Consider the following 144,179-nt stretch of genomic DNA (forward strand, 5'->3'; position numbering starts at 1 on the left):
AGAGAGAGAGAGAGAAGGAAAAGAAGGGAAAGAGGAGAGAAAGGGAAAGAAAGAAGAGGAAGAAGAAAAGAAAAGGGGGGAAGGAGGAGATCGAGGGGGGGAGGGGGCCTCCCAGGCTGTTGCTCCCTCCCCCCCCCCCCCATCAACAAAAATAAGAGAGAAGGAAGGAAATGGAAAGAAAAAGGGAAAGAGGAGATAAAGGGAAGGAAAATTGAGGAAGAAGAAAAGAAAAGAAGGGGGTATCAGTTGCAATTTTCCCGCCAACAAGTTGTGAATCGGGGTGGGGGTGGGCCTCCCCCCGCCCCCTCCACCCCAAAAAAAGATAGAAGGAAGGAAAAGGAAAAAGAAAAAAAGGAGAGCTAAAAGGGACCGAAAAAGAGGAAGAAGAAAAAAAAGGTGAAAAGAAGGGAAAATAGATAATTTGCGGTTAATCCCGCCAACAACGTATGGAAAAGGGTGTGGGCCGAAACGACCTAAGTTTCCGGGGGCGGACAAGGTATCAAAATATATGGCGGACGTAATAAGAGGACGTAGGAAGAAAAAGGAGCAGACAAAAAAACATTTTTGAAATTCAGACAAGGATTAAGAGTCGAAAACGGTACAACGAATCGTCTTCTTTCTCTTATAATTTAATGAAATGTCAGAGCTTCCGCGCTTCGCGCAGGAGGGGGGGGGGGGGACTGAATTGAGACAAGGATTAAGAGACGATAACGGTACAGCGAATCGTCTTCTTTTTTAAATGATTTTAATGAAACGTCAAAACTTTCGGGGGCGGGGGGTGGGGGGAGAAACTGAATGCAGAAACGGGTTAAAAGTCGAAAATGGTACACCTTGTTTCTTTATCTAATAATTTAATGAAACGTAAAGGCATCCGCGCTTTGCGCAAAAGGGGGAAAACTGAAATCAGACGAGGATTATTTTCGAAAACGGTACAACGAATCGTCTTGTTTCTCTAATAATTAAATAAAATGTCAAAGCTTCCGCGCTTCGCGCATGAGGCCGGGAACTGAATTCAGACGAGGATTAAGAGTCGAGAACGGTACAACGAATCGTCTTCTTGCTCTAATGATTTGATGAAACGTAACGCTTCTGCGCTTCGCGCGGGAGGGGGTGGGGAGGAGAGAGGAACTGAATTCAGACGAGGATTATTTTCGAGAACGGTACAACGAATCGTCGTGTTTCTCTAATGATTTAATGAATCGTAAAAGCTTCTGCGCTTCGCGCGGGAGGGGGGGGGGGCGGGAAACTAAATTCAGACGAGGATTAAGAGTCGAGAACGGTGCAACGAATCGTTTTCTTTCTCTAATAGCCAGGTGGCTTACCGTTATTGATCGAATATCGTTACACGGCTGATAAAAGAACCATTTTCGGTACAGGGCTTCCTAAGGACCTACTGAATGATATTAGCATAGGAGCCCTCGGTAAAAATTTAATATAAAGGTGTGGGGGCGGGGGCGTCATACCAAAGCCCCTAAATTATATATAAGGTAAAATAACATTGATTTGTTGTTGTACGAATGCAATTTTTGGTACAGGACTTTTTAGGACCTTCTGAACGATATTAAGGAAGGAGCCCCCGGCAAAACAATCACATAAGTGTGAAGAGGGTCGGGGCGTTGTTCTAGAGCCCCCGCGTTGATTTTTGTTTACCTTGATACTTTGCATACTCTCGGGTAGAATGTTGTGAATTGCCAGTAATTAGTCTTAACAACAGAACACGCTCATGTCAGGTGGCTAAGCGTTACTATCAACTAATCATAGCCTAGGAGACCTTCGGAATTTTTGGGAAAAAATCATGTAAAATACAGATTTCAAGTTAGCCGACATTTTTGACATAATTCTATTCATTCCTGGGTATCATAAAAAGTTAAAAATGGTTAAAAAATATTCGTGCAGAGGCCATTAAAAAAATTGAATTCAATTTTTGATGAATTGCAATACTACAAGTGAAATATACAAGCAGTTTCATCAAAGTAATTATTGAACTATAAACCTATATACAATGGGCTGCTGATGAAAAAAATGAATAAGTCTCGGGCATTTGTGGGACTGACCAGCTACATTGAGAAATCTGTGGACTCTGGAACTCTCCTCTTCGAGTTGAATGAGGTTCACTTTCTGTATGTGAATCGTCTATATTGGCTTCAGTATGCATGCGCTGATCAGAAGCAAGAGACTCATCACACAGTTATATCACTTTGGCATCAGCATTTCTTATGACAGCATTATGGAGATTGAGGAATAGATCGCAACTTCTACCTGTGAACGCTTTGTAGAAGATGGAGTGGTGTCTCCGGCTAGCCTCTGGAAAGGTGTGTTCACTGTTGGCGCCCTCGACAACCTAGACCACAACTCGAGCCACTTCCAAAACATCATTCCATGGGACTGGAATCAGTCTTTTAAAGTTGCCTACCAAGGACAAACCTGGTGAGAGCAGAGCACCTGTTGTGATACCACCTTCTGGAAATGAAAAGCATGCTCTTTCTTATACCTACGCCAATGTACCAGCCATAGCTTTGAAGACAACTGCTGTTGCGGTGCCAGAAAGTGAAGTGTTTCCACTCGAGAGGTGCTTTGATGCGGCCGCAGGAGGGGAACACAGCTGAGTAGAGCATTCACTGCCACTTCTAGAGGCAAAAGAACTCATCAGTGGAGATACCATTTAATGGGCTGCCTATCATGCCTCTAATCAACCTCCGGTAGAAGAACCTCCAGCACACTGTGCACTCCTTCCTCTGTTTTATGAGAAGTCTGCAACTCCTGCTGTGATTAAGCATGACAATGATGTCGAGAGGCAAGCTGTTGAATTTCTGAACTCAGAAATCCCGGTCAATACATTTGACCAGCCTCTGTTTGCCCTGGCAAAGTTTGTACAGTGGAAATGGCCAGACACCCATTGTGAGAGAGTGCATGTGGTTATGGTAGGTGGTCTGCAGGGTTCTAGGACAACTACCCCCTGGGCAATCACCCCCCGGAAAATTACCCCCGGAAAACTACCCCCAAAGGACAATTACCCCCTGGAATATTACCCCCCGGTGAATCACCCCCCGAGGACAACTACCCCCAAGGACAATTACCCCCTGGAAAATTACCCCCCGGAGAATTACCCCCACGAGGACAATTACCCCCCGAGGACAACTACCCCCCGAGGACAATTACCCCCTAGGACAATTACCCCCCGAGGACAATTACCCCCCGAGGACAACTACCCCCCGAGGACAATTACCCCCTAGGACAATTAACCCCCGAGGACAATTACCCCCTAGGTCAATTACCCCTCAAGGACAATTACCCCCCGAGGACAACTACCCCCCGATGATAATTACCCCCCGAGGACAATTACCCCCCCCCCCCCCCATTGACAACTTCCCCCGTGGACAATCAGGATTCAATAGCAAAAGACGATCTGACACATTGAGAGATGGCTACGAGCCCATAAGATCCCCTGCATGACCCCATATTCTTTCAAATAGCACGTTGTCTTTCTCATTACTACACATTTCCCTTTTATTATAATTTATGCAACGCCAGCGCGGTTGCTAATTTCCACGAAGGATGTAAGTTTTAGGTAATTGTCCAGCGCTTTTCAAAATGCATAGAAATACATTTCTCTGGAGCAGCGTTATTTTAGCTTTTTGTTAGTCACGGTACCCCATTAAGACATGAAAAGTTTCTCCCAAATCCCAAAGTCTTTACAGACTATTAATTTTGCATGACTCTGGCTCTCGTCAAGTACTTTGCACACACGTATGGGCACATTTAAGAATAAAAAAACATTTTCAAACTGGTAAAAAAATAGTTTGTAATCCACACACTAGAAACTATTTAAAGTACTGTATGCGGGCACCTTGCCGCCGAATGTACATAAAAAAGTAATATATTCGGTCATGACCTTGATACACTAATATGAGGATATTCGGGCCTCTAGTTGCCCTTATTTGCCTTGCTGTCAAAATATTGTCAGCGAGCGAGGAAGGAAGACACTTTAGTATCTTCCAAATTTTATTTTCTCTTGTAATTACATATTTTAACCGTATTTGATTTTTTTTACAAAATCAATGTTTTCCAAATCATTCTCTTGCGGCACCCCGGTTGAAAAACGCTGTGCTGGAGTTACAAAATCAAATGAGATGAATTACCAGAGAGCGGATATTTATTTTCTTTTGACATGGCACCGTACATATAACTTGAAGGCAATTTCTATTTCAAAATAATTTAACGTACACGAAAACATATTATACTTCAACAGAAATAAATAAATAACGTGAAGAAAACCTTAATTATGGATCACGGCATGGATGAGGGCCCATTTTACATACACAGACAAATACACGATCAGCTGATGAAAAAGTTACAGAGGATGCATAAAGGAACTTACATCCTAATTTCTGTGTTGTGCCATTGATGGTGAGAGAGGCTGTAACGCGTACTCATCTGCGCGCAATGTATTGTTTAATTTCTAAGAAATGTAATTTCTAAGAAATGTAATTTCTGTTCTTTACTCGGTAGCAAAACTACAGGGGAATTGGGTAACCTCCACCCCCCCCCCCCATATCGAATTGAATAATTTGAAAAGACTGAAATGAAGGTTTATGCAATTTTCTGTAAATAGCAATTTGGAGAGAAGCTTGCGTTATACGTCACAGTCTTATAATTTCCTCGGGAATGATTGTCATTGGGGGTAGTTGTCCTCCAGGGGTTATTGTCCTCGGGGGGGGGGGGGGAGTTGTCGTCGAAGGGGGAGGGGTAGTTGTACTCGGGGGTAGTTGTCCTCGAGGGTAATAACAATAATAATAATAATAATAACTAGACATATAATACTTGTTTGGAACAAGTATAGGTGGGCTGGTCAACTTAAATTTGAGACAAAATAGAGCAAAAATAAGCGAGATACTGCTTAAAAATTCTTGAAAAACAATATCATGTAGTTTCATGACGTGAACGAAATTCACCTTCTATAGGGATAACGCAAATTATGAAGGCCTTTTGACATGAGGCCTTTAATCGAGATTTTCACTATGATGACGTCATCAAAATGAAAAATGGTTACTACTAAGCTTGTAGAGAATTGTCTTAGCTACAACATATCGAAATTTTGAAGAAAATTGATCAATATTTACAGACATACAATCAATTTTCCATAAATATGCTGACGTCATAATATGCAAATTCGTATTTTGAGTTCCAAGGCCATTGTGATGATGTCACGATACACTTAATGGCCAAATGAGACATGAAATCATATCTCCGACTCATACTCTATCTAAATATGAAAAAAAATTGAGGATCCCGGTGCATTCCAAAGAGCTATAATGGATTTTGTATAGGTATGTTTTTGCCCATTATATGCTATGTATTATAAGAGCTCGCGCGCACGGACATTTATCTTGAATTTACGCTCATCTTAAAATTAATGGTCATAAAGAGATGAACATAGTAACAAATTGTTTGAAAAAATATGGGAATTATCATGAAAGAAAACAAAATGGCGATTCTACGTTGTGTAATGGTGTTACGCGCGAAAACGCGCGCGCATGCGTGTGTGCGCGATTTTTTATAAAATGCTTAAAATGACCTGAAACGTATGCAAAAAAAATTTAAGACGATTTTGAGCATTTAAATTTTTTGCGCGCGTACTGACGCGCGGACGTACGCGCACGCGCGCGTTTTTTGACCTGAATTTGACCGGACTGATATTGACCTTGATCATGATAAATATAAATGAGAAATTACTTTTGGTTATGAAGATATGATCATGAGTTGATTTTCCAAAAAATTCACAAAATGGCGCCTAGATGACGTCATCAGTCAAGGTCAAGGTCGAAAAATTTGCTGTGTTTTGTGAATATGCCTATACATATGTGTGTTAAATTTTAAGATATTTGATTGAGCCATTTTCAAATTATCTTGCAACAAAAAAATGGGTCGAAATAAGAAAAATAAATAAATAAACTAGACATATAATACTTGTTTGGAACAAGTATAGGTTGGCTGGTCAACTAAAATTTGAAAACAAAATAGAGCAAAAATAAGCGAGAAACTGCTTAAAAATTCTTAAGAATCAATATCATGAAGATTCATTACGTGAACGAAATTCACCTTCTATAGTCATGACACGCAAATTGTGAAATTTCTGACATGAGGCCTTTAATCGAAGTTTTCACTCTGATGACGTCATCAAAATGAAAAATGGTTACTATTGAACTTGTAGAGAATTATCTTAGCTACAACATATCGAAATTTTGAAGAAAATCGATCAATATATACAGAGATACAATCAATTTTCCATAAATATGCTGACTTCATAATATGCAAATTCATATTTTTAGTTCCAAGGCCATTATAATGATGTCACGGTACACTTAATGGCCAAATGAGACATAAAATCATATTTCCGACTCATACTCTATCCAAATATTTAAAACAAATTGGGGTCTAGGTGCGTTCCAAAGAGCTATAATGGATTATGTATAGGCATGTTTTTGCCCATATATGCTATGTATTACATAGGCTCGCGCTCACAGACATTTATGTTAAACGGACGCTAATTCCGTTATTAATAGTCAAAAAGAAATAAACCAGTAGCACATTACATTAGGGAATGTGTTCTAGACGTGCTGTAACTTCCACCCCACTTGTTTTCATTTATACTGTACATGTATTACATAGGCTCGCGCTCACAGACATTTATGTTAAACGGACGCTCATTCCGTTATTAATAGTCAAAAAGAGATAAACATGGAATCAATTTGTTTGTAAAAACATGTGGAATATCATGAAAGAAGAAAAAATGGCGATTCTATGTTGTGTATGGTTTTACGCGCGAAAACGCGCGCGCATGCGCGTGTGCGCGATTTTTTTAATAAAATGCTTAGAATGGCCTAAAACGTATGCAAAATAATTTTGAGACTATTTTGAGCATTTTGAAATTTTGCGCGCGCACTGACGCGCGGACGTACGCGCATGCGCGCGTTTTTTTACCTGAAATTGACCGGACGGATAACGACCTTGATCATGATAAATATGAATCAGAATTGACTTTTGGTTATGAAGATATGATCATGAGTTGATTTTCAGAAAATTTCCCAAAATTGCGCCTAGATGACGTCATCAGTCAAGGTCAAGGTTGAAAAAATGTATGTGTTTTGTTCCAATGCCTATACATATGTGTGCTAAATTTTAAGACATTTGATTGAGCCATTTTAAAGTTATCTTGCTCACAAAAAAGTGGGTCGAAATAAGAAAAATAAATAATAAATAAATAATAAACTAGACATGTAATACTTGTTTGGAACAAGTATAGGTGGGCTGGTCAACTAAAATTTGAGACAAAATAGAGCAAAAATAAGCGAGATACTGCTTTAAAATTCTTAGAAAACAATGACGTGAACGAAATTTACCTTTTATAGGCATAACACGCAAATTATGAAATTTTTGACATGAGGCCTTTAATCGAAGTTTTCACTCTGATAACGTCATCAAAATGAAAAAGTGATCATTGAGCTTGTAGAGAAGTGTCTTAGCTACAATATATCGACATTTTGAAGAAAATCGATCAATATTAACAGAGATACAATCAATTTTCCATAAATATGCTGACGTCATAATATGCAAATTCCTATTTTAAGTTCGAAGGTCATTATGATGATGTCAGAATTTTTTTGTAGCCAAATGAGACATTAAATCATATTTCCGACTCATTCTCTATCAAAATATGAAAAAAAATTGGGGGACCAGTTCCATCCCAACGAGTTATAATGGAATTCGTATAGGCATGTTTTTGCCCATATATGCCATGTATTACAAGAGCTCGCGCGCACGCACATTTGTCTTGAATGGACGCTCATCTTGATCTAAATGGTCATAAAGAGATAAACATGGTACCAAATTGTTTGAAAAAATATGAGAAATATCATGAAAGTAAAAAAATGGCGATTCTATGTTGTGTAATGGTGTTACGCACAAAAACGGGCGCGCATGCGCGTGTGCGCGATTTTTTACAAAATGCTTGAAATGGCCTGAAACGTATGCAAAATAAATTTGAGACGATTTTGAGCATTTTAATATTTTGCGCGCGCACTGACGCGCGGGCGTACGCGCATGTGCGCGTTTATTGACCTGAAATTGACCAGACTGATATTGACCTTGATCATGATAAATATGAATGAGAAATAACTTTCGGATATGAAGATATGATCATGAGTTGATTTTCACAAAATGGCGCCTAGATGACGTCATCAGTCAAGGTCAAGATTGACAACGTTATTTTGATTTCTCTATATGCCTATACATATGCGTGCCAAATTTCAAAGCATTTAATTGAACCATTTCAAAGTGATCTTGCTCACAAAAAAGTGGTTCGAAATAAGAAAAATAAATAAATAAATAAATAATAAATAAAGGCGATTTTAACAAAAATATAAGGTGGTCTGTATTAGATACAGCCCACCTGATAATAATAAAGGCAATTTTAACAAAATTATAAGGTGGTCTGTATTAGATACAGCCCACCTAATAAAGGCGATTTTAACAAAAATATAAGGTGGTCTGTATTAGATACAGCCTACCTGATAATAACGTTTTATTTACCCAGGGTAGCCACTTCAGTTATGAAACTGCTCTTTCAGCGGGCCCTGCATAACATAACATAATTATTACTACCCTTCTCCAATCTAATATGCTGAGCGCCTAGCTAGAAGGCAGAAGGTCCCATTGTTATAAGTCTTTGGTATGACTCGGCCGGGGTTCGAACCCACGACCTTCCGTACATGAGACGGGCGCTCTAACCACTGAGCCGCCAGGCCCAGTAGTGTCCATGGGGGGGGGGGGGGGGGTAATTGTCCTCGGGGGTAGTTGTCCTCGGGGGGTAATTTTCCTCGGGGGGTAATTGTCCTCGGGGGTAGTTGTCCTCGGGGGTAGTTGTCATTGGGGGGTAGTTGTCCTCGGGGGGTAATTGTCCCCGGGGGGTAGTTGTCCTCGGGGGGTAGTTGTCCTCGGGGGGTAATTCTCCGGGGGGTAATTTTCCGGGGGGTAATTGTCCTTGGGGGGTAATTGTCCTCGCGGGGTAATTCTCCGGGGGGTAATTTTCCGGGGGGTAATCGTCCTACGGGGGTAGTTTTCCGGGGGGTAATTTTCCGGGGGGTGATTGCCCAGGGGGTAATTGTCCTGATACGGGTCTGCAGACATGCAGAAATGGTAATATACAATACACTTGAAGATGTCTTAGAAAGTTCTGGCTTGACTACAGCCCTCACAGAGGCAAAGGTAGCGTCATCTGGCACGACCGACTCGTATCTGAAGGCAGCACACCTAACCCGAACTAGGCGCGCCTACCAAATCATTCTCTTGACTCTGCACAATCTTCAGAGTGAAGTTTTCATGCACAGCGAGCGCCCCAAAGATGAAGAGTCTGCCACGGCTTGGAGAAACAACATGCAGAGGAGAAGTCCTACTTTCATGTATTGGGACCTGATCATGAGATATGAACCCTCATTCTTATCTTCATCAGGGCTCACAAAGAGAAGAATTTTCCTTTTTATGTTGAAGTCTTGGAGGAACCCACACCACTGTTCTTTGCCTTGGATCATGTGAACTACTCACGGTGGATGCCAGTCCACATCAGAGATATGAAGTCCTTGCCCGACACTATCAAAGATGAGTTTGAGAATTTTCTCACTGGGTCCTTTCCAAGACAAGTAACAAAATCTCTGCAATCCCATTTGATCAAGCTCATGAGCAGGAGAACAAGATTTTGAAAGGTTCTTGTAGAGCTGTTGGACTCACAGAAAGCCCTGTGGCTTTCCGAAGATGGATGCTTTCGGGACCAGAGATGTCCAGGCTGCTAAAGCAATTCGAAGTAGAATACCTTACTGATGATGACACAGAAATCCCAGAGAACTTCCAGCATCATGAGCAGGTTCTCTCAAAACAGAAGAGCTTCCAGCGACAGATTGTCAGCCTCTCCGATACCATCAGACGAATGGGCAATCCTTTCTTGGATGATTTCTCAGAACTAGTAACTCTTGACAGTTGCAACTGCGAGGATGAATCAGTGGTAGCCGTATTGCACATATTGTAGGACACAGGCAGGAAACAGTACAAGAACTTTGTCAAGATTGTGCTTGATGTGCGCAGCCACTCCATCCATGACCAAATCAAGAGGAATTCTCTTGCAATTTTCAGTAAACCTAAAAGTAAGTTAACATCTAAGCAGGGGAAGAAGATCAAAGTGCATCAAACAACGTGACACTCTTCGGCAAGTTGTACATATCTTTGCAAAACCGGGATGGTGACTGGCAGAGAGTTCCTTTCCTCTCAGACTTTAACAAGCTTCATTTGCCCAGCACGAAGTCAGACCTGCTAAAATGTCTTGAGCAACCTGGTCAATCAGAGCCACCTTCAACCTATGACTGCAAATGGTGCCTTCATCATACAATGTCTGCCCACTACCCGTGTCAGCACCTTCCATGAGTATGCAGACCGGGAATTCGGCCTTTACCTGGAAAAGCAGCTTCAGGACGCCATGAGGTTGGATGTTGTGTGGGACGCATACATTCCAGATAGCTTGAAAGAATCTACCCGAGAAAAGAGAGGCAAGAGTGTGCGCAGGAAAGTATCGGGTGAGACCAAAGTACCAGGCAATTGAATGGACTTTCTCAGTGACCCACTCAACGAGAAAGAGGTGTTTGCCTTTTTGACTTCCAGGATTGAAGATTTCATCCTGCCGCCAGCCAAAGCTGTATATGTCACATCCAGGAAATCTGTGGCATCCATTGGTACTGGCATCCCCATGATTTCAAAAATTCCGAGGGGCTCCTATAGGCTATGATTAGTTGATAGTAACGCTTAGCCACCTGACATGAGCATGTTCTGTTTTGTAAAGACTAGTAACTGGCAATTCACAACATTCTACCCCAGAGTATGCAAAGTATTAAGGTAAACATAAACAAAATCAACGCGAGGGCTCCGGATCAACGCCCCGACCCTCTTCACACTTATGTGATTGCATTCGTACAAGAAGAAAAAAAAAATCATTGTTATTTTACGATATTAATTATTTGGGGACTAGGGGACGACGCCCCCACCCCACACCCTTTTCGGAAATTGTTGCAAGGGGTTCCTACCCTAATGTCTTTCAGTAGGTCTTAAGGAAGCCATGTACAGAAAAGGTTGTCCTAAACCACAAATCAATGTGATCTTACATGATATATAATATGGGGGCTCCGGTACGACGCCCCCGCCCCCAATTCACACCTATTTTAATGTTTTGTTGGGGTCTTCTACCCTAACATCATTCAGAAGCTCCTAAAAAGCCCTGTACCCAAAATCACATTCGTACAACAACAAATCAATGTTATTTTACCTTATATGTTACTTAGGGGCTCCGGGATATTAACGCACCCGCCCTTAACACCTTTAAATCAATTTTTACCGAGAGCTCCTAGGCTAATATCGTTCAGTAGGTCCTAAGGAAGCGCTGTACTAAAAATGGCGCTTTTATCCGCAGTGTAACTATAATTTCGCTAAGCCACCTGACTATAATGATATAATGAAACGTCAAAGCTTCGGCGCTTTGCGGAGGAGGTAGGGGAAATCGCCCCTCCCTACACCCCCTCCCTCCCCCATTACGTCAATGCTGGTCACCATTACGTACCAATACTTTGCTCGCATAATTTAGAATTTGGTCGCCCCCCCCCCTAAGAAATCCTGGATCCGCGCCTGCTTTAAACATTCACGGAAGCCTGAGCAAACTCACATTTTATCATTCCTCTTTTTCTAATGACAAATGGTGTCTTCGAACAGGACATCCTGGTCAAATGAAAACGTTGAACTCGATTAAGAGGTACTGGTAGTATCATTTACACTATGATAACCTGACGGCATTTTGAATACAAACACACACACATGTATATTTATACATGTATATAAAATATGTATACAGGGTGTCTCATAATAAATGTATCAAGTTTTAATTGGCATGTTCTTAAAAATCACAAAGTCATTTGCAATGAAATCATGGTTAAACCTGGAATAGTGTCCCACAGTCATCATCCTATGCATTTCAAAAGAAGTTAAACGAATACTTCACAGTTATTATCGTTTTTGTAAATGTCACTTGGAAAACACTTTGAATAGCATCAATTTACAATATACGTTTACGTGGTGCTTGAATATTTCGTAGCAAGCTCTGATATCAACTTAAATTATTGATGCGAAATTAATATTTATCTAATTTTCATCATTAAGCGTCTCTAGTATCTCATATATAGAAGCATAGTGACCTTATCAAATAGAATTTTAAAATATATGGACAAATCTAGAGGTCATGTTAAGCACCGTTCATCGATCTTCTGAGAATGGATATCATAAAATCAATCTTTAGTACAAGTTTTTGAAGAGTTGAACAAGCTCCATCACTTCATCGGGCTTCATTACACACCCCCACACACATACATAACTATACATAGCCTATATATATATAAATATATATAGATATACCGTGTGAGTCAAAAAAAGTTTACACCTAAAAAAATGCTAATATTTTTTTTAATGATCTTTGAATAGTGAATTATTATACATCTTATGAAAGAGTGTTTTATCCCAAATCATTTGGTATCATTTTTGTGTAGTATGTGTTCACGTTTGGATGAACAGGAGGCATTGTTTGCGAGAGTCCATGCCTACAGCATGTATTATGTAGCGGAGTGAGAGAATGAATTGAATTGAATTGAATGAATCAAATGAAATGCATTGCATAAGCTTTTTGCAGAAGTTAAGTCACATACACACACACGCGCGCACAAATGTTCGTTGATATTTGATATTCGATATTTGATATGTGTGGCATGATTACATTTGTTAGGGATGTTATTTGGATCAGCAAGGACCGAATTAATACCCAAATCCCAATTGTTTTATTCAAACATCACATAAGCAACTTTGGCGAAAGTCGATTTTTGCACTCTCACAAAAAAATGCCTCCTGTTCATCCAAACGAGAACACATACCACAAAAGAATGATACCAAATAATTTGGGATAAAACACTCTTTCATAAGATAATTTACTGTTCATAGATGATTTTTAAAAATAATTAGCAATTTTCTAGGTGTAAACTTTTTCTGACACACACTGTATATATCGCAACTACCTTCCAATAATGATATCAAGGGCAATTTCAATACCCTATTGTATATCCTGTAGAGGTTACTTTAGATTACGTAATACGTTACAGTTATGTTCGCACATTTCAATAGTTTGAATTTAGGTTCAATTTCCGTAAGCAGTTGCGGTCGTTTTTATGTATTCATTTACATGTCGGATGTTTGTATGATCTTTGGCATTTCCACTGAATATGATATGCTGTTTTGAAACCATCCATTAAAATAACTGGCTAACGAAATCTGTTTAGATATCACACACACATCAAAGTCCACTGCTACAAGTCTGAAAAGAATATCCTGCAACTTGCACGTGACAGGATGTTCTTTTAAGACTTTAGCACTGGACTTTGGTGTGGGTGATAAAAAAAACAGGTATACTGCTGTTACATTATGCCACGAGTTAATATAAGAAATAACTCGTTCATATCACATGTGAACTTTAAATCCTCAGTGTACCGAAAGGAAGTTAAGATTGAGTGATGGGGGAGAGAGAAACCCAACAATTGATATTTCAAAGAATTAAACATTCTGTCTACATACAAAGAAGACAGACAAACAAACACCCGTAACGAACCAGGGTTAGTGCATTTTTTTCTGATCATTAATGTAAAGCCTTTCATATTTTTAGATATCCTGATCTGATCAGTTAGAAACTGCAGAAAATGTAAATAACATTCGTTAAAAGAATTGTCGTGTAGCAAAAGGAGTGTACAGACTTGATAAGAATATCGTATAAAGAAACAAATCGTGCAATTGACATGACATGACATGAAAATCTATCTTGTGTGGGTTTTTTCAACCTATACTGTTGCCTATAAAGTTGGTCAACGTATGTATCTCTTTGTGTGAACTGATTGTGGCAATAACTGATCACTAACGATGTGACAATATTTGATTAATAAAGATTGATCAATAAAGTTATGGGAGCTTATTGACCTTATAACATCATAATCATCATCATTATTTTCATCACCATCATCATCATCATCATCATCAAGATCATCATTATCAACACCGATACAAGTAATTTCCCTCTTAGGAGGGGTTACTGACTTTTGCGCCATTATGAGCTCCCTCCCTCCACTTCTTATTGCCTAAAGCATCCTCCTCGGTTAGACTATGTAGATCCATGGTCAGCTTAACCCTACTGCTTTATCTCTTCACCATATCTTTCTTTGAAATATTTGGTCTTTCTTTTCCTATTATGCCATTCACTGTCAGATCAAAAACTGTTTTTACAGTTTATCATCTTCCTTTGTTAACACATGACCCATCCATCTTAATCAACTTCTCTTTACCAATTCCATCACAGTTTCTTCCTGACCCATCATTTCCATGAGCTATTAAACTTGAGTTCTTTCTATCTGATAGTTTCACACCGCTCATTTTCCCTTTTATGGCTCTTTCCGTTTTCCTCAAGATACCTTCTACTGTTTTCTGTTTCCTGGTTTCTGAAACATATACCATAGCTGTTCTAACATCAGTGTTATAGAATTCGCCTTTAAACCTTCTACCAACTATGGTCAGGCCCAGCTCATTAAGTTTCATCCACCCGAAGCTGTATCTACTTGTAACTGCAATCTCACATCCACCACCACTGTTGATTGTATCCAAAAGATATCAAAACCATTCAACCTTCTCACCATAATACCATATACAACCCCCTTGCTCATCCACCAGTACATTACTCATCTCTTTGCATTTCTTGCTCTCAAAACTCCCAGGCACTCTGTTGGTAATTTCCTTTATTTCAACACATCTCACATTAACCCACCGTGCATCTGACACTATAAGGATCTACTTTGTTTTCTTTTGTTGATGTTGCCACCACTTGCTTCCATCGCATCCGCCTTTCCCACATTGATTTCTAGGCCTTTGCACTCAAATACATTCTTCCCGTTGGTGAAACCCCTCTCCATTTACAACATTAATTCGGTCTTCAAATACTAAGACATCTGCTTACAGCATATTCCATAACACAACTTGCTTTACTGATTCTGATAAGACACCAACCACGGCACTGAACAACAGCGTAGACAAGACTATCAATAATAAATCTTATTGTCAAAATATTTCACGAAAAGAGGTAAACAAATTTTTCCGACTTTATGGGCAACAGTGTATATGAACCAATCATAACAACGATAACAAGATGTATCCCAATGTTTTAGGATTAAAAAATAGTCTTAGTATAAACAGGAAGCCCTCTAAAGGTCTTTTTCATCTCCCTCCTTCCGATGGGCATCCTGGAATACCTGGACCCTGTTTCATAAAACTTGATATCAATAACAAGTTACAAGCTACTGTTATAAGATACTGAAATCATGGCATCTGATTGGCTGAGAACAAATTTGTCATAGACATTTAGCAGTTGTTATAGATAACAAGTTTTATGAAACGGACCCCTGGGCTTAGCTTTTCATCAGCTCAAACTCCTCAAACATGATATAATTTGAATCGGGAAAGATATGAGATATATATTATAAGAAAACAATAATCATTAGCCGCTAGCGAGTTACGTATTCATTTTCTGAATATGTTTCACGATTTTGTTTATTTATTTATTTACTTTATTGTTTTATTTTATTTATTTTTTATTTTTTATTATTATTTTTTTTAAAATTATTATTATTATTATTATTATTATTATTATTATTATTATTATTTTTTTTTTTTTTTTTTTTTTTGGGGGGGGGGGGACTCAACCCCTTCGCCCGCCCCCCTAAAAAACACACTCTTGTGTCCATTACTGACACAAACGATTAACGTACGGAAAAACAAATTATTTAAATTTATTTCAAAAGTCGGCAATGGTTTGGACACTAATCTTGTAAATCAAATATTGTTTTCAAAGAGAGAGGCTAAAATTCTAATCTTTGCTGACAAACTCCTTAAGTTGTGAACTTTGCCTACACTAATAACAAGGAAGATATCAGGGTGATTTCCTCCTTGATCGCTGTCTTATTCATAAAAAATACGTTTACTTGGAAATGCGTGTACGTATAGTTGTGACTAAATCCTCATAATCATATGGGCGTGCGTGTACGTATAGTTGTGACTAAATCCTCATATTCATATGGGCGTGCGTGTACGTATAGTTGTGACTAAATCCTCATATTCATATGGGCGTGCGTGTGTGTACGACCTTGACTTATTCCACTGTGACACCAATCATTGTCTCAAAACCAGTGGCTGTGTCATTAAATTTCTCTCATTTTCAACATCATCAGTGTCAGTCTGTACAGAGGTTATCTGGACGTGGAAAAGGAAGATGGTTCGTGAACGATTTATTTCGTGGCCCTGTGTTCTGATATTTTTACTTCCGTTTTGTCAAACGGGTGAGTAACTTAAATGATTGTTATTTGAAGTTTGGTTAAGTTGACTAAAAGCATGTAGAATTGGTTGATCAGTGGAACACAACCTGGATTAAAAGACAATCATCGTCTTTTCATGTGTGGCTACCATTATACCGTCGACGTATTTGACAAATATTTGAAAAGAAAAAGTACAATTTTCTTTGATTAAGTATGATACATTATCCAAAAGTTCATATATAATAATATGACAAAATATTATTTTATTGTTATTATTATTATTAGCATTATTGTTGTTATTATTATCATTATTATCATCATCATCATCATAATTATTTGTATTTGTTCGGCAATCACTCAATCACAATTACAAAGTTTAATGGATAGTTCAGTTTGGTAAAGAGAGTACGCCTTTGGTCAAACTGAATGTGAGTAACCAAAACCTGCACCATTACATTACAAACTAGTAATAGTTATAACTGCAACATGCATATTGCTCCGTTTGTCTCATTTTCGCTCGCTGGACTAATGCCAGCCCAAACGTAGCTAGTTCGACGTCTAGAATGTTCCACTTTGTTGCAGGGTGTATATGCCATTGGGTATGATGTGTGAACCGGGTGTGCGGAAATGGTGTGTTAGGGAGGGGAAGTGAGAGTGTTCATGTATGTGATAATTGTATGTGTGTCACCAATTAAAGACTAATAAATGAAAGATGGCTTATCATAAATCTACAATGACGAGTAAACTGTCTACTTCACAGTCCACCGATAAATGTGCCTTGAACGTATAAAGCAGACGGCAATCGGCGGATCAGACGACACTTGATAGTGATTTTGTATGTGAGATTGCCTTGCTAAATATAAAATACAACCTTTTCCATATCTTTAAACCATCATTGATATCTGATAATTAAACAGTTAGTAAAATGAACCTACAAAACTACATAATACAATTAAATAATTGACTGAAAGTAGGGGAGTTTGATGTGATGCACAATTGCACCCCTCTGTAAATAATCGAATAGTCCATGGCGTTCATGAATATTCATGTTTTTGCTTACCTCGGCAAAATGTTTGCCTACACTAAATGGAAAAATTACGGTAGGGGGTTGGCTGAATTGGACATAATGAACCCATCAGAACCGATTTATGATAATTCATGCTTGTTATCCTTCGTGTGCTTGACCTATAACTTTACAATTGCGAGGCAAATTGCTTCCAAAGTTCGACTTTTTGCATCTGTGTTATATAGGCAATGGCGAGCTGACGACCTATTTTGATCAAATTACGGTGGGTGAACTTTCAAAAGTCAATGGGCATGAGGGTTCCAATGAAAGAGCTAGTGTCAACGTACGTCGGGGTGATAGTGCTTTTCGTTTAAACAAAACAAATGATTTTTTAACGATTTTGTTGGGTAAAAGTCCATCGGCTAACATGTTGCTGCTGAACTCTGACGATAGGGGGCGCTGTCAAAATGAGACTAAACGGAGCTATATGCTCGAAAGGTAAACCAAAATTACGAACGACTCAGTAATAAGCCTGCTAACAATTACAAAGAGCCGTTAAACCACATGAGGGCATTCTCTAAAAAGTCATTGGTTTCAACCATTTTTGGAATAAAATTGTGCATGTTATGTTTCGTTAAAATAATGATTTAATAGAAGGATCATCAACAACTATTAAAAAAACATCTGTTTGAGAGGTGTAAGCATTTTTTGTCTTTCAACGGCTGGTTCAAAGTATCAAATATTTGTGGGGCCCCACAATAATTAGAAATGGTTATATTTATGGATATTTCAGCCGTCTCTCAGTGAACCAATTTTGACCAAACAAAGATCGTTTTGTCATTTTGTCAGAACAAATTATTTTGTGTAGAGCCCTCTATACCAAAACTCAATTGTCCCTTTAATTGCATAAAGTATAATTTAACATAATCACTAATCACATGTAACATGAATTAAGAGAGCATTTGCTACCTCATTCCGCCATGATGCCGGGGAAATAACGAATTATTATGATAAAAAGGCCTTCCTCTACCCTTCCAGGGGAAATGTGGTTTAAAATGTTTGATTTCTTATTCAGAAATAACAAAGTATAAATATATATATTATGTGTGCTCGTAATTTGACAGCACATTAAATATTAATAAACATTCTAAAGCCCAATAAACAGAACACTAAAAAGTAACCTCTTTTGGGAGTGTATTTTAAGTGATTTTAAAGTATAGTGCCTTTTGAACTAGATTTAAACGTTATCGACACGTGCCTTCGTTAAAACAAAAAAGGTACTCCTGTTCACGTTTTATCTAACCTAAAAACCACCAGCTTATCACGCGACTGGAGTAACGTGATTCCACTTACCTCTGTAAATCAAGTGTTTATGACCAAATAACCACTTGACCAAGCAACGAGTTTTTTGTCCGTTAACCGATGGTGGCGATAAATACGTAATTATTTGGTCTTCTCGTAACAAAGGGATTCCAAACAATAGCCAGATTTTAATGAGCTGGAAACCAACTGGAGTCCTCTCGTAGCCGACGCAAAAAGGCGCAAATGGGCGCAAAGAGGCGCCTCCTTTGTTCTCATATCCTGCTCTGCGCCCCGACGCGTCGGGGCACAGTCGCAACTTTGGAAGGCTCCCATAAGCACCTTTATCGACTGGTTTCACAGGTCATCCAAGGTTGATGGTAATAATCACGTTACTTACACCGGCTAATCGTCTTATTGTTCTGTCCGTGAATCTCTGGTTATATTAAATTAGTAATTATTAAGCAGATTTGACAAAAGACTTAACTCCGTTTCGTTGACAATCAGCCATGCATGAAGACTCTCGTCTACGGCTGATTGTCAACGAAACGGAGTTAAGTCTTTTGTTAATTTCGTTTATTGATACGGCAGGCAGCCAGTGAAAACGAATTCGTTTAATACAATTATGGAAATGCAAGCACTACTTTAAACAAACAGAACTTTGTCATTCTTCGCTCATTTTTCCTGATTGAGGTGTCATATGAAAGGGCAGAAACTCAACTTTCTAGAAATGTGAATTTTTCTTCGAAATTCAGATACCGCCCGCCAAATGTCTTTTTGGTTTCCTTCCTTCAAATTGCTTTTAATCACTCATGCGTAAAATATGCATCATCTGAGTAGCATCAACTAAAAGAAGAGACTCTAAGCTTTCCAAATATGTATTATTCACTAATTATGGTTGTGATTAAGTTATGATAGAACATCAATACTTCTCGGTTTCGTTTTTTCTGGGACGCACTGTACAATAAAAATAAAGTTTTATGAGGTAAAATAAATCTTAACTTGGAAATAATTCCAATACTTTTTGAGATACTTATTATGATATGGTGCAGATGTTCATTCCAAGATAAAGTTTGATCCATGATAACACCCAAAAATCTAGGGTGAGTTTTCTGCTCTAATGGCATGCCGTCAATCTGTAAGTGAATTGGAGTATCAGTATTATGAGAATGGTGTTTAAAATAGATGAAGTGGGTCTTTTTTGTGTTCAAACCATTGTGATACTTTGTTTATTTCATGATTTAATATGTTTTTTAAGGAAGTGAGATTTGTATGAGAAAAAAAGATATTTGTGTCGTCAGCGAATAATACAAAAGATAAAATGGAGGATGTATTAATAATGTCATTGACATATAGCAGAAATAACAGTGGGCCTAGAATTAAGCCTTGAGGGACACCACATTGAACTAAAAGTGAATCAGAGTCATAACCATTAAATGTGACATATTGTCTTCGATTTCTTAAATAATCTTTAAACCAAAGGAGTAATTGACCTCGTATACCATAATAATTAAGTTTTGAAAGTAAAATATCGTGATTAAGTGTATCGAATGCCTTACTGAGGTCACAAAATATACCAATGACATGTTCTTCGTTAGCTATGGCGTTTGTAATGTTATCATAAATTTGGATTAAAGCCAGGTTTGTTGAGTAATTTTTTCTGAAGCCATATTGATTAGAAAATAGCAAATTGTGTTTGTTGATAAATTCATAGAGTCTATTATATACTATTTTTTCAAAAATTTGGATAAACTTGGGAGTAGAGATATGGGGCGATAATTCCTAATTTCATGAGGATTGTCTTTTTTGAAAATTGGATTGATTTTGGCGATTTTGAATAAGTCCGGAAAAACACCTTGTGATAATGATTTATTGAAAATGTGACTAAGAGGGTTAGCAAGTGGGTGGATTTTTTTTTTAAAAGAGACACACTAATTCTATCATGCCCGTGAGATTTGGAGCTGTTGAGAGAACGTGTAATATTGATAATTTCGGTGGGGTTCGTGGGGCTCAAGAACAGAGAATGTGGATTAGGTTGGGGGAGATAATCCGTGAAATGCGCATTTCGGCTATTAATCTTGCTTGCAAGTTCGGGTCCGATGTTTGTAAAAAATGAATTAAATGAGATTGCATGAAGGGAAGAGTCAACTTTAGAACCATTTAAAGTCATATCATCAGTAGGTGGGGGATTTGCCTTAGTTCCCATTACCTCTTTGATGATTTTCCATGTTGCATTTATTTTGAACTGACATTCTTTATTCTATTAGCATAATACATTTTACGTGATAAACGAATTAATTTTGTCAACTTGTTGCGATATAACTTGTATGTTTTTAAATTGGCTTCATTAGGATTGTGTAAATGTGATTTGTAAAGGCGATTACGTGTCTGTATTGATTTCAATAAACCCTTTGTTATCCAAGGATGTTTGGGGGTTTTTCTATTATTTTTTACTTTACATATGGGAATATTTTTTTCATAATAATGTTGTAATTTATTATTCAAGAGATTATATGATATGTCCACGTCAGCTTCATTGTATACATCCTCCCACCCCTCAATTAATAAGTCTTGCTTCATTAATTCAATATTACGTTTAGATTATTTTCGATATGTAAGCAATCCTCGGCTGCCCTTTTTGCCCTTTCATTATTTTGGTCAATATTTAACAAATGAGATAGTGAAAAGTAATCGATACCCCTGCTCAGCAAGTACATTTTCCTCGTGCGACGGACAGCAGTTTATAAACATTATTTTGTGCAAACCTCTTTCAGATGGCTGCATGGTGTGGTTCCAAACAGATACAGACCATCGGTAGCCTTGCTTTTCCATAAATGACAAGCACGTGCATATTTAGATACAAGTCAATCACTATGGGAAATACAACATTACGGTCCTATATAAAGCCAGTCCATGGATAGCTAGCGAGCTCGTATGACGTCACGTGCCCAAGTTCAAATGAGACATAATATCTCGTATTGGTTACAACCGCTGCGCATTTCTCCGCGTTGTGCACACGGAGTAAAGTGAAACGTAATAGCCTGAATTCACAAAGCAAGGTTTGAGCTCAAACCTCCTTTTGTTCTTTACAAACCAGGTTTGTAAAAAAACGCGTAAAACTCGTCATATGACGTACGAAAACCAAGGTTTGTCGACAAACCTCCTTTGTGAATTCGGGCCATTATCTTTCTTTGCTTATATTTTTTTCCCATGAACTTTCTACTTTTCACCTAGTACATTTATTTTCTGACTTCATGAAATGGGAAATAATATTAAGAACATCAAGGCCCAAATTCACAAAGGAGGTTTGTCGACAAACCTAGGTTTCGATGCGTTTCAGACCAAGGTTCAGACAAACCTTGGTCTGAAACGCGTCAAAACGCGTCATATGACGCACATACACAATGAGGTTTGTCGAATAACCTCCTTTGTGAATTCGGGCCCACAGGTCTAGGAAAACAGTGGACTCTCTTTTTTTACCGACTCCATCGCCTGTCAAGGCTCAGCCTCGGTGTTATATTACATGTAGTTCGTGACAAAAAGATCTCTCTATTCTAACCTTGCAGTCAGATGCGATTTACTGTATTAAAGTTCGAAAATCTAGCAGAAATATTTATTGATTGATATTTGTTCGGTTTTTTAAATTTAGTATTGGTGGTGAGTTACTAACAACGTGATGCTCATTTCAACTGAGCAAACCGAATACTCGGTTGAAGATTTAGGGACCCTCCAAGTGTGAGGTCGTCAGTGTTGTAGTTGTGCTATCAGGCAGCAGCAGCATTAAATTGGTACTATTGGTACTATGTACATCTCATGTGACCTTTGACCCGTGACGTCACACGAGCCCACTGGCTAACCGTGAACCGTCCTCACTATGAATATGACGATCAAAGAAAGAGGACAAAATATACAGTTCCTCATTCTACCCTCAACAATTGCTGTGGTAGACAAAGGAACCTCCCTTCACTGCTATTATGTAAAATAAGTAGCACAAGTGAATATGCATGTGACACCTGTTCTACACATTTTTACATAATAGCAGTGAATGGATGTTCCTTTATCTACCACAGCAATTGTTGAGGGTAGAATGAGGAACTGTATATTTTGTCCTCTTTCTTTGTCCGTCATGTTCATAGTGCCTATTCATTCTAATTATAATATCAACATTTGAGGTTTATATAGCGCTTAATACATCGACGTCAACTCGCCTCTAAGCGCATTACAGATATTATTATTAACCCGGCCATCGGAATATCGCATTATAGACTGAGACCCTAACAGTGACTGTATTGCCGGGCTTGGATTCGAACCCCCTAAGTCCTTGGATTTAGAATAAAGTGAACCCCCCCCCACTCCATGAACGGAGGGATACCTTGCGTGTTCCCAAAATGTCCGGTAAATGGGTAATTTTCATGGCTCCTCTGACATTCTTACCTCTGACAATTTTACCTCTGACATTTTTACCTCTGACATTTTTACCTCTGACATTTTTTCCTCTGACAATTTTACCTCTGACATTTTTACACCTAGCCAAGCTACCAACATAATGGTGTGATATGCATGCATTTATAACTGTGGAACTTCTTTTAAAAATATTTATTAATTTTCGGCATTCTACTATCTCTCTGCTCAGATTGTTAATGTTTAAAAGAAAACTTTTCATTCCTATTTTAATCTCTCCCTCTCGTTTTCATAGTTGACATAGATTGCCAAGATTATGATTCATTTGCTTCCTTGGGTTGTACTGAAGGCCCAACAACACAGAAAGACACTACTCAAGGGATCTCATCTACTCTATCTCCGATATCTACAACTATCAGCTCTTTAGGTAAGCGTTCAAAACAAAATCACTTGTTAATAGCTTGTAAAATGTCAGGGCTATTTGCATAAAACCAAAATTATAGTAGCCCACTAAAATCCCTACGTACCAACTATGGAGTAGGCAACTCACCACAGTTTTAGTTTTGAACTAGACATTATGTGCTCTCTAATGGAGAAAGCGCGGGTTAAGTAAGTACATGGTTTAAAAGTTCATATTACATAGTACTGACAGTCTTTTATGTCGAGATGCCATCTATTATATTGCCAACAATTGCTATTCATAAAGCTTTACTCAGAACCTAGCAAGCTGGTACCACACGAGTGAGATGCCAACTAGAGAATGAAATTCTGTGCGCCTGGGTACAGCATACCTTCGTAGAAAGGGACGAATGGCGAGACAACATTCTATCAGGCTAATTTCCATCATACGTTGTCGAAAAGTTTCACATGACGGTTCCCATACCAGTTCACATGACAGTTCCAATAGCTTTGATGATTTTTTTTCTTGGCCTCTTACCGAGGTGTTTTATTTCACATATTTCACATTTCATATATATTGACATCAATTTACATATTAACATAATACAAAAAGGCAAAAGTAATTAAATAAATAGTTATAGCCTTAACAGTTCTCGAAAAATTTCTTTGTGTTTCGTCAATAAATAACTTTGTTTATTTGCTATATAATATCGGAGTTCTAATTTGAAATTAATGAACAGACTTTTACTATTGTACTCTTTACCATCACACCGAAGTTGGATATGCATTATGTTTATTATGTATTCTCCTACAATTAACATGAAGTTTATCACAAATTTTTCCTTCTTTTCAGTAACATAACCTATAACTCATGCTTTTTCATTGATATTTATTTGTACAGGAAAGTAACTATAATATAAGTTTTCAATAATTTTTGAAAAAACCCTAACCTTGTTACATTTTAACAAGACATGAGAAGTAGTTTTTGTTTCTTTACATATATCACACTAGTCATTTTCCATTATACACCATCTGCATGAATTATGTTTTGATGGAAATATATTATGCAATACTTTAAAATTAACTTGCTTTATCCTATTATTTCCTAATTGTTGAAATCTAAAATTGGATACTTTCTGCCAATTACAAGATAAAGGTAAATTCAAGTAATATTCCCAGTAACGTGTACTATTTGGTTTTTGAAGTTTTTGTTTCAGGAGGGATAAATAATAATGTTTAGTCTTGAAACTAGATATATCAACAAAATCTTTTGTAGCTACTTCTTTCAAATTATAATTGTTTTGTTTACTACTTAATTAATATTCTTTCAAACGTATAATTTATTTAACCAATAGCATGGGAACACTTTTTTTATTTTGCGTGTTCGAACTCAAATAATATTTGATAAATACCATCTTTACTGTTTAACAGAATCGAGCCTTTCCAACTACCATTTGTAATCACGTGCTTTACTTTACGAATTCGTTTATTTAGTCGATTGTCAATATGATTCATTTACCTCTTTGGATTGTACTCAAGGCCAAACATCACAGGAAGACACTACTCAAGGGATCTCATCTACTCTATCTCCGGTATATACAACTATCAGCTCTTTAGGTAAGCGTTGAACGAAAGATTACTTGTAAATAGCTTGTAAAATGTCAGGGCTATTTGCATAAAACCAAAATTATAGTACCCCACTAAAATCCCTACGTACAAACTATGGAGTAGGCAACTCACCACAGTTGTAGTTGGGAACTAGACATTGTGTGCTCTCTAATGGAGAAAGCGCGGGTTAAGTAAGTACATGGTTTAAAAGTTCATATTACATAGCACTGGCAGTCTTTTATATCGAGATGCCATCTACTATGTTGGCAACAATTGCTATTTATTTATTTATTTATTTATTTCTAATCTTTTGACAGGGTAGCCCATTCACCAACAAGTAGTGGTCTTACATGGGGCCCTGAATGAACATATTTACATCGTTTATAACATTTATACAGAACAGTTACAAAAATAATACTCGTTTGCAAAATAAACATATATCATTAACCTAGTAAACAGTAATGTCAATAGGAAAATATTAATTAAGTCGCAATTATGTGAATAAGTCATGTAAATATTACAGAACATGCACGTAGTGTATATACGGCTGAGCCATTCACAAATTACAACTTTGTTTAAACAATCTTTTAAATGAATTGACAGAGGAAGCCGTTCTCAATGAATTATCTAGCTTATTCCATTCAAATATGGAAGAAACAATTGGGCTACACTTATAACAATCAGTGTGAAATGTAGGCACACGCAAACATCCACTGTCTATTTGCCTTGTATGATGCTCATGTACATCATTAAGATTGATTAAGCCTACCTGAAGGTAAGAAGGTGCTAAGTTATGAACGCATTTATATATCATCATAACGCGACTTAACTCAAACCGCTTGTCTAGTGTCATCCATTTAAGACTTGTGAACAAATCAGCCGACGGTGTGTCATATGTCTTGTTCAATATTATTCTTGCGGCCCTCTTTTGAATTTTTTGCAGCTTAGTTGTATGAGAATGAAATCGGTTCGACCATACAACAGAGCAGTAATCTAATCGTGGCAACACTAGACTGTTATAAAGTAACTTTAAGGATTTTTGAGGCAAAAAACTATTTGCTCTCTTTATCATGCTAATGTTTTTCTGGGTAAGTTTACTTACGTTTTCGATTTGTTTAGACCATTTCAATTCTTCATCTATCAAAATTCCTAAGCATTTGGAAAGCTTTACTCAGAACCTAGCAAGCTGGTGCCACACAAGAGAGATGCCAACTAGAGAATGCAATTCTGTACTCTTGGGTACAGCATACCTTCATATAAAGGGACGAATGGCGAGACAACATTCTATCGGGCTAGTTTCCATTATTGGTTGTCGAAAGGTTTACATGACGGTTCCAATACCATCAGCTTTGATGATTTGTTTTTCTTGGCCTCTTACCGAGGTGTTTTATTTCACATATTACACATGTCATATATACTGACATCAATTTACATGTGAACATGAAACAAAAAGACAGAGGTAATTAAATAAATAGTTATAGCCTTAACAGTTCTCGAAAAAATTCTTTGTGTTTCATCAATATTTTTTTATATTTATTTGCTATATAATATCGTAGTTTAATTTGAAATTAATGAACAGACTTTTACTATTGTACTCTTTACCATCACACCGAAGTTGGATAATATTATGTATATTTATGTATTCCCCTAAAATAAACCTGAAGTTTATCACAAAGTTTTCCTTCTCTTCAATAACATTACCTATAACTAATGCTTTTTCATTAATATTTATTTGTTCATGAAAGTAATTATTACATAAGTTTACAATAATTTTCCAAAAAACCCTAACCTTGTTACATTTTAACAAGACATGAGAAGTAGTTTCTGTTTCTTTACATGTATCACACTAGTCATTTTCCATTATACGCCATCTGCATAATTTATGTTTTGATGGAAATGTATTATGCAATACTTTAAAATTAACTTGCTTTATCCTATTATTTCCTATTTGTTGAAATTTAAAATTGAATACTTTCTGCCAATTAAAAGAAAAGGGTTAATTCAAGTAATATTCCCAGTAACGTGTAATATTTGGTTTTTGAAGTTTTTGTTTCAGGAGGGGTAAATAATAATGTTTTGTCTTGAAAATAGATATATCAACAAAATCTTTTGTAGCTACTTCTTTCAAATTATAATTGTTTTTGTAGCGTATAACTTGCCAATCGGACTGACTGCACTTCAATAAATAGCGACAATTTCAAGCATGATGCGATACCGTTCACAAAAGGCGGTTCAACCTGAAATTTAATCAGAATTAAACAATTATAAATAATATGTCAATTTTAAACTGTTTACAAACAATCTTGCATCAAATTAGTTGTATGATTAATGCATGTTTACTGAAGTTACATATTACACTGTTCCAAAATGAAATAACAATAACCCTTTTGGCTCTACACATATTACCCTAAATTCCTCTTTATATACATGTCTACAGTTACCAGAATTTATCTACATTCTGTCACTTTATACAACTGCCTATATATAAATGATATTAAAATAACACAACACGGTCTGTACAAAAGACTATCCCCATAACACTACACACATGTATCGTACTATTTAACCGTATTATGTAACTGCACATGTAATGCATACAAAGTTACTGTGCGTACAAATCACTTTCATAACAAATTTTATACATCAAATTATCTGAAAACTATGAACTGTATAAAACCAACACCCAACTCAAACTGACGGCTAGTTATCAATTATCAACATCATATGTTCAAATTATACTCACAACATTGGGCTTGTCTGGAAATACTAAATATTGATCGCAATCAGAAGGATGACTTTTCCCAAAATTGAGAATCATTTGCAGCTAAATTGTTACGCCCCCACTCGGCAGACCAAAAATTCAACCAAAAAACCATCGCTTCTGACGTCATACTCCGATCGTCAACTGAAATAAAAAATGTCCTTACAAAACAGAGATTAGTATCTTACAGTTTTGTTAAATACTTAATTGATATTCTTTCAAACGTATAATTTATTTAACCAATAGCATGGGAACATTTCTTCAATTTTGCGTGTTCGAACTCAAATAATATTTGATGAATACCATCTTTACTGTTTAACAGAATCGAGGTTTCCAACTACCATTTGTAATCACGTGCTTTACTTTACGAATTCGTTTATTTAGTCGATTGTCAATATGATTCATTTACCTCCTTGGGTTGTACTCAAGGCCAAACATCACAGGAAGACACTACTCAAGGGATCTCATCTACTCTATCTCCGGTTTCTACAACTATCAGCTCTTTAGGTAAGCGTTAAACAAAAGATTACTTGTAAATAGCTAGTAAAATGTCAGGGCTATTTGCATAAAACCAAAATTATAGTAGCCCACTAAAATCCCTAAGCACCAACTATTGAGTAGGCAACTCACCCACAGTTGAAGTTGGGAAATAGACATTGTGTGCTCTCCAATGGAGAAAGCGCGGTTTAAGTAAGTACATGGTTTAAAAGTTAATTTGACATAGCACTGGCAGTCTAGTCGGGTTGCCGTCTATTATGTTGCCAACAATTGCTATTCATGAAGCTTTACTCAGAACCTAGCAAGCTGGTACCACACAAGGGAGATGCCAACTAGTGAATGAAACTCTGTACTCTTGGGTACAGCATACCTTCGTAGAAAGGGACGAATGGCGAGACAACATTCTATCAGGCTAATTTGCATCATACGTTGTCGAAAAGTTTCCCATGACGGTTCCAATACCATCAGCTTTGATGATTTTTTTTTCTTGGCCTCTTACCGAGGTGTTTTATTTCACATATTTCACATTTCATATATATTGACATCAATTTACATATTAACATAATACAAAAAGACAAAAGTAATTAAATAAATAGTTATAGCCTTAACAGTTCTCGAAAAATTTCTTTGTGTATCGTCAATAAAAAACTTTGTTTATTTGCTATATAATATCGCAGTTTTAATTTGAAATTAATGAACAGACTTTCACTATTGTACTCTTTACTATCATACCGAAGTTGGATATGCATTATGTTTATTATGTATTCTCCTAAAATTAACATGAAGTTTATCACAAAGTTTTCATCCTTTTCAATAACATAACCTATAACTAATGCTCTTTCATTAATATTTATTTGTTCATGAAAGTAATTATAATAACAATTTCAATAATTTTCCAAAAAACCCTAACCTTGTTACATTTTAACAAAACATGAGAAGTAGTTTCTGTTTCTTTACATATATCACACTAGTCATTTTCCATTATACACCATCTGCATGAATTATGTTTTGATGGAAATATATTATGCAATACTTTAAAATTAACTTGCTTTATCCTATTATTTCCTAATTGTTGAAATCTAAAATTGGATACTTTCTGCCAATTACAAGATAAAGGTAAATTCAAGTAATACTCCCAGTAACGTGTACTATTTGGTTTTTGAAGTTTTTGTTTCAGGAGGGATAAATAATAATGTTTAGTCTTGAAACTAGATATATCAACAAAATCTTTTGTAGCTACTTCTTTCAAATTATAATTGTTTTGTTTACTACTTAATTAATATTCTTTCAAACGTATAATTTATTTAACCAATAGCATGGGAACACTTTTTTTATTTTGCGTGTTCGAACTCAAATAATATTTGATAAATACCATCTTTACTGTTTAACAGAATCGAGCCTTTCCAACTACCATTTGTAATCCCCGGCCCCCCCACTCAGGTTTCAAAATGACCGCATGCGTGTTGCCAAAATGTCCTTTTCGTAACAAAAGAAAAAGGTCGAGCCGTATTGACTTTACACACCGGACTTTTGCTGAAAAGGGGGGGATGCTGAAAAAGGCTCGTATACAAAAGAAAAAGGTCGAGCCGTATTGACTTTACACACCGGACTTTTGCTGAAAAGGGGGGGTCGGTTGGAACACGCATATGCGTACCCTAAATAACACTGAGTGGGGGGCCGGGTTGTAATCACGTGCTTTACTTTACGAATTCGTTTATTTAGTCGATTGTCAATATGATTCATTTACTTCTTTGGATTGTACTCAAGGCCAAACATCACAGGAAGACACTACTCAAGGGATCTCATCTACTCTATCTCCGGTATATACAACTATCAGCTCTTTAGGTAAGCGTTGAACGAAAGATTACTTGTAAATAGCTTGTAAAATGTCAGGGCTATTTGCATAAAACCAAAATTATAGTACCCCACTAAAATCCCTACGTACAAACTATGGAGTAGGCAACTCACCACAGTTTAAGTTTGGAACTAGACATTGTGTGCTCTCTAATAGAGAAAGCGCGGTTTAAGTAAGTACATGGTTTAAAAGTTGATTTTACATAGCACTAGCAGTCTTTTATGTCGAGATGCCATCTATTATGTTGCCAACAATTGCTATTCATAAAGCTTTACTCAGAACCTAGCAAGCTGGTACCACACAAGGGAGATGCCAACTACAGAATGTAATTATGTGCGCCTTGGTACAACATACCTTCGTAGAAAGGGACGAATGGCGAGTCAACATTCGATCAGGCTAACTCCCATCATACGTTGTCGAAAAGGTTCACATGACGGTTCCAATACAATCAGCTTTGATGATGATAATAATAATAATAATAATAATAATAATAATAATAATAATAATGATAATAATCTTTTAGTCCAATGAAATGAAAATTCTTTTTGCCCAATTGATCGTGAGCCCGGCAGCCGCTGAGCAGCGCCAGATCGACGTTGCTCTATCCCTTTTTGTTGAACGCCAAACAAAGTAGCAGCAACTACCATCTTTTAAAGTACGTTGACGAGAGCATTAGTGCGTTTGTTAAACACATATGATTGTATTTAGTGCCATCGTGCGCAAAAATACCATTTTTATTATGTAACCAAATCTAATGTAGTCGTCTTTGTGAACTGCCTTGATGCAAATTATTTCATTCATCTGTTACGAATTATTGTATTTCAATAGGCAGAATGCGAACCGCATACATTATTTGTTGCTGTGTAGGATAAATGTTATGGCTTATCATACCTAATAACACGTAATAAATGCATATTGCATTCTGACTATTAAATACAATTATCCATTACTGGTGAATAAAATATTTGTATTGAGACACTTCATAGAGACGCAAATGTATGTATTACATTTGATTTCATTACAAGAATGGTATATTACTCGTTACTTCAATCATGAATACGATTGCAAAGTGGGGGAGCAAACCTTTGCTCATGCTTGGCCTTCATTATGGAATACTCTCCCTCAATGGATTACAAATAGCAGTTCTGGTGAAGTGTTAAAAAACAATCTTAAGAAATAATTGCTTAATTTAGCTTATAATTATTTTTTGTAATACCATTACCTTCCATGTCTGTACCTTTCCTAATGCACTTTTGTATATATTTATCATGTATTTCATCTTTGCACAAGCTGCGCCTTGAGCATTTGACTGTCAAGTGGATTTGGCGCAATACAAATCTTATGTATTATCATTATTTGCAATTTATTATTTTTGTAAGCCCTAGTGATAGCTAAATTCATACCAATGTGCATACGTTTACATAATCAACTATGAAGACTATGAAGTTTGATTTTGTGAGTTCTGTGGATAACGATATAACTATCTACATTTTTAAGAGTTAACATTTGAATGCAAATGTAATACCACTAGACTACATAACATTTGCATAATATACAAATAATACACAGCAGTGCCCTAACACAGTTACCTTTGGAACAGTATAACACGTACCGAATGTAGGTAATTTTACTAATGCCCGAACAAAATACTGTGTTTTATTTGTTTTATGAGATTATATTTTATTTGTTTTATAAAATTATGTTGTATAACATGATTTTACTAATGACCGGTCATTAGAATTGGATAATGACCGGTCATTATCCAAATTACGCGTAAGGCAAAATAAATGCCTGGTCACGTGTACGCTTTCAACCAATCATTTGAGTAGGATCCACGTCATCATCTTAAAGCTCGGGTTTTGAAAGTACCTGTAGAAAGTCTAATGCTTTTGTCCACTGTGTCCCTAAAACTAAAAAGATATGGATTTAAGGAACCTCACTTTAATCAAGTTTTGATATATGTTTTGTCCTAGGCCCTACATGCTTTATCGGGATATATGTTTGTCATGTAATCTATTGTACCACTGTCGATGTGGCTTATGAAATAAAAACTGGCTTTCTTTCATATACAGTGCGTCCCAGAAAAAACGAAACAGAGAATTATCGATGTTTTATCATAACTAATCACAATTATAATTAATAAATGACACATATTCGTAAAGCTTAAATGCTCCTTTTTCATTTGATGCAACTCATATGATGCATATATAAGTCATTAAAAACAATTTGAAGAGAGGGTACCAAAAAGTCATTTGGCGGGCGGTATCTGAATTTCAAAGAGAAAATCACATTTCTAGAAAGTTTATATTCTGCCCTTTCATATGACACCTCAATCAGGAAAGACGAGCCAGGAATAAAACAGTTCTGTTTGTTTAAAGTGATGCTTGCATTTGAATAATTCGACTAAACGAATTCGTTTTCACTGTCTGCCTGCCGTAGCAAGAAGCATAGTTGACAAAAGACTGAACTCCGTTTCGTTGACGATCAGCCATGCACAAAAAAGACGAAAGACTTTTGTCAACTCTGTTTGTTGCAACGGCAGGCAGCCAGTGAAAATGAATGCGCTTAATCAATTTTAAGGGAAATGCAAGCATCACTTTAGACATCGATCATTCTCGGTTTTGTTTTTTCTGGGACGCACTGTATAATGATTTCAAAATGGAGAACAGCAGTAGTATGAACCTTGATTTAGCTACGCAACCATCATACTCTCATTTCCTTTCGCATGATACATACGGGTTCCTTATTGTAACCCACACGTAACTCTAGGTCAATTATATTATTGATAATCATCGCATCATCGGAGAATGGTTATTTACCATAGGAACGGCATCTTGAATTATATTTGAAACGATATACACCGAAACGCATAGTTGAACATGGACATTTCAGCTGTTCAGCTGCAATAACTGAGAGTCATCACGAGATTAGTCATCAGGACTAATGATAGTTGCATTATTCCCACTTTAGTTCAGAGGTAACCATGCACATGTCTGATTACATAAGGCATTCTTCTTTCTTCTTTCTTGATTGGATTTGTTTTTGCAATCAGTCACAGTTGACTATTTTTGCCACACACTATTTTATGAATTATTTATATATATACATATGTACAATAACATGTCAAAAATGGCTATTTAAAGTAATTTTTCTTTTCCATCCTTTTGCTTTTTGCTTATTTTTTAGGAGAAAATTATATAATGTAATAAATTTGAAATCATCTCTTGAATCATCTCTCGTTAGCCTGTGCTCCATGATAGCCTCTAGTTTTAGTGCTCCCATGTACAACGGAAACCGAATAATTGTCTCCTATAGTGATAATACTCTACATCAATTCTTTTTTAATTGTGCTTGATTTTCTTTTCACAGTTACAACTCACTCACCAATCGAAGAAGAAGTTAATAAGATAGTGAATGTAAGTCATCCTTAAACATTAATAACTCTTTCATATCAATTGCTTTTCCTTTTGCTCTCACCTATAATGCTCTCTCTTTCTCTCTCTCTCTCTCTCTCCCTCTATCTCTCCTTCTCTGTCTCTGTCTGTCTGTCTGTCTCTCTCTTTATATATATATATATATATATATATATATTCATAATAGATATATCACTCTCAATAATATGATTTCAGTGTATGAAGCATAATGAATCCGGAATGGCAGGAAACCTAGTAAAGACTCTCCTCGATTTCCCATCCCCTCCTGTGTTATACATTGATAGAAGAATATTTCGGAAAATGTACGATATCTTAATATAAGACCATCAAAGCAAATACATGTGCTAAGTCATCCTGATAATAATCCCGAATACACGTGAAATTTTCTTAAAGATAAAGGTGAGTTCTGGGAGGGGGGGGGGGGGTGATTCACTAACTGGGAACAATATCGTTCATGAGAGCAATGTTTGGGATTTATTTCAATCCCAGCTTAAAAGCGATTCTACCTGACTGTTCACTAAATCGCTTTTAGGCTGGGATCAATCCCAGCGTGAATAATCATGCACGCATATGAATATTCATGTACGCGATCAATCCACCCAATCAACAGACTCAAATGTTGGTCACTTGGCATCAATCAATCGAGCGACCGATCGACATTAAGATAATCGTCGCTTAATTTGTCAATGACGTTCATTTCTATGTTGATTTTTTTCCAATATTACAAGAAAATTGATTGAAATTTCGCACAAGACAGAAAGAAATTCATTCATGACTTTTTCATGTAGATTTATAGCAGTGTGAGGATGAATATGATTTTCTGTGGGTATAGTTTGTCTTTCTTTACTCTTGTTTCAAGTTAAATGCAGGATTTAACGTTATATGTAGCCGGCTCTAGTGTGGGTTGGGCCAAGGCTGTAGGGATGATCATCGTACAGTCTTGATGTAAAATCCAAGTCTAAGGTGTTTTGCATGTTGTTGGCACTAATTAAATTAGGCCTATCCTATCATAGAGTAAATCAAATCAGTCAAATCAATCTATCTTCCTTGTGTTTGCTCTAATTTAGCTTCAGTTTGACAGTTCTGTCTTGGCCAGAAAGTGTCCTAGTAATGATTACACACAAAAGGCAATGCTAAGAGCAATCCGGATCACTCTCAGCCTTTAGCGATTTCACTGCTAGCATTAATCCCAAATGCCTTAGTGAATCAGTTCCTAAAAGCGATATCGCTCTCAGGAGCCTAAGAGCGATTTTAATCTCATTTCGGATCGATTTTAGCTGTTAGTGAATCACCCCAGGTCCTGCGATTGCATTGTGAAAGAAAGGGTGATGAATGGATCAGAAAAAGTTGATCATGTATCATGTAAGTATTGGTGTATACTGCATGGTTCTGGAGTCATCAAAATCATAATGAATTTGGCCCAGTCTTTATAAAGTAACAAGCACTGTACACAGAGAGATATGTATGGGACTACACAAATGATGTCGGGGCTAGTACTCCTTGATTTCCTTATCTTTCTATGCTTATTACTCAGCCAGTATACATTTTCTACCAAAATTGTTTGGCAAATGACCTTTATTTGTTATTTTGTAGTTTTGTAGTTTCATTTACTTTTTTCTTTCAATTTTGAATATATGTATATATTTGTACAGCTTTGATACGCAATTAAAGTTTTGAGGGTTAGTTGTGTTTCATTTTCTTTTTCAATAATTGCTTATTTAGACAAATATCACGATGGCCAATATAGAAGTTATATCTGATGAATTAGTGAATGTAACAGAGAAATCGACGACATTTGATGAGGAGCTCCTGGAATCGGTCACCGACAAATTGAGAAGCATCGTTGGATTTGCATCGGAGCAGAACTTAACAGAAGATGTCATTTTACAAGTAAGATTTCAAACTTTTAGTGATGCTATGCTCCTCAAGTACATATCGCATTGAGTACAATTATTTATTGTATGGATTTATCATTTAACACGTCATCTCAGAACCAAGCCTTTGTAAATAGAGGGAGCTATTCTTAATTGGAGGATGAGCTCACTGTAATTCCTCAAGGGACAAAATTGGGGCCTTATGGTTCTAGTTATAATCAATGAGGCTCGCATGTAGATAGTGGTGTGCATCTGTAGATTTCCCAAATGGAATGGCAAAATAAAAGTGAAAATGAAGGGAGAGATAAAGGAGAAGAAAGAAGGACGTGAGATAGGAGATAAATTGTTTGAAAATGCCCTTCAAAAATTATCTTATCATACAATTTAGCGACATTGGGACAATATGATTAGTCTTTTAAAAATAATTATTTGATCGAGGCAAAACGTATGAAACAATGGGATTCACAAGCGACTAGGGGGCATTTTTATTACCATTATCATTATCTCTATCATTATTGCCTTAATTTTTTTTATTTTGAGAGCGTACAAACAAAGATCATGAAACTTCCATCATTTCTCAACTTAGTTTGTTTTAAAAAAAAGATTATAACATGATAGACAACCAAGAATTTCAAAATTTGTCACGGAACGGCCATTTACGACTCATTAATATTATCGACATTAATATGAATAGAGGATCAAGGGAACCTATACGCTAGTAAGCAGTTTTGGGATGTAAATTACCTTGTTCATTTTATTTTTTAAATCTCAGAGTGCCATATAATTATGATGGAAATGCTCTTCCAATAGGCCTATTTATGCCTACTTTACTGATCCTTTTCCAACATTAATTACTAAAAGAAGAAGAATACTGATTGATTGTGATGTTTACCTTCTTAAAAGAATGGGAAAGATGACGAGATTATAGCTGCTGTAGCAGGAATATTTACGAGCATTAATCACTAAGATTTAGTTTCTCTGTACAGGTCTACAGATAGAGTTGAGTTCTAGTCATGCGATTGCATTGTGAAAGAAACGTTGTGGAATTGATAAGAAAAGGTTGATCATCTAGCATATAAGTATTGGTGTGTACTGCAAGGTCCTGGAATCATCAAATTGTACGAAATTTAGCCAAGTATGTGTAAAGTTACAAGCACTGTACACACAGAACGATGTATATGGGACTACACGAACATGTGGCATAAGAATCCGTCCCGAATTTCATGATGTTACATGCCATATTTAGAATATTAAGGCATTTGAAGAGCCATGCTTTTTAGGGAACATTTTTAATCTGATGTTATTCCACACTTGCATAATACCAATGATAGCGCTCACAAATTATTTTTCATCTCTTCCCAGAACTCAGCCTTCTCTTTATTACTCACCATCAAATCAAGTCGTGATTTTACTTTATGATAACCTACTGTACGACGCGCATTAATTAAACGATTTTCGAAAATTATTTGGGGCGATCCGATCTGCGTCCTTCATGCATTGTACACCTGCCCCCCCCCCCCCCCACTCAGTGTTATTTAGGGTACGCATATGCATGTTCCCTCCTTTTGAACACACCCTCTAAGTCCAGTGTGTAAAACGGGATTTTGTGTATACTACGAGCCGGACTTTGGTGCGTGAAAAGTACTCCTTTAATACCGGACATTTTGGTAAAGGCCCGGTCCCACTGCACTTACGGATGCAAAGAGGATGTAAAACGTAAAAAAATCTTGCCATCCGTTGGAAAACGCTATGCATCCGTTGTGTACTCATTGCATACGTGTTTCATACGCTCTATCCATCGAGCATCCGTCCACTGTGATTTCATCCGCGCAAAAAGTTTTAAGCTGCACAAAACTTTTAGAACGGATGAACTTCCGCCGTGTACGATGTAAATCCGCGACAAATACGAGCAACAAACGTTCTATGTCCGTTATCATCCGTTAAACGTCCGCTGTATCCTCTATGCATCCTCTGGGCATCCTCGCAACTTACATCCGCTGCAGCTGAAAACGGAAAGAGGGAGAAAAGATGAGGTACATGGAACGTCTATACAGACATTACGTCGTGCTTTGAGAGAGCAACTAATATTGCATATATTGATGTGGATGAAAAGGTTGAATTCTATAATGCAACACTGTCCACAACTCTTGATAAGCATGCCCCAGTATCACAGCGGAGTATTCAACTACGACCACATGCACCATGGTATGACGAGTCACTAAGAAAGCTCAAACGTAATATCCGGGCGAAAGAGAGGAGATGGAGGAGCAGTGTAACAACAATAAATAAGCAGCTGCTCAAAAATGCTTCATCAGACTATCATTCTGCCCTAAAGGAAGCAAAGAGAAACTATCATCGTGACAAAATGTCAGGCTGTGACCACAAGGAATTGTTCCGAACCATCCAAAGGTTGACCGTGGAGAGCCCTTCACAGACCTTACCACTTCATACTTCACCAGCAGAACTGTCTAAAAGATTTTCACAGTTCTTTGAAAGTAAGATCGTCAATCTAAGAACGCGGAACTACGAACAGGTAGACAATCAAGAACCTGGATCTTCTGGGGCTTCTTCATGTTTGGTAGCTGGAAGCAAACCGCTTTGTTCATTTGAGAAGTTTGGCAAGGCTTCCCATGCTGATGTGCTCAAGATCATCAAATCAAATAAGATCAAGGCATGTTCACTTGACCCTGTTCCAGCATGTGTTTTCAAAAAGTGCTTGGATATCCTTCTTCCTGCTTTAACGGACATGACAAACCAGTCACTTCAGACTGGAACCTTTCCATCATCACTGAAATCTGCACTCATCATCCCAACGCTGAAGAGTCCTTCTGCAGACCCAGAGACTCTTAAAAACTACCGTCCGATTTCAAATTTACCTTTCCCTGGGAAAGTCATCGAACGTATCGTAAGTCAGCAGCTGATGACGTATCTGAATTCGAACTCTCTACTACCATCTAGACAATCTGCATACAGGCAGCACCACAGCGTAGAGACTGCTCTCATAAGAGTTCAGAATGACCTCTTGCAGTCATTGGATACTGGGAATGAGGCAGTCCTTCTTTTATTGGATTTAACCTCGGCATTCAACACTGTGGATCATTCCATCCTTCTTACCAGGCTCCGAGACAAATTCGGTGTTACCGGGGTGGCATTGGACTGGTTTGCATCCTATCTTTCGAGAAGACAACAGAGTGTGTTAGTCAAGGATGTGAAGTCTAATCCCAGAACGCTGCTATGGGGCGTCCCGCAAGGATCGGTGATCGGTCCGCTCCTGTTCATATGCTATACCGCTCCTGTGGAAGAAATCATCCTTAGCCATGGATTTTCAACAATGATGTACGCGGATGACACACAATTGTATGTCACAATGAAACCCCAGGCAAGGGACCAAATGGTCTCAAAACTCGAACTCTGTCTACTGGACATTCGTTGCTGGATGAGTGAAAATCAACTTACACTTAATGATAGTAAGATGGAGGTATTGCATGTGTCGTCACGTTTTAGGCAACGTCAAGAACTGGGCGCTATTACATCTGGTGGCAGTCAAGTTGGACCATCCCCATCTCTTCGTGATCTTGGTGTAATCCTTGACTGTCACTTGACTATGCAGCAACATGTCAACAATACTTGCAAGAAAGCATCTTTGGCCCTCAGAAGAATAGGTCGTGTCCGTCATTATCTCAATAGCAGGACAACTGAGATATTGGTCCACGCCTTTATAACATCACTGCTTGACAGCTGCAACTGCCTTCTCCTGGGAGCTCCAGAGAGAGAACTAGGTAAGCTACAGAGGATTCAGAACTCTGCAGCTCGCTTAGTGTCGAAAGTGAAGAGGTCTCAACACATAACACCTATCTTGAGAGATCTTCACTGGTTGCCAGTTCAGTTACGGATCCGCTACAAGGTGATTCTGATCGTCTTCAAAGCTCTCCATGGCATGTGTCCAGAGTACATCTCAGATTTACTCACACCGTACATCCCACCAAGGCGTTTGCGGTCATCTTCTCAACACCTTCTCACCCTCAATCATGGAGCCACAAAAACATATGGTGACAGGGCATTCGCATGTGGTGGACCAAAACTTTGGAACGCTCTTCCAGTGTCGCTACGCTCCATGACTGATGTTGAACTTTTTAAAAGAGCGCTGAAAACTCACCTCTTTGATGAATGCTTCGAGTAATTATTATGTAATTATTATGTAAACGTACATTGTACATTGTAAAGCGCTTTGAGAGGGCCTTCGGTCCTGAAATGCGCTATAAAAGAACGAACTATTATTATTATTATTATACATTGTTAGTAGCACGGAAATAAAAAGGATGTAAGCGTATGCATCTCGTATATAAAGTATTCAAAGCTGTCATCCACTTCCATCCGCTTTCACCCGCTAGGCTTCCGATGAACATCCTTTTAACATCCCCGCTTTATACTACCCACGTCCGTTTTTTTTCGTTCGCAAATTGTTCGCAAATTTTGTCCATTTCTGGAGCGGATGAAAACGGATGGAACCACCCCGAAAATTTTGCTCGTCCGCTGTGTCCGTTATGCATACGTTTTGTGTCCATCGGCCAGTGGGACCGGGCCATAACACGCATGGTATCCCTCCGATCACGGAGTGGGGGGGGGGGGAGTGTACAGCAGAGAAGATAACCAAATGGTGATAGGATTAAGAGATAGCTAGAAGACCTACGGGAAAAATATTTCAATACGAAATGCACAATTTTTCCACAGGGCAAAGGGTATATCTTATAATCAAACTCTTATAATTATGAAGAAATAATTGTCGTGTAATCCCCTCCCCGTATGGTCAATCTGACCCCTCAAATTGTAGCAATCTAGTACAGCGTTCTCATCCGGGGTGCCGCGAGAACATTTTAGTTATAATATAACTAATTTTGGTATAACGGAATATCAGAAACTTCAAGGTGCTCAAAAATATATCACTTTGGGTATTTTTATGAGAAAATGATGAGTAAATTATAATTTTGCTTGCGCGCAGAATTTAAAAAATCTGATAGTTTTAGGCAGCATGGTCTATGAATATCTCCATTATGATGATATGACGATATTCGGGTATTCGCTGCCGGAATATCGTCATGGCTCGAGCAGCATGGCGCCGGAACATAACCTTATTAATATTTATTTTTTAAATATCACAATGAAAATTATAACACAACAAAGTGTCCTTTTCCCCCTTGTTCGCTTCAATTCTCGTAAAATTTATAAATCAGGGTGATCCATGGCAACGAGATGAACGTATATATAATTTAATATTGTCTGTAGTGTATATTGATGACTAATAACATTTTTACAATAATGAAAGTTCCATTTTGTTCTTGCTCCCTTGCAGTATTTGAGATCCGGATAGTTTATTTCACGGCCCTAACGCGAAAATGCGAGCGTGCGTTTATGTATAATTATATTGGGTGGAAAACAAATCATCTTTGATGAATTTGGGATTAGGGTGATGCGAAACTTGTTATGTCATCAATGGGTGCGTGCCCCAAAAAAGATTGAGAAACGCTGATGTAGAATACTTAAGACTGTTTTTTTCCTCAAAATTAAATATGTTCGACATTTAGAATAGAAAAAATAATCACAATTATTAAATGACCCTTGTAACGTAAGAGAAATAAGTGAAGGGAAAACGACAAAACAGGCATTAGAGTGTATTTATGTTATGGAACGTCGTGTGCATAGCTCATTTGGTCCCGTTAGTGACGTCACAAATCTAAGGAGTGATCGGAGCGCTCTTCAAGAGACAAGTGCAAAAATGGGGCGGTATTTTAGTTTTATAATGATTAATAATCATTACTTTGAATGTTTCCAAGGCGGTACTTTATAAAATTGTTAGTTGTCACTTTCTCGTATACCATGATGCAAATAACATCAATATTCAAAATCAATTAGCCTGTCCTTTAATTATTGCAAGTGGATTGGGAATGAATTAAATCCATGCCTATACCACGCCATGTACCCCCCCCCCCTTCCCGGCTGCTATCGACTCAAGCATTCTTGCTTATGATAGTTGGCCTCTGCATTTATCTTGATTACTTTTTTTTTTTTTACTTACCTCGATACTTTTAAGCTTTCAATTATGCATTTTCTATTTGTGTGTATTTAAGTTGTCATTCTTTATGTAAATCAATTGTATTATAAACTATTATTGTTATTCGAATGTTTTATATTTGATTTATCAATAAATGCAGAAAAATCTGCTATAAAAAAAAATATATCATGCACAAATCAATTTCTAATAGGTCTCCGAGAGCGTGATAGGAGCGGTGGATAATATCTTGAACATCCCAGAGAGTACCTTCGAGACAACGAGCTCCAAGCAGGTCTCAAACGAAATACTGACTACAATCTCCATATTGACTGAAGTCATTCAAAAGACATCCACTAACAACTTCACCTACAGGTATGAGGATAATTGACCGGACGCGATGGATTCCCTTCCCTTGTCTCAGTATTGAGTGATCTCGAGTTTTTAGAAATCAGAGTCAAATCCATTTAAAATTCCATATGATTTATTTTAAAGGTTGAATTTTACAAACCGCGATCATACACACTAAGAAATAAAGGTACAAATTTGCGCCATTAGAGGTGCAGACCTCTGCTACTAAAACAGCACCATATAGGGCGGGGTGTAGTTTTGCACCCTAGAGGGAGCAGGGGTGGATCCAACCGGCGGCAGGGGAGGGGGCCCAATTCGTGAGAAAATATTTAGCGGCGATACAGCCGGCCGATAATTCGTTCAGTGGGGCGGGGGGGGGGGGGGTGGGGCTGAGCACTAATTCTTTTTTTGTTGCTCCCGAAAATTTGAAAATCGCGCCGGCCGATAATTCGCTCAGTGGGGGAAAGGGGAGTGAGCACTAATTTGTTTTGGGGGAGCTCGAAAATTTGAAAAATCGCACCTCCCCCCTCCCCTTGAGCGCCAGGGGAGGGAGCCCATCTCCAAAATAAAGGTAAAATTAACTTGTTTTTACACGTTTTTTTCCCAAGGGAAGGGGCCCGGGCCCGCGGCCTCACCCTAGATCCGCCACTGAAAGGGAGCATATACGTGCACTCTTAGGGGTGTAGACATTTACTACAATAGCAGCACCCCTTAGGGTGTAATTCTTACACTACTTTGGGTGCAGAATTGCAACGTTTGCGTTGCTGCTATTGTAACAGAAATCTGCACCCGTTTTTTTTTTTTTTTTTTTCATCCTCGTAGTTGCAGTTTAAATGCAGCTGAATTTTTAAATTTGTAAACTGGCCTAATGTCATTGGGTATTATTTTCAAACGTGACATAGATGAGCATACGCGCATCTTATCCGTGCAATATCATTTGGTAATAAATAATGATAATAATAAAAATGGTTTCTTATAAAACGCACACGTCCGCCACATCGTGACGCTCCTGGCGCTGCCCGATTGTTATCCTTGCTTCAGCAAAGCGGCCATTACGGCGCTCTAGGTAGAATTTCAAGGAACTCATTCCTGCCAGGTACCAATGTACATCACCCGGGTGGAGTAAGAGAGAAAGGTGCACGGTCACGTGATGTCTTTTGACCAAATACATTGGCTACATTCTATAACCCATGTTATCAATTTGATACGTCCACTGATACCTAAATAAGCCCAAATACCCACGTGTGTAACCCCCCCCCCCCACCAACATTCTGATTGTTTTATTTCTAAATACAGTGGATCAAATATTATACTAGCAGTCGTCAAAGTTGATAGGACGAGTTTTCCACTCAGAACTGCCATAGGTGGAGCCGGGAATGACGTCATCGATATTTCAACCGATGAAGGAACTATGTCTAATATGGCGGACGTAGCATATGTTACTTTACCATCTGCAATTCTACCTTTAGTGCCAGGTTTGTTTCTTCTTCTTTACTTTTTCGATATTGACATTACTTTCTTCGAAAAACTACAGCTTCAAGACTAAAACTTAAATCAACATTATTCTCATAACTCTGAGGTACAGTTCACTTTATATAATATAAATTGGAACATAAAAAAAAAATTAATGTTGCAATAGTTAAGAAGAAATGTTTGCGATCAGAATAACCAAGACACCATATTACCAAAAGCTAAGAAACAAATAAAAAGACAAGCAAACGATCTAATGATAGACCCAATCTCCCCCCACCCACACTTGTCAAGTTACAAAGGTCGTGTTGAACCCATTTGTAGATGTTGGTCTCGTGGGCTGTCGGTCAAATGGGAAACCCCTGACATTCCATTGAGACCAATTACTCAAAAAGTAAGTTTTCCCCGAAATGAAGATTTCTTGTAAAGACTGCATTTGTATTACATTCACGTATATTGAACGCATACAACACTGTGTTTGAACTTTAGATGACAGTAAGGCAATACCCGTCAGTGTCTTTCTAGTAAACTCGCCCAAACTGTTTCAGGGTGACAGACCATCTTCATCAAGTATTCCATCGTCTAGAGACAAGCAGAATCAGCAGCCAAAGATCACCGTTGTCGCTTCTCCTATCTTAACTGTGACCATTGAGGGAACTGATATCAAAGACCTCCCTGATAATGAATCAATTACCTTTGTGTTTCCTGTGAATCAGGTATATTTATGTAGACTCTCTTTTATTGAAACGACCACTTAATAACTCCCGAATTTGTACTAAATTTCATGATGAAGGAGCTGTCAATTGCACTTCTCACCAAAAACGTTTGTTGTAATGATGAAGATAAGCTTAAGACATATGTCGTAATGAGGGTAAATTATTCAACAGATGATAAGGTCATGTACTAAATAGAAATTCCCATTAAAAACTCCATTACACAGGGGTCGATACTTATAGCCCTGTAAAGCCAAATCTAAGCAATGGTAGATGTATTGTGTTTTGGTGCCACTTTTGGTAATGAAAGAATGTAGTCACAGATCACATGTGTAACACAAACAGTTTGGACAGAGAAGCACAAAAATTGCAATTGTGTAGTCATTAGGATGGTGTAGTTCTCAGAATACCAATGTTAACTGAATTGTTTTTGCGATACAATAACGCCTTAATTGTTCTTTGTTATGCATACCTGTATTAGAGTTCGGCGGAAAAATACAATGGCACCAACCTTCCAGCGCGCTGTGTGTTTTGGGACATCACCTTGGAAGAATGGTCTGACGAAGGGTGTAAAATCGACAAAACTACCTTTACAGACATGGTGGCCTGTCGGTGTAATCATCTCACAAGCTTCGCTGTTCTTTTGGTATAATATCCATTTCAAATCTCATGTTCTCGTTTGTTAACGCGTGAAGCCATGTTGCTGATACAGACATCTTGATCGTGAACATATGTTAATCATATCAAAAGGGGAAATAATTGAGTGTTGAACAGTTTTGAGCATAGATATTTCAAGAAGTTATGGAATGAAAGACAATGGTCGTTTACAACGTTATATAAGGCAATTGTATGCATGTTCTACTTCTCTACTTATGGTGGCATGTATCACGTCATAGTTATGCGTACCTAGGCACTATAAAGCCCACATTAATACATGTATTTGATTTTAGTCTGTACTATACACTACTAGATTTACTTTTTTCTTTCAACTTGTTATGGGTTTATTTTCTTGACTTATAACAAAACTAATAGCCAATAAACTACTTTTTACAATCACAATGTTTAGTAAGACCTTCGGGAGCCATGAGAGACAAAAATGATATTTTGGGTATTTTGTTCGAATCTGATAGTCACAAACATACCATTACATGTAAATATATTCGATCGAATTTTAAGGAGTTAAACTTTCCTCCCAATCTTTTCCTGTTTAAACTTCTTTTGTGTTGATGAACTTCTTAGGTAGGGATTCTGCTATCGTAAACAAATACGAACAGCAAACATTTGAATAAGTTTAATTTGGTCCATCGTATATATACCGGAATGCATCTAAAATTCTTCTGGAAAGGGGAATCCTATTGTAGATATAGTAATTCAAATCGTTATTCTTTATCATTTTCAGGATATCAAGGGAAGTCTTAAATCTCAAGTTATTGATCTGATCAGTCGCATCGGTTGCATTGCTTCAATTGTGTGTCTGTCTTTGACCATTAGCATTCTTCTGGGTTTTAGGTAAGCAATGTTTGAACCCAGCTGATTAAAGTTAATATGACTTTTTGTCAGTTTAAGCGTTTCATCCCAAAGGCTCATGTCATGCATGACATTTGCAACATCACTTAGCACGACGTCCTCCATATTTTGGTTTGATTATTTATTTTACTTGATTTATAAGAAAGCATGTGTTATGCTTGTAAGTAAGCACCAAGGAGACCGACGGCTTTAAGACCTTTCCGAGGGACTAACTAACCGTATACATGCCTTAATAGAGGGCATTAGCGAAACCACTTGGTTTAGAAGCCGTGTCCTCCCAGTTTCGAAACCAAGGCTCTATCACCGAGCCGTCTCCACTCTTTTACCTCTTTGTTTTTACAGCTGTTACTGTCATTCTCTAACCTTCCGTTTTCCATACGTTCACACTACAATCCCCCACAATTTTTTTTAGAATTAAAAGAAAATTCTAATCGTCTACTCTGGCGTTTTAGGACCGCCACTAGCATGGAAATGTTCCATATAGAGTTTGAAAATCCAATAAAAATAGTGAAAATCCTATAAAAATCATTACTTTTTGGCCGCATAGTACCTTCAAAATAAATCCTGGTACTGTAAAGTATAGTTTAATAATATGATCTTATTAACATGTTATAATGGAGACTACTTCATGAAATCATATTGCAAAGTCTACTTTAATTTGTTTCCAAAATATACATAGAGCCTAGCCGTGTACATAGTTTCCCATACTACAGTTCAATAATATGGAAGAATATACGAGCAGTTGGCTTACAAAGTATCCCACACTGATTTAATGTGGGTAAAATCACATGTACGCTGTAAATACCACCGATATATTTGATAAAATATCGTTCATTTTCTGCCTATAGCCCCAATAAATATGGTAGATTTTACTCTAGATGAATATTGATAATTCATTTTCTTTGGCGAGAAAGGGGTTTTGTAGACAAACGCGTTGACTTTAATAATGTGTTCGTGGATTTCTTCCCACAGAAAACTGCGTGGAAAACGACCACAACAGATCATCGTTAATCTCTGTTTCGCTTTGCTATGTTTATACGTCATTTTCGTCATCGGTATTGACCGACCGACCTGGAGGATCAGCTGTACTGTGGTTGCTATCCTATTGCATTACTTCTGCCTTGCATCGCTTGCTTGGATGGGTGTAGAAGCCTTCAGCATGTACATGTCATTCGTCAGGGTTATGGACACCTACATACCCAAGTTACTCCTTAAATGTTGTCTCGTCGGATGGGGTGGGTCGAAGGCTCTATTTCATTTTTTTTTAATCGTTTGAATTTCCAAAAGAAAGGTTATAAACTGCTTTCCAAGGCATAATAGAAAGGCACTCCAAAAAATGAATTATCATTTGATTTTTGTAAATATGTGGGGGATAATGCTTGATTTTATTCCAAACTCGATTTCTTTCGGTATTAAAATTCACCGACAGTTTGTTTTCATTTGATATTCTGATGACTTAAACACAAAGCTCCAGCTCCCGCAAATGTGTAAGTTTACTCTCACCGATTTGAAATGTTATTTTTATAAACCGTATTTATGTGATTCGAAAGGTTTTATTGTTGTAAGGTGTCGATTCTTCACATATGAGACAATAAACAATATACTTGATATTCCCGTATCCAAATACACAAGTATGTACTGCATTGAGAGACCCTGGTTGCAATCTATGCAAGATGACGTGTGGATATGACTATGTTTTTTAAACTTGAGTACTATTCACGTCTCAAAGACTATTTCCTTTAAGGTTCCTATTCCATAAGGGTCGCATTATGTCGTACGATCTTGTGCCAAGATTCTAGATGCTTTGTTAACATTCGAGGAAAATAATGGCGGAAGTGGCAAAACATCTTAAAGGGTAAACTAACCCACCCCTTTTTTTTAAGAATATTTTGTATTTGTCAGTAATTTCAAAAGTTTTCAAGGAGTCGCAGCAAATTTATTTACATTATGTATTTAGAACTTTTCAGCACTTTTGATCATCTGCAAAACTTTCTTGGCTCAGACGATGGTGTCAGACGGGTTTAAATTAAAGTGCAGACAACTTGGGGGATCCCTTAAATTTGGGGGAGGGTGGCTTTGTCAATGAAAAGACATCTCTCGTCCACCTATAGGCCATTTCCGTAATGTAATCAAATTTAATCCATAAATCTTGTTAAAGTGCTCATTACAATGTTTTCTTTCACCTGTTACAAACGAATTTATTTCAAAGGTTTTTCCTACCAGCAACAATTAATGTATGCAATTCGCACGCTGACTATTGAAATGTAAGTAATTGTAACAGGTGAATTAAATAATTAACATGGCACAAAGATTTATGCATTAAATATGATTAAATTGCGAAGATGATCTATTGAATTAATGAGCCCGCATGCTTGTAATATTGATCATATTGTTTTGTATGTTGTAGATCTTGAAAACACACATTGAAGTATGTGCTACCTATGGCATATGAATTAAGGCAAATGTGAACTTTGTGTTATAGTTCACATTAGGGCACACACATTATAATGTCTTATATTTCCTATTTGCCTTTAACAAAAATTTTCGGGGAAGATCTCAGCCTGAACCTACCAGGTGGACGCTTTTCATCGTATCCAGGACCGCTATCCAAGATGTTATGTATTATCAATCTTTGTTTCTCACTCATTTTTTTTTGCTTCAGTCATTTCTCCTATCACTATATTATACTTATTGACATTTCTGAATGGTATTTATACTCCAAAATACAGGCATTCCGTTCATGGTCGTCATAGCAACAGTTGCCAGCAAATGGACAGCGTACCAAAACTCTGAATAGTAAGAAAAAAGATTCAACAATTTTGCTCTTAACCCGACAAAGACCTCCGTTGCTTTGTGCTTAATCCAAAACGCTCAATTTGTTCTCGGCTTTTCATGAAAGCATTGTGCGTCTCTTCATATCAGTTTTACACAGATATAACCAGGTGTTAGAAAGTAATGTGGCGTGTTAATCTTAAGTCACACTAGAGGTACGATTTCGGACAACCACTGTTCGATAATTGGTTGTCAGAGGTCGTAGAGAGGTGTTTGGCTATCTTAAAAAGGTTGTCGGTGGTCGGCATTGGTCTCCAGGCAGAGCTTTGGTCGGATGGAGGTTTACGTGGCTGCATCGAAAACCTTTTGCCGATCAAACTGGTCGTGGAAAATGTCAGGTTCATCTTGGCCACAAGGGTAGGCGACAGGTCTCACACTGATTGCTGACTGATCGCCCCTTGATCGCCGCCTGATCACAGCCTGAACAAGGCCTGATTCTGAGTGCTTACCTATTTTTACCGGGCGATATTTCGTTGAGAACATTTGTCGGTAGCTGATCGGCGAATGATTAACGACTAGTGGCTGAATAATCTCCAAAGCTTCGAGAACAATGACAACCAGCAACAAATTTTAATTTTTGAAACTTTGACAATTCTTTTGCCGCTTCTACTGCTGCGTCAAAAATACAGTTTGTTTCATATATTTCTATTGAGCGGGAAAATATAATAGGAAAGTATGAATACCAATACTGTTTCTTGATTTACATAGATCATGCTATTCTGCGATTTATTTATAATAAACCAGATGTCATTCACAAACTTTCATGAAGTCTTATCTAGTCATGACTTGCCACTGTCTCTTGAATACAAGATTTGATTTAATCGATTTAAAAAAAAGGGGTCACGGTAATCTTCTTAGTCGAAATACTGCGCATAATCAATACTATGAATCATCACCGTCACCATGTTGATCTTGATTACTAACGAGTTTATATTATGGATGCAGTATAATCACATATCACTCTATATGTCCTGCCAAGGCAGCCACTTAAAAAGAGATAACAACATAATAAGATGACTTGTGTTGTTATTTTTTGGGTGAAAAACTCCCCTCCCCTTTAATAGTGTACTCTCCATTTCCTTTCTTTTTCCACAACGTATTACCTTCATTCTCTTAGGTGCACGCAGCTCATTTTCTCAATCGTTTTTTTTTACTTTAACTTTTAATAGTTTTTCCCTATCCCGCTCTCTATTTTGTCACAGTGGTTTTCACTTCTACGATGAAAGCATAATAATCTGTTTCAATGCAACCTACTTATAAAAGTAAATTGGTTGCATATGTACTAGGGATATGTTTATAAATGTGTATATATATATATATGTATATATATATATATATACACATTTATAAACATATATATATTTAAATATTTTCGCTCCAAAACACCTTTGATCCGTCTTTCGTCATAATTTGCATTCAAAGTTACATTAACAAGCCAACAAGCGCAGTCTTAATGAGAAAGTCAATATTACAGAGATGCTTAACATGCGTAGATGATCATAAGTTCATTGATCCAAACAAGAGATGAATGGGTTGCCTTAATATTGAGTTCATGTTATAATGATTATGTTAAATTCTCAGAGTAGCAAATTCATTTCAAATGTCATATTTTTCGTTTTTATGTCCCCTGTAATGGAAAAGGTCAATAAATATTTCTTGATCAGTGGCAAATAATATATATTTGTTTCCCCTTTTCTTTCAGCTGCTTCCTTTTACCCGGACCTTCTTTATATTTTGGACTGATTCTGCCAATCGGTCTGATCCTCACCTGTAATTGCATCACCTTTACAATTGTTATCTATAAGCTAACCTGTGGTAGGAAGACTTTCTCCGCCACCAGTACAAGGCTGTCCAAGAAAGAAAGGGGAGCCAAAACCCGGATCGAAACCATTCGCCGGGCACAAAATGCTGTGGCAATCGGCACGCTGCTCGGTCTCACTTGGGTCTTTGGTTTCCTGGCTGTAGGTGATGGTCGCATGGTATTCGGTGCCCTCTTCGCATTCTTGAATTCTCTCCAGGGAGTCTTTGTCTTCCTCCTCTTTGGCATCAGGCAACCTGAAGTGAAAGAAAAACTAAGGGCGACTCGGATGCGACTGTTGCAGAGTGTAAGGTCTGCGCGTAGAGGTTCAGACTTTTGGACCTCATCGAGTGAAGCGCGCATGGATTCACGACCCTCTGACGTCACGATTATCCAAATGGAAAAAAAACACTAGCTTTACTGAACCACTGCCTTCAATGTGCCCCGGAAGACAAGCGGTTATAATCGTTACTTCCGGGTCGAAACATGATGTTTTGTAGAATGTAGCAGTTTAGTCTTGTTAAAAAAAATTGTACAATAAAGTCTTCTACTAACTACTACTAGTACTATTACTACTACTACTTCTACTACTACTACTACTACTACTAATGTAAAAGTATGCGTAAGACGTAACGGACGATTGAGTTGAGAAAATTAAAAAAACAAGTATGTAAAGGAAAATATATTGTTCGAAAATAACAAAACCTTTTGCAAGATTTCCCCTGGGCCTGTTCCAAATATTTATGTGAATTGTGAATCACAAAATGATACAATCCGAACGCATGATACTAATACATCATTTATACAATAAAAAATGAAAATGGTTATCATATAAAAGCAAAAAAAAGACGATAACGATATATTTATCACTTCTACATGTAGTTAGGGTCACATTGTATTTCTTAAAACATTGTAACGATGTCCCTCATGCCCAAAAGCGTCATTTTAAAGGGTCCCTAAGTTGTTAAATGATTTGATTTTGTTTTCATTGGAGCGTACTTTGAGAACTTTAGTAACATAAAATCATGTGATACATGCTCTTACCATCGATAGTTTTTACATATTTAAAACTTTCCAATATTGATGGTTTTTGATAATTATTTTGATAATAGGTTACTGTAGTTGAAAGGTTTTACTTGAGCGCATTGTCTTCTTTTACTGTTTTTTAGCTTTAGCCGATTGTCAGCTTTTGAAATGTGTCATCTTATTCTAAGAATACTTTATGGCTTTCTTCTGCATCGCAAATGCTTTATCAAACCGTGGTTCTATAGGCTTAACTGTCAAGTGGATTGAATAATCAATTTGCAAAATATAAAGAACAACTTTTAAAAATGCATTTAATGGAAGAGGGAGGGGGGGGGGTAATCATATTCTCACAATTTGTTTTTCATAGAATTACAATTTTTATTACACATTAATTGTCTTAAAGGTTACCAAAGAACTTTTCTATTGATTTTCTGATGAAATAAACCTTTATCACCTAGAACTTATTTTGATAGAACACCTTGAAAATCAGCAAAATTAATGAAAACAAAACTTCCACAGCTGCAATGATGTGTGCACTAGGGTCTTAATAATTATTTATTCATTGTCTTGTGGACGGTATTTGTCCAATACATTTAGATATACAGCGTTATTCACTCCTATCCCACAATACACAGAAATAATTTCTATCTCCACCTAATCAGGACAGTTTTTGCCCTTCAAAAAAAAAAATTATAGCGGTCCCTCTTTTTGGAATGGTTTGGATTCGGATCATCGTTAAATTGCTTTGAAACTGAAATTATCATGTCTAGTAAATTTTGTGTGCCCTCCCTAGTCCTTCTTAGCCCTTTTTCTCCAATTGTAATCTTCATTTATGCAGGTTCTAGTTACTAATGTATAAAAACAAATTACTTTTTTTCTAAATATGTATGAACGAATTGCATATTGCTAAATTATTATCTCAGGGCACTTTCTAATCTAATTCGCTCTCTCTTTTCATGAGCAGCTTGGTGTACACGATCCAATGCTGGCCTCTTGAAATAATCATTTCACTCGGAAAACTGTGTAACAATTACCTTTGTGGTTTTGTCGAAGTAATCTTATGCAGTTTGATCTTTCATGTTATTATATTCTTGACCTCATCACTATATAGACTCACTTGATGTTTCGTGAACCGCGATGCTTTGCTAACTAAATTGCTTGGGTTACTACGCATTATGACCAGGTAATTCTAGGCATTTATTAGTGCTAATGCATTTGTGTACGAATTTCCTTATTCCATTAAATTACGGGTTTTTTTTCTACTGCTACAATATTGAATGTGTGGTATTTATTATCACCTAAATTGTAAGCTTTCCTAGATTAAATAAATGTGAATTTGGGTCAAATTCAAAGCTTCTACCATTCTTTTCATTCACTGTCTTGACCTGTTTTAATGTATACACAACCTTGCCGGTTATTCCTTGCATTAGGAGTTTATTTTGTATCTTTTAATTCTGTTTTGCCTTATTTTAATTATGTTACTGAGATTATGACTAGCTCATCATATAAAGAATGAAGAAAAAAGTCTCATCCTAAAGAGAAAGCTTCAGGGGGCAATTATCTCGACTCCGGTCGATGATTATTCTCAAATTCCACGAACGCGGATATATGGGGCTACTACGGTACTGCAATCTACTATGATCGTGACGTCATAAAATCAATGATTGGCAAAATCTTTAAAAGAAAAAATTTGGGGACTTACGAAAAAAGAGGAAAAACTAAAAAAAAAAAAAAAAATCCATGTTTCTTTAACCAACGACTCTGTGAATCACGAAGAACATCAAAATACTTAATATACATCTTTCTAAATATTTAAACTACAGAACGTCTCAATATAAACATAATGTTAATTTAATAAAAGCAGGGACAAAATTAGCAGTCAAAGTTATATTTTTTTGTTTTAAATAGCGCCTTGGGCCATTCCATGGTAGCTGCGACCATGGAAATCTCAGAATATGCAGTTCCAAACGGATATAGCAAATCGGTAGATTGTAGTCACGAAACATGTTTTTAAGACTAAAGTAATATCACTTTTGAGAGGGTGCTTTACAATATAACGATTTTTTTATTTAACATTTCATCACTTTAGACTCGATTTCAAGCGCGACAACGATCATTAAATATGGTAAAATCGTAAATGCTTCCAATATGTTCATTTGAACCAAATTCATGAACCCATACCAAAACTTTGTATTACCTTTAACATATTTTATTTTGTGGTATTAACATAACCATCTGATACAGCAGGAAGGGGTAAATACACGATGTTGTTTCTTCTGGGATTTTTTTAAAAGGATGAATACAAAATGAAAGATTTGTTTTGAACGGGATTTATTACAAGTAAAAGAAAACAAATAGAAATAATTCAATTTTACAGTGTTGAATAGCGTATTGCCTGTGGAAAGTAATATATGTAAATGGAGAATGAGTGAAGATGCAAAATACCATAATTGTCAAGAAGATAAAGATATTATAAATGCTTTGGTTACGTGTAAATTAAATAAAACAAATTGGGGCATATGTTACCTGGCTGATTAAAACAGTTTTTCACAAGCATATTGTCATTAACATTGATTTTTCATTAAAAAAATAGCGAACATAACGAAATAGAAGATTTTATTACCATAGCTTTGTGGACAGTTGTTACGAAATTATAAGATTGTTGATAATAGAAAATCCAATTTGAATTTGTATTTGCTTGTGAACTACTAAAAAGACTGGAAGTTAACAAGAAATGTACTGGTAAAAATTTGTTTAGACTTTATTTGATTTTGTTTGATATTTTTATTTGAATGTGAAATGAAAGTCTTCAGTTTATAAATAAATGCTATTGAAAGAAGAATAACAAAAACCATGAGCTTTCGTGTCTTGAGAAATCATAAAGCATTAGATAAAAGTATAATCCGATGTCATGTACTGATTGTCAGATAAAGGCGCTACATTAAAATTTGTCCACCCTATTCGTCTCTGGGACAGGACGTTAAATAGAGGCCCCGAGTAGAAGAAGGTCGCCACCTTTGCTCAGCAACAACTCAGAGCGGCGACCGACCGATTTGTAGCATGCTCGGTCGCCGCTAGAATTTAGGCATCGCCTAACGATTTTTTGAGAAGTCGAGCATGCTGTAGAACCACAGCGATGCCTGGGCGGTACCTTGTCTATTTCCCGTCGGTCGCCGGTCGATTTTAGGTCAAAACTGGGCGAAATCGGGGAGATTTTTCGGGCGGCGTCCCGGCAGTGACCGACTGATGACCCATCGATTCCCGAGTGGTATCCCACCGGCCACCGGCTAATTTTTTTAAAGAAATTGCCCGGCGGCCGGCCGGTGATCTGCGGGGCACCAAAATACGCTCGGTGCCCAAGCACATGGAAAAGTTTCAGGTCGAAATTCCACTAAAGCGGATCTGTGCTTGTCTTTCTTTGCTCAGCGCGCACAGGTACGTCTCATGACCCTACGCGCCAACTGCACACACAGCCACACAAAGGCGACTGTGCGGACCAGTCCATTAGCAAATATAGGTAGACCAAAGAAGCTCAATGTACAGAGGGATAACACATAGTTGTAATGTGTGCACTGAAGATGCATTGAGTAGAGTTGGGAATTTTCTCCATAAAACAGCGTTCAATAAATTGGCCTAAAATTCTTTTTTTTTTAGGTTGTTATAGCTTTAGACAAGAAAAAAAAAGTTCCAGAATAAATATCTTTATTTTAAAGGTCATTTTTTGTAAAGATGTATTTATTAGCAATAACATAATAACATACAATAACAAAATCAAATCTTACAGCAACTAATGATTTGAAAAAAAATTGAACTTCACCTACTTTTCCAAATTTCTAATTACTTACACTTTTAAAATAATATTTCACTATAAACTATTCAAACCATAAAGATTTGTCGTTGTATTTTTTTTTACCTTAATACCTAAATATACACTTTATAAAGTTTCAATATACTGCGTACTGTGCTATGTTGCGAATAAGCGTTAACATTTCAATTTCAATTTCCATTTATTTATTCAACCATAAAAATACCTTTACAATAATAATTCATGAAAATATAAAAACATAGGATTAGGAGCCCCTGAAGAAGTTTGAAAACAAACTTGTGATTGGGACACCAAACATGACACGTATATCGAGAAAATTAACAAAAACAACATTAACGGGAAAACAAATATGTACACGAATTTTGTTTGTATAAAGACCTATATGAGGATAAGACATTTACAGCAAATTAACAGCAAAGGACGCACACAGGACACGACGTCAAGCGACACTGCGTCACTATATGCGCCCCCCCCCCCCGCTGGCGCTTTGCAGTATTACAAAACATTAAAACGAATATATATATATATATATATATATAAATATAAGAAAAAGAACAAGTAACATCGTTCATTTTATAGCCTATTACTAGAAGTTCTTCACTTATATAAACATTTATCTTGAAAAGGTGATATAATTTTTTTAAAGGATTTTCCAAAATGTTCTAACGAGTTTATAGTGTATAACAAATGAGAAGTTGTTTCAACCTCCTCACACTGTCTACACTTGCTGTCATTAAGAACACGCCATATTAGCGAATTTCTTTTGAAGGTAAAATATTGTACAGAAATTTAAAATTGAATTGCTTATAATCATGTTATCTCCAATTTTACACATTTTGAACTATAAAAACTTGTTCCAATTGAAATAGTCTGGTAATGCAAAACATTCGACCAGATATAAATAGTTGACGGTTCTTGAGTAACCCTTGCACTTAATTTTGAATAAATCTTTTTTGTAGTTATAGAACCAAGAGTCATATCTTTTCCTGTTTTGATTTATTTGATTTTTGATTTATTTATTTCTGTTTGACTTTCTTTTTCTTTTGCATTTTTACAAATATATAACGAACAAAACATTGCAAATTTTACACATGACAAAAGAATATATATAGAATAAAGTAAGGCTGACTGTTACTAATTGAGAACATCAAATGGGAGGGTTGACAAAGTAAGCAAAGCATGAATACCCTCAATAGATACATAATAGTACAAATATGGATGGAAAATATTGGTAAAAGGGGAAAGAGAGAGAGAGAGAGAGAGAGACAGAAAAAGAGGGGAAAAGAAAGAGGTGGTGTACATTAAGATTCACAGATGTATGTGGTAGTTGGATTTTGATGTGATATAGGCCTATGTAGATAAAACAAAAACGAAAAGAAGATGCACATTTGAATATAGGGTGGCCAACTTGGGATACATTATAGAATGAAAAGACTCGCGAGGTTTCTGGTCGATATGAAAAAGAATGTGAGATCAGCGAGCTGAATTATAAAGACTGTAAACCTAGGCCTGCGAGTCGGAGCCTTGGAATGTTTGTATAGAAGACAGTGTTAAGTTAGTATCCCAAGTAGGCCACTTTTTATTCATACGTTAATTCATACCAGGTCATGAAAGGTTAAATTCAACTTTTCAATGAATGGAAGCAAACAAATAAGAGTACCGAAAATTATCGACTTTTGTAACGACGGGTATACGAGGGGAACTTATGAAGATTTAATGGTAAGCAAATTTTGATTGTGGATTTAAAGATAATGCGCAATAAGAAACATTTTCACCGCTCTAAATAGCATTGTATAATAATCGACTTTTATTTCAGGGGGTAGTGCATTCCAGATATCAGGGCCAGAATGTCTAATTGAGTTTTGAGCTGAGGCTGTTTTGGCGTTAAATAGGTGATAGTCATTGGAATGCCTTGTTGGGTAGGAGTGAAAATTAGCATTATGTTGGAATAATATGACTAGTTATGGGGGAGAATGCCGTTATCATGGCAAATAAAGGGTCAGTGCGGTCGCGATAACCTGCATCGGTACAAACTCGAATTGCTTTGTTTCTGTAACATTAATATACGATTAGTATTGTACTAATATGAGTAGCCCATATGATATTGCTGTAAGAAATATATGGTAAAACCAGTGTATTATATAGCATACTTTTAGCACATGTGTTGGCCAAAAATATTTTAGCTTAAATAGTATACCAATATTGCGAGAAATAGGGGTAGAGATACAGTTCACATGATCATTCCAGTTACATCTTTCATTTATACAGTATATACACCTAAGAATGTTGTTGATAACCTTTTTCTATTAGAACATTATCAACAAGCAGCTCAAAATTATGAATTCAATTCAATTTAATTCAATTCAGAACTTTATTTCAGACTCAGCTGCACAAGGCAGAGGTCCATAAAACATATGTTACATATAGATAGGGAAAAGAGCTGAGTATAAACATGATGAGTATAATAACAACAAACCGTACAAATACTAAAGAATATAACAACTAACTATACTACGTATATACAATGTAACTGTAACATGTAACCTTTATCTGTAAAATTGATAACAGAAGGCCTATAGCAATCTAACTCTAAGCTGTACCTGTAACTGCAAGATTAAAATAAATATATGTATAACAAAATTAAGTTGTAACTTAATTGTAACACTCTCTGCTCAACAACTAAAACAATATACTAATAATAGATAACTAGATATTATAACAAGCAACAAGGACTAAGGACTATACTGCAACCATGAGAGGCTGGATAATCCTTGGTAACATTATGCAAAATATGATCAATTCCGAGGTGTCAGCAGTCGTATCAGGACAATTACCCCCTGGGCAATCACCCCCCGGAAAATTACCACCCGGAAAACTACCCCCCACGGACAATTACCCCCCAGAAAATTACCCCCCGGAGAATTACCCCCCGAGGACAATTACCCCCCAAGGACAATTACCCCCAGAAAATTACCCCCCGGAGAATTACCCCCCGAGGACAATTACCCCCCAAGGACAATTACCCCCCGGAAAATTACCCCCGAGGACAACTACCCCCCGAGGACAATTACCCCCCGAGGACAACTACCCCCGAGGACAATTACCCCCCGAGGACAATTACCCCCCGAGGACAACTACCCCCGAGGACAATTACCCCCCGAGGACAACTACCCCCCAAGTACAACTACCCCCCTCTTCCGAGGACAACTATCCCCGATGACAATCACCCCGAGGAATTTCTAACACTGTGACAAATAATGCGAGCTTCTCTCCAAATTGCTCTTTATAGAAAATTTCATAAACTTTCAATTTCTATGTTATTTGTGAAGTTCATTTCAGTGTGGGAGGGGGAGGGGTGGGAGTTGCCCAATTCCCTCGAAGTTTTGCTACCGAGTAAATAACAGAAATTACATTTTTTAAAGAAATTCAATAATACATTGCGCGCAGATGAGTACGCCTTACAGCCTCTCTCACCAACAATGGCAAAACAAATAAATTAGGATGTAATATTTCATTTATGCATCCTCTGTCACTTTTTAAGCTGATCGTGTATTTGTCTTTGTATAATGGGCCCTCGACCATGATCCGAAATTAAGGTTTTCTTCACGTTATCTATATAATTATGTTGTCATGCGGGAGTATGATATGCGCAGGTCGAGGGTTCGAATCACGACACCGGCACTAATATCCTTTTTCAAGATATTAACCTGCACTTGCTACTCTCCACCCAGGTGTTAAATGGGTACCCGGTAGTATGCGACCGTCATTGTTGGTCACAACGGTGTCGATTTTTATCCGTGGTTGGGGGGGGGGGTGATAGGTGCCAAAATAATTTCGGCAATGGATCAAAGCAACCAAGAGGTAGAAATGTGTGGCAGGTTGCACCCCCTCCCTTACAAGTTATTAATTTTTTCAAGTCACCCTCAATAAAGATAACATTTCAGAGAATATGGGACCCATGTGGGCTTGCAACTTGGGTTATTATCCTCTCAAGCGCGTAGCAAGGATTTTATTTTAGGGGGGCGGTAGTGAGCACGCGAAGCGCGCTCCCTAAAGGGGGTGGCTGCAGGGAGGGGGTTTTTCGTCCCCGTCCCACGCGAAGCGCGGAAGCTTTGATGTTTCATTTAATTATTAGAGAAAGAAGACGATTCGTTGTACCGTTCTCGACTCTTAATCCTTGTCTAAATTCAATTTCTTTTGACCTTTAATTAATTATTAAATGAATAAAGTTCCCCTTCCTTCGCGCGTAGCGCGGAAGCTCTGACATTTCATTAAATTGATAAAGAAAGAAGACGATTCGTTGTACCATTCTCGACTCTTAATCCTTGTCTGATTTCAGTTCCTCTGGACGGCTATGCATTATGGCTCAAGGCATGGGCACACAGAAGATTTGTTTATGTTGGGAACCGGGGTAAAATACAATAAATTATTGAAAATTTATTGCATTTTCTGTGTTTTATTTTATTTATGGAAACTGCCCCCTACCCTAGCCCCCGCTGCGTACAGTCATGGTTCAGTGACAAAGCAATGGCCTCGTAACTGTGAGGCCCCAGGATCAAAACCGTGTCGATGTGCTATATTAGTGCCCTTTTGCGGGGCATTAATCCTCATTACTGTCATTTATGACTTAAGGGCATAGGTCCCCTAGTTAATAAGCATAGTAGCATACATATGCTTTAGCAGTCACGCAAAGCACACATTGGCAAATTATTGATCAATAAAATCTGAGAATGTATACTATTATCTAGATCTATTATTTTTAAATAATTTTTAAAATAATTCCATAAATTGGTATAAAAACAAAATATTCCACCTTTATGAGCGACAGTGTATATGTATTAAAGGGAAATGTTTAGTAACGAGGAAGACAACGTGCTAGTATTTGAGCGAATATGGGTTCATGAAGGGGGTCTTATAGGCTCGTAGCCATCTCTCAATGTATCAGATCGTCTTTTGCTATTGAATCCTGATTGTCCACGGGGGGTAGTTGTCCTCGGGGGGTAATTGTCCTCGGGGGTAGTTGTCCTCGGGGGGGGGGGGGTAATTGTCCTCGGGGGTAGTTGTCCTCGGGGGGTAATTGTCCTCGGGGGTAGTTGTCCTCGGGGGGTAGTTGTCCTCGGGGGGTAGTTGTCCTCGGGGGGTAGTTGTCCGGGGGGGTAATTTTCCGGGGGGTAATTGTCCTCGGGGGGTAGTTGTCCTCGGGGGGTAATACTCCGGGGGGTAATTTTCCGGGGGGTTATTGTCCTTGGGGGGTAGTTGTCCTCGGGGGGTTATTCTCCGGGGGGTAATTTTCCGGGGGGTAATTGTCCTTCGGGGGTAGTTTTCCGGGGGGTAAATTTCCGGGGGTGATTGCCCAGGGGGTAATTGTCCTAGAACCGTCAGCAGTCTATTAAGCCAAAATTTCCAGAGGCCCGATGTGTACCTAAGGCAACTATACGTGGGGTTCACTAATACCTTTACAATACCATTCTCAGAGACATCCACTCTCTGGATGAACTTATACATGAGATTTCGTAAAACAGCCGAACGGACCAGAACATTCAACTCAGCAAACATTCGACTAGCACTAAAGTATCTACGTACCCTAAGAAGCATTCTCATGGCATCATTATAGGCCACAGCAAGCCTGTGCAAACAGCTCTTCTTAAAATTACTCCACAGATGCGCAGTATACAAAGGTAGTAACTCCTTGGGTGTACAGTATGCCCTAAATAATGCCACCGTCACATCTGGAGAACATATATGAAATTTCGTAACGAGCATATTACCTTGAGCATATAATTTACGACACTGTCGACTAATATCTTTATCATCACAGAGATCCTCAGTATAAAAAGAAATGACCAAGATACATGACTTCTGTTCTGTACACACATTGAGTTTAGCTCCACATAAATAAAAATCCGGGAATACCAATCTACAGTGTTCCTTACATCTAATCATCATAACATGACTATTTTTTGCATTATATTTGACATCATTATCATATCCATAATCAGAACAAATCTTGAGCAAACTCTGCAACCCAGCAGTTGACGGGTTAAAAATAACGAGGTCATCGGCATACATTAACTGATTGACTACTATACTGCCAACTACACAGCCTTTTTTACAAGCATTCAAATTGTCGGATAGACCATCCATTTACAGGTTAAAGAGAAAGGGAGAAAGAATACCTCCCTATCTAACTGCATTAATGACATGGAATGGTTCAGACACACTACTTCCCCATCTAGGCATCATTGTTTGATGGGTATACCAAAACACGAGTATCCTAATCAGGTACTTAGAAATACCTCTATCAGCCATTTTCGTAAACAGCTTTTCATGATTTACCCGATCAAAAGCTTTGGAAGCATCAAGAAAACAAAGAAACAAGGAAGAATTTCTGCTACGATAACTTGCAATAACTTTCTTCAGAGCAAATATACACATGTCAGTGCCATGTTTGGCTTTAAAACCGATCTGGTTGTCTTTAGTAAGAATTTACATCTCCAACCGATCAGGCAATATCTTTTCCAGCACTTTGGACAGGACACTAGCCAATGATATAGGTCTATAGTTGTCCTTACTAGTAATGCGACCAGCTTTGTTTTTAAGGACCGGCACCAAAACAACGGAAATCATAATATCTGGTAAGAAACCATGAATCAAAAATCCGGAAATGCACATTGCAAGCAAGGGCATGAGTTTCGGACTTGCAAACTTTAAATGTTTAGCTGTAATAGTATCAAGACCGCATGACTTATTGTCGTCTAATTTTCTAATATCTTCTTTTACCTCCTCAGGAGAGATAACCATATTTACATCAAAGTCAACATTAGTTACATCCTGCACCGTACTCTGTACACAATTAAACAAATCCTTATAATGGCTACACCACAATTCACTTATTTTTTCATCACCAGAGATACCTTCAATATTAGTTGGAAGGGGCGCTTTACTATTATTAACACATTTCATTTTTTTCCAAAATAATAACTTTTACCCTGCAATTTACGAGCAACGGAGTCCGCCCGCATGACTTCTCATTATTCTTAATAAAACGGAGAGCATACTTGAATCGTGCATTGGCCCTCTTTTTTTAGCTCAAATAACCGTCCCTGTCTGTTTTTGCCAGCTTCAACCCAGAGTAGGTGAGCCTCACGAGCAGCAGAGTGGAGCTCTGACACATGCTCATTCCAGCCAGGCCTAGTATTATGAACCTTGTTTTTACAGTGATATAGAGATTCACTAGCATCACATAAGCATATCACAATATTATCATATGTATTACATACATAATTAGCATGGTCATTGTTCAAACAATTGGAATCTTTTTACTCATTAAAGTATAGATTATTCTCCAACTTTAGTGACCGGATGAGTAAAAAAAAGTGTGTAGAGTGGCTCTTTGCTCCCTAATTTGTCACAGACTCTTTATTCGTTGGATCGTACATACGTACCCGACCGTCACGTTTTTAGCGGCCGACGATCCCCAGAATAAGTGTAAGTAGATTTAATTTTTCTTAATTTTGAATCAGTTAGTAGTAAAGGGATCCCTTGAATTTTATGCAGACCTTTTTCTAAAACAAGTTAAGGCTACCGATCAGATATAAAATCTAGATCTAGAGCCGAAATTTTGAAGCTCTTCTTGTGCACGACCGAAGTGTAGGTAGTGCATGGCGAAGGACTTCCATTTTTAAGTGACAAACATACAAACTCACCGTACGAACGGCGATATAACCTGACTGACTGAGTAAATGAAGCATTACTCACTAGTTGAGTTGGATCGATTTACTCACAACATTAGGTTAAATAATTCACTTATTTAAAATACTCATTTGCCATGTCACTATAATGTCAAATTAACAAAACTCATTCCTGTGAGTTATAAATCTCAATTTAATGAGTTAATGTATTCAGTTAAGTGTGTCACTATAGTGTCAAAGTTTGTTTGCCTATCTGAGTAAGATTACCCAAATATTTATTTGTGTATAAGCTTTACAAATCTGTGTCATTTATTACTTATAATTGTGATTAAGTTATGATGAAACATCGACAATTCTCGGTTTCGTTTTTTCTGGGTCGCACTTTATAGAATCGTAGAGGTCTGTTTCTCTTCTGTCATTAAAGAAGAGTATCATCCGACTGTTTATTTAAAGGTGGACCTGTATCAAGAGTACTTTCGAAGTACGTGGAAGCCTGACCTTCAGCAACAGAATCAGTTTTAACCGTCGAGATGAACGTGACGTCAGAAGGTCGTTGGGTCATACGTGCTCCACTCGACGATGCCCAAAATTCAGAACTGCGTCTACGGGCAGACGATGCACCATGCAGAAAACGATTCTTAGTTATCGTCAATTTTTCTCTCAGCTCTGGTTGCCTCATGCCAAAGAGAAGAAACACAAAAACTCCCTGGAGGGAGTTAAAGATGGAGAATAAGGCGTTGAACAAGTAGCGACCTCCACCAAAAGACAGAAACCCGAAAGCCCATGTCAGACCCATCAGCGTGCCTATCGCGACGACGTTTTGGGCGCGGCGAATGGCTTCCATGCGCGCTTTGATGGTATTCTCTTTCTTTGACTCCAATGTGCTTGACTTGGAGGTTGAGATCCTACCACAACTCAGTTTGTAGAGTACCATAGCGAAAATGATGCCATTGAATGACAGGATGAGTCCGATGGGAAGGACCAGTCCGAAGTATAACGAATATCCAGGGAGAATAAAACAGCTGGAAATAAGAAGAAATTATAGATGATAGGTCACCAGTTCGACAATGATTCTCCGTCATAAAGTAGATGTCTTTTGCAAGAAAACTATCATGAATGTAGCAGAGGATTCTTTTGTAAAGTAACATAATATTACCTTCTCGCACACATACACACACGCGCACATCTTACACGGACACCCACACACATTGCGTAATTTCCACCTGGTTAAATCGTTGGAATTTGACTGGAACATTAATCAGATACACAATGAAAATGAAATATTCTTTATAACAAAATAGCTTCAGTAACTCTCGTGGGATTTTTTGTTTTAATTTTATAAACAAATATGCAAATATTTAAAATATACAAATTTTCAATAATTGCTTACTATTCATAATTTTGGTAAGCTGTCCACTTGCTGGCAACTGTTATTATGACGACAACCAATGGAATGCCTGTATACAAATGTAATAGACAACACAGTTGGAAAGAATAGCACATAAAAAGTGGGGATACGCACAAAATTAAGACATGTTAAATGTTAACAGGTCGGGAGAGAAACCAGAATAATAGCCTTTAGTTTCATTTTTGGCTCATGATTTTATGTTCAGATGCAACAAATAAAAATGAATAACGAAGCTGTAGCATTGTAATTAAGTGGCAAGAATTCCCTACCAAAACTGGTAAACCAGCTTTGTTATATAGATGATTAACCCGTTCCCCTTTTACGTTATCTACTAATGATCATCAGCAGATTAAACCCTTGTCTATTCAATGAAAAATTCTCTTTTTATATCGTGTTAGAAAATATAGGAATATCCTGGTGTTCCCCAACCTTTTCGTACATATGAGTTTATATAAGGTAAGCTAATGGCATATGTTGCTGCCTCGTGAGGAATGACAAGAATTTCACGGTGTCAACCATTTGTAACATCAATTCGTGTAAATATTCAAGTAAAAAGTTACTATTGAGAAAGTAAAGATGAAGGAACATGGATGGTTGTCAACAAAATAGTTTAATAGCACAACAGTTACGTTGATCATTGGAAATGAGAAACCGAGAGTTCACTTTTAGAGACCTTTCTTCTGAAATTTATAAATAATAATCGATATGCGATATGTTCACGAAATAATTTTATATTAAAGTTTATGACAATTGTTTTACTTTTAAATCCAGCAACTTACCCCAACCAATCACAGAGCATTTTAGTAGAAACTTCGGTATGTATGAATTCAGAACCCTAACAAACATCATGTACATGTTGAAGGATTCTACACCCATCCAAGCAATCGATGCAAGGCAGAAGTAATGCAATAGGATAGCAACCAAAGTACAGCTGATCCTCGAGGTTGGTCGGTCAATACCGATGACGAAAGTGACGTACAGAGCTAGCAGCGCGAAACTGAGATTGATAAGGATCTGCTGTGGCTGTTTCCTGCGCAGTTTCCTGTGAAGTAAAGATGATACCAATGATGATAAAGAATATTTCTGACAAGATGCAACCTCTTGAAAGTGTTAATATAGTTTATTTTTTAATAATACTTGCTTTTGCAGATTTCATGTGTACTTTGCTACTCTTTCACACTTTGTAGATATAAATTATTAATTCCTTGAGAAATTGTATTTTCCCCCAACTATTTATTAAGAAGATCTTTGTCTCAACGTTACAACATGTATCAACTGTGGCTTCTTTGGAATATCATGTTTCTAATTTTTACAGAAAAATCGAATACGACATCTTCTGGAAATTTTGTCAGTTATTTAGAAGCATCAAAATACAACGACTCTTTTCAGATTAATAGGGCGTCGAATGTTCTGTAACATGGTAGCAATTATTCTCTGTCTGTGATCTTTAGATATCTCTTTATATTATATTTCTGTTCCTCTGATAGCCCCCATGTTCAAAACATGCATTGTACTGTTTGATGAGGGTAGGGAGTTTTGAAATCTCACCTAAAACCTAGCAGAATGCAGAGGGTTATGACGAGACAAACAATCGAAGCTATACAACCGATGCGACTGATTACATCAAGAGCTTTAGATATGATGCTTCCTTTGATATCCTATGAAGAATAAACATAACAAAATACATATTGTATTAGTGTAATCTAGAAACGGACACAATTCTACCGGCCCAGAGTGTTTTTTCCCCAAATAAACGTCGAAAAGGTATGTATAAAGTGTAACTGGTAGACCATTAAAACGAGAGGATGAAACTATTCGATAATCTTTTCGCAATATATCGCTTTTCATCTTCTCCATTCGATGGTTCACCCGAACCGTTAAATTCATTGCCACATTTTCCACTGGCCATGTTAAAATGAATAACTCTAATGCATGGGTGTTTTTTAAAACTATATTTGTATATATATATATATATATATATATATATATATATATATATATAACATGTAATAAATATGTTGAAATAGATTAGGATATATTCAAGAGAATGCTGCTGATTTATGAAACTTTTACCATGCTATTTGGAATTAGAATTATTGATTCAGCGTTGGCATACCAGTAGAACGGCGAAACTCGTGAGATGAGAGCACCGGCAAGACACCATACCTTCAAGAGCCGTTTTCTCGGTTCTACACCCTTCGTCCGACCATTCTCCCAAGTCGATGTCCCAATACACACAACGTTCAGACACCTCAGCATCATTTTCTTCTCTAATCAATGTCTGAGTTAAAGGTTGATATTTAACCAAAAAAAGGATTAATTTTTGCAAAGAATTTTCTAGGAATGATTATGCTTTTGTTGGTACTTATCTTAATATTTCATTTATTCAGTTTGCAATGAGAGTAACATATAAAATATTGGCATGGAGATTGAATATTTTGACCTCGGAAGTGCATCAATCTGTCTTCTCTTAACCTGTTGACTACTGAATTCTCTAATTCCCATAGACTTAACACAGGGACCACCAGGTTCCAGTAAACAATGGGTTAATAGTGTTTGTAGATTCCATCCTTTAACCTTCTGTATCTCAAAATTAGAAACGTATATTATATGATTATTTGTGTGCATCCTCTCTATTACTTTCTTCAGGAATGTATGTCGTGACACCATAGGCCTACCTGGTTCACAGGAAACACAAAGACAATTGATTCATTATCAGGGAGGTCTTTGATATCAGTTCCCTCAATGGTCACAGTTAAGATAGGAGAAGCGACAACCGACTCCGTCTTCGGTTGCTGATTCTGCTTGTCTCCAGACGATGGAGTACTGGATGAGGACGGTCTGTTACCCTGGAACAGCTTGGGCGAGTTTAGAAGAAAGACGCTGACGGATATTACCTGGTTAGTACCTGGAATGATTAACAAAAATCATGTTATTTCATGATACATGATGCAAGTTAATATGGGGCCGTTTGTCTTAGACCGACTTGTCACTCGTGATTATCATATAAATATAATTTTCACACTTTGGGATCGAAATTTAGTTTGATCGGTACCTGCATTACCTTGCATTCCCTTTGCTGCATTGGTTCTTATCATAAATTATTTTGCATGTTTGCATTGGTCCGAATTTACTTTACAATTGCAATTTATCATTACTGTATTTTATACATAAAAGTCAATACTTTTGGATGAGGGGAACCTACTAGATTCTGAAGGGAGAATTGCTTCCGGCAGAGATACTGACGTTACACCTGCCGCATTAGACGGAGATCCTTCATTGGCTGAAAAGTCTATGACATCATCCATGGCTCCTCCTATCGCCGTCGTGAGGGGAAATTTTTTCCTGTCTACTTTGACAGCTGCCAGTACAATATTTGATCCACTACACAGAAATAAAGTTTAAAATGATGTTCATGTAGATACTTTTGTCTAAAGAACAATAATAGAATATTGTTACAATTCGTATAAAGCGGATCCTCCGCACGTAAGTCAAGATCTCAATTTGTTAATAGTCTTTGGAAAAAAAAAAGAATTTCACCTGACCCTTAAAAAAAGGGCCATTGTTGTATTAAAGATGTCAGGATATACGGACTTTCCCCCAAAACGCCAATAGCATTACCCTTCTAGTGCACGAACAAGACACAAGCACCCGTTTTCACCGCTAATAATTTTAAATTGCCTTTGGAATCATCAGTGTCATCAAAATTTAGTAAGATTTTTGATACTCTTGGCGATATCTTAAGACCGAGTAAAACGTTACGTATGTCCCCAATTTATTGGTATTTGAGATGGGGCACCTACATGATTCGAATGTATTGTGCCCATGACTTTTAGAACTAATAATGGCACTATGGTTCATACAAACCTGTAGGTGAAGTTCTTGGTGGATGCCTTTTGAATATTTTCAGTAAGTATCGAGATTGTAGTCAATATGTTATTTGTCTTTGAGACCTGCTGGGAGCTCGCTGTCTCGAAGGTACTCTCTGGGATGTTCAAGATATTATCCACCGCTCCTATCACACTCACAGACACCTTTATTAATGATATTTTGTAGACATCGATTAAAATGACACTCTCATTTTTTAACATTTATTATATTCATAACCATGCTACCACGGATGACTGAGCAACGGCCTTGTCTAAAAGTATTAGCAAAATCTTTTCGTACCAAGTTTGGGCGTAAGCAACAAAATAGGGTCAAAAGCCATGAGCACCGAAAGGTAGACCTGTGCGCTATACAAGTAGCCACTATTATTATTAATATTATTATTATGCATCTATTTCAATTTGATAACAATTGCAGACCTTATTGACATTTGTTTAGTGAATATGAATAGGTTGTGTGTAATGTCAAATCAATCTCTAATAATGACTTATTATGAGCAAAGTTCATGATATTTTATTTGTTATGATGACGCAACTGAGCTTTATTCGCAACCCTTGTTTGAAGTGAGCCATTTTACAAAGTCATTCAAAATGGACAAAGTATATTTGGGATGTTACCTTTTTAGTCAAAGTCCACAGCCAATTTCTCTGGTTGTTATCAACATTATGTTTTCTACTTTGCATTTACTAACATCTTTGAGGTAAGGAAACTTTTGTGATTTATGTGCTGTTCGAGACAAATACATTATGCATGATAAATTGAGCAATAAACGATTGAGCAAAGAGATTGTCAATATCAGGACATAAGAAATTAGTATGTCTAGGCCATTTACGAATAATCTATGGTTATCCTCCGGTTTGAAACCATGTCCTTTGAAAGCGTACGTAAGGTGTTACAGTTTAGACACTTAAACGCTGAAACACGAAGCTGAATTTAAATTTTGATAGGATTTAAGACATGCATAAGGCTTGACCCGCATTCATTCCGTCATCCCAAACTTGGTACAAGGAGACACTTTTTAAAGACCCTGGTGCCCAGTCAAACGTGGCAGGAAATAGAACAAACCTGGCTTAGTCCCCCACCCCCTCCCGCATCGTTAACCGCTAAACAAAACTTAATACGACATGTATCGTCTCAAAGCAGGCACTCCTGCCTGATTACATTCCTATTTATGTTCGTTTGCTGTCCGTTCTTTGTTTTAATTGATGGATACTCACTGTTAAAAGGTATGTTTACCTGTGCGATGGCTTTTTCCGTCAGGTTTTGGTTTGACGCAAATTCAACAATTGAACTTAGTTTGTCTGTGACAGACTGGAGATCTTCCACATCAAATTTGTTCGAATCCTCAGTCACGTTCGCCAGTTCATCTGAGACGGTATTTAAATTGTCTTCCGTGATAGTATCCTGGAGATAAAAAATATCGAAAGGTTGACATCTACAGATTTACAGCATTTAAAGTACATTGATCATGGTCAACGATGACAACGAGGAGCAGTGTGTTTAAACAAAAAGAGGAAATGAATGTACATAATGTTTATATTTAATTCGTCAGTTTAAAGGAAATAATTTTTTGGGGAAAGATAACCTTAAGAGTAATTTTTTGTCAATGAAAACCATTTATTCAGGGTATAGCCAGGACATAAATTGTAGACTATCGTAAATGGTATAATAGCAATCAGATAGTCCGATGTGGTTAAAAAGAGATCTAATAGTGTTTACATAGCGTACCTTGTGGTTGTTGATTGGTCGAAGTTTTAAAATATAAATTATAAAATTACATTCCCTGATTCGAAAACGCATTAGGCCCAGTCATTTTTCTCACAGTAGATTTATCCGCAACTTACATTATGTATGTACTTACATTCAATATTTTATCTAAAGCTCCTTTGATTGGTGACAGGGTTGTAGCTGTATAGTGGGCAATCGATCACAAATATTAATAAGCATGAGATGCACATATCAAAAGCGTGTCCAGGAGAAGAAAAAATTCAGTCGATTATAGGCCTATCATATATTATTTGGCCATGGTAAATCTTGATTTGCGTGTTCCACAAAGTATAACAATTTTATTTGCGAAAACTATAATGAAATGAAATGATTTTTTTTTACTTCTCATGCAAAACATCATACAATGAATAATTTTATTACAAAAATATGCAATGAAGCGACAAATATAATAGAAAAAGCACGAGAAAAGAGGAACCAACTAGAAGCAGAGATTGTTGAAGTGTTAGTTCCTCAGATACTGTTTTACAATATAACATGACGAAAGTGTATGCGACTGCGTCTCTAATATGCCTCTGCCTTTATGCTTGTATAATATATATTGACAATAGTTTAGGTGACATCTGATGAATTTCAAAAAGTTATCACACTCATAAGAAATTTTCTGGGATTTTTAACTTTCATGACCATGTGAGCTTTCACTTTTGATCTTCCGAGTCAACTTTATGCCATAGAAAAGACAGTAAAGCCCGCCCCCCCCCCCCCCACTCCGGGGTCGGAATAACCGCATGTGTGTTACCAAAATGTCCGGTAAAGGGGTACTTTTTGTGCCACAAAGTCCGGCCCGAGAATTGTAAAAAAAAGGGGTGTATTTGACTTTTCACCCGGAGATTTCTTTAAAAAGGGGATGATAATTTTTTCTTCTCTCATCTCTTTGGACTCCTGAGAAATTATTCCGAATTTAGGGGGGTACATTGAGCATTTTTCTTGATTTAGGGGGGTCTCTAAGGCAGCAAAACCCCGCGAAAACCCCGCGAAAGGGGGGTTCGGAAATGTTGGCAGTCCTCAGATAGGGGGTGCTTTCAAAAAGAGGGAACAAGCATATGCGTACCCTAAATAACACTGAGTGGGGGGGGGGGGCAGTAAAGGTGATCCGAACTGACACTTGGCGGGGTTGAGAATGATTCCATACTCTTGCAGGCGGTCAAAGGGTAGGCGGAGATGTGTCTCGTGTTCGTATTTGGTAGTACTAGCTACCAGAATATCGTCTAGATAAACATATACGAAAGGAAAACCGCGAGTGACATTATCCATCAATCTTTGGAAGGTCTTAGCTGCATTGCGGAGGCCAAACGGCATCCTTACAAACTCAAATAATCCAAATGGAGTGGTTATAGCTGTCTTGGGGATATCGCTAGGCTCGACTGGGATCTGATCATATGCCCTGATGAGATCAATCTTTGAAAAGATTGTCTTGCCACTAAGTGACGCAGAAAAATCCTGCAAATGAGGAATATGGTATCTATCAGGAATAGTACGAGCATTAAGCATGCGATAATCTCCACAAGGTCGCCAGTCTCCTGGTGTCTTCTTCGGAACCATGTGCAAGGGACTTGACCAGTTGCTATCAGATTGTCTGATAATGCCGAGTTCAAGCATGCGTTCAAACTCTGCCTTGGCAATCTGCTGCCGATCCGGAGCAAGCCGACGAGGGCGGGCTGAAGCAGGTAGAGTTTGGATATGGTGGGTGGTTGTATGCTTGACTTCTGAGTGCTTGTATACTGGCCGGGTGATGTCAGGATACTCGCGAAGAAGGGAGTGGAAACGGTCCGAAGTATCTTGCTTGACATACACCGGGCTAATGATGGCTGTGTATGTACCGACTCAACCGACTCGCCGCAACCCAAGATCAAGAGTGAAAGATCTTTGGCCAAAAAGTCTTAGAGGTACTTTGTCCCATTTGCAAGCCAAAAAAATGAAAAAGTTAAATTCCAACTGCATTTGAAAGATAATACTAATTTAGAACTTCCCTAAAAAAAGTGGGGCTTGAAAAATGTCTTCAAGTGGGAAAATAACGACTATTAGTTGTCAAATCGACTTTAGGGCTATAGAGCCCAAAAGTAATAGTCTTGATTTTCAGACAATTCTTCCTTATTTTCACGAAGTGACGGTAGTGAGGAAAATCGTCACGCAAAGTGAATGCAATTTTTGTTCACTACCGTCACTTCGTGAAAACAGCGACGAATTGTACCGCATGGTCATACGTTTTATGCTGCGCAAAGATTCAATCAGTTTAATTTTGGCCATCACAAGAAGTGGGTTATTGATGTAGACAAATGCTCATGTACCCTTTACAATTCTTTCCATGTATGTTATTACCAAAGAAGAAAAAGCCAGTCAGTCACTCAATAGTGTCTGACAGTGAAGTCTAGCAAGTAAACGGATTTCCTTGCATAATTTGAATATGAGGACACTGCTTACGTTTAAATTTCACAGATAGGACATACATGACATATTCTAATTCCTGCAAAGTTCTACAGAATTTGAGGTCGGCTGCAAAAGGGGCATAGTACCTTTAATGGGTGACTTGTTAACAGCTTGAAGTTGAAAATTTGTTGCACTTACCATCGCCGATTTTCCTATCATGGATTGAGGGAAAATACTAACTTCGGCCCCAGTAACAACAAGGAAACGTGTGCCTAATTGTTTATCGTGAACAAAGAAAAGGCGACTGGGTTGAATGGTGCAAAGTGCATAAGTCGCCGCTATTCCTTGGCGGGCCCGTTTCCCTGGACATATCCAGGGCGGCTCCGTCCTGCCGAGTATGAGCAAGGACTTATGCATTTCTGGGCTTGTTTGCCCTGCTTCCAGTGGTACCAACATTCAGCCCCAGCATGTTGCTGATGCCGACTCGGGCTACGGGAAGCTGATTGGCGATGGCCAGTATTCTTCGGGCCTCGCTGTCGACTGCGACTTATGCGGTCCTCCTGTAGAGAACAAGTCAAGGCTTGCACCTGAGCAGCCAGTTGAGCTACCTGGGTAGAAAGTCGATGTACTTCTCCAGAGTCATTGGGAGTGGCGCAAGCGTAAGTCTGCGCTATCACCTCTCTAGGTAAGACTTGGGAAACAGTAGGCGGACCAGCAACTTTAACAATTTTGTCTGCTAATGCCGCCAGCTCAACCAGGCTAACATCATCGCTTGTCGAAGCTAGAATCAACTGCACATTGATTGACAGGCGTTGCAAAAAATTGCTTCAGTATACGAGTCTCCAAAGTATTAGAGCCTAATAATTGTTGCATTCTCCTAAGGAGTTGGGAGGGCGACCTATCCCCTAACTCTTCACTCGTCAGCAATTTGTTTAGTCGCTTTTGCTCAGAGACAGAAGTTCGCTTAACCAGTGCTGCTTTAAGTATCTTGTACGACTCTGTTTGGGGAGGGGCAATTAAAATATCGCACACCTCTAGAGCTACCTCTGGTTGTAACGAGGCGACAACATAAGCAAACTTTGTAGACTCAACCGAGACTCCTCTTGTTTGAAACTGAGCCTCAACTTGAGCAAACCAAATATCATGATCATGTGCTCAAAATGGTGGAAGCTTTAAGCTAACATATGAGACTTGGGGGGGATGGCTCAGAAGCCTCACTAGGTGATACATTGCTATCGGTATCAGGCATGATAATGACGATGACAATTAAGGTAGATTAGATCAACAGAAGAAACAAAAATCTGGATCACGTCGGGGTCACCAGTTTAGGGAATTAATCACCTAAATAAAAGAAATAGAAAATGATTTTTTTCCTACCTTGTCTCGTAGAAACACCTGTTGAGTACAGATACTTGGAACATATATTAATACTAATACTAATAATAATACTGATGTCAATTTATAAAGCGCATATATCCATTCTTAAAGATTGCTCAAGGCGCTCATTATATCACAGGTAGTAGTTCAAATATTGCACAGCACCCGAAGAAAGAATATGTAAGACCATGTACAAAGTAATGACGCTTCTTTGCGAATTAAGTAAGGAAGAAGAAACTTATAATCTCTATAAAGTAATAAGGTCTCAGAACCGAGTAGAGAAACAGGCGAAGAAATAGGACAAAAATTAAGATGAAGCTGAATTAGCTTTGCTGTAGATCGACTCAAGACTCTCTAGAATACGTGTGCTCTATATGAACAGCTCAGGAGAAGTGATGGAAATAGGTGTGGCAAGCAAGTGTAATGTGCCTGTATAAGCTTTACCAGTACATTAGGTGGCTGCACATCCCAATACATAGGGTCTGGAATGTGCTTGCCAGAAAAAGTATGTGTGGCACTCTAGTAATGTAACAGGTGTCTAAAAAGAAATAAGTGACAATGGAATAACAGGCTAGACTTCAAGCCACACAATAGAGACAAGACAATAATATCTACTAATGCAAAGTTCTCCTAAGGTCAAGTCACTACAGTAACAACCATTCCCGAGAGAAAAAAAACGAACAGTTATTCAATATTAAGTACAAAAACAAACAAACACTTATTCAATATTCAAGTACAAAAACAAACAAACACTTATTCAATATTCAATTACAAAAACAAACGAACACTTATTCAATATTGAAGTACAATATTATTTTGGGTTGGAATATTACAGTTTTTATCATATCGATCTATCCTTGCACTTTTACAAACGTGGACTTTCTAAGACATCGCAAACTTTAACTTACTTCTTATTCATGATTAATAATAATGATAATAATAGTAATGGGCTCGTGTATAACTCATTTCTGTTAAACTTTAAGTTCCCATACTTTACAATTATTAACCCGGCTTTAGCAGGGCTGTCTACGTGACACTGTTGTTGACGTACCTGTCGTCATCGTTTGAGTATATATTTTCTGCAGCGGTTCCCTCGTTGTTGGTTCAACGTCACTGGACAGGTGGAATGAAGAGTCATCGCTGTATCCGTCCGCTAAAACAAAGAAAAGAAGAAAGGTTAAAAGGCAAGTCTTCAGATATTATAACAACCGTTCCAGAGAGAAAAAAACAAACACTTATTCAATATTGAGTAAATAAACAGACGAATACTAATTCAATATTTAAGTATAAGGTTATTTTGGTCTGAATTAATACAGTTTTTAATCATATTGTTCATATTCGTGCACTTTTACAAACTTGGACTTTCTTTATCATCACAAACTTCGTCCTACTTCTTTTTCATGATTAATGATAATAATAATAATGGGTTCGTGTATAGAACTCATATCTGTCAAACTGTCAAGGATGCTGGAACTAGAAATGCTGTTTTTGTTCTGCAATCTTTAGCAGAAAGGGCCGTAGAAATGCAGAAAGACGTCTTCCTGTGTTTCATCGATTATACAAAAGCATTTGGTAAAGTAAGACACAATCAGTTATTTGAAGACTTAACCAAGAGTGGACTAGACACAAAGGATGTAAAGTTATTGCAAAACCTGTATCGGGAGTAAACAGCACGTGTTAGAGTGGAAACATAATTAAGTGACTACATCTACATTAAGAGGGGGTTCGGCAAGGATGTTTCATGTCTCCAGATCTCTTCAATTATTACAGTGAGTTGATACTTAAACACCTAGAACAGGAAAGTGATTCAATTTAGGAGGACATAATATCACAAACATACTGTATGCAGATATTAATCGCAGAATCAGCTAAGGACCTGCAGCGAATTTTGGATGTTGTTGTCAGAGAAAGTGACAAGAGAGGATTATCATCAAATTACAAGAAAACGGGATGCATGGTAAGTTCAAAGAAGGGAAGAATACCATGCTCTCTTAAGATCAACATCAATCAAATAAAGTGACTACAATTACAGACGATGCAAGATGCAAGCAAGAAATCAAGAGAAGGATTGCACTTGCAAAATCAACTTTCTCCATGTTAGAAAACATCTTAAAGAATAAGAAGCTGACGATGAAAACGAGACTCCGCGTACTCAATTAATATATGTATCCAGTTCTGATGTATGGAAGTGAAGCTCGGATCCTGACAACTGACCTAAGAAAGCGACTGAAAAGTTGTAAAGTTTGAATCCTGAGAAGGATGCTAAAAATTTCATGGACAGAAAGAGTTTCTAATAATGAGGTATTTGCCATGCCAGGAACGATACCAAAGCTTCTGAATATTATTAGAGGTCGACAGCTGAGCTTCTGGAGTCATGTTATACGGAAGAATGGTTTGGAAAATCTTGCACTGACTGGAAGAATCGATGGGAGGAGGAGTAGTGGTAGAAGGAGCTTTCTGTGAATGAGTAGCTTAAGGAGTGGGATTTCTGAAAGTGGAATTGATTTCGGGGAGAATGACTTACTTCATAGAATAAAGGACAGAGAGTTGTGGTACTCCATGGTCGACAACGTCTCAGGATATGGCACGTAGAAAGAGAAATCCATTAAGGCGGTCTAGCATTTCAGGGAATTAATTCCTGTAGGGTACCCATTTACCTCACCTGGGTCGGGTGTTAAACATTTGGAGAAATATCTTTCCAAAGGAGACTAGTGCCGCGGCGGGATTCGAAAAAAACCATAAGATCCACAGTCCAATGTTTTATCCATTCGAACCCGATACATCTACTTTAAAAAGGCTTCATTGTCATAGTTAGTAAGGGAAATGACCGGTGTAGATCAGCGAAGAGGAGACAAGATAGAGTGTGGTAAATTTTGAGAATTCTAATCGATTTGGGGGAATTTCAGGAATCGCTGCGTATATTCTTCCACAATTTTGATTATATCGGATTGATCATATTGACCTAAGCCATGTCATTCTCAATTATTCCGTTGAACTGAAATTGACCCAAAATGTATTGACAGTCTTCATCAAAATACTCACCAATCGACCCGACACAAAGAATTAGGGGATCTGTTGGAATGAGAAGGTATCAAAAGAAATTACCTGGATATTCAGAACAAATAATCGTCCTTTTCAAAATATCTTTTATAACAGGAATGCTACTGAGCCGTTATATTAGAACATACGGTATATAACATCAACAATGTAATGATACAAGGATTAGTAATTTAAAAACAATAATGGTATCTTGTGTACACCTGCATGAGACACATCAGGTGTTCTTATCTCTTTCTATAAATTTTCATGCATATTTCACTTCAACTCCGTTTGGAGGTACACTGCTCGCAGTATTTACAGTAAAACTAATATAACATATCATTTTGAAAAGGATCTTCTGCGATGATAGATCAAAATTCCGTTTATATGGCGTTCTTAGGCATAATACATGGTCTCACAGAGCTACACCATGTACCAAGTGTTCAATGTAACCATACATTATGGCACGCCATTGGCTCAAATTAAATAAAAAATCATCTCGTCCCCATAACCCGTCCAGCCCCCCCCCCCCCTACTCCCCCTTGTAAAAAAAGAGCAATCCTGTATTAAGAATTATATCTCACCGCTGCATTTGACTGCTGCGTATTTATTGCAAGTTGCGTTTGGTTCTTGCATGCAATATCGGATATCTGTCTCATTCCCGCTACACCAGGGATTCTTCAACGTAGCATTAATCGAGGACACTGCAGATGGTGGGACGTCCCAGTCTAAGAGTTCCACCACTTGTAACCCGAGCATTTGGCAAACAATGGTTGCGCCCGCTACCGTGAAGTTGTCATCACATACGGGTCCCCATGAACCGTGCTGATAAACCTCGACTCTACCTTCTGATTCACAATGAACTCCTACGAGCCGTACTGAAAAGGAATCACAGGGATATCGGGGATGTTCTCATATAGCAAAATAAAATCAGTACGTACACAGTATGTTTCTTGAAAGAAAGGAAATCAATGTCAACGTTTGACCACCAATATCTTTTTAAATGAAAATAAATAGATCCATTGTTTTATTTTGGATCATCGAACTAGAACAGGATTTAAAGCAGCAATTTAGAAATTGATCTTGGTACAAGAGAGTGGTCGATATTTATCAGCGCAATGATGGTCAATCATTAAGCCGTTAGTTGCTCTAATTTCGTTTTTAGTCACATTCCCCTGTTCATCGTAAAATATTAACTTTGGTTGCATGTCCGCGTAAAAAAAAAATACAACTTTCAAGTAAATTTTGACAGGTTTTAAAACAAACAATTGCATATCAAAATATATGCAAATTTATGACGTCACTAATAATTGAAGACAATAAAATAAATTAATATAACTTTGTATACCTATTGTTGTATGCTTTACAAACATTTTTTTTTAATTTGGTGGAGATAATATTAATATCTGCTGAGAAACTGGGAAAAATGTAAGCACATAATTCACAAACCCTAAGAAAGCCTGTAGAATACACGAAAAACTGATATTTTTACATATCTCCAAATGAGGGGCAAAAAACAATGTCCAAATTAGTTTTTTTATTGGGAACATCTTTTTTCTGATAAAATGGACCCTACAAGTTGCTCCACTCAGATTTCTCGATGAACTAAGAATTATCACTATCATGATACTCAACATGTCATATAGAACACAGAAATCACATTCGAAGTTCTACTTTACGGAACCGACCAAATGACTTTATTAACAATAACTCACTTAAACATACCTCCAAACACTAGACAACGAACTCCAGCATCTTCATAATGGCCACAGTTATTGTCTCCAAGTCCTCGATGCGAGCACTCAAAGAGACTCGATTCGTTTCCAGAGCAACTGACGCCATAAAGGACGATGGTTCCAGTGCCTTGGCCGAATCCAGCCGATGATACAGCTTCAAGAGAACCAGCAAAACCGAGAGATCGACAGACCACGCTGGCATCGTTTGTATCCCACCCATCATCACAAACAGTTCCCCACTCTCCGTTGTAGCTGATCTCTACACGGCCTTCAGAATCCGAGGTGCCTCCCACAAGACGTACCTCACCATCTGTAACAAGAGGAAATCATTTGTTCTCATTGACTTTCATTTCCTATTTTTAAAATTATAACTCACATATCATTGCAACTTTCGATTGTTTTATCTGAATGATGTATATTTATAATCATCACTGTTAAGAACGTACACGTTTATGAAAAGTCCAGAACTACCACTTGTACCACAAGTTACTCCACTTAGATTTCGTGATATACTAAGAAATATAACTATCTGTGGACATCGATCATTCGCATAGAGTAGGTCTTCCGCATCAACCTACGAGAGGAAAAAACAGCAAGTCACTCCCACCAAGACCCATTATATGTATTAATCGTAATATGCGCGGGGGGGGGGGGGGGGGGGGGTGGGTGCGCATACGAGTTGACTGATACTGATTTCTTTTTGCGGGAAACGTCAGATAACATATCAATGAATAATTTTATACCAAATTAGGGGGTTGGAAAACTTATTTCATGATAATAGCAGACAAAATACAACTTTCAAGTGATTTTGACAGGTTTTTAAACAAACAATTGCATATCAAAATATATGCAAATTTATGACGTCACTAATAATTGAAGACAATAAAATAAATTAATATAACTTTGTAAACCTATTGTTGTATGCTTTACAAAAAATGTTTTTTAATTTGGTGGAGATAATATTAATATCTGCTGAGAAACTGGGAAAAATGTAAGCACATAATTCACAAACCCTAAAAAAGCCTGTAGAATATACGAAAAACTGATATTTTTACATATCTTCAAATAAGGGGCAAAAAACAATGTCCAAATTAGTTTTTTTATTGGGAACATCTTTTTTTCTGATAAAATCGACCCCACAAGTAGCTCCTCTCAGATTTCTCGATGAACTAAGAATTATCACTATCATGATACTCAACATGACATATAGAACACAGAAATCACATTCGAAGTTCTACTTTACGGAACCGACCAAAATGACTTTATTAACAATAACTCACTTAAACATACCTCCAAACACTAGACAACGAACTCCAGCATCTTCATAATGGCCACAGTAATTGTCTCCAAGATCTAGATTTGAGCACTCAAAGAGACTCGATTCGTTTCCAGAGCAATTGACGCCATCAAGGACGATGGTTCCAGTGCCTTGGCCGAATCCAGCCCTTGATACAGCTTCAAGAGCACCAGCAAAACCGAGAGATCGACAGACCACGCTGGCATCGTGTGTATCCCAACCATCATCACAAACAGTTCCCCATCCTCCGTTGTATCTGACCTCTACACGGCCTTCAGAATCCGAGGTGCCTCCCACAAGACGTACTTCACCATCTGTAATAAGAGGAAATTATTTGTTCTTATTGACTTTTATTTCCATTTTTTTAAAATTATAACTCACATATCATTGCAACTTTCGATTGTTTTATCTGAATGATGTATATTCATAATCATCACTGTTAAGAACGTAAACGTTTATGAAAAGTCCAGAACTACCACTTGTACCACAAGTTACTCCACTTAGATTTCGTGATATACTAAGAAATATTACTATCTGTGGACATCGATCGTTCGCATAGAGTAGGTCTTCCGCATCAACCTACGAGAGGAAAAAACAGCAAGTCACTCCCTCCAAGACCCATTATAGTAAAATTCACCTCTTATCTCGCCCGCAATGTCATGATCAGGAATCGCAAACTGCTGAAAGGAAAAAGAAAGGGGGTTGAGGAGGACCTGACAGCAGCAAATCGACTTTTGTTGAAGGAAGCGAAAAGGAGGTGGAACTGAATGATAGGCTGAATGCCGCATGGTCATCAGATGGAAGGGTAATTGTATTGGCCAAAGCTACCAATGGGAAGACGACAAGAAAGATATTACATTCCGTGAGTAAACTTGCAAACTTGTGAAAACTGAAAAACATTGAACTGACTACATGCAAATATGATATTTTTCATATTTTATGCCTATGCCACTTTGATTAATTACAGATCTTTTTGTAATTATCTTTGTTATTTTTACTGTATTTACGTTTTATTACCTACTTACTGAAAGTTAATTTGTTAATGTGGGAATGAGTGTATGTGTTCATTGTGGTATCTCTTCTTCCTTCTTTCCAACTCAGTCATGGTTATGCACTCAATGTACTTCTAATATTTTTCCATTCAACCATATAGATGATAATAATGAATTTTATTGGACTATGTATGACTTTTTCCGTTTAAATAGGAGAATTAATATTGACAAGTTATTAAGATTGAAATTAAACCCATTTTGTATGAATAAATATGATGTGCATAGCCTTTTAGATTCAGATCTTGAACTTAAAAATTCATGTCAATACACATTTTGTGAAGAATTTAGTCTAAAATTTAGTAAATTTATTTCTAAACTGTCACTTCTCTATTTGAATGCTATAAGCCTAAAGAATTTTTTTGATGAATTACAGATTGTTCTGTGATCTCTTCAGTTTGAATTTGATGCCATTGCAATAACTGAAACTTGGTTCAATTCTTCTACAAATATTAATATGCATAACCTAGACGGATATTTTCTTGTTTCTAAGTGTAGACCCTCAAAATCTGGTGGAGGAGTTGCACTTTATTTGAAAAATAATCTCAATTACAAATTACGACCCGAATTTACTTATTCTGAATGCAATTATGAAACTATACTTGTTGAAATCAGTAAGAAAGCTAAACCTATAGTTGTTCGTTGCGTTTATCGTCCACCAGATTCCGACATATCTTGTTTTAATTAGAAAATACAAAGTGTTCTTGAAATACTGGAAAGTGAGAAGAAAGACTTATATATTTTAGGGGACTTTAACGTAAACTTGCTTAACCCTAATAAGGCCGGGGGGGGGGGGGCATAATGCCCCCACCCCTCCACGATTTTTCCGATTGCTCGGGAACGCATATGGATGGCGCCCCGCCGTTCGCTGACTTTTTTCTTTCGAGTCTTGCGCATCTTTCAACAAAAAAATGAAAATCGGACCAACAGTTACAAGGTCACGTGACCTTTTGGCTTTGCATGTCAGCCCGAAAATCGCTCATTTTTGTGATTTGTGTACAAAACATATGGAAATGTCATTTTTCCTAAAAGTTGGTTATTGGGTCTTGTTTAAAGTTTAGGTGGTTGTTTTTGGAGTCAAAATAGTTGAATTGTAGTAAGAAATGAAATAAAACAACAAAAACAATAAAGTACATACGTTAAAAAACAAGAGAAAACATAAGGAATAAGCTAGCTCTTTCGAATTTTTTTGTCGTATTTTATTCCAATAGGTCTAATAAAGATATGAAGTGAAAAAGAATGCTCAAATATGAATAAAATTTGATTTATGGGCAAAAATGTGATTTATGATTTAATTTGCATAAATTACCATAAATATACAAATAAGTGAATTTAAAAAAAAATTGAAATTATCATATTATTCTATACACTTCACTTGACAAGCGTGCGCATTTCCGCGGAGATCGGCCGCTTCACGGCCGAGATCTTAAGGGGGCCATAATGCCCCCCCCCCCGGCCGTACTAAGACCTCAAATAGCCCGGCCTTTTTAGGGTTAACTATGGTATCCATAATAAAACAAATGACTTTTTAGATATGATTCTTTCTTTTAATTTACTTCCCTTAATAACAAAGCCAACTCGCATTACTGAAAATAAAGCAACCTTGATAGATAACATATTTACAAATACGATACAGGAAGAAAAATATACAGGACTCATTTATATCTGATCATTTTCCAGTATTTTCAATTGCAAGTGAAAGAATTGTAAAGAATGGTAACAAAATCGCATTATTAATGATTCATCGATATCAATGTTTAAAGAGAGTTTATTATCCATTGATTGGTCAGAAGTCTATACTTGTGAAAGTGCAAATGACTCTTATGATATTTTCTTAACAAAATTATATTACAATTATCAGGTGGGCTGTATAACGTACCAGGGGCGTAGACAACGGGGGGGGGGGGGGGGGATGAGGGGGATGCATCCCCCCCCACCTCACAAGGTGGGGGGGGGGATGGCATGTACAATCATCCCCCAGGTTTTGGGGAATGATATTTGCTTACTTAATAAGTCATAATGATGATAATAATAGTAATAATAATAACTAGACTTTAATTCGTCACTTTGACGAATTAGGTGATACGTATGATAATGGTTTACATAACGAATAATGCATTACACGATATATTATTTTGTAAAATGCTTCTACCATTTATATGCTTCTCCCTTATGATCTATTCATATGTCAAGATTAAATTGTGTCTCCTTGATCATCATGGATCTAGGGAAGATAGATTGAAACAATATATGACCTTTGACCCTGTGCAGTAACCAGTTCCACATTTGACTCTAATTTACATCATGAAGAACACCTTTTGACGATTTTTATCTTATTCAAAGAAATGAAAATGTAATTGATAAATGATTATCATCATTATGATAATGATGATCATGATGATCATGATCATGATCATGAGCGCGATCATGACATCTTATTGAAAAAATGAGGGTTGATTTAGATAGCATATAGTCTCAGCTACAACATACTCAAAAATCAACAAAATCCAAGCCGAAACTAGATTTGTAATACTTGTTTGGTACAAGTATAGGTGGGCGGGTCCAGCTAACATTTTAGACAAAATGAAGGGCACATTTGAGATAGCTAATTGTCTCAGCTACATCATACTCGAAGTTCAGCGTAAATGAAGCTAAAATGACGTAGATGTTGCCCGCGAAAGACGGGAATGTAGAATCGAGTTTTGAGAAAAAGTCATGTCCCATAGAGAATACACGCAAAATGTGAAAAATTGACATGCCTCCTTTAATCGCAAAAATACGCCATGATACCTTTGTCAAAATGAAGAATAGTACTGACTGCATTTGTAGAAATTTGTCTCAGCTAGAACATATTAAAATTTGGAAGAAAATTGATCAATATTTACAGAGATACAATCAATTTTCCATAAATATGCTGACGTCATAATATGCAAATTGGAATTTTGAGTTCGGAGGCCATTATGATGACGTCATGAGTTAATTGAGGGTCAAATGAGACATGAAACAATATTTCCGAATCATACTCTTTTAAAATATGAAAACAAATTGGGGTCACCTTGCATCCTAAAGAGCTACAATGGATTTTGTATAGGCGTGTTTTTGCCCATATATGCTATGTATTACAAGAGCTCGCGCGCATGGAGATTTATGTTAAACGGTCGATCATTCCGTTATTAATAGTCATAAAGAGACAAACATGGTATCAATATGTTTGTAAATATATGTGGTATATTATGAAAGAAAAAAAAAAGGCAATTCATTGTTGTGCAAAAGTTTTACGCGCGAAAACGCGCGCGCATGCTCGTACGCGCGATTTTTTATAAAATGCTTAGAATGGCCTAAAACGTATGCAAAATGATTTTCAGACGATTTTGAGCATTTAAAAATTTTGCGCGCGCATTGACGCGCGGACGTACGCGCACGCGCGCGTTATTTGACCTGAAATTGACCGGACGGATATTGACCTTGATCATGGTAAATATTAATGAGAAATACCTTTTGGTTATGAAGATATGATCATGAGTTGATTTTCGTAAAATTTTACAAAATGGCGCCTAGATGACGTCATCAGTAAAGGTCAATGTTGAAAACGTTATTGTGCTTCGTACATATGCCTATACATATGTGTGCCAAATTTCAAGGCATTTGATCAAGCCATTTTCGTGTTATTTTGTTCACAAAAAAGTGGTTAGAAATAAGAAAAATATTTAACTAGATTTGTAATACTTGTTTGGTACAAGTATAGGTGGGCTGGTCCAGCTAACATTTTAGACAAAATGAAGGGCACATTTGAGATAGCTAATTGTCTCAGCTACATCATACTCGAAATTCAGCGTAAATAAAGCTAAAATGACGTAGATGTTGCCCGCGAAAGACGGGAATGTAGAATCGAGTTTTGAGAAAAAGTCATGTCCCATAGAGAATACACGCAAAATGTGAAAAATTGACATGCCTCCTTTAATCGCAAAAATACGCCATGATACCTTTGTCAAAATGAAGAATAGTACTAACTGCATTTGTAGAAATTTGTCTCAGCTAGAACATATTAAAATTTGGAAGAAAATTGATCAATATTTACAGAGATACAATCAATTTTCCATAAATATGCTGACGTCATAATATGCAAATTGGAATTTTGAGTTCGGAGGCCATTATGATGACGTCATGAGTTAATTGAGGGTCAAATGAGACATGAAACAATATTTCCGAATCATACTCTTTTAAAATATGAAAACAAATTGGGGTCACCTTGCATCCTAAAGAGCTACAATGGATTTTGTATAGGCGTGTTTTTGCCCATATATGCTATGTATTACAAGAGCTCGCGCGCATGGAGATTTATGTTAAACGGTCGATCATTCCGTTATTAATAGTCATAAAGAGACAAACATGGTATCAATATGTTTGTAAATATATGTGGTATATTATGAAAGAAAAAAAAAAGGCAATTCAATGTTGTGCAAAAGTTTTACGCGCGAAAACGCGCGCGCATGCTCGTACGCGCGATTTTTTATAAAATGCTTAGAATGGCCTAAAACGTATGCAAAATGATTTTCAGACGATTTTGAGCATTTAAAAATTTTGCGCGCGCATTGACGCGCGGACGTACGCGCACGCGCGCGTTATTTGACCTTTTATTGACCGGACGGATATTGACCTTGATCATGATAAATATGAACGAGAAATACCTTTTGGTTATGAAGATATGATCATGAGTTGATTTTCGTAAAATTTTACAAAATGGCGCCTAGATGACGTCATCAGTGAAGGTCAATGTTGAAAACGTTATTGTGCTTTGTACATATGTCTATACATATGTGTGCCAAATTTCTAGGCATTTGATTGAGCCATTTCCAAGTTATCTTGTTCACAAAAAAGTGGTTAGAAATAAGAAAAATATATAATAACTAGACATATAATACTTGTTTGGAACAAGTATAGGTGGGCTGGTCAACTAACATTTGAGACAAAATAGAGCAAAAATAAGCGACATACTGCTTACAAATTCTTAAAAGACAATATCATGTAGAATCATAACGTGAACTAAAGTCACCTTCTATAGGCATAACACGCAAATTATGAAGTTTTTGACATGAGGCCTTTAATCAAAATTTTCACTATGATGACGTCATCAAAATGAAAAATGGTTATTACTGCGCTTGTAGAAAATTGTCTTAGCTACAACATATCGAAATTTTGAAGAAAATTGATCAATATTTACAGAGATACAATCAATTTTACATAAATATGCTGACGTCATAATATGCAAATTCGTATTTTGAGTTCCAAGGCCATTGTGATGATGTCACGATACACTTAATGGCAAAATGAGACATGGAATCATATTTCCGACTCATACTCTATCTTAATATGAAAACAATTGAGGATCCCGGTGCATTCCAAAGAGCTATAACGGATTTTGTATATAGGCATGTTTTTGCCCATATATGCTATGTATTAAAAGACCTCGCGCGCACTGACATTTATCTTGAATTTAAGCTCATCTTGTTAATAATGGTCATTAAGAGATAAACATGGAATCAAATTCCTTGAAAAAATATGAGAAATATCATGAAAGAAAAAAAAATGGCGATTCTATGTTTTTTAATGGTGTTACGCACGAAAACGCGCGCGCATGCTCGTACGCGCGATTTTTTATAAAATGCTTAAAATGACCTAAAACGTATGCAAAAAAAATTTGAGACGATTTTGAGCATTTAAAAATTTTGCGCGCGCATTGACGCGCGGATATACGCGCACGCGCGCGTTTTTTGACCTGAAATTGTCCGGACTGATATTGACCTTGATCATGATAAATATGAATGAGAAATGGCCTTTTGTTATGAAGATATGACCATGAGTTGATTTTCAGAAAATTTCACAAAATGGCGCCTAGATGACGTCATCAGTCAAGGTCATGGTTGAACAAATTTCTGTGCTTTGTTCTAATGCCTATACATATGTGTGCTAAATTTCAAGGTATTTGATCGAACCATTTTCAAGTTATCTTGCTCACAAAAAAGTGGGTCGAAATAAGAAAAATAAACTAGACATATAATACTTGTTTGGAACAAGTATAGGTGGGCTGGTCAACTAACATTTGAGACAAAATAGAGCAAAAATAAGCGACATACTGCTTACAAATTCTTAAAAGACAATATCATGTAGATTCATAACGTGAACTAAATTCACCTTCTATAGGCATAACACGCAAATTATGAAGTTTTTGACATGAGGCCTTTAATCAAAATTTTCACTATGATGACGTCATCAAAATGAAAAATGGTTATTACTGCGCTTGTAGAGAATTGTCTTAGCTACAACATATCGAAATTTTGAAGAAAATTGATCAATATTTACAGAGATACAATCAATTTTACATAAATATGCTGACGTCATAATATGCAAATTCGTATTTTGAGTTCCAAGGCCATTGTGATGATGTCACGATACACTTAATGGCCAAACTAGACATGGAATCATATTTCCGACTCATACTCTATCTTAATATGAAAAAAATTGAGGATCCCGGTGCATTCCAAAGAGCTATAACGGATTTTGTATAGGCATGTTTTTGCCCATATATGCTATGTATTAAAAGACCTCGCGCGCACTGACAATTATCTTGAATTTACGCTCATCTTGTTAATAATGGTCATAAAGAGATAAACATGGAATCAAATTCCTTGAAAAAATATGAGAAATATCATGAAAGAAAAAAAAATGGCGATTCTATGTTTTTTAATGGTGTTACGCGCGAAAACGCGCGCGCATGCTCGTACGCGCGATTTTTTATAAAATGCTTAAAATGACCTGAAACGTATGCAAAATAAATTTAAGACGAATTTGAGCATTTAAAAATTTTGCGCGCGCACTGACGCGCGGACGTACGCGCACGCGCGCGTTTTTTGACCTGAAATTGACCGGACTGATATTGACCTTGATCGTGATAAATATGAATGAGAAATGAATTACCGTTATGAAAATATGATCATGAGTAAATTTTCAGAAAATTTCACAAAATGGCGCCTAGATGACGTCATCAGTCAAGGTCAAGGTTGAAAACTTTGCTGTGCCTTGTTCATATGCCTATACATATGTGTGCCAAATTTTAAGATATTTGATTGAGCCATTTTCAAATTATCTTGCTCACAAAAAAGTGGGTCGAAATAAGAAAAATAAATAATAAAGAAATAATAAAGGCAATTTTAACAAAATTATAAGGTGGTCTGTATTAGATACAGCCCACCTAATAATAATAAATAAAGGCAATTCTAACGAAATTATAAGGTGGTCTGTACGTTATACAGCCCACCTGATAATAATAAATAAAGGCAATTCTAACGAAATTATAAGGTGGTCTGTACTATATACAGCCCACCTGATAACGGCGATATTGCTCGCAAAAGACAGGAATGTAGACTCCAGATTTGAGAAAAAGTCATCTCCCATAGGGATTACACGCAAAAAGTAATGGATTAAGTGAAAATAGGGTAATAATAAAGTAAAAAGGGTTATTTATGACATTATTTGCGAATCTGCGTGTTTAAATAATCAAAGGAGATGGTACAGTGAAGGTCAAAATGAAAAAAAGTGAAAAAAAAGTGTTGGAGACACCCGGACTCGAACCAGGGATCTCGAGGTTGGAAGTAAAGTGCGTTACCGATATACCAAAACATCTCCCATAGCGATTACACGTAAACAGGAAATGGAATTCAGAAATCCTACTTTGCAAGTGAAATATGAGCATGATCCCGGCATCTAATCGAAAAATAAAGGGCACACCTGTGATAGCTCATTGTCTCAGCTACAACATATCCAAAGCTCAGTGAAAACGAAGCTAAAACAACGGAGATCTTGCTCGCGAAAGACAGGAGTGTTGAATCCAGTTTTGAGAAAAAGTCATTTCCAATAGAGAATACACGCAAAATGCGAAAAATTGACATGCCTCCTTTAATCGCAAAAATACACCATGATACTTTTGTCAAAAATAAAAATTGTGAATACTACATTTGTAGAAAATTGTCTCAGCTAGAACATATCAAAATTTAAAAGAAAATTGATCCATATTTACAGAGATACAATCAATTTTCCAAAAATATGCTGACGTCATAATATGCAAATTAAAATTTTGAGTTTGGAGGCCATTATGATGACGTCATGAGTTAATCGAGGATAAAATGAGACATGAAATCATATCTCCGACTCATAATCTATCCAAATATGAAAAAATATTAGGAGTTTCTATCTATTCTAAAGAGTTACAATGAATTTTATATAGGCATGTTTTTGCCCATGTATTGTGGATAAAGATAACGCAAATCCGCGCGTGCTGTCAACTTTGACGGATGCTCATTGCGTTAATAAAAGGTGAACAAATTATCAAAATGCTTGGAAAAATGTACCGAATATGATGACAGAAAAAAATCGGCGATTCTATGTTGCAAAATGCCAGTACGCGCGAAAACGCGCGCGCATGCGCGTGTGCGTAATTTTTTTATCAAATGCTCCATATGACCTGAAACGTATGCAAAAAAAATTTAAGACGATTTTGAGCAATTTAAAATTTTACGCGCGCGTAAACGCGCGGACGAACGCGCACGCGCTTGTTTGCGGACGTTTATTGATCTGAAATTGACCGGACGGATATTGATCTTAATCATGATAATTATGAATGAGAAATAACTTTCCGTTATGAAGATATGATCATAAGTTGATTTTCACAAAATGGCGCCTAGATGACGTCACGATAATGTTGAGTCTATGAAAAGTCACGCAGTTCTAAGTTAGACTAAGATCTATCATCATGGCAAGTTTCATGATAATGGCTTTGGCCATTCTTGAGATATCTTGCGAACAAATTCGAGGAAGAATAATAAAAATAAACTAGAATTTAAATCGTCACGAGGACGATTAAGGTGGTCTGTCTTCAAGTCTTATGATAGATTATAATACTTACTATATTGAGAAAGGGAGAAGTTATATAGACATGTAAACAATGATGATCATCATGATGATCATGATGATGATGATCTTGATAGTAATGGTGATGACGATGTTGATGATGATGATGATGATCATGATGATGTTGATGATGATCATCAACAGACCATGATGACATCTGATTGAAAAAAAATGAGGGAACATTTAGATAGCATATAGTCTCAGCTACAACATACTCCAAAATCAACAAAAACCAAACGGAAATAACGGCGATATTGCTCGCAAAAGACAGGAATGTAGAATCCAGATTTGAGAAAAAGTCATCTCCCATAGGGACTACACTCAAAAAGTAATGGATCAAGTGATAATAGGGGAATAATAAAGTAAACATGGTTGTTTATAACATTATTTGTGATTCTACGTGTTTTAATAAGCAAAGGAAAAGGTACAGTGAAAGGTCAAAAAGAAAAAAAAAGTGTAGAAAAAAATTGTTGGAGACGCCCGGACTCGAACCAGGGACCTCGAGGTCGGAAGTCAAGTGCGTTACCGATGTACCAAAATATTTCCCATAGAGATTACACGTAAACGGAAAATGGAATTATCAAATCCCACTTTGTAAGTGAAATATGAGCATGATCCCGGCATCTGATCGAAAATTAAAGGGCACACTAACGATAGCATATTGACTCAGCTACAACATACTCAAAGCTCAGCGTAAACGAAGATAAAACGACGGAGATATTGCTCGCGAAAGACAAGAATGTAGAAACCAGTTTTGAGAAAAAGTCATGTCCCATAGAGAATACACGCAAAATGTGAAAAATTGACATGCCTCCTTTAATCGCAAAAATACGCCATGATGCCATTGTTCAAATGAAATATCGTGGTGACTGCATTTGTAGAGAATATTCTCAGCTAAAACATATCAAAATTTGAAAGAAAATTGATCAATATTTACAGAGATACAATCAATTTTCCAAAAATCTGCTAACGTCATAATATGCAAATTGAAATTTTAAGTTCGGAGGCCATTACGATGACGTCATGAGTTAATTGAAGGTCAAATGAGACATGAAATCATATCTCCGACTCATGATCTATCTAAATATGAAAAAAATTGGGGGTATCTATCCATTCTGAAGAGTTAAAATGAATTTTGTATAGGCTTGTTTTTGCACATGTAATGTGGATAGGGATAATGCAGATCCGCGTGTGCTGTAAACTTTGACGGACGCTCATTGCGTTATCACTGGTCAGAAAAAGGTGAACAAGGTATCAAAATGCTTGGAAAAATGTGGTTGATATGATAGAGAAAATTTGGCGTTTCCATGTTGTAAAATGTCAGTACGCGCACTTACGCGCGGAAACGCGCGCAAAAAAGTGCTCTCGCGCAAAATCTTGAAAATGCTTACAATGGCCTGAAACGTGTGCAAAAAAAATTTGGAACGAATTTGAGCATTTTAAAATTTTAATGCGCGCGTACGTGCGCGTCGAGGTGCGCGCGCAAATTTTGTTGACATTTTTAGTTGAACTTTGACCTGAAGTTGATGTATACCAAATATGGTTTATTTTTGAAGACTCGTTATCGAGATATGATAATGACTTGATTTTTACAAAATGGCGCCTGGATGACGTCACGATGACCCCATGAACTTGAAAAAGGTTTCGGGAACTTGATATTATAGGGCCTAATGACTATCAGAAATTTGAAGGAAATTGACCAAGTCGATTTCGAGTAAACGTATACACAAAAAAAGTGTACGGAAGAAATAAAAATAAACTAGAATTTAAATCGTCACGAGGACGATTAAGGTGGTCTGTCTTCAAGTCTTATGATAGATTATAATACTTACTATATTGAGAAAGGGAGAAGTTATATAGACATGTAAACAATGATGATCATCATGATGATCATGATGATGATGATCTTGATAGTAATGGTGATGACGATGTTGATGATGATGATGATGATCATGATGATGTTGATGATGATCATCAACAGACCATGATGACATCTGATTGAAAAAAATGAGGGAACATTTAGATAGCATATAGTCTCAGCTACAACATACTCCAAAATCAACAAAAACCAAACGGAAATAACGGCGATATTGCTCGCAAAAGACAGGAATGTAGAATCCAGATTTGAGAAAAAGTCATCTCCCATAGGGACTACACTCAAAAAGTAATGGATCAAGTGATAATAGGGGAATAATAAAGTAAACATGGTTGTTTATAACATTATTTGTGATTCTACGTGTTTTAATAAGCAAAGGAAAAGGTACAGTGAAAGGTCAAAAAGAAAAAAAAAGTGAAGAAAAAAATTGTTGGAGACGCCCGGACTCGAACCAGGGACCTCGAGGTCGGAAGTCAAGTGCGTTATACCGATGTACCAAAATATTTCCCATAGAGATTACACGTAAACGGAAAATGAAATTATCAAATCCCACTTTGTAAGTGAAATATGAGCATGATCCCGGCATCTGATCGAAAATTAAAGGGCACACTTACGATAGCATATTGACTCAGCTACAACATACTCAAAGCTCAGCGTAAACGAAGATAAAACGACGGAGATATTGCTCGCGAAAGACAAGAATGTAGAAACCAGTTTTGAGAAAAAGTCATGTCCCATAGAGAATACACGCAAAATGTGAAAAATTGACATGCCTCCTTTAATCGCAAAAATACGCCATGATGCCATTGTTCAAATGAAATATCGTGGAGAATACATTCGTAGAGAATATTCTCAGCTAAAACATATCAAAATTTGAAAGAAAATTGATCAATATTTACAGAGATACAATCAATTTTCCAAAAATCTGCTAACGTCATAATATGCAAATTGAAATTTTAAGTTCGGAGGCCATTATGATGACGTCATGAGTTAATTGAGGGTCAAATGAGACATGAAATCATATCTCCGACTCATGATCTATCTAAATATGAAAAAAATTGGGGGTATCTATCCATTCTGAAGAGTTAAAATGAATTTTGTATAGGCTTGTTTTTGCACATGTAATGTGGATAGGGATAATGCAGATCCGCGTGTGCTGTAAACTTTGACGGACGCTCATTGCGTTATCACTGGTCAGAAAAAGGTGAACAAGGTATCAAAATGCTTGGAAAAATGTGGTTGATATGATAGAGAAAATTTGGCGTTTCCATGTTGTAAAATGTCAGTACGCGCACTTACGCGCGGAAACGCGCGCAAAAAAGTGCTCTCGCGCAAAATCTTGAAAATGCTTACAATGGCCTGAAACGTGTGCAAAAAAAATTTGGAACGAATTTGAGCATTTTAAAATTTTAATGCGCGCGTACGTGCGCGTCGAGGTGCGCGCGCAAATTTTGTTGACATTTTTAGTTGAACTTTGACCTGAAGTTAATGTATACCAAATATGGTTTATTTTTGAAGACTCGTTATCGAGATATGATAATGACTTGATTTTTACAAAATGGCGCCTGGATGACGTCACGATGACCCCATGAACTTGAAAAAGGTTTCGGGAACTTGATATTATAGGGCCTAATGACTATCAGAAATTTGAAGGAAATTGACCAAGTCGATTTCGAGTAAACGTATACACAAAAAAAGTGTACGGAAGAAATAAAAATAAATAAAGAATAAAGAATAAAGAAAGAAAATTCTAACGAAATCAATAGGTGATCTGTCATCGACAGACCACCTAATAAAGAATAAAGAATAAAGAAAGAAAATTCTAACGAAATCAAGAGGTGATCTGTCATCGACAGACCACCTAAAAAAGTGTACGGAAGAAATAAAAATAAACTAGAATTTAAATCGTCACGAAGACGATTAAGGTGGTCTGTCTTCAAGTCTTATGATAGATTATAATACTTACTATATTGAGAAAGGGAGAAGTTATATAGACATGTAAACAATGATGATCATCATGATGATCATGATGATGATGATCCTGATAGTAATGGTGATGACGATGTTGATGATGATGATGATCATCATGATGATGTTGATGATGATCATCAACAGACCATGATGACATCTGATTGAAAAAAATGAGGGAACATTTAGATAGCATATAGTCTCAGCTACAACATACTCCAAAATCAACAAAAACCAAACGGAAATAACGGCGATATTGCTCGCAAAAGACAGGAATGTAGAATCCAGATTTGAGAAAAAGTCATCTCCCATAGGGACTACACTCAAAAAGTAATGGATCAAGTGATAATAGGGGAATAATAAAGTAAACATGGTTGTTTATAACATTATTTGTGATTCTACGTGTTTTAATAAGCAAAGGAAAAGGTACAGTGAAAGGTCAAAAAGAAAAAAAAAGTGAAGAAAAAAATTGTTGGAGACGCCCGGACTCGAACCAGGGACTTCGAGGTCGGAAGTCAAGTGCGTTACCGATGTACCAAAATATTTCCCATAGAGATTACACGTAAACGGAAAATGGAATTATCAAATCCCACTTTGTAAGTGAAATATGAGCATGATCCCGGCATCTGATCGAAAATTAAAGGGCACACTTACGATAGCATATTGACTCAGCTACAACATACTCAAAGCTCAGCGTAAACGAAGATAAAACGACGGAGATATTGCTCGCGAAAGACAAGAATGTAGAAACCAGTTTTGAGAAAAAGTCATGTCCCATAGAGAATACACGCAAAATGTGAAAAATTGACATGCCTCCTTTAATCGCAAAAATACGCCATGATGCCATTGTTCAAATGAAATATCGTGGAGAATACATTCGTAGAGAATATTCTCAGCTAAAACATATCAAAATTTGAAAGAAAATTGATCAATATTTACAGAGATACAATCAATTTTCCAAAAATCTGCTAACGTCATAATATGCAAATTGAAATTTTAAGTTCGGAGGCCATTATGATGACGTCATGAGTTAATTGAGGGTCAAATGAGACATGAAATCATATCTCCGACTCATGATCTATCTAAATATGAAAAAAATTGGGGGTATCTATCCATTCTGAAGAGTTAAAATGAATTTTGTATAGGCTTGTTTTTGCACATGTAATGTGGATAGGGATAATGCAGATCCGCGTGTGCTGTAAACTTTGACGGACGCTCATTGCGTTATCACTGGTCAGAAAAAGGTGAACAAGGTATCAAAATGCTTGGAAAAATGTGGTTGATATGATAGAGAAAATTTGGCGTTTCCATGTTGTAAAATGTCAGTACGCGCACTTACGCGCGGAAACGCGCGCAAAAAAGTGCTCTCGCGCAAAATCTTGAAAATGCTTACAATGGCCTGAAACGTGTGCAAAAAAAATTTGGAACGAATTTGAGCATTTTAAAATTTTAATGCGCGCGTACGTGCGCGTCGAGGTGCGCGCGCAAATTTTGTTGACATTTTTAGTTGAACTTTGACCTGAAGTTAATGTATACCAAATATGGTTTATTTTTGAAGACTCGTTATCGAGATATGATAATGACTTGATTTTTACAAAATGGCGCCTGGATGACGTCACGATGACCCCATGAACTTGAAAAAGGTTTCGGGAACTTGATATTATAGGGCCTAATGACTATCAGAAATTTGAAGGAAATTGACCAAGTCGATTTCGAGTAAACGTATACACAAAAAAAGTGTACGGAAGAAATAAAAATAAATAAAGAATAAAGAATAAAGAAAGAAAATTCTAACGAAATCAATAGGTGATCTGTCATCGACAGACCACCTAATAAAGAATAAAGAATAAAGAAAGAAAATTCTAACGAAATCAAGAGGTGATCTGTCATCGACAGACCACCTAAAAAAGTGTACGGAAGAAATAAAAATAAACTAGAATTTAAATCGTCACGAAGACGATTAAGGTGGTCTGTCTTCAAGTCTTATGATAGATTATAATACTTACTATATTGAGAAAGGGAGAAGTTATATAGACATGTAAACAATGATGATCATCATGATGATCATGATGATGATGATCCTGATAGTAATGGTGATGACGATGTTGATGATGATGATGATCATCATGATGATGTTGATGATGATCATCAACAGACCATGATGACATCTGATTGAAAAAAATGAGGGAACATTTAGATAGCATATAGTCTCAGCTACAACATACTCCAAAATCAACAAAAACCAAACGGAAATAACGGCGATATTGCTCGCAAAAGACAGGAATGTAGAATCCAGATTTGAGAAAAAGTCATCTCCCATAGGGACTACACTCAAAAAGTAATGGATCAAGTGATAATAGGGGAATAATAAAGTAAACATGGTTGTTTATAACATTATTTGTGATTCTACGTGTTTTAATAAGCAAAGGAAAAGGTACAGTGAAAGGTCAAAAAGAAAAAAAAAGTGAAGAAAAAAATTGTTGGAGACGCCCGGACTCGAACCAGGGACTTCGAGGTCGGAAGTCAAGTGCGTTACCGATGTACCAAAATATTTCCCATAGAGATTACACGTAAACGGAAAATGGAATTATCAAATCCCACTTTGTAAGTGAAATATGAGCATGATCCCGGCATCTGATCGAAAATTAAAGGGCACACTTACGATAGCATATTGACTCAGCTACAACATACTCAAAGCTCAGCGTAAACGAAGATAAAACGACGGAGATATTGCTCGCGAAAGACAAGAATGTAGAAACCAGTTTTGAGAAAAAGTCATGTCCCATAGAGAATACACGCAAAATGTGAAAAATTGACATGCCTCCTTTAATCGCAAAAATACGCCATGATGCCATTGTTCAAATGAAATATCGTGGGAAATACATTCGTAGAGAATATTCTCAGCTAAAACATATCAAAATTTGAAAGAAAATTGATCAATATTTACAGAGATACAATCAATTTTCCAAAAATCTGCTAACGTCATAATATGCAAATTGAAATTTTAAGTTCGGAGGCCATTATGATGACGTCATGAGTTAATTGAGGGTCAAATGAGACATGAAATCATATCTCCGACTCATGATCTATCTAAATATGAAAAAAATTGGGGGTATCTATCCATTCTGAAGAGTTAAAATGAATTTTGTATAGGCTTGTTTTTGCACATGTAATGTGGATAGGGATAATGCAGATCCGCGTGTGCTGTAAACTTTGACGGACGCTCATTGCGTTATCACTGGTCAGAAAAAGGTGAACAAGGTATCAAAATGCTTGGAAAAATGTGGTTGATATGATAGAGAAAATTTGGCGTTTCCATGTTGTAAAATGTCAGTACGCGCACTTACGCGCGGAAACGCGCGCAAAAAAGTGCTCTCGCGCAAAATCTTGAAAATGCTTACAATGGCCTGAAACGTGTGCAAAAAAAATTTGGAACGAATTTGAGCATTTTAAAATTTTAATGCGCGCGTACGTGCGCGTCGAGGTGCGCGCGCAAATTTTGTTGACATTTTTAGTTGAACTTTGACCTGAAGTTAATGTATACCAAATATGGTTTATTTTTGAAGACTCGTTATCGAGATATGATAATGACTTGATTTTTACAAAATGGCGCCTGGATGACGTCACGATGACCCCATGAACTTGAAAAAGGTTTCGGGAACTTGATATTATAGGGCCTAATGACTATCAGAAATTTGAAGGAAATTGACCAAGTCGATTTCGAGTAAACGTATACACAAAAAAAGTGTACGGAAGAAATAAAAATAAATAAAGAATAAAGAATAAAGAAAGAAAATTCTAACGAAATCAATAGGTGATCTGTCATCGACAGACCACCTAATAAAGAATAAAGAATAAAGAAAGAAAATTCTAACGAAATCAATAGGTGATCTGTCATCGACAGACCACCTAATAATAATAATAAAGAAAAATCTTGACGAAATCAAAAGGTGATACGTAGACTTCGTTACGTATCACCTAATGATAACAATTATAATATTAACTAGACTTTAATTCGTCACTTTGACGAATTAGGTGATACGTGCTATTTTGTTATCATGAAAGTGTGCCGATGATGATCTAATGATAATGATCATAAATACGATAAAGACCATCATTAAGAGTGGTATAGCGCCCCCTGCAGGTATTCGATAGAGATTTGTAGAATCAGGATTTCAGAAAAAGTCGCCTAACACGCTAACTAAGAAAATTCTGACATGTCGCCTTTAATTGAAATTTTCACTATGATGATGTCATCGAAATGATAAATGATGTACGTCAATATTGTAGATAATTTATTAGCTACACCGTATCAGAATTTGGGAGAACATAGAGTACAAATAAGCTAGATAGTGCTCAAAGATCAATGTCATGAAGATTTATGATTTGAACGAACTTCATCTTCCTTAGGCATAACACGCAAATTAAGAAAATTCTGAAATGTGGCCTTTAATTGAATTTTGTACTATGATGACGTCAATGAAATAAAAAGTAGTGTGTATTTACCTTGAAGGCAATTGCCTCAACTACAAGATACCGAAATTTGGAAGAAAATCAGTCAATATTATGAGAAATACACTAAATTTTCCATAAATATAATGACGTCATAATATGCAATTTTGTATTTTGACTTTCAAGGCCATTATGATGACGTCAAGATGTATTTAATGGCCTAATAAGATATGAAATCATATCTCCGACTCATACTGTATCTAAATATGAAACAAAATTGGCAGTCCTTATTCATCCCGATGTACTTTTTATAGGCATGTTTTTGCCCATATATGCTATGTAATACATGAGCTCGCACGCACGGATATTTATCTTCAACGGACGCTCATTCCGTTATTAGTAGTAATAAAAAGATGAACATGGTATCAAATTGTTCAGAAAAATATGAGGAATATCCTGTCAAAAAAAATTGAGGGGTAATTATTTTTCGTTCGGCCGTGACGAACGAAAACGCGCAAAAACGCGCGTTTTGCGCGATTTTTTATAAAATGCTTATAATGGCCTAAAACGTATGCAAAAAAAATTTAAGACGATTTTGAGCAATTTAAAATTTTACGCGCGCGTTAACGCGCGCACAAACGCGTACGCGCATTTTTGCGTGCATTTATTGACCTGAAATTGACCGGACGGATACTGATCTTAATCCTGATAATTATAAATGAGAATTGCCTTTCTGTTATGAAGATATGATCATAAGTTGATTTTCACAAAATGGCGCCTAGATGACGTCACGATGACCTTGAGTCATTGAAAAGTCATGCAGTTCTAAGTTAGACTAAGATCTATCATCATGGCAAGTTTCATGATAATGGCTTTATTCATTCTTGAGATATCTTGCGAACAAATTCGAGGAAGAATAATAAAAATAAACTAGATTTGTAATACTTGTTTGGAACAAGTATAGGTGGGCTGGTCCAACTAAAATTTGAGACAAAGTGAAGGGCACATTTGCGATAGCTTATTGTCTCAGCTACAACATACTCGAAGTTCAGCGTAAACAAATCTAAAACGACGTAGATATTGCTCGCGAAAGACGGGAATGTAGAATCGAGTTTTGAGAAAAAGTCATGTCCCATAGAGAATACACGCAAAATGTGAAAACTTTACATGCCTCCTTTAATCGCAAAGATACGCCATGATGTCTCTGTCAAAATGACAAATTGTGACAACTGCATTTGTAGAGAATTGTCTCAGCTAGAACATATCAAAAATTGGAAGACAATCGATCAATATTTACAGAGATACTATCAATTTTTCAAAAATATTCTGACGTCATAATATGCAAATTGAAATTTTGAGTTTGGAGGCCATTCTGATGACGTCATGAGTTAATTGAGAGTCAAATAAGACATGAAATCATATCTGCAAATCAAAATCTATCAAAATATGAAAACAAATTGGGGTTCACCTTGCATTCTAAAGAGCTACAATGGATTTTGTATAGGCATGTTTTTGCCCATATATGATATGTATTACAAAAGCTCGCGCGCACGGTAACTTATGTTAAACGGTCGATCATTCCGCTATTAATAGTCATAAAGAGACAAACATGGTATCAATTTGTTTGTAAAAATATGTGAAATATTATGAAAGAAAAAAAAATGGCGATTCTATGTTGTGTAATAGTTTTACGCGCGAAAACGCGCGCGCATGCTCGTGTGCGCGATTTTTTATAAAATGCTTAGAATGGCCTAAAACGTATGCAAAATGATTTTGAGACGATTTTGAGCATTTTAAAATTTTGCGCGCGCATTGACGCGCGGACGTACGCGCACGCGCGCGTTATTTGACCTGAAATTAACCGGACGGTTATTGAACTTGATCATGATAAATATGAATGAGAAATAGCTTTTGGTTATGAAGATATGATCATGAGTTGATTTTCGTAAAGTTTTACAAAATGGCGCCTAGATGACGTCATCAGTAAAGGTCAATGTTGAAAACGTTATTGTGCTTTTTACATATGCCTTTACATATGTGTGCCAAATTTCAAGGATTTTGATCGAGCCATTTTCGTGTTATCTTGTTCACAAAAAAGTGGTTAGAAATAAGAAAAATATTTAACTAGATTTGTAATACTTGTTTGGAACAAGTATAGGTGGGCTGATCCAACAAAAAATTGAGACAAAATAAAGGGTACATTTGAGATAGCTTTTTGTCTCATCTACAACATACTCGAAGTTCAGCGTAAACGAAGCTAAAACGACGTAGATATTGCTCGCGAAAGACGGGAATGTAGAATAGAGTTTTGAGAAAAAGTCATATCCCATAGAGAATACATGCAAAATGTAAAAAATTTACATGCCTCCTTTAATCGCAAAAATACGCCATGCCTTTGTCAAAATGAAAAATAATAGCAATTGCCTTTGTAGAGAATTGTCTCAGCTAGAACATATCAAAATTTGGAAGAAAATCAATCAATATTTACAGAGATACAATCAATTTTCCATAAATATGCTGACGTCATAATATGCAAATTGGAATTTTGAGTTCGGAGGCCATTGTGATGACGTCATGAGTTAATTGAGGGTCGAATGAGACATGAAACAATATCTCCGAATCATACTCTATTAAAATATGAAAACAAATTGGGGTCACCTTGCTTCCTAAAGAGCTACAATGGATTTTGTATAGGCATGTTTTTGCCCATATTTGCTATGTATTACAAGAGCTCGCGCGCACGGAAATTTTTGTTAAACGGTCGATCAATCCGTTATTAATAGTCATAAAGAGACAAACGTGGTATCAATTTGTTTGTAAATATATGTGGTATATTATGAAAGAAAAAAAAAAGCAATTCAATGTTGTGCAAAAGTTTTACGCGCGAAAACGCGCGCGCATGCTCGTACGCGCGATTTTTTATAAAATGCTTAGAATGGCCTAAAACGTATGCAAAATGATTTTCAGACGATTTTGAGCATTTCAAAATTTTGCGCGCGCATTGACGCGCGGACGTACGCGCAGGCGCGCGTTATTTGACCTTTTATTGACCGGACGGATATTGACCTTGATCATGATAAATATGAACGAGAAATACCTTTTGGTTATGAAGATATGATCATGAGTTGATTTTCGTAAAATTTTACAAAATGGCGCCTAGATGACGTCATCAGTGAAGGTCAATGTTGAAAACGTTATTGTGCTTTGTACATATGTCTATACATATGTGTGCCAAATTTCTAGGCATTTGATTGAGCCATTTCCAAGTTATCTTGTTCACAAAAAAGTGGTTAGAAATAAGAAAAATATATAATAAAGGCAATTCTAACGAAATTATAAGGTGGTCTGTACGTTATACAGCCCACCTGATAATAAATAAATAAAGGCAATTCTAACGAAATTATAAGGTGGTCTGTACGATATACAGCCCACCTGATAATAACTAGACTTTAATTCGTCACTTTGACGAATTAGGTGATACGTATGCTCATGTGTAACATAATGAAGAACGCGATTTCACGATTTCATATTTCGTTTACTACTCCCATTATGGTCTATCCATGAGTCAAGTTTCAACTGTAGGGCAAGAGGGAGACAGACCAAGAGAATAAGGGGGACGCAAGGCAAGAGAGAGAGAGAGAGGGAGAGGGTGAAAGAGAAGAGAGATAGATGCAGAGACAGACCAAAAAAGGAGAGGGGCAGAACATGAGAGGAGAAGTAAAGAGCAAGAGAGAGGAGAGAGAGATGCAATTGAGAACAATGCCTTCCAGATGACCATGATTGAAAGTGGTATAGCGCCCCCTTCAGGTATCCGATTGAGGATTGTTATATATGATAATTGACATGTCACCTATGATTGAATTTTTGACTATGATAACGTCATGATAATGTTAAATAGTCTACATAAATCTCGTGGAAACTTGTCTCAGCTACAACATACTCAAAAATCAACAAAATCCAAGCAGAAATATCGGCGATATTGCTCAAAACACAGGAATGTAGAATCCAGATTTGAGAAAAAGTCATCTCCCATAGGGATTAAACGCAAAAAGTAATGGATTAAGTGAAAAATAGGGTAATAATAAAGAAAATAGGGTTGTTTATTACATTATTTGCGATTCTACTTGTTTTAATACTCAAAGGAGATGGTACAGTGAAAGGTCAAAAAATAAAGTGAAGACACATATTGTTGGAGACACCCGGACTCGAACCATGGATCTCGAGGATGGAAGTCAAGTGCGTTACCGATATACCAAAACATTTCCCATAGCGATTACACGTAAACGGGAAATGGAATTCTCAAATCCTACTTTGCAAGTGAAATATGAGCATAATCCCGGCATCTGATCGAAAAATGAAAGGCACACGTGTGATAGATTATTGTCTCAGCTACAACATATACGAAGCTCAGCAAAAACTAAGCTAAGACAACGGAGATTTTTGCTCGCGAAAGACAGGAGTGTAGAATCCAGTTTTGAGAAAAAGTCATGTCCCATAGAGAATACACGCAAAATGTAAAAAATTGACATGCCTCCTTTAATCGCAAAAATACGCCATGATTCCTTTGTCAAAATGAAAAATTGTGGACACTGCATTTGTCGACAATTGTCTCAGCTAGAACATATCAAAATTTGAAACAAAATCAATCAATATTTAAAGAGATACAATCAGTTTTCCAAAAATATGCTTACATCATAATGTGCAAATTAAAATTTTGAGTTCGGAGGCCATTATGATGACGTCATGATTTAATTGAGGGTCAAATGAGACATGAAATCATATCTCCGACTCATAATCTATCTAAATATGAAAAAAATATTGGGAGTTCCTATCTATTCTGAAGAGTTACAATGAATTTTGTATAGGCATGATTTTGCCCATGTATTGTGGATAAAGATAACGCAGATCCGCGCGCGCTGTCAACTTTGGCGGACGCTCATTGCGTTATTAAAAGATGAACAAGTTATCAAAATGCTTGGAAAAATGTGCCAAATATAATGATAAAGAAAATTCGGCGATTCTATGTTGCAAAATGCTAGTACGCGCAAAAAAAAAGCGCGCATGTGCGTGAGCGCGATTTTTTATCAAATGCTCTATATGGCCTGAAACGTATGCAAAAAAAATTTGGGATGATTAAGAGCATTTTAAATTTTTGCGCGCGCGTAAACGCGCGGACGAGCGCGCACGCGCGCATTTAGGCACGTTTATTGAGCTGAAATTGACCGGACGGATATTGATCTTAATCGTGATAATTATGAATGAGAAATACTTTTCCGTTATGAAGATATGATCATTAGTTGATTTTCACAAAATGGCGCCTGAATGACGTCACGATGACTTTGAGTCTTTGAAAAGTCACGCAGTTCTAAGTTAGACTAAGATCTATCATCATTGAAAGATTCATAACAATGGCTTCATTCAGTCTTGAGATATCCTGCGAACAAATTCGAGGAAAAATAATAATAAATAAATAAACTAGACTTTAATTCGTCACTTTGACGAATTAGGTGATACGTCCTATTTTGTTATCATGAAATGTGCCGATGATGATCTAATGATAATGAACATAAATACGATAAAGACCATGATTAAGAGTGGTATAGCTCCCCCTTCAGGTATTCGATAGAGATTTGTAGAATCAGGATTTCAGAAAAAGTCGCCTAACACGCTAACTAAGAAAATTCTGACATGTCACCTTTAATTGAAATTTTCACAATGATGATGTCATCGAAATGATAAATGATGTACGTCAATATTGTAGATAATTTATTAGCTACACCGTATCAGAATTTGGGAGAACATAGAGTACAAATAAGCTAGATAGTGCTCAAAGATCAATGTCATGAAGATTCATGATGTGAACGAAATTCACCTTCCTTAGGCTTAACACGCAAATAAAGAAAATTCTGAAATGTGGCCTTTAATTGAATTTTGTACTATAATGACGTCAATGAAATAAAAAGCAGTGTGTATTGATCTTGTAGGCAATTTCCTAAGCTACAAGATACCGCAATTTGGAAGAAAATCAGTCAATATTATGAGAAATACACTAAATTTTCAAAAAATATAATGACGTCATAATATGCAATTTTGTATTTTGACTTCAAAGGCCATTATGATGACGTCAAGATGTATTTAATGGCCAAATAAGCTATGAAATCATATCTCCGACTCATACTCTATCAAAATATCAAAAAAACTCGGCATTCCTTGTTCATCCCAATGGACGTTTTAAAGGCATGTTTTTGCCCATATATACTGTGTAATACATGAGCTCGCACACAAGGATATTTATCTTGAACGGACGCTCATTCCGTTATTAATAGTGATAAAGGGATGAACATGGTATCAAAATGTTCGGGAAAATGTGCCAAACATGATGACAGAGAAAATTTGGCGATTATATGTTGCAAAATGCCAGAACGCGCAAAAAACGCGCGCGCATGCGCGTTTGAGTGATTTTTTGTCAAATGCTCCATATGGCTTGAAACGTGTGCAAAAAAAATTGGAAATGATTTGGAGCATTTTAAATTTTTGCGCGCACGTAAACGCGCGCACAAACGCGTACGCGCGGATTTGCGCACGTTTTTTTATCTGAAATTGACCGGAAGGATATTGATCTTATTCATGATAAATATGAATGAGAAATTACTTTCCGTTATGAAGATATGATCATAAGTTGATTTTTACAAAATGGCGCCTGGATGACGTCACGATAACTTTGAGTCTTTGAAAAGTCATGCAGTTCTAAGTTGGACTAAGATCTATCATCATTGAAAGTTTCATGATAATGGTTTTTGCCATTCTTGAGATATCCTGCGAACAACATTGAGGAAGAATAATACTAATTTCTTCTATACAGACACAAAATAAATACTAGACTTTAATTCGTCACTTAGACGAATTAGGTGATACGTATGATAATGGTTTACATAACGAATAATGCATTACACGATATATTATTTTGTAAAATGCTTCTCCAATTCATATGCTTCTCCCATTATGATCTAGTCATATGTCAAGATTAAATTGTGTCTCCTTGATCATCATGGATCTAGGGAAGATAGACTGAAACAATATATGACCTTTGACCCTGTGCAGTAACCAGTTACACATTTGACTCTAATTTACATCATGAAGAACACCTTTTGACGATTTTTATCTTATTCAAAGAAATGAAAATGTAACTGATAAATGATTATCATCATTATGATAATGATGATCATGATGATCATGATCATGATCATGAGCGCGATCATGACATCTTATTGAAAAAATGAGGGTTGATTTAGATAGCATATAGTCTCAGCTACAACATACTCAAAAATCAACAAAATCCAAGCGGAAATAACGGCGATATTGCTCGCAAAAGACAGGAATGTAGACTCCAGATTTTAGAAAAAGTCATCTCCCATAGTAGACTGTGGGCTGACACCTGAAAATCACCCGTTTCGTGACCCATCATTTAGCACCACACTTTGTCAGCTGTAATATTTTCTTAAAAATAAGCAAATACATCTGAAACCACTTGCCAATCCCAACTCTTACAAAATAACATGAAAATGAATAAAAACTATCCATGATTAGTGTATATGAATATTAGTGAACAGCATGCATATGGACCCTACACACACACAGCAAGCCCATGTACATATGCATGCATATGTTGTGTTGTGTGTACGTGTGTGTAGCTTCTCTATGTATGGGAAGTAGACAGTCCAGTATACAGTGCATGCAAACTGAGCAGGCTCGTACAATGATTCAGGTTGGTTGTCCTACATAAATATTGTATGTGTGCTGTAGCCTAGCATGTAAACAACATGGACAAGGATGGATGTGAAGGCTTCTCAATCAATATCTGCTACCAAAAAGGCCTTTTGTTGTATGCATTTATGTTCTGATCAAGATGGAAAAGTCATAGTTTTTCAGTCTAGAGGATGGTCCAAGTTTCTGAACTGTTGCCTTCGCTGGATCAAGATTTCTGGTTCAAGAGAAGCTGATATTGCAAGAAAGACTGCCAATCAATTGAGCATAGACCTTAATAGCCCAAATGTTGAAGATACACCTCTACCAAAAGACTGCTACGCTGGTTATCATCTTGGGTGCTACCAGACTTTTTGTCATGTCGGAAAGATTCAGAGGGCAGAGTCAAGAAAGAGGAAATGTGATGAAAGTGAAGGTAAGTCATACTCCAGTCCAGACTTAACTGTTAATAAGAAGAGTGTGCATGGATGTAGAACCAGAACAAAGGTCGAAAAAAGTTTGCATGATCCATGACTTGAGTTGACTGACAACAGCTCAGAATCATTCAGATCTGAACAGGGTGGCAGTGCAGTGATGCATGTGCATTAGCTTTAGAGTAACCCTTACATGCATATGATAATATTTGCAAGACTTTGCAGTGTTTATGTTTATCTTTCTGATAACGCGGCTGCTGTACTACGTACTACTACTAGAGCTACACTTGACTATTTATTTAGATATACCGTGCACGTAATGTTGCTCGTTAGATGATCGATGCATGACTGAGTACCGTACCTCAATGTACAATGAAACTGACTTAAATTGTTGAAAAGTACTTTAGTATGCAGAATTTTTAAATATTAAATGGTGTATTCTTAAATAATTAGGCAAACATGAAGTAGATCTACATGTACATTGTTTGGAGGCTAGATCAAAACCTGGTTTTCTATGAACTACATTTATCTCGGTCCAAGGTAGGCCTACTGTATGCATTTCTTGAAAAAATGTTATACTGGTGATACATTTTAGGACCTGATTACTCTTCTTGTTATGAGTATATGAAATGTAGAAATTAAATATTCTCATATATGATCCTAGAAATCTACCACATGCTACATTGTAGCTACCTAAAGGCTGAACTTGTACCAATTTTGGTTTAATTTTTCTTTTTTTCAGATGCTGATGTTGAATCTTCAACAGAAGACATCGATGTCCCATCGACATCTGCTCCACCCAGGAAGCTTCTACGCTCCAGTGTGTCCCCAACAAAGTCTCGCAATGTCCTTCCTAAAGAGTGCATCATCTGTAGGAAAATGCGATGGCTCACTGACAGGATTAGTAGTAAGAGGTATCCTATCCCACTGGTTATGTGTGAGCGGATAAATGCAGCAAATTTTCTGCAAGCAGCTGAAAAACGGAAACATTCACGCATATTAACCCAGATACGTGGGAAGGACATGGTTGCTGTTGAAGTCCGGTATCACAAACTTTGTTACCGTGAGTTTGTGAGATGCGTCTCTAAAGAAGATCAGCTTGACACGGATGCAGAAAGTATGCACTTGTATAGTGCATCATTCAGTGAACTCGCTTCAATTGTTCAAAAGAGAATTGTTCAAGGCAAGGAACTCCTTCGTCTGACAACTTTGAAACAGATGTTCATTAAGATTGCAAAAAGAGTAGAGGGAGTAGATGTATCTGGGTACAAAACATCAAGACTCAAAAAGCTGCTTAAAGATGCATTCCCTGAGCTTCTCTTTGTGTCACCACGGAAGAAGAATGAGAGCGACATTGTTATGACATCGGAGATGGAGGCAGAAGCCTTAGCAGAACAGGCAGTTCAAGACCAGTCCACCAGCACAAGTGAAGACTCGCAATCATCATGTGATGACGAACCCAAACAGATTTCTACTGACGCCCAACATGGGCAGCTTCGTACACTTTTCCATGCATCACAGGTTAGAAAAACTACTGGTAGTCACTTTGTATTTTTTGTGAACACTTTATTTTCTGTAAAGCATGATTTTATATTTGCAGGTGCTGAGGTGCAAATGAATAAGATGTACGTACAGGTTTTAGGTGCAACATTTTAAGGAGGAAAACAAGATTCCAAACACATGAGCATTTTTTTAAGGAACTGAACATATGATTTTGATGTTGTTCAATAACATAGATTTTTACATTTCAATATTTTTTCATAAATAATAAGTTTTTATGGAACTTTTAACCAAATGTGGACAAAATATTCTACAATACTACGAGTACATGTATATGTATTATACTATAGAAAATAAGCATTTGATTTTGGGGCATCAATTAGAAGGAAAAAAAACATGTTAGTGAGTTTATGATTACCCCTTACAATTACTCTTAACTGTGTCTGGTTTGAAACACAGAGTTATTGCATTAACATGTACATGTATGTATTTGAACTGTTTTTTTTTAATAATTAGGCAGTCAGAGCACAGTAAAACTGAAGCCAAATATACATGTTTTTTTTTTTTTTTTTAATTTGGAGATTTTTTTATTCATGAACAAATTTACATGTAGCATGCCCTTCCTAACAAATTGCTAAATGTTTTTTTTTCTCCTTCTCCCTGTGCTTTTTTATTTAGATCCTCAAGGAGAGCATTCAGTCTGCATGTACCAAGCATCGAGAGCAAGTCAAGTGGCCTCCAGTTGCAAGTGACCTTTCTCTCCAGTCTGCCGAGGAAGCAACTCCAAGCATGTTATTCAACTTCTTGTCCTGGGTTGTAGATGCATCAGAAGATTTAGAACTGTCAGGTTTTGTAAGAACAGGTGTAGATGAAAAGAGAAAGTTACTATCTATTTGTCAAGATGTAATGTATATGAATTGTAAGGGTAAAGTAATCTTTCCTAAACACTCATCACTAGCCATGACAGTTAGACACATGACAGGGTCAGCAAAGCTGATTGGCATTCTGAATGGCCTCGGACATTGCACGTCACATTCGATGGTCTTAGAGCATGACACTGCCCTTGCCACAAAGCAGCTTTCAAGAGGAGATGAAGTTTTGCCAGAAGGTGTGACACCAAAGTTCACCACGCTAGTCTGGGACAACATTGATTTCTCAGAAGAGACCATATCAGGAAAGGGAACAACGCATTCCACTAATGGTATTCTGATCCAGAGTGGAAAACCTGAGGTAGTGAATGACCAACGCCCATCTGTCCCAAGATCCCATAAACGGTCAATTACTGCCCCTGCTTCATCCCTTGTATCATACTTTGGTTCAGGGAAGAAGGGTCCAGCACCGTTCGGGCAAGACCTGGACATAACAGAAAACCGTAGAGAATCATATCTGCTGTCGGCAAAGAAGAAGGAACTAGCGTTCCGCCTATCTCGCATTCAAGGACAAAGAGGTTCTTTACTCCCAAGCTGGACTGGATATAACACACAGTTGGACCAAGCAAAGCCAAAAATATCCAGTGTATACTATCTTCCAGCCATTGATGCCTCGCCCACTCTAATGGACACGATCAATACAATTCTAGTGAAGAGCGTAAAGATATGCACCCTCCTTCAGCAAGAGTCCATCGTCATTGTCTGTGATCAGGCCATTTACAGTAAGGCCCAGCAAATACGCTGGAAAGATGACCACCTCATGGCTAGAACTGTCATCAGAATGGGAGAGTTTCACACAAGCATGAATTTCCTTGCAAGTCTTGGGAAACGTTTCAGAGATGCTGGACTACAAGACATAATCATTGAGAGTGGACTTGTTGCTGAAGGTTCTGCAAATGGAGTTCTTTGTGGGCGTCAGTATAACAGGAGCATAAGGATGCACAAAATCGTTAGCGAAGCGATGGAACACTTGCGTTGGCAGGCATTCATCAAATCCCATGATGGTGATGAAGAACAAGAGGAAGCATCCAACACTGTGGAAAAGCTGCAAGCTACTTTCCCATCACTCCTCCACAAGCAACTTGTGAATGATGAAGAGTTTGGCAGCTTACAAGCAAGGTACGAAAAGTTTGTAGTGGAAAAATCTTCTTCGCCAACATTTGCCTTCTGGTCCTCCTATATAGACATGGTAGAGCACCTGCTTCTCTTCATCAGAGCAACAAAAGAAGGAAATTGGTTGTTGCACTTGTCTTCTGTGAGAGGACTGCTTCCATGGTTTTTCGCATATGACCACATCAATTACTCGAGATATCTACCAGCCTATTGGATGGAAATGAAGCAACTCCCCGAGACTCATCCATCTGTTCACAATGCATTCCTCGAAGGCCAGTTTGCTGTCGTTCGCCAAGACAGGCATGGATTTGCTGGGATTCCTGGGGACCAGACAATCGAGCAAACAATCAACAGAGACACGAAGACTCAGGGAGGAGTAATAGGGTTTAGTAACTCCAGAGGTTCCTACCACAGATGGGTATTGTCTCATCATATTAGAGCAGCCATACAGCACCAGTGTGCAAGCATGGCTGGGAAGAGTGATTCGTCAGCCGCAGTCAAAGATCTCCAGCAGCACCGTATCAAGAAAGATAACGAGGACATTCAAGCTGTCTGTGATACGATTGAGAAAATGGTAAACCCATTTGAGGAAACCAGTGACTGTTTGTTACATATATCATCCGGCATTGTTGCTACAGAAGAGGTTAAGAATGACTTGCTACTTGCCCATAGCCGCGGTCAATGTGAAACCGAAGAATATCTTCAAGAGAGACTTCAGTCAGGGACCAAAGACCTGTTCATCACAATCAAACAGAAAAAACTCAAAACCTTCACAACAATGAAGAAGAAGGAAGCATCAAAAAAGCTATGTAAACAGGGAAAAACATCTGCCGATAAGAGTATGTTGGCCAAACTGCTTATTGCTTCCCGGAGTCGAGACATTGACATCCAAGATCTGATGAGGTACACACTAACAACTTATCCTTTGGCCTTGGGAACAGACGAAGGGAACTTGGTTAAAACCAACAAAGCCAGTTTGCTTCGACATTTTGAAGGAAAAAGTGTTTCAGGTTCAGATGAACCAGTTATCCCAAAAGGAACAGTTTGGGTGGTTGATGGAATGGCCCTCATTCAAGAAATGGGTGGTCGCATTTCGTCATTAATGACCTTTGGGAATCTTGCTGACTGTATCCTCAAAAAGCTCATAGGATTGGCTAATAATTTGTACTCCAACTCGATCCACTTTGTAACTGATCGATACCCGTCCATTTCAATAAAAGGTGGAGAGCGAGGCAAACGAGCAGCCGGAGGAACAGAGAGGATAAAGATCTACAGCAAAGACCAGCCTATCCCTCTTCAGTGGACGAAATACATCGCATGTGGTGCAAACAAGGAGGAATTAGTGGAGTTCTTGTTCAACACATGGAGACAAACCAGTCCAGATGAGTTTAAGAATGTGGAAGTATTTCTAGCTCATGGAACCACATGCCATTCTCTCTGCCCTCAGAATGGGGAATTAGTCGTTTGTGATATACCAGACCTCCACGCAGACCACGAAGAAGCAGATACTCGGTTACTTCTTCACTGTGCGTATGCATCGCAAAGACAGGCTTCCTCAGAAGATGAGACACAAAAGGCAGTCATTATAAGGAGCCCTGATACTGATGTCTTCATCATTGCCCTTGCTTTGGTTGGAAACATTCAAAGTCGTGTTCTCTTTCACACTGGACGAGGAACTCAGGCTCGAACTATAGATTTGACATCACTCTCAGAGGATTTAGGTACTGATGTTACCAATGCCTTAATAGGGCTTCACTGTTTTACAGGGTGCGACTCTGTAAGTGCATTCTATGGCAAAGGTAAAATCAAAGCTCTTAAGTTAATGTTGGAGGAGAGGAGATTTGTACAGGTATTTGGTGAAGTAGGACAACATTTTGAATTGTCTGGAAACCTGAATGAGAAACTAGAAGAATTTGTCTGTGCTCTGTATGGACGCAAGGAAGAAAAAAGTATCAATCTAGTGCGGTACAATATGTTCAGGTTAGAATGCAAGTTTGAACATTCACTTCCCCCTAATCAGGACTCATTGCATGAGCATGCTAAGCGAGCCAACTACCAGGCTGCTATTCACAGGCGAGCCACAAACAAGTTAATAAATGCCCCGAATCCAACATGTTGTGGTTGGGCAATGGAAAAGGGTGACCTTGTCATCAAATGGGGAAACCTTCCTCCTGCACCAGGAAACTTTCTTGGGCAGTTGAAGTGCAAGTGCAAAAAGAGTCATTGTAGTACAAGACAGTGTGAATGTCGTAAAAATAAGATACCGTGCACTGATATGTGCAATTGTGAAAGATGTGAAAATCAAGTTGCTAACACTGCTGAAGAGCAAGAAGAAGAAGAGGAAGAAGAAGATGAAGATAATGAAGACTCTGATTTTGAGTAAGAAGGAAGGGTGTCATTGTTGAAAAACAATCCAGTGAATAAGTTCATTTAGTTTAATATTTCGACACCTTGTAAATTACTTGTTGGTACATGTATGTTGTATTAATAGTATTTATTATTCATATTGCTTTTGTGTTGCAATTTGATGCTCCACAGCTGCAAATGGGATTAGAAGTTGAAATAATAATACATTTGTTAAAATAGCATATGTTCCACATATCATTTTCATCATGTGAAATTATTTTCTTGTGAATTATTCCAAAGGTTAAATGGTAGAAGAAATGGGGGACTCAGATGATATGTTGTGTCATTGAAAAGGATGCAGCAAAGGATTTTATTAAGTTTCATAAAACTTAATAATGCGTTTATATTGACAAGAAGTGTTGGGTGATCAATACATTTTGATGCTGCATAGCCGGGGAAAAGTAATAGCATGGGCTACTAGTATCCGATTTGGAAAGCATGTATCATTTGCTGTATGGTATTTGTGTGTCCCTGATTTATTCTTGTGAATTTTTCAGATTTTGTTTCTCCATAACTTATTTTCATGCATCCTCATTGAATACCAACCTACTTTTGAAGCATATTTTTACAAATGACTATGAAATGATTTCACTTAAATGCTCTTACTGCGTTACATTACAGATTGGTGTGTAAATGATTGTTATACATGTACACTTCAACTAAAATGAACTCAAAAGTATGAGAAATTCCTGTTTATACAATAACTGCAGTTACGTTGTAGGATGTATTGCAGTATTTTAAAGATACGAATGGGGATTGATTAAATGTTGTTGCTCATGTGTAAAACTCCATTATATAACACAGTGAGACATTCACTTGTAATTTGTGTAGCATTGTATTGAAATTATTTGTCCCCTCTAGATGAAATGGGAAATTTTGCAAGAATGTGAATACGAAAACCCAAAGCAAAGAACAAATATTGTATTATGCTTATTATAACTTGAAATGTAAGTACATACAGTGTTCACTTTATGTCTGAGAGGAAAGTCAATACATGTATTTCTTATTTTTCTTTATTAATCACCTGGAGGAAGTGTTAAATGATCAGATAGTGACAACCGTTCCTAAATGTAGGAGGGCACCAACTGGTGGTATGAATTGGACCTGTGCAAGATGGGTCTTAATAAGAATGTCCAGTATGCTTTTTGATACTAGTACATGTTAACTTATCTATGTATAGGACTTGTTTACACGTATGTCCTCAATCCAGCTACTGTATACAACATGAACACATACTTTTTATGCTAAGATCTGTATATTTCAGAAAAGTTTTTTTGTCAACATTTATGTAAATATCCTCACTTACATGTACAAGTGATTATTAGTGTTTTCACTTGTCAATATGAGTATCTGGTTTGTGAGGTGTTTTTTTTTTTCTTCTTCACTAAGTATGCTAAGCATTACAAGTACCGGTATGGAAATTGAAATGCAGTGAACAGTGCAGAGTGCCAAACAGACATCCGTAAAAGACATGTTATCACTTCTCTCAACCTTTTTGTGGGGGGTGGAATATTTTTAACCATTTAAAGTTTATCATCTTTGCTCTTTGCCAAAGATTTTTTTCTCTCTGTTGAACAATCGATGGGACACCAAAACAAGCAAATATGAATCATCATTGTCAAGTATATTACATGTAGCACTGACATAAAATGAAATTATTTTGTTTGTAAAAGAAATTTGAAAGCATGCTTCAAACTCATAAGTCTTGTGAGAATTAAAAATGCCAAATGAATGTGTAAACAAATCAAAGTTTAGTGTATCAATTCTTTTATAGGGTGTAATATACAAGAAAGTTGCTAGTGTTTGTGAGTGTTTAGTTTTTTTGTTTTTTTGTCTGTTTGTTTGTTTGAGTGAATGTGTGAGCGATAGGGTGTGAAGATGTGTGCGAATTAGTGTAGTATTCCCAGACATATACATGTACTGACTCGCAATGCCAATATTAATAGAAGAAAGTTGCTGGTGTTTGTGGATGTGTTTTGTTTGTTTTTGTTTGTTTGTTTGTTTGATTGTTGAGTGAATGTGTTGACAAGATAAATTGGATTACTTTGAAAAAACAGTGTCATTACACAAAAAATTAAACTTTCCCTCCTCTGTTTCATGCTGTGAAAACAAGTAGACAAATATATGCATAAATTTGCATATTTTAGCTTCATTATTTTAATACTTGTAATAAATACATAAGAACATCATTATTTCAAGGCTTACATTCTAAACTGCATTACTCTCTACTCAAATTATCTTTTTACATACAAGAATCATCTTATTCAACTTCAAAAACGTGTACAAAAGCCGAAATCACATTTTTTGCATAAATTAGCATAAATTACCAAATATCTCTTTTATTTGTAGTTTTTGGGGTTGGCAAGTGGAAAAAACAAAATCAGCACCAAAAAGTACCCCAGAATCATGTAATACTGTGTGGTTCGGATTCGTGGACCACGGAATTGAAAAATGGCTCACATTTTCAGAAGTCAGCCTACAGTCTATAGGGATTACACGCAAAAAGTAATGGATTAAGTAAAAATAGGGTAATAATAAAGTAAAAAGGGTTATTTATGACATTATTTGCGAATCTACGTGTTTAAATAATCAAAGGAGATGGTACAGTGAAGGTCAAAAGGAAAAAAAAGTGAGAAAAAAAAAGTGTTGGAGACACCCGGACTCGAACCAGGGATCTCGAGGTAGGAAGTCAAGTGCGTTACCGATATACCAAAACATCTCCCATAGCGATTACACGTAAACGGGAAATGGAATTCAGAAATCCTACTTTGGAAGTGAAATATGAGCATAATTCTGGCATCTAATCGAAAAATAAAGGACACACTTTTGATAGCTCATTCTCTCAGCTACAACATATCCAAAGCTCAGCGAAAACAAAGCTAAAACAACGCAGATTTTGCTCGCGAAAGACAGGAGTGTAGAATCCAGTTTTGAGAAAAAGTCATGTCCCATAGAAAATACACGCAAAATGCGAAAAATTGACATGCCTCATTTAATCGCAAAAATACACCATGATACTTTTGTCAAAAATAAAAATTGTGAATACTACATTTGTAGAAAACTGTCTCAGCTAGAACATATCAAAATTAAAAAGAAAATTGATCGATATTTACAGAGATACAATCAATTTTCCAAAAATATGCTGACGTCATAATATGCAAATTAAAATTTTGAGTTTGGAGGCCATTATGATGACGTCATGAGTTAATTGAGGATAAAATGAGACATGAAATCATATCTCCGACTCATAATCTATATAAATATGAAAAAATATTAGGAGTTTCTATCTATTCTAAAGAGTTACAATGAATTTTATATAGGCATGTTTTTGCCCATGTATTGTGGATAAAGATAACGCAAATCCGCGCGTGCTGTCAACTTTGACGGACGCTCATTGCATTAATAAAAGGTGAACAAATTATCAAAATGCTTGGAAAAATGTACCGAATGTGATGACAGAAAAAAATCGGCGATTCTATATTGCAAAATGCCAGTACGCGCGAAAACGCGCACGCATGCGCGTGTGCGTAATTTTTTTATCAAATGCTCCATATGGCCTGAAACGTATGCAAAAAAAATTTGGGATGATTTGGAGCATTTTAAATTTTTGCGCGCGCGTAAACGCGCGGATAAACGCGCACGCGCAGATTTGCGCACGTTTATTGACCTGGAATTGACCGGTAGGATATTGATCTTAATCATGATAATTATGAATGAGAAATACATTTCCGTTATGAAGATATGATCATAAGTTGATTTTCACAAAATGGCGCCTGGATGACGTCACGATGACTTTGAGTATTTGAAAAGTCACGCAGTTCTAAGTTAGACTAAGATCTATCATCATGGCAAGTTTCATGATAATGGCTTTAGCCATTTTTGAGATATCCTGCGAACAAAATTGAGGAAGAATAATAATAATTTCTTCTATACAGACACAAAATAAATACTAGACTTTAATTCGTCACTTAGACGAATTAGGTGATACGTATGATAAGGGTTTACATAACGAATAATGCATTACACGATATATTATTTTATAAAATGCTTCTCCCATTTATATGCTTCTCCCATTATGATCTATCCATATGTGAAGATTAAATTGTGTCTCCTTGATCATCATGGATCTAGGGAAGATAGATTGAAACAATACATGACCTTTGACCCTGTGCAGTAACCAGTTACACATTTGACTCTAATTTACATCATGAAGAACACCTTTTGACGATTTTATCTTATTCAAAGAAATGAAAATGTAATTGATAAATGATAATCATCATTATGATAATGATGATCATGATGATAATGATCCTGATCATGATCATGAGCGCGATCCTGACATCTTATTGCTAAAATAAGGGTTGATTTAGAAAGCATATAGTCTCAGCTACAATATACTTAAAAATAACCTAAATCCAAGCAGAAATAACGGCGATATTGCTCGCAAAAGACAGGAATGTAGTATCCAGATTTGAGAAAAAGTCATCTCCAATAGGGATTACACGCAAAAAGTAATGGATTAAGTGAAAATAGGGTAATAATAAAGAAAATAGGGTTATTTATTAAATTATTTGCGATTCTACGTGTTTAAATACTCAAAGGAGATGGTACAGTGAAAGGTCAAACAATAAAATGAAGACAAATATTGTTGCAGACACTCGGACTCGAACCATGGATCTCGAGGATGGAAGTCAAGTGCGTTACCGATATACCAAAACATTTCCCATAGCGATTACACGTAAACGGGAAATGGAATTCTCAAATCCTACTTTGCAAGTGAAATATAAGCATAATCCCGGCATCTGTTTGAAAAATGAAATGCACACGTGTGATAGATTATTGTCTCAGCTACAACATATCCGAAGCTTAGCGAAAACGAAGCTAAAACAACGGAGATTTTGCTCGCGAAAGACAGGAGTGTAGAATCCAGTTTTGAGAAAAAGTCATGTCCCATAGAGAATACACGCAAAATGTGAAAAATTGACATGCCTCTTTTAATCGCAAAAATACACCATGATACTTTTGTCAAAAATAAAAATTGTGAATACTGCATTTGTAGAAAATTGTCTCAGCTAGAACATATTAAAAAATTTTAAAAAAATGATCGATATTTACAGAGATACAATCAATTTTCCAAAAATATGCTGACGTCATAATATGCAAATTAAAATTTTGAGTTTGGAGGCCATTATGATGACGTCATGAGTTAATTGAGGATCAAATGAGACATGAAATCATATCTACGACTCATAATCTATCCACATATGAAAGAATATTGGGAGTTTCTATCTATTCTGAAGAGTTACAATGAATTTTGTATAGGCATTTTTTTGCCCATGTATTGTGGATAAAGATCACGCAAATCCGCGCGTGCTGTCAACTTTGACGGACGCTCATTGCGTTATTAAAAAGTGAACAAATTATCAAAATGCTTGGAAAAATGTACAAAATACGATGACGGAGAAAATATTGCGATTCTATGTTGCAAAATGCTAGTACGCGCAAAAAACGCGCGCGCATGCGCGTGAGAGCGATTTTTTGTCAAATGCTCTATATGGCCTGAAACGTATGCAAAAAAAATTTGGGATGATTTAGAGCATTTTTAATTTTTGCGCGCGCGTAAACGCGCGGACGAACGCGCCCGCGCGCATTTGCGCACGTTTATTGACCTGAAATTGACCGGACGAATGTTGATCTTATTCATGATAAATATGAATGAAAAATTACTTTCCGTTATGAAGATATGATCATAAGTTGATTTTCACAAAATGGCGCCTAGATGACGTCATAATGACTTTGAGTCTTTGAAAAGTCACGCAGTTCTAAGTTAGACTAAGATCTATCATCATGGCAAGTTTCATGATAATGGCTTTATTCAGTCTTGAGATATCCTGCGAACAAATTCGAGGAAGAATAATAATAAATAAATAAATAAATAATAATAAAAATCTTGACGAAATCAAAAGGTGATACGTCTACGTACGTATCACCTAATAAATAAAGAAAAATCTTGACGAAATCAAAAGGTGATACGTAGACTTCGTTACGTATCACCTAATAATAATAATTGTTATGATGATGATAATAATAATCCTCATCATTATTAGGTGATACGTATGAAATATACGTATCACCTTTTGATTTCGTCAAGATTTTTCTTTATTATTATTAGGTGATACGTACGTGGACGTATCACCTTTTGATTTCGTCAAGATTTTTATTATTTATTTATTTATTTATTTATTATTATTTATTAGGTGATACGTACGTAGACGTATCACCTTTTGATTTCGTCAAGATTTTTATTATTATTTATTTATTTATTATTATTCTTCCTCGAATTTGTTCGCAGGATATCTCAAGACTGAACGAAGCCATTGTTATGAATCTTTCAATGATGATAGATCTTAGTCTAACTTAGAACTGCGTGACTTTTCAAAGACTCAAAGTCATCGTGACGTCATCCAGGCGCCATTTTGTGAAAATCAACTAATGATCATATCTTTATAACGAATAATAATTTTTCATTCATATTTATCATGATTAAGATTAATATCCGTCCGGTCAAGTTGAGGTCAATAAACGTGCGTAAATGCGCGCGTGCGCGCTCGTCCGCGCGTTTACGCGCGCGCAAAAATTAAAAATGCTCTAAATCATCCCAAATTTTTTTTGCATACGTTTCAGGCCATATGGAGCATTTGATAAAAAAAAATACGCACACGCGCATGCGCGCGCGTTTTCGCGCGTACTGGCATTTTGCAACATAGAATCGCCGATTTTTTTCTGTCATCATATTCGGTACATTTTTCCAAGCATTTTGATAATTTGTTCACCTTTTATTAACGCAATGAGCGTCCGTCAAAGTTGACAGCACGCGCGGATTTGCGTTATCTTTATCCACAATACATGGGCAAAAACATGCCTATATAAAATTCATTGTAACTCTTTAGAATAGATAGAAACTCCTAATATTTTGTCATATTTGGATAGATTATGAGTCGGAGATATGATTTCATGTCTCATTTTATCCTCAATTAACTCATGACGTCATCATAATGGCCTCCAAACTCAAAATTTTAATTTGCATATTATGACGTCAGCATATTTTTGGAAAATTGATTGTATCTCTGTAAATATGGATCAATTTTCTTTTTAATTTTGATATGTTCTAGCTGAGACAATTTTCTACAAATGTAATGTTCACAATTTTTATTTTTGACAAAAGTATCATGGTGTATTTTTGCGATTAAAGGAGGCATGTCAATTTTTCGCATTTTGCGTGTATTCTCTATGGGACATGACTTTTTCTCAAAACTGGATTCTACACTCCTGTCTTTCGCGAGCAAAATCTCCGTTGTTTTAGCTTCGTTTTCGCTGAGCTTCGGATATGTTGTAGCTGAGACAATGAGCTATCACAAGTGTGCCCTTTATTTTTCGATTAGATGCCGGGATCATGCTCATATTTCACTTGCAAAGTAGGATTTCTGAATTCCATTTCCTGTTTACGTGTAATCGCTATGGGAGATGTTTTGGTATATCGGTAACGCACTTGACTTCCAACCTCGAGATCCCTGGTTCGAGTCCGGGTGTCTCCAACACTTTTGTTTTCTTTTTTTTTTCCTTTTGACCTTCACTGTACCATCTCCTTTGATTATTTAAACACGTAGATTCGCAAATAATGTCATAATTAACCCTTTTTACTTTATTATTACCCTATTTTCACTTAATCCATTACTTTTTGCGTGTAATCCCTATGGGAAATGACTTTTTCTCAAATCTGGAGTCTACATTCCTGTCTTTTGCGAGCAATATCGCCGTTATTTCGGCTTGGATTTTGTTGATTTTTGAGTATGTTGTAGCTGAGATTATTTGCTATCTAAATCAACCCTCATGTTTTCAATAAGATGTCATGATCGCGCTCATGATCATGATCATGATCATCACGATCATCATTATCATAATGATGCTAATCATTTATCTATTGCATTTTCATTTCTTTGAATAAGATAAAATCGTCAAAAGGTGTTCTTCATGATGTAAATTAGAGTCAAATGTGTAACTGGTTACTGCACAGGGTCAAAGGTCATATATTGTTTCAATCTATCTTCCCTAGATCCATAATGATCAAGGAGACACATTTTAATCTTGACATATGAATAGATCATAATGGGAGAAGCATATGAATGGGAGAAGCAAAATAATATATCGTGTAATGCATTATTCGTTATGTAAACCATTATCATACGTATCACCTAATTCGTCTAAGTGACGAATTAAAGTCTAGTTAGGTGATACGTAACGAAGTCTACGTATCACCTATTGATTTCGTCAAGATTTTTATTTATTTTTTTTTTTATTTATTATTCTTCCTCAAATTTGTTCGCAGGATATCTCAAGACTGAATGAAGCCATTGTTATGAATCTTTCAATGATGATAGATCTTAGTCTAACTTAGAACTGCGTGACTTTTCAAAGACTCAAAATAATCGTGACGTCATCCAGGCGCCATTTTGTGAAAATCAACTAATGATCATATCTTCATAACGGATAGTAATTTTTCATTCATATTTATCATGGTTAAGATCAATATCCGTCCGGTCAATTTTAGGTCAATAAACGTGCGTAAACGTGCGCGTACGCGTTCGTGCGCGCGTAAATGCGCGCGCAAAAATTTAAAATGCTCCAAATCATCCCAAATTTTTTTTGCATACGTTTCAGGCAATTTAAAGCATTTCGCAAAAAATCGCGCACACGCGCATGCGTGCGCGTTTCCGCGCGTACTGGCATTTTGCAACATAGAATCACCAAATTTTCTCTGTCATCATATTTGGCACATTTTTTCAAGCATTTTGATAATTTGCTCACCTTTTATTAACGCAATGAGCGTCCGTCAAAGTTGACAGCACACGCGGAATTGCGTTATCTTTATCCACAATACATGGGCAAAAACATGCCTATATAAAATTCATTGTAACTCTTTAGAATAGGTAGAAACTCCTAATATTTTTTTCATATTTGGATAGATTATGAAATGGAAATATGATTTCATGTCTCATTTGACCCTCAATTAAGTCATAATGTCATCATAATGGCCTCCAAACTCAGAATTTAAATTTGCATATTATGACGTTTGCATATTTTTGGAAAATTGATTGTATCTCTGTTATTATTGATTGTTTTTCTTCAAAATTTTGATATGTTCTAGCTGAGATTATTTCCTACAAATGCGGTGTCCACACCTTTCCAGTTTGACAAAGGTATCATGGCGTATATTTGGGATTAAAGGAGGCATGTCAATTTTTCACATTTTGCGTGTATTGTCTATGGGACATGACTATTTCTCAAAACTGCATTCTACATGTCGAACACGTAGAATCGCAAATAATGTAATAAACAACCCTTTTTACTTTATTGTTACCCTATTTTCACTTAATCCATTACTTTTTGCGTGTAATCCCAATGGGAGATCATTTTTTTCTCAAATCTGGATTCTACATTCCTGTCTTTTGCGAGCAATATCGCCGTTATTTCTGCTTGGATTTTGTTGATTTTTGAGTATGTTGTAGCTGAGACTATATGCTATCTAAATCAACCCTCATTTTTTCAATAAGATGTCGTGATCGCGCTCATGATCATGATCATTATCATCATGATCATCATTATCATAATGATAATCATTTATCAATTACATTTTCATTTCTTTGAATAAGATAAAATCGTCAAAAGGTGTTCTTCGTGATGCAAATTAGAGTCAAATGTGTAACTGGTTACTGCACAGGGTCAAAGGTCATATATTGTTTCAATCTATCTTCCCTAGATCCATGATGATCAAGGAGACACAATTTAATCTTGACATATGGATAGATCATAATGGGAGAAGCATATAAATGGGAGAAGCATTTTATAAAATAATATATCGTGTAATGCATTATTCGCTATGTAAACCATTATCATACGTATCACCTAATTCGTCTAAGTGACGAATTAAAGTCTAGTTAGGTGATACGTACGTAGACGTATCACCTTTTGATTTCGTCAAGATTTTTATTATTTATTTATTTATTATTATTCTTCCTCGAATTTGTTCGCAGGATATCTCAAGACTGAATGAAGCCATTGTTATGAATCTTTCAATGATGATAGATCTTAGTCTAACTTAGAACTGCGTGAATTTTCAAAGACTCAAAGTCATCGTGACGTCATCCAGGCGCCATTTTGTGAAAATCAACTAATGATCATATCTTTATAACGAATAGTAATTTTTCATTCATATTTATCATGATTAAGATCAATATCCGTCCGGTCAAGTTGAGGTCAATAAACGTGCGTAAATGTGCGCGTGCGCGCTCGTCCGCGCGTTTACGCGCGCGCAAAAATTAAAAATGCTCTAAATCATCCCAAATTTTTTTTGCATACGTTTCAGGCCATATGGAGCATTTGATAAAAAAAAAAACGCACACGCGCATGCGCGCGCGTTTTCGCGCGTACTGGCATTTTGCAACATAGAATCGCCGATTTTTTTCTGTCATCATATTCGGTACATTTTTCCAAGCATTTTGATAATTTGTTCACCTTTTATTAACCCAATGAGCGTCCGTCAAAGTTGACAGCACGCGCGGATTTGCGTTATCTTTATCCACAATACATGGGTAAAAACATGCCTATATAAAATTCATTGTAACTCTTTAGAATAGATAGAAACTCCTAATACTTTGTCATATTTGGATAGATTATGAGTCGGAGATATGATTTCATGTCTCATTTGATCCTCAATTAACTCATGACGTCATCATAATGGCCTCCAAACTCAAAATTTTAATTTGCATATTATGACGTCAGCATATCTTTGGAAAATTGATTGTATCTCTGTAAATATGGATCAATTTTCTTTTTAATTTTGATATGTTCTAGCTGAGACAATTTCCTACAAATGTAATATTCACAATTTTTATTTTTGACAAAAGTATCATGGTGTATTTTTGCGATTAAAGGAGGCATGTCAATTTTTCGCATTTTGCGTGTATTCTCTATGGGACATGACTTTTTCTCAAAACTGGATTCTACACTCCTGTCTTTCGCGAGCAAAATCTCCGTTGTTTTAGCTTTGTTTTCGCTGAGCTTCGGATATGTTGTAGCTGAGACAATGAGCTATCAAAAGTGTGCCCTTTATTTTTCGATTAGATGCCGGGATCATGCTCATATTTCACTTGCAAAGTAGGATTTCTGAATTCCATTTCCTGTTTACGTGTAATCGCTATGGGAGATGTTTTGGTATATCGGTAACGCACTTGACTTCCAACCTCGAGATCCCTGGTTCGAGTCCGGGTGTCTCCAACACTTTTTTTTTCACTTTTTTTTCCTTTTGACCTTCACTGTACCATCTCCTTTGATTATTTAAACACGTAGATTCGCAAATAATGTCATAAATAACCCTTTTTACTTTATTATTACCCTATTTTCACTTAATCCATTACTTTTTGCGTGTAATCCCTATGGGAAATGACTTTTTCTCAAATCTGGAGTCTACATTCCTGTCTTTTGCGAGCAATATCGCCGTTATTTCGGCTTGGATTTTGTTGATTTTTGAGTATGTTGTAGCTGAGACTATACGCTATCTAAATCAACCCTCATTTTTTCAATAAGATGTCATGATCGCGCTCATGATCATGATCATGATCATCACGATCATCATTATCATAATGATGCTAATCATTTATCAATTACATTTTCATTTCTTTGAATAAGATAAAATCGTCAAAAGGTGTTCTTCATGATGTAAATTAGAGTCAAATGTGTAACTGGTTACTGCACAGGGTCAAAGGTCATATATTGTTTCAATCTATCTTCCCTAGATCCATGATGATCAAGGAGACACAATTTAATCTTGACATATGAATATATCATAATGGGAGAAGCATATGAATGGGAGAAGCAAAATAATATATCATGTAATGCATTATTCGTTATGTAAACCATTATCATACGTATCACCTAATTCGTCTAAGTGACGAATTAAAGTCTAGTATTTATTTTGTGTCTGTATAGAAGAAATTATTATTATTATTCCTCAATTTTGTTCGCAGGATATCTCAAGAATGGCTAAAGCCATTATCATGAAACTTGCCATGATGATAGATCTTAGTCTAACTTAGAACTGCGTGACTTTTTAGAGAGTCAAAAATATCGTGACGTCATCCAGGCGCCATTTTGTGAAAATCAACTAATGATCATATCTTCATAACGGAAAAGTATTTCTCATTCATAATTATCACGATTAAGATAAATATCCATCCGGTCAAGATGAGGTCAATAAAAGTGCGCAAATGTGCGCGTGCGCATTCGTCCGCGCGTTTACGCGCGCGCAAAAATTTAAAATGCTCCAAATCATCCCAATTTTTTTTTGCATACGTTTCAGGCCATATGGAGCATTTGATAAAAAAATTACGCACACGCGCATGCGCGCGCGTTTCCGCGCGTACTGGCATTTTGCAAGATAGAATCGCCGATTTTTTTCTGTCATCATATTTGGTACATTTTTCCAAGCATTTTGATTATTTGTTCACCTTTTATAAACGCAATGAGCGTCCGTCAAAGTTGACAGCACGCGCGGATTTGCGTTTTCTTTATACACAATAGATGGGCAAAAACATGCCTATATAAAATTAATTGTAACTCTTTAGAATAGATAGAAACTCCTAATATTTTTTCATATTTGGATAAATTATGAGTCGGAGATATGATTTCATGTCTCATTTGATCCTCAATTAACTCATGACGTCATCACAATGGCCTCCAAACTCAAAATTTCAATTTGCATATTATGACGTCAGCATATTTTTGGAAAATTGATTGTATCTCTGTAAATTTCAATCAATTTTCTTTCAAAGTTTAAAATGTTTTAGCTGAGACAATTTTCTACAAATGCAGTATTCACAATTTTTATTTTTGACAAAAGTATCATGGTGTATTTTGCGATTAAAGGAGGCATGTCATTTTTTCTTATTTTGCGTGTATTCTCTATGGGACATGACTTTTTCTCAAAACTGGATTCTACACTCCTGTCTTTCGCGAGCAAAATCTCCGTTGTTTTAGCTTCGTTTTCGCTGAGCTTCGGATATGTTGTAGCTGAGACAATGAGCTATCACAAGTGTGCCCTTTATTTTTCGATTAGATGCCGGGATCATGCTCATATTTCACTTGCAAAGTAGGATTTCTGAATTCCATTTCCTGTTTACGTGTAATCGCTATGGGAGATGTTTTGGTATATCGGTAACGCACTTGACTTCCAACCTCGAGATCCCTGGTTCGAGTCCGGGTGTCTCCAACAATTTTTTTCTTCACTTTTTTTTCCTTTTGACCTTCACTGTACCATCTCCTTTGATTATTTAAACACGTAGATTCGCAAATAATGTCATAAATAACCCTTTTTACTTTATTATTACCCTATTTTCACTTAATCCATTACTTTTTGCGTGTAATCCCTATGGGAGATGACTTTTTCTAAAATCTGGAGTCTACATTCCTGTCTTTTGCGAGCAATATCGCCGTTATTTCTGCTTGGATTTCGTTGATTTTTTAGTATGTTGTAGCTGAGACTATATGCTATCTAAATCAACCCTCATTTTTTCAATAAGATGTCATGATCGCGCTCATGATCATGATCATGATCATCATGATCATCATTATCATAATGATGATAATCATTTATCAATTACATTTTCATTTCTTTGAATAAGATAAAAATCGTCAAAAGGTGTTCTTCATGGTGTAAATTAGAGTCAAATGTGTAACTGGTTACTGCACAGGGTCGAAGGTCATATATTGTTTCAATCTATCTTCCCTAGATCCATGATGATCAAGGAGACACAATTTAATCTTGACATATGAATAGATCATAATGGGAGAAGCATATGAATGGGAGAAGCAGTTTACAAAATAATATATCGTGTAATGCATTATTCGTTATGTAGACCATTATCATACGTATCACCTAATTCGTCTAAGTGACGAATTAAAGTCTAGTTAGGTGATACGTACGTAGACGTATCACCTTTTGATTTCGTCAAGATTTTTATTATTTATTTATTTATTATTATTCTTCCTCGAATTTGTTCGCAGGATATCTCAAGACTGAACGAAGCCATTGTTATGAATCTTTCAATGATGATAGATCTTAGTCTAACTTAGAACTGCGTGACTTTTCAAAGACTCAAAGTCATCGTGACGTCATCCAGGCGCCATTTTGTGAAAATCAACTAATGATCATATCTTTATAACGAATAATAATTTTTCATTCATATTTATCATGATTAAGATCAATATCCGTCCGGTCAAGTTGAGGTCAATAAACGTGCGTAAATGCGCGCGTGCGCGCTCGTCCGCGCGTTTACGCGCGCGCAAAAATTAAAAATGCTCTAAATCATCCCAAATTTTTTTTGCATACGTTTCAGGCCATATGGAGCATTTGAGAAAAAAATTACGCACACGCGCATGCGCGCGCGTTTTCGCGCGTACTGGCATTTTGCAACATAGAATCGCCGATTTTTTTCTGTCATCATATTCGGTACATTTTTCCAAGCATTTTGATAATTTGTTCACCTTTTATTAACGCAATGAGCGTCCGTCAAAGTTGACAGCACGCGCGGATTTGCGTTATCTTTATCCACAATACATGGGCAAAAACATGCCTATATAAAATTCATTGTAACTCTTTAGAATAGATAGAAACTCCTAATATTTTGTCATATTTGGATAGATTATGAGTCGGAGATATGATTTCATGTCTCATTTGATCCTCAATTAACTCATGACGTCATCATAATGGCCTCCAAACTCAAAATTTTAATTTGCATATTATGACGTCAGCATATTTTTGGAAAATTGATTGTATCTCTGTAAATATGGATCAATTTTCTTTTTAATTTTGATATGTTCTAGCTGAGACGATTTTCTACAAATGTAATGTTCACAATTTTTATTTTTGACAAAATTATCATGGTGTATTTTTGCGATTAAAGGAGGCATGTCAATTTTTCGCATTTTGCGTGTATTCTCTATGGGACATGACTTTTTCTCAAAACTGGATTCTACACTCCTGTCTTTCGCGAGCAAAATCTCCGTTGTTTTAGCTTCGTTTTCGCTGAGCTTCGGATATGTTGTAGCTGAGACAATGAGCTATCACAAGTGTGCCCTTTATTTTTCGATTAGATGCCGGGATCATGCTCATATTTCACTTGCAAAGTAGGATTTCTGAATTCCATTTCCTGTTTACGTGTAATCGCTATGGGAGATGTTTTGGTATATCGGTAACGCACTTGACTTCCAACCTCGAGATCCCTGGTTCGAGTCCGGGTGTCTCCAACACCTTTTTTTTCACTTTTTTTTCCTTTTGACCTTCACTGTACCATCTCCTTTGATTATTTAAACACGTAGATTCGCAAATAATGTCATAATTAACCCTTTTTACTTTATTATTACCCTATTTTCACTTAATCCATTACTTTTTGCGTGTAATCCCTATGGGAAATGACTTTTTCTCAAATCTGGAGTCTACATTCGTGTCTTTTGCGAGCAATATCGCCGTTATTTCGGCTTGGATTTTGTTGATTTTTGAGTATGTTGTAGCTGAGATAATATGCTATCTAAATCAACCCTCATTTTTTCAATAAGATGTCATGATCGCGCTCATGATCATGATCATGATCATCATGATCATCATTATCATAATGATGATAATCATTTATCAATTACATTTTCATTTCTTTGAATAAGATAAAATCGTCAAAAGGTGTTCTTCATGATGTAAATTAGAGTCAAATGTGTAACTGGTTACTGCACAGGGTCAAAGGTCATATATTGTTTCAATCTATCTTCCCTAGATCCATGATGTTTAAGGAGACGCAATTTAATCTTGACATTTGAATAGATCATAATGGGAGAAGCATATAAATGGGAGAAGCATTTTACAAAATAATATATCGTGTAATTCATTATTCGTTATGTAAACCATTATCATACGTATCACCTAATTCGTCTAAGTGACGAATTAAAGTCTAGTATTTATTTTGTGTCTGTATAGAAGAAATTATTATTATTCTTCCTCAATTTTGTTCGCAGGATATCTCAAGAATGGCTAAAGCCATTATCATGAAACTTGCCATGATGATAGATCTTAGCCTAACTTAGAACTGCGTGACTTTTCAAAAACTCAAAGTCATCGTGACGTCATCCAGGCGCCATTTTGTGAAAATCAACTTATGATCATATCTTCATAACGGAAAAGTATTTCTCATTCATAATTATCACGATTAAGATCAATATCCGTCCGGTCAATTTCAGGTCAATAAACGTGCGCAAATGCGCGCGTGCGCGTTCGTTCGCGCGTTTACGCGCGCGCAAAAAATTAAAATGCTATAAATCATCCTAAAATTTTTTGGCATACGTTTTTGGCCATATGGAGCATTTGACAAAAAATTATGCTCACGCGCATGCGCGCGCGTTTTTTGCGCGTACTAGCATTTTGCAACATAAAATCGCCGAATTTTGTCTATCATCATATTTGGCACATTTTTCCAAGCATTTTGATAACTTGTTAACCTTTTAATAACGCAATGAGCGTCCGTCAAAGTTGACAGCGCGCGCGGACCTGCGTTATCTTTATCCACAATACATGAGCAAAAACATGCCTATACAAAATTCTTTGTAACTCTTCAGAATAGACAGGAACTCCCAATATTTTTTTCATATTTAGATAGATTATGAGTCTAAGATATGATTTTATGTCTCATTTGACCCTCAATTAACTCATGACGTCATCATAATGGCCTCCAAACTCAAAATTTTAATTTGCATATTATGACGTCAGCATATTCATGGAAAATTTTGTGTATTTCTCGTAATATTTATTGATTTTCTTCCAAATTTGGCTATGTTCTAGCTGTGACAATTTTCTACAAACATAGTTATCACGATTTTCCATTTTGACAAAGGCATCATGGCGTATTTTTGCGATTAAAGGAGGCATGTCTCTTTTTCACATTTTGCGTGTATTCTCTATGGGACATGACTTTTTCTCAAAACTGGATTCTACACTCCTGTCTTTCGCAAGCGAAATCTCCGTTGTTTTAGCTTAGTTTTCGGTGAGCTTCGAATATGTTGTAGCTGAGACCATAAGCTATCACAATTTTGCTTTTTATTTTTCGATTAGATACCGGGATCATGCTCATATTTCACTTGCAAAGTACGATGTGAGAATTCCATTTTCCGTTTACGTGTAATCGCTATGGGAGATGTTTTGGTATATCGGTAACGCACTTGACTTCCAACCTCGAGATCCTGGTTCAAGTCCGGGTGTCTCCAACAATTTTTTGCTTCACTTTTTTTTCCTTTTGACTTTCACTGTACCATCTCCTTTGATTATTTAAACACGTAGAATCGCAAATAATGTCATAAATAACCCTTTTTACTTTATTTTTACCCTATTTTCACTTAATCCGTTACTTTTTGCGTGTAATCCCTATGGGAGATGACTTTTTCTCAAATCTGGATTCTACATTCCTGTCTTTTGCGAGCAATATCGCTTGGATTTTGATAATTTTTAAGTATGTTGTACCTGAGACTATATGCTATCTAAATCAACCCTTTTTTTTCTTCAATAAGATGTCAGGATCGCGCTCATGAATTTGATCATTATCATCATGATCATCATTATCATAATGATGATAATCATTTATCAATTACATTTTCATTTCTTTGAATAATATAAAATCGTCAAAAGGTGTTCTTCATGATGTAAATTAGAGTCAAATATGTAACTGGTTACTGCACAGGGTCAAAGTTCATATATTGTTTCAATCTATCTTCCCTAGATCCATGATGATCAAGGAGACACAATTTAATCTTGACATAGGGATAGATCATAATGGGAGAAGTATATAAATGGGAGAAGCATTTCATAACATAATATATCGTGTAATGCATTATTCGTTATGTAAACCATTATCATACGTATCACCTAATTCGTCTAAGTGACGAATTAAAGTCTAGTATTTATTTTGTGTCTGTATAGAAGCATTTATTATTATTCTTCCTCAATTTTGTTCGCAGGATATCTCAAGAATGGCTAAAGCCATTATCATGAAACTTGCCATGATTATAGATCTTAGCCTAACTTAGAACTGCGTGACTTTTCAAAAACTCAAAATTATCGTGACGTTATCCAGGCGCCATTTTGTGAAAATCAACTTATGATCATATCTTTATAACGGAAAAGTATTTCTCATTCATAATTATCACGATTAAGATCAATATCCTTCCGGTCAGTTTCAGGTCAATAAACGTGCGCAAATGCGCGCGTGCGCGCTCGTACGTGCGTTTACGCGCGCGCAAAAAATTAAAAAGCTCTAAATCATCCCAAATTTTTTTTGCATACGTTTAAGGCCATATGGAGCATTTGATAAAAAAATTACGCACACGCGCATGCGCGCGCGTTTTCGCGCGTACTAGCATTTTGCAACATAGAATCGCCAATTTTTTTCTGTCATCATATTTGGTTCATTTTTCCAAGCATTTTGATAATTTGTTCACCTTTTATTAACGCAATGAGCGTCCGTCAAAGATGACAGCACGCGCAGATTTGCGTTATCTTTATCCACAATACATGGGCAAAAACATGCCTATATAAAATTCATTGTAACTCTTTAGAATAGATAGAAACTCCTAATATTTTTTCATATTTAGATAGATTATGAGTCGGAAATATGATTTCATGTCTCATTTTATCCTCAATTAACTCATGACGTCATCATAATGGCCTCCAAACTCAAAATTTTAATTTGCATATTATGACGTCAGCATATTTTTGGAAAATTGATTGTATCTCTGTAAATATTGATCAATTTTCTTTTTAATTTTGATATGTTCTAGCTGAGACAATTTTCTACAAATGTAGTATTCACAATTTTTATTTTTGACAAAAGTATCATGGTGTATTTTTGCGATTAAAGGGGGCATGTCAATTGTTCGCATTTTGCGTGTATTCTCTAAGGGACATGACTTTTTCTCAAAACTGGATTCTACACTCCTGTCTTTCGCGAGCAAAATCTCCGTTGTTTTATCTTTGTTTTCGCTGAGCTTCGGATATGTTGTAGCTGAGACAATGAGCTGAGACAATGTATTACATAGCATATATGGGCAAAAACATGCCTATAAAAAGTACATCGGATGAATAAGGACTGCCATTTTTTTCCTTCATATTTAGATAGAGTATGAGTCGGAGATATGAGACAATTTTTCACAAGATTATTGCCAATATTTATTCATCTTCATGACGTCATTAGATTTTTGCTTAATATGCGTCTTATGCCTATGGGAGGTGATTGATCCTACATTCCAGTCTAGACTTGTTCATTATGTTGCGGATGTAGTGCATCAATGATTAATAGGCTCTGCAATCAGGCGAAAATTTGAGCTTGTTTAGTAAATTAATAAATTAATCATATAACAATTCCCTATCGAATACCTGAAAGGGGCGCTATACCACTTTTAATCATGGTCATCGTCATTTAAAACCAAAAAATCAATATCATCAATATCGTCATTATGGTATTCATGAATATTATCATTAGATCATCATCGGCACACTTTCATGATACAAAAATAGCTTACGTATCACCTAATTCGTCAAAGTGACGAATTAAAGTCTAGTTATTTATTATTATTCTTCCTCGAATTTGTTCGCAAGATATCTCAAGACTGAATGAAGCCATTGTCATGAATCTTTTAATGATGATAGATCTTAGTCTAACTTAGAACTGCGTGAATTTTCAAAGACTCAAAGTCATCGTGACGTCATCCAGGCGCCATTTTGTGAAAATCAACTAATGATCATATCTTCATAACGAATAGTAATTTCTCATTCATATTTATCACGATTTAGATCAATATCCGTCCGGTCAATTTCAGGTCAATAAATGTGCGTAAATGCGCGCGTGCGCGCTCGTCCGCGCGTTTACGCGCGCGCAAAAATTAAAAATGCTCTAAATCATCCCAAAATTTTTTTGCATACGTTTCAGGCCATATGGAGCATTTGATAAAAAAATTACGCACACGCGCATGCGCGCGCGTTTTCGCGCGTACTGGCATTTTGCAATTTAGAATCGCCGATTTTTTTCTGTCATCATATTCGGTACATTTTTCCAAGCATTTTGATAAGTTGTTCACCTTTTATTAACGCAATGAGCGTCCGTCAAAGTTGACAGCACGCGCGGATTTGCGTTATCTTTATCCACAATACATGGGCAAAAACATGCCTATATAAAATTCATTGTAACTCTTTAGAATAGATAGAAACTCCTAATATTTTTTCATATTTGGATAGATTATGAGTCGGCAATATGATTTCATGTCTCATTTTATCCTCAATTAACTCATGACGTCATCATAATGGCCTCCAAACTCAAAATTTCAATTTGCATATTATGACGTCAGCATATTTTTGGAAAATGGATTGTATCTCTGTAAATATTGATCAATGTTCTTTTTAATTTTGATATGTTCTAGCTGAGACAATTTTCTACAAATGTAGTATTCACAATTTTTATTTTTTACAAAAGTATCATGGTGTATTTTTGCGATTAAAGGAGGCATGTCAATTTTTCGCATTTTGCGTGTATTCTCTATGGGACATGACTTTTTCTCAAAACTGGATTCTACACTCCTGTCTTTCACGAGCAAAATCTCCGTTGTTTTAGCTTTGTTTTCACTGAGCTTCGGATATGTTGTAGCTGAGACAATGAGCAATCAAAAGTGTGCCTTTTATTTTTCGATTAGATGCCGGGATCATGCTCATATTTCACTTGCAAAGTAGGATTTCTGAATTCCATTTCCCGTTTACGTGTAATCGCTATGGGAGATGTTTTGGTATATCGGTAACGCACTTGACTTCCAACCTCGAGATCCCTGGTTCGAGTCCGGGTGTCTCCAACACTTTTTTTTTTCACTTTTTTTTCCTTTTGACCTTCACTGTACCATCTCCTTTGAATATTTAAACACGTAGATTCGCAAATAATGTCATAAATAACCCTTTTTACTTTATTATTACCCTATTTTCACTTAATCCATTACTTTTTGCGTGTAATCCCTATGGGAGATGACTTTTTCTCAAATCTGGAGTCTACATTCCTGTCTTTTGCGAGCAATATCGCCGTTATTTCGGCTTGGATTTTGTTGATTTTTGAGTATGTTGTAGCTGAGACTATATGCTATCTAAATCAACCCTCATTTTTTCAATAAGATGTCATGATCGCGCTCATGATCATGATCATGATCATCATGATCATCATTATCATAATGATGATAATCATTTATCAATTACATTTTCATTTCTTTGAATAAGATAAAATCGTCAAAATGTGTTCTTCATGATGTAAATTAGAGTCAAATGTGTAACTGGTTACTGCACAGGGTCAAAGGTCATATATTGTTTCAATCTATCTTCCCTAGATCCATGATGATCAAGGAGACACAATTTAATCTTGACATATGAATAGATCATAATGGGAGAAGCATATGAATGGGAGAAGCATTTTACAAAATAATATATCGTGTAATGCATTATTCGTTATGTAAACCATTATCATACGTATCACCTAATTCGTCTAAGTGACGAATTAAAGTCTAGTTTATTATTATTATTATTTATCAGGTGGGCTGTATAACGTACAGACCACCTTATAATTTCGTTAGAATTGCCTTTATTTATTTATTATATATTTTTCTTATTTCTAACCACTTTTTTGTGAACAAGATAACTTGGAAATGGCTCAATCAAAATCCTTGAAATTTGGCACACATATGTAAAGGCATATGTAAAAAGCACAATAACGTTTTCAACATTGACCTTTACTGATGACGTCATCTAGGCGCCATTTTGTAAAACTTTACGAAAATCAACTCATGATCATATCTTCATAACCAAAAGCTATTTCTCATTCATATTTATCATGATCAAGTTCAATAACCGTCCGGTTAATTTCAGGTCAAATAAAGCGCGCGTGCGCGTACGTCCGCGCGTCAATGCGCGCGCAAAATTTTAAAATGCTCAAAATCGTCTCAAAATCATTTTGCATACGTTTTAGGCCATTCTAAGCATTTTATAAAAAATCGCGCACACGAGCATGCGCGCGCGTTTTCGCGCGTAAAACTTTTGCACAACATTGAATTGCTTTTTTTTTTCTTTCATAATATACCACATATATTTACAAACAAATTGATACCACGTTTGTCTCTTTATGACTATTAATAACGGATTGATCGACCGTTTAACAAAAATTTCCGTGCGCGCGAGCTCTTGTAATACATAGCAAATATGGGCAAAAACATGCCTATACAAAATCCATTGTAGCTCTTTAGGAAGCAAGGTGACCCCAATTTGTTTTCATATTTTAATAGAGTATGATTCGGAGATATTGTTTCATGTCTCATTCGACCCTCAATTAACTCATGACGTCATCACAATGGCCTCCGAACTCAAAATTCCAATTTGCATATTATGACGTCAGCATATTTATGGAAAATTGATTGTATCTCTGTAAATATTGATTGATTTTCTTCCAAATTTTGATATGTTCTAGCTGAGACAATTCTCTACAAAGGCAATTGCTATTATTTTTCATTTTGACAAAGGCATGGCGTATTTTTGCGATTAAAGGAGGCATGTAAATTTTTCACATTTTGCGTGTATTTTCTCTATGGGATATGACTTTTTCTCAAAACTCTATTCTACATTCCCGTCTTTCGCGAGCAATATCTACGTCGTTTTAGCTTCGTTTACGCTGAACTTCGAGTATGTTGTAGATGAGACAAAAAGCTATCTCAAATGTACCCTTTATTTTGTCTCAATTTTTTGTTGGATCAGCCCACCTATACTTGTTCCAAACAAGTATTACAAATCTAGTATATTTTTCTTATTTCTAACCACTTTTTTGTTGGCAAGATAACTTGGAAATGGCTCAATCAAATAATTTGAAATTTGGCACACATATGTATAGGCATATGTACAAAGCACAATAACGTTTTCAACATTGACCTTCACTGATGACGTCATCTAGGCGCCATTTTGTAAAATTTTACGAAAATCAACTCCTGATCATATCTTCATAACCAAAAGGTATTTCTGATTCATATTTATCATGATCAGGGTCAATATCCGTCCGGTCAATTTCAGGTCAAATAACGCGCGCGTGCGCGTACGTCCGCGCGTCAATGCGCGCGCAAATTTTTGAAATGCTCAAAATCGTCTCAAAATCATTTTGCATACGTTTTAGGCCATTCTAAGCATTTTTTAAAAAATCGCGCACACGCGCATGCGCGCGCGTTTTCGCGCGTAAAACTATTAGACACCATAGAATCGACATTTTTTTTCTTTCATAATATTCCACATATTCTTACAAACAAATTGATACCATGTTTGTCTCTTTATGACTATAAATAATTGGATAATCGACCGTTTAACATAAATTTCAATTCGCGCGAGCTCTTGTAATACATAGCATATATGGGCAAAAACATGCCTATGCAAAATCCATTATAGCTCTTTAGGATGCAAGGTGACCCCAATTTTTTTTCATATTTTGAGCGAGTATAAATCAGAGATATGATTTCATGTCTCATTTGACCCTCAATTAACTCATGACGTCAACAAAATGGCCTCTGAACTCAAAATTCCAATTTGCCTATTATGACGTCAGCATATTTTTGGAAAATTGATTGTATCTTTCTAAAAATTGATCGATTTTCTTCATAATTTTGATATGTTCTAACTGAGACAATTCCCTACAGATCCAGTGGTCACAATTTTACATTTCGACAAAGGCATCATGGCGTATTTTTGCAATTAAAGGAGGCATGTCAATTTTACACATTTTGCGTGTATTCTCTATGAGACCTGACATTTTCACAAAAATTGATTCTACATTCCCGTCTTTCGCTAGCAATATCTACGTCGTTTTAGCTTCATTTACGCTGCACTTCGAGTATGTTGTAGCTCAGACAAAAAGCTATTCCAAATGTACCCTCCATTTTGTCTCAATTTTATGTTGGATCAGCCCACCTATACTTGTTCCAAACAAGTATTACAAATCTAGTTTATTTTTCTTATTTCTAACCACTTTTTTGTGGACAAGATAACATGATAATGGCTCAATCAAATGACTTCAAATTTGGCACAAATATGTATAGGCATATGTACAAAGCACAATAACGTTTTCAACATTGACCTTTACTGATGACGTCATCTAGGCGCCATTTTGTAAAATTTTACGAAAATCAACTCATGATCATATCTTCATCACCAAAAACTATTTCTCATTCATATTTATCATGATCAAGGTCAATATCCGTCCGGTCAATTTCAAGTCAAAGAACGCGCGCGTGCGCGTATGTCCGCGCGTCAATGCGCGCGCAAAATTTGAAAATGCTCAAAATCGTCTCAAAATCATTTTCCATACGTTTTAGGCTATTCCAAGCATTTTATAAAAAATTGCGCACACGCGCATGCGCGCGCGTTTTCGCGCGTAAAACTATTAAACAGCATAGAATCGCCATTTGTTTTGCTTTCATGATATTTCAGATATTTTTACAAACAAATTGATACTATTTTTGTCTCTTTATGACTATTAATAACGGAATGACCGACCGTTTAACATAAATTTCCGTGCGCGCGAGCTCTTGTAATACATAGCATATATGGGCAAAAACATGCCTATACAAAATCCATTGTAGCTCTTTACAATGCAAGGTGACCGCAATTTTTGGTTCATATCTTGATAGAGTATGAATCGGAAATATTGTTTCATGTCTCATTTGACCCTCAATTAACTCATGACGTCATCATAATGGCCTCCGAACTCAAAATTTCAATTTGCATATTATGACGTCAGCATATTTATGGGAAATTGATTGTATCTCTGTGAATATTGATCGATTTTCTTCCAAATTTTGATATGTTCTAGCTGAGACAATTTTCTACAAATGTAGTGACTAGTATTTTTCATTTTGACAAAGGCATCATGGCGTATTTTTGCGATTAAAGGAGGCATGTCAATTTTTCATATTTTGCGTGTATTCTCAATGGGACATGACATTTTCTCAAAACTGGATTCCACATTCCCGTCTTTCGCGAGCAATATCTATGCCGTTTTAGCTTCATTTACGCTGAACTTCGAGTATGTTGTAGCTGAGACATAAAGCTATCTCAAATGTACCCTTTATTTTGTCTCAATTTTTTGTTGGACCAGCCCACCTATACTTGTTCCAAACAAGTATTACAAATCTAGTTATTTATCAGGTGGGCTGCATAACGTACAGACCACCTTATAATTTCGTTAGAATTGCCTTTATTAGGTGGGCTGTATCTAATACAGACCACCTTATAATTTTGTTAAAATTGCCTTTATTATTAGGTGATACGTACGTAGACGTATCACCTTTTGATTTCGTCAAGATTTTCTTTATTATTTTTATTTTCATTATTCTTCCTCGATTTTGTTCGCAGGATATCTCAAGACTGAATAAAGCCATTATCATGAAACTTTTACTGATGATAGATCTTAGTCTAACTGAGACCTGCGTGACTTTTCAAAGACTCAAAGTCATCATGACGTCATCTAGGCGCCATTTTGTAAAAATCAACTTATGATCATATCTTCATAACAGAAAGGCAATTCTCATTTATAATTATCAGGATTAAGATCAATATCCGTCCGGTCAATTTCAGGTCAATAAATGCGCGCAAACATGCGCATACGCTGACGTGCGCGCGTTAACGCGCGCGAATTTTTTTAAAATGCTCAAAATCATCCCAAATTTGTTTTGCATACGTTTCAGGCCATTATAAGCATTTTATTAAAAATCGCGCAAAACACGCATTTTTGCGTGTTTTCGTTCGTCACGGCCGAACGAAAAATAATTCCTCCGCAATAATCATTGACAGAATATTCCTCATATTTGTCTGAACAATTTGATACCATGTTCATCTCTTTATCACTATTAATAATGGAATGAGCGTCCGTCCAAGATAAATATACGCGCGCGCGAGATCATGTATTACATAGCATATATGGGCAAAAACATGCCTGTAAAAAGTACATCAGGATGAATAAGGACTGCCATTCTTTTTTCATATTTAGATAGAGTATGAGTCGGAGATATGATTTCATATCTCATGTGGCCATTAAATACATTATGACGTCATCATAATGGCCTTGGAAGTCAAAATACAAAATCGCATATTATGACGTCATCATATTTATGGAAAATTTAGTGTATTTCTCATAATATTGACTGATTTTTTTTCCAAATCTCGGTATCTTTTAGTTGAGGCAATTGCCTCATTGACGTCAATTTTATTTCATTGACGTCATCATTGTACAAAATTCAATTAAAGGCCACATGTCAGAATTTTCTTAATTTGCGTGTTATGCCTATGGAAGGTGAATTTCGTTCACATCATGAATCTACATGACATTGATGTATGAGCACTATCTAGCTTATTTGTACTCTATGTTCTCCCAAATTTTGATACGGTGTAGCTAATAAATTATCTACAATATTGACGTACATCATTTATCATTTCGATGACATCATCATAGTGAAAATTTCAATTAAAGGCAACATGTCAGAATTTTCTTAGTTTGCGTGTAAGGTGACTTTTTTGAAATCCTGATTCTACAAATCTCTATCGAATACCTGAAGGGGGCGCTATACCACTCTTAATCATGGTCTTTATCATTTAAAACAAAAAATCTTTCGTAGTTATGAACATTATCATTAGATCATCATCGGCACACTTACATGATAAAAAAAAAATAGCATACGTATCACCTAATTCGTCAAAGTGACGAATTAAAGTCTAGTTAGGTGGGCTGTATCCAATACAGACCACCTTATAATTTTGTTAAAATTGCCTTTATTTATTTTTCTTATTTCGAACCACTTTTTTGTGAGCAAGATCACTTTGAAATGGTTTAATCAAATGCTTTGAAATTTGGCACACATATGTATAGGCATATAGAGAAAGCAAAAAAACGTTTTCAACCTTGACCTTGACTGATGACGTCATCTAGGCGCCGTTTTGTGAAAATCAACTCATGATCATATCTTCATAACCAAATATTATTTCTCATTCATATTAATCATGATCAAGGTCAATATCAGTTCGGTCAATTTCAGGTCAAAAACCGCGCACATGCGCGTCCGTCCGCGCGTCAGTGCGCGCGCAAAATTTTAAAATGCTCAAAATCGTCTAAAATTTATTTTGCATACGTTTTAGGTCATTCTAAGCATTTTATAAAAAATCGCGCGTACGCACATGCGCGCGCGTTTTCGCGCGTAACACCATTACAAAACATAGAATCGCCATTTTTTTTTCTTGCATGATATTTCTCATATTTTTTCGAGGAATTTGATACCATGTTTATCTCTTTATGACCATTAATAACAAGATGAGCGTCAATTCAAGATAAATGTCTGTGCGCGCGAGCTCTTTTAATACATAGCATATATGGGCAAAAACATGCCTATACAAAATCCCTTATAGCTCTTTTGAATGAACCGTGATCTTCAATTTGTTTTCATATTTAGATAGAGTATGAGTCGGAGATATGATTTCATGTCTCATTTGGCCATTAAGTGTATCGTGACATCATCATAATGGCCTTGGAACTCAAAATACGAATTTGCATATTATGACGTCAGCATATTTATGGAAAATTGATTGTATCTCTGTAAATATTGATCGATTTTCTTTTAAATTTCGATATGTTGTAGCTAAGACAATTCTCTACGAGCCTAATTATCACCATTTTTCATTTTGATCACGTCATCATAGTGAAAATTACGATTAAAGGGCACATATCAGAAATTTCTTAAGTTGCGTGTTATGCCTATGGAAGGTGAATTTCGTTAACATCATTAATCTACATGACATTGTTTTTTAGCAGTATCTCGCTTATTTTTGTACTATTTTGTCTCAAATTTTAGTTGACCAGCCCACCTATACTTGTTCCAAACAAGTATTATATGTCTAGTTTATTATCAGGTGGGCTGTATAACGTACAGACCACCTTATAATTTCGTTAGAATTGCCTTTATTTATATATTTTTCTTATTTCTAACCACTTTTTTGTGAACAAGATAACTTGGAAATGGCTCAATCAAATGCCTAGAAATTTGGCACACATATGTATAGACATATGTACAAAGCACAATAACGTTTTCAACATTGACCTTCACTGATGACGTCATCTAGGCGCCATTTTGTAAAATTTTACGAAAATCAACTCATGATCATATCTTCATAACCAAAAGGTATTTCTCGTTCATATTTATCATGATCAAGGTCAATATCCGTCCGGTCAATAAAAGGTCAAATAACGCGCGCGTGCGCGTACGTCCGCGCGTCAATGCGCGCGCAAAATTTTGAAATGCTCAAAATCGTCTCAAAATCATTTTGCATACGTTTTAGGCCATTCTAAGCATTTTATAAAAAATCGCGCGTACGAGCATGCGCGCGCGTTTTCGCGCGTAAAACTTTTGCACAACATTGAATTGCCTTTTTTTTTTCTTTCATAATATACCACATATATTTACAAACATATTGATACCATGTTTGTCTCTTTATGACTATTAATAACGGAATGATCGACCGTTTAACATAAATCTCCATGCGCGCGAGCTCTTGTAATACATAGCATATATGGGCAAAAACACGCCTATACAAAATCCATTGTAGCTCTTTAGGATGCAAGGTGACCCCAATTTGTTTTCATATTTTTAAAGAGTATGATTCGGAGATATTGTTTCATGTCTCATTTGACCCTCAATTAACTCATGACGTCATCATAATGGCCTCCGAACTCAAAATTCCAATTTGCATATTATGACGTCAGCATATTTATGGAAAATTTATTGTATCTCTGTAAATATTGATCAATTTTCTTCCAAATTTTAATATGTTCTAGCTGAGACAAATTTCTACAAATGCAGTCAGTACTATTCTTCATTTTGACTAAGGTATCATGGCGTATTTTTGCGATTAAAGGAGGCATGTCAATTTTTCACATTTTGCGTGTATTCTCTATGGGACATGACTTTTTCTCAAAACTCGATTCTACATTCCCGTCTTTCGCGGGCAACATCTACGTCATTTTAGCTTCATTTACGCTGAACTTCGAGTATGATGTAGCTGAGACAATTAGCTATCTCAAATGTGCCCTTCATTTTGTCTAAAATGTTAGCTGGACCAGCCCACCTATACTTGTACCAAACAAGTATTACAAATCTAGTTTATTTTTCTTATTTCGAACCACTTTTTTGTGAACAAGATAACTTGAAATTGGTTAAATCAAATGCTTTGAAATTTGGCACACACATGTATAGGCATATAGAGAAATCAAAATAATGTTTTCAACCTTGACCTTGACTGATGACGTCATCTAGGCGCCATTTTGTGAAAATCAACTCATGATCATATCTTCATAAGCAAAAACCTGTTCTCATTCATATTAATCATGATCAAGGTCAATATCCGTCCGGTCAATTTAAGGTCAAAAAATGCGCGCGTCCGCGTAAGTCCGCGCGTCAATGCGCTCGCAAAATTTCAAAATACTCAAAATCGTCTCAAATTTTTTTTGCATACGTTTCAGGTCATTTTAAGCATTTTATAAAAAATCGCGCACACGCGCATGCGCGCGTGTTTTCGCGCGTAACACCATTACATAACAAAGAATCGCCATTTTTTTTCTTTCATGATATTTCTCATATTTTTTCGAGGAATTTGATACCATGTTTATTTCTTTATGTCCATTAATAACAAGATGAGCGTCAATTCAAGAAAAATGCCCGTGCGCGCGAGCTCTTTTAATACATAGCATATATGGGCAAGAACATGCCTATACAAAATCCATTATAGCTCTTTTGAATGAACCGTGACCTTCAATTTTTGTTCATATTTAGATAGAGTATGAGTCGAAGATATGATTCCTTGTCTCATCTTGCCATTAAGTGTATCGTGACATCATCACAATGGCCTTGGAACTTAAATTACGAATTTGCATATCATGAAGTCTGCATATTTATGTAAAATTGATTGTATCTCTGTAAATATTGATCGATTTTCTTCCAAATTTCGATATGATGTAGCTAAGACAATTTTCTACAAGCTCAGTATCCACCATTTTTCATTTTGATCACGTCATCATAGTGAAAATTACGATCAAAGGGCACATATCAGAAATTTCTTAAGTTGCGTGTTATGCCTAAGGAAGGTGAATTTCTTTCACATCATTAATCTATATGACATTGTTTTTTAGCAGTATCTCGCTTATTTTTGCTCTATTTTGTGTCAAATTTTAGTTGACCAGCCCACCTATACTTGTTCCAAACAAGTATTATATGTCTAGTTATCAGGTGGGCTGTATCTAATACAGACCACCTTATAATTTTGTTAAAATTGCCTTTATTATTATTTATTTATCAGGTGGGCTGTATATAATACAGAACACCTTATGTTTTCGTTAGAATATTTTTCTTATTTTGACCCACTTTTTTGTTAGCAGGATAACTTGAAAATGGCTCAATCAATTGCTTTGAAATTTGGCACACATATTTATTGGCATAAGGAAAGAGCACAGTAACGTTTTCAACCTTGACCTTGACTAAAAACGTTATCTAGGCGCCATTTTGTGAAAATCAACATATGATCATATCTTCATAACGGAAAGTTTTTTCTCATTCATATTTATCATGATCAAGGTCAATATCAGTCCGGTCAATTTCAGGTCCAAAAACGCGCGCGTACGCTATTATTAGCAATGGCATTTTATAAAGAGTCGCGCGCACGCGCATGCGCGCGCGTTTTCGTTTGTCACGGCCGAACGCAATATAATTCCTCCCGGGTATCTTTTGACACAGTATTCCTCATATTTTTCCAAACAATTTGATACCATGTTTATCTCCTTACGACCATTATTAAGGGAATGAGCGTCCGTTCAAGATAAATGTCCGTGTGCGCGAACTCTTGTAATACATAGCATATATGGGCAACAACATGATGCCTATATAAAACCCTTATGGCTCTTTGGAATGGACGGGAACCCTCAATTTTTGTTCATATTCGGATAGAGTATGAGTGGGAGATGTGATTTCATGTCTCATTTGGCCATTAAGTATATCGTGTCATCATCATATTGACCTTGGAACTCAAAATACGAATTTGCATATTATGACGTCAGCATATTTATGGAAAAATTGATCTCTGTAAATATTTATTGAATCTCTTCCTAATGTTGATATCTTGTAGTTGAGGCGATTGTCTACAAGATCACTGCACATTATTTTTCATTTTGATGACGTCATCATAGTGAAAATTGCGATTAAAGCTAACTGGACAGATTTCCTTAATTTGCGTGTTAAGCCTATGGGAGGTGCCAATTTCGTTCAAATCATGGATCTACATGACATTAATCTTTGAGCCCTATCTAGCTCATTTGTGCTCTATGTTCTCCCAAATTTTGGTATGTTATAGCTGAGACTATGGGCTATAAAGATTGTGCCTTTTGTTTTTTAATCAGATGGTGAGATCATGTCGAAATTTTCAATTGAATGTTAAATTTGCAAATTCTGTAGAACATTGTAGGAATTATGCATATGTCACGTTTATCCTATTTGTGAAATTTAAACGTTAGCAATTTCCTAGTATTCAAATTAAACAAGGAAACCCCTTTACTTTCTAGACTTTACTGTCAGACACTATTGAGTGACTGACCACTTTTTTTTTCCTCTGGTAATAAAATACATAATATGAGCTTAAAGGGTACATGAGCATTTGTCCACATCAATAACCCATTTCTTGTAATAGCCCAAAATAATCCGATTGAATTTATGCGCAGCACAATCTAGGT

General features: G+C 36.6%; 3 protein-coding genes and 1 pseudogene across 5 annotated transcripts; 2 read left to right on the forward strand and 2 right to left on the reverse strand.

Annotated features, from left to right (window-relative positions):
• The first annotated feature begins 16,264 nt into the window (after positions 1-16,264).
• Positions 16,265-50,920, forward strand: LOC757117 (adhesion G-protein coupled receptor G2). Of its 3 annotated transcripts, XM_030994279.1 has the most exons (15): positions 16,265-16,499; positions 23,477-23,608; positions 25,120-25,197; positions 28,379-28,456; positions 30,215-30,292; positions 33,672-33,718; positions 35,459-35,626; positions 41,871-42,031; positions 43,304-43,482; positions 43,967-44,193; positions 44,672-44,836; positions 45,590-45,699; positions 46,690-46,952; positions 48,447-48,513; positions 50,252-50,920. In XM_030994279.1, the coding sequence occupies exons 1-15, from the start codon at positions 16,433-16,435 to the stop codon at positions 50,760-50,762; spliced, it is 2,331 nt and encodes a 776-aa protein (XP_030850139.1). In that variant the 5' UTR covers positions 16,265-16,432; the 3' UTR covers positions 50,763-50,920. The 3 variants fall into 3 exon arrangements, with proteins under 3 accessions (XP_030850139.1, XP_030850146.1, XP_030850153.1); XM_030994286.1 differs by lacking the exon at positions 30,215-30,292; XM_030994293.1 differs by lacking the exons at positions 25,120-25,197; positions 28,379-28,456; positions 30,215-30,292.
• A 9,977-nt stretch (positions 50,921-60,897) lies between these two features.
• LOC586610 (adhesion G-protein coupled receptor G6) lies at positions 60,898-77,526 on the reverse strand. Its single transcript, XM_030994300.1, has 13 exons — positions 77,339-77,526; positions 76,758-76,787; positions 74,767-74,868; positions 70,048-70,094; positions 69,423-69,590; positions 68,166-68,332; positions 67,504-67,682; positions 66,977-67,206; positions 66,415-66,579; positions 65,847-65,956; positions 65,078-65,340; positions 64,281-64,347; positions 60,898-63,912 (listed from the first exon to the last, which is right to left on the reverse strand). The coding sequence occupies exons 1-13, from the start codon at positions 77,511-77,513 to the stop codon at positions 63,309-63,311; spliced, it is 2,307 nt and encodes a 768-aa protein (XP_030850160.1). The 5' UTR covers positions 77,514-77,526; the 3' UTR covers positions 60,898-63,308.
• A 939-nt stretch (positions 77,527-78,465) lies between these two features.
• LOC105442596 lies at positions 78,466-80,409 on the reverse strand (annotated as a pseudogene).
• A 25,357-nt stretch (positions 80,410-105,766) lies between these two features.
• On the forward strand, positions 105,767-113,970 carry LOC115927939. The gene is made up of 3 exons (XM_030994306.1): positions 105,767-106,275; positions 107,016-107,794; positions 108,452-113,970. The coding sequence occupies exons 1-3, from the start codon at positions 105,927-105,929 to the stop codon at positions 112,196-112,198; spliced, it is 4,875 nt and encodes a 1,624-aa protein (XP_030850166.1). The 5' UTR covers positions 105,767-105,926; the 3' UTR covers positions 112,199-113,970.
• Positions 113,971-144,179: the final 30,209 nt, after the last annotated feature.

This window comes from Strongylocentrotus purpuratus, unplaced genomic scaffold (genome assembly GCF_000002235.5).
Source record: "Strongylocentrotus purpuratus isolate Spur 01 unplaced genomic scaffold, Spur_5.0 spur5_contig_850, whole genome shotgun sequence".
Classification (NCBI taxonomy): Eukaryota; Metazoa; Echinodermata; class Echinoidea; order Camarodonta; family Strongylocentrotidae; genus Strongylocentrotus; species Strongylocentrotus purpuratus.

Coding starts and splice junctions, on each gene's coding strand:
- LOC757117 (XM_030994279.1), top strand. CDS start 16,433: ATGGTTCGTGAACGATTTATTTCGTGGCCCTGTGTTCTGATATTTTTA. Junction 35,627..41,870: donor CAGAAGATGTCATTTTACAA/GTAAGATTTCAA, acceptor AATTTCTAATAG/GTCTCCGAGAGCGTGATAGG. Junction 44,194..44,671: donor TTGTGTTTCCTGTGAATCAG/GTATATTTATGT, acceptor TACCTGTATTAG/AGTTCGGCGGAAAAATACAA.
- LOC586610 (XM_030994300.1), bottom strand. CDS start 77,513: ATGCTCGGGTTACAAGTGGTGGAACTCTTAGACTGGGACGTCCCACCA. Junction 70,095..74,766: donor TACTCAAACGATGACGACAG/GTACGTCAACAA, acceptor CCCACTATACAG/CTACAACCCTGTCACCAATC. Junction 69,591..70,047: donor CTTTAGATAAAATATTGAAT/GTAAGTACATAC, acceptor TTTTATCTCCAG/GATACTATCACGGAAGACAA.
- LOC115927939 (XM_030994306.1), top strand. CDS start 105,927: ATGGATGTGAAGGCTTCTCAATCAATATCTGCTACCAAAAAGGCCTTT. Junction 106,276..107,015: donor GAAATGTGATGAAAGTGAAG/GTAAGTCATACT, acceptor TCTTTTTTTCAG/ATGCTGATGTTGAATCTTCA. Junction 107,795..108,451: donor CACTTTTCCATGCATCACAG/GTTAGAAAAACT, acceptor TTTTTTATTTAG/ATCCTCAAGGAGAGCATTCA.